The 144,179-nt window shown below is 42.4% G+C and overlaps 1 protein-coding gene and 1 long non-coding RNA gene across 2 annotated transcripts; one reads left to right on the top strand and one right to left on the bottom strand.

The window, feature by feature from the left end:
- The first annotated feature begins 36,352 nt into the window (after positions 1-36,352).
- Positions 36,353-89,466, top strand: LOC147895797 (3-epi-6-deoxocathasterone 23-monooxygenase CYP90C1-like). The gene is made up of 9 exons (XM_087382848.1): positions 36,353-36,601; positions 36,770-36,916; positions 37,000-37,257; positions 37,344-37,457; positions 37,552-37,630; positions 37,734-37,846; positions 37,950-38,065; positions 38,153-38,225; positions 89,209-89,466. The coding sequence occupies exons 1-9, from the start codon at positions 36,353-36,355 to the stop codon at positions 89,464-89,466; spliced, it is 1,407 nt and encodes a 468-aa protein (XP_087238974.1).
- A 2,256-nt stretch (positions 89,467-91,722) lies between these two features.
- On the bottom strand, positions 91,723-94,217 carry LOC147895796 (uncharacterized). Its single transcript, XR_015541909.1, has 2 exons — positions 93,614-94,217; positions 91,723-93,404 (listed from the first exon to the last, which is right to left on the bottom strand). It is a non-coding gene; the product is annotated as an uncharacterized LOC147895796 (long non-coding RNA).
- Between the last annotated feature and the right edge of the window lie 49,962 nt (positions 94,218-144,179).

Genomic DNA, 144,179 nt, shown 5'->3' with positions numbered 1-144,179 from the left:
GGCACACCACCAACTAGGCTACATGCAAGTGCAGGAAGGCATCCCTTGACTAACTGCACTGAGGGTAGACAGAGCATTTCCCGAGGTAGCCCACTCTCGAGTTGTAGGGCCCGTTTGGAGCCTCAGATGATCCCGAATGGCACCGGTTCTATCGTATGGTCGGTGGCCTATTTTAGGACCGACCCCCAATCGATCGTTTTGGGCAGACTGGGTCGGTCACCCAATTGAGCCTAACCGACTACGACTGGTGGCTATATAAGAGCAAGCCCGTGAAGCCCATTTCATCACTGGTTACAGCAACCCTGATTCCTTAGCATCCAACCTCCGTCTTCTACTGTTTCCAGCATGCCATCGAAGCTTCTTTCATAGGAGAGCACGGTTGGGAGGCAGCGCCATCTATTGTATCAGTTCTATAGTAATCAAATTTTTGATTCTCCATCCTATCTTGTTTTCTCTCTTGCGTACGAGATCCTGTTATCTGTTGAGCATAGACATCGTATTATTTTCTTACATGGTATCAGAGCCTGGACTCTAGCAAGAAGATTTGGTAGTGTGTTTTTGTTTGCGAGCAAATTGTGAGAGATGGCCCAGCCCACAAGACTGCGAATCCCACCGTTCGGTGAAAGCGGAAAGTTGGACGGCTCTAACTATCCACTCTGGAAGTTCAAGATGAAGACCATCCTAAGCGCATATGAGCTTTGGGACACTACTACTGGGGTGGATGTGAGGCCGGTTGTGAGAGACCAGATCCAGCCAATGCAGGACAACAGATAGTACCAACTGTGGATGAGATTCTCGTGTGGACAAGAAGAAATGTAGATGCACTGTGTTCTATTGTCTGCAGTGTTAGTGATTCCGTCATGGCATTAATTCAACATGTTACCACAGCGGAGGAGGCATGGACGGTCTTGAAAAATCAGTACGAGACCACAAATCAGATGCGGATTCAGAATCTAGAGACTCAACTCGCGAACGAGAAGTTGTCTGGGTCTGAAGCGGCAGAGAAGTTCATCACCAGGGTGAAGAATCTATGTGATCAAATGACTGCGATTGGCATCACCATCACCAATGAGAATCTAGCAAGAAGGTGCATACGGATTCTCCCACCAAAGTACGACGTTCTTGTTATGGCGCTGAATACGTAGAATAGAAATCCACCCCTCAACTTTGAGGATATCAACATGAGGCTTCTGGAGGAGGAGATGCGTCAAAAGACAAGGACTGGAGAAGATTCGGCTTTCTGGACCGGATCAAAGAAAGGTAAGGGTAAGGACTCTGGTAACCCATCTTCTTCTGATGATAAAAAGAGAAAGAAGAAGATCGAGTGCTTCTATTGCAACAAGACAGGGCACAAGTAGAATGAGTGCCGAAAGAAGATTGTAGATGAGAAGAACGGAGTAAAGAAAGAGTCCAGCAACAGTGCGCAGGCAGCACCAATAGAGTTGTTTGTAGCAATTGAGGAGATTTGCATGGACGCAGTTCATGTACCTGCGGATGAACCTTGGATCATTGATAGTGGTGTATCATGCCACATGACTAGTCGGAAGGATTGGTATACCTCTCTACAGCTGGTAGGGAATGACATCCTGGTAGCAGTCAGCAATGATGCAAAATGTCCAGGAAAAGAAAAAGGTACGATTGTTCTCAAATCAGATAGAGTTGTAAAATAGTTGTCCGATGTTCTTTATGTGCCAGATATCAAGAGGAACTTGTTGTCCGTTTCTGCGATCACGGATCGGGACCTCAAAGTTCAATTCGATAAGAATGGCGCACAGCTTTTGGATCTTTAAGGGAAGGTTGTTGGTAAAGGTACATGGTGCAACAACATTTACAAACTCTCAACTTTTAGTGCTCGAGCGGATGTGAAGAACACTAAGCTGTGGCATGAGAGGTTTGGTCATCTAAACCTTAGTTCTTTGAAGGAGATGCATAAAAGTGGAATGATTGTAGACCTACCAAAAATTTCAGATTTGCCCGATGTATGTGAAGCTTGCATAATGGGCAAGCAGCTTTGGTAGCCCTTTCCTAAAGAGGCCAGCAGGGCAAAGGCTCCTCTAGAGCTCGTTCACACGGACCTCTGCGGAAAGATGGAGATGGAAGCTTTGGGTGGTTCCTACTACTTCATGACGCTGATCGACGACTACAGTAGAAGGATATGGATATACTTCCTGAAGACTAAAGATGAGGCTTTTAGTAGGTTCAAGGAATGGCATGTAATGGTCGAGAAAGAATCAAGGAGGAAGGTGAAGAAGTTGAGATCAGATAGAGTGGAGAGTTCACATCGACCGAATTCAAAAGTTACTGCAAAAGTCACGGAATCAAGAGGCAGAAACCCCCGCCACATACATCACAACAAAATGGAGTAGCAGAACGCAAGATGCACGCCATTTGCGAAATGGGCCGGAGTATGATGAAAGGGAAAGATTTGCCAAAGTCTTTCTGGGCTGAAGCATGTAACACTGCAGTTTACATCTTGAATCGTAGCTACACGAAGGCTGTGAATGGGATGACTCCACTGCAAGCCTTTTCTGGTAAGAAACCTTCAGCTGCACATTTCAGAGTTTTTGGATGTGACTGTTTTGTGCATGTCCCTAATGCTATCAGGACCAAATGGGAACCAAAGAGCCGGAAGTGTATTTTCTTGGGCTACAGTGAAGAGGCAAAGGGTTACCGTCTCTATAACCCTGTTACCAAGAAGGTAATTGTAAGTCGCGATGTGGTCTTCCCAGAACAGCCGCATCAATTAGAGGAGGATGCTTCCTTCCTAGACAACCAGGACCAGGATATCCATCTAGTATCACCACCAACAGCAGACCGAACTCCCCCAATGGTGCTTGGGAGGATTCAAGATAAAGAAGACAAAGAAGAGCCTGCAGAACCACAATGGCAACAGCCATTCCCGAAGTGGGTAAAGTAGCTTTTGGACGGCAGAGAACCTCCAGCCATTGAGGAGAAACCATCCGAACACTGCCGGTCCAAGAGATTAGAGGAGCAAAGAAGGGCACAGGAACACTTGGTCAACTATGCTTTGATGACAAAAGTGATCCGTGCTGATGAACCCAAGTGTCTTGAAGAGGCACAGGGCGATGATAGGTGGATGGAGGCTATGCAGTCAGAGTATGGCTCCATAATGAAGAACAACACTTGGGACCTTGTGGATTGACCACCAAAACACAAGGTAATTGGAACCAAGTGGGTGTACAAGACCAAGTACAAGTCCGACAGCACGTTGGATAAGTACAAGGCTCAGCTCGTGGCAAAAGGATTTGCACAAGTACATGGTTTTGATTATCAAGATACTTTTGCTCCCATAGCTCGACTAACCACAATTCACAGTGTTTCGGCTTTAGCTACCCAGGGAAGTTGGCCCGTGTTTCAGATGGATGTGAAATCCACCTTTCTGAATGGAGATCTCAAGGAGGAGGTATACGTGGAACAACCACCAGGTTTTGAGATCCCCGGTTCAGAAGGTAAAGTCTGCAAACTAAAGAAGGTACTTTACGAGCTGAAACAGGCCCCACGAGCGTGGTACCAGCGAATTGATGCCTACTTTTTGCAAAACGGGTTCAGGAGGAGCCCATCTGATGCAAATTTGTATATCTTCAGAGAAGGAGGCAGGAGTATGATCGTGGTCCTTTATGTGGACGACCTTGTCATAACAGGGAACCATGAAGAGAAGATCTCACAGATGAAGCATTTACTAGGAAGAGAGTTTGAAATGACAGAACTCGGACTGATGCATTTTTGTTTGGGGATTGAAGTTGCCGAAACAGATCTTCATTTCACAGCTGAAGTATGCTGGAGAGATACTGAAGGCATTTGGCATGGCTGAGTGCAAGACAGTTGGTACCCCTATGGAGGTTGACGCGAAGCTCTCAAACGAGGATTCATCACCACTGGTGGACGAAGCGAAGTACAGAAGGCTTGTGGGTAGCTTGACTTACCTATGCAACACACGGCAGGACATCAGTTTTGCGACTGGTGTACTAAGCAGGTTTTCCAATAAGCCCTGGGAGAACCATTGGAGGGCAGGGATGCGGGTGCTAAAATACATCAAAGGCACACTTGATTATGGCATCACCTATACCAAGGGCAACATCTTGACTGGATTCTGTGACTCAGAGGGCAGGAGACATGGGCAGCAGGAGATCAGTGACAGGGTACTGTTTCTCACTTGGATCTGGAGCTGTGTCATAGGTCAGCAAGAAGCAACCCACAGTTGCTCTTTCTTCTACCGAGGCCAAGTAAGGCCAAGTACAAATCTGCATGCTTTGCTTCTTGCGAGGCAGTGTGGTTGAGGAGGATTTTGGGGGACATGGGTGCAGTGTAGAATAAGCCTACACAATTATCATGTGACAATCAGAGTTGCATGGCGATTACAAAGAACCCGATGTTCCACGCTCGCACAAAACACATTGAGATTCAATATCACTTTGTACGCGAGCTCATCATGGATGGAGAGGTCGACTTGGTGTACTGTCCGACTACAGAGAATGCTGCGGACATCTTCACGAAGGCTCTTGGAAGATACTTGCTGGAGAGGCATCTTCATCGACTTGGCATTGGTCCGAAAAAGTAAGTTCACTTGCGGGTGGACATTGAGGGGGGGTGTTAGATATCAATGCTCCACTCTCGTGTAACTACGCAGGAACCAGCTAACTCTACTTGTAAGCCCCCCATATGAGAAGAAGGCATTTGAGTAGCTCGGTTATCTGGTAGGTCTTGGTTTGGAAACCAGATGGGGGCCATGTGTGGCCCGATGGCTAGACGGCTTCAGATAGAGTTGGCACACCACCAACTAGGCTACATGCAAGTGCGCGAAGGCATCCCTTGACTGATCGCACTGAGAGTAGACGGAGCATTTCCCGGGGCAGCCCTCGGGTTGCAGGGCCTGTTTGGAGCCTCAGATGATCCTGAATGGCACCGGTTCTATCGTATGGTCGGTGGCCTACTGACCCCCAGTCGACCGTTTTGGGCGGACTGGGTCGGTCACCCAATTGAGCCTAACCGACTATGACTGGTGGCTATATAAGAGCAAGCCCGTGAAGCCCATTTCATCACTGGCTACAACAATCCTGATTCCTTAACATCCAGCCTCCGTCTTCTACTGTTTCCAGCACGCCATCGAAGCTTCTTTCACAGGAGCACACGGTTGGGAGGCAGCGCCATCTATTGTATCAGTTCTACAGTAATCAAATTTTTGATTCTCCATACTATCTTGTTTTCTCTCTTGCGTACGAGATCCTGTTATTTGTTGAGCACAGACGTTGTATTATTTTCCTACACAATCAACACAGTTGTACAAGGGTGCTAGGATGTCTAAACTACGTGCTTGTCTCTCAATCTTGAATCTGCAAGTAAAGTATGGGTGGTCGGATACAAGTGTCTCGGCCTTAATGAGGTTAGCTCTTGCATTAATTTGACTCATTATTTGGATATTGTTTGTTTTGAGAATCATCATGTATGGATTAGTGTACCAAATCATCATTATTCGAAGCCTATGTATGTTTGAATTGTGATAGGTTGCTCCAGAAGATGTTGCCTTCACCAAATACCATGCCTGCATCAAGAGATGAAGCGAAGAAGATGCTAACAATGGTGGGTATGGATTATGATACCATCCATGCTTGCTGTAATGACTGTATTCTCTTTTGTCATGAGCATGGAGATTTGGCTTGTTGTCCGAAATGTGGAGAACAACGATATAGAGATGACTTGCAGGGTGAGCAAATACCAGTAAAGGTTTTGAGACACTTTCCCATCATTGCAAGAATACAGCACATATTCCGATGCAAATCCATAGCGGAGTTGATGACATGGTATGCATCTCATCCATCCACGGATGACACATTGAGGATTCCCATAGATTGTGTAGCTTGGAAGCACATAGACAATCAGTGGTCGGACTTTGCGAGGGAGTCACGTAACTTACATCTTAGGCTCGCCATGGATGACGTGAATCCTTTCGGGTTACGCTCGACATCTTGGTCGACATGGCCCATAGTCATGGTGAATTACAATATCCCACCATGGCTAACAATAAAAAAGGGACACCTCATGCTTGCACTACTTGTGCCAGGGAAGTACAAGGCAAAAAATATGGACGTGTACATGGCACCTTTGATAGAGAAGTTATAGATATTATGGAGAGGAGTGCGGGTCTTTGATATTTCCAGAGCTCCTAGACATACCAATGATATTTTGGTCAGGGGTATCTTGATGTGGACCATGCATGACTACCCAGGATATGGAGACTGCGCAGGTACGTGGTTGTGTCTCTACATGTATAATATAAGATTATGCTTTTATGACTCTCTTTCGCATGCATGTCTTATACTAACACATTCATGCATGCGTGCAAGACTTGTTACAAGTGGGTACCATGCTTGTCCTATTTGTGGACTGGGTTTGAAATCGCTTGCACGATACTCCAAACATATGAGGAAAAATGTTTATGAAGGTCATGCTCGATACCTTCCGCTGGACCATCTCGCACGTGGAGGTCAGCTTGATCCACCACAATCATATTTGAAGGCAAGTGACTGGATTTAGGCTTGGAGGGCGAATGGAGAGGAACCTCCTCCTGGTATGAAGAGGCTATCGATCTTTCACGAGCTTCCTTATTGGGGTCAGTTACAAATCAATCATCTCTTGGATCCCATGCATATCTTCAAGAATGTGGGGGCTACTATTTGGGCACACTTGGTTGGTTCCAAAGACTCGAGAGGAGTGCGAGAAGACTTGCGTGTTATGAATAGGATGTCTCGTTTGTGGCCCCAAGTGCATGCTTCGGGAAAAGTTATCCTCCCGAAAGCAACGTGGATCCTCTCTATGAGAGAGGAGGCAGCGGTCAAGGCAGACATTGTCTCTTTTCAAACACCGATAGGGTACATGCGTAGCTTGAAAGGAGCATTTTCAAAGGACAATAAGCTTAGTGGGCTCAAGTCCCATGATTGGCACAAGGTCTTACAGGTATTCTAAGCTGTAGAATTAGTGTACCGATAATCGTGATGCGTTAGCATAATTATGATTATATTATATTGTTGACACGACTTCTTTGTTGCTTTGATAGTTCATCCTCCCAATTACAATAAAAGGGTGCTTACAAGAAGATGTTAGAAATGCTATATTCAAGATCAGTGGTATTGTGAGGTATGCTTACTATCAAATCACATTGATTGCATTTTCTTCAATTTAAGCTAAATAATCTGTAGACTGATTATGAAAATATCTTACATGGGCATGTGAAATAGGTGGATATCTCAAAAAGAGATCTCCATATTGAGCATCGAGAAGGTTAGGGTGGAATCCATCGAAGCCATATGCTTGCTTGAGAAGCACTTTCCCTTGAGCATTATGACAACTCAAGTCCACTTGCTTGTGCACATAGTTGATGAGGTGGCTATTGCAGGTACCGTTCATAGTCAGTGGATGTTTTTTCTCGAGCGGTTTATGAAAACTTTGAAGGGATTTGTAAGACAAAGAGCAAGACCAGAAGCAAGCATGGCAGAGGGATGGCTTGTGCAAGAGTCATTAGTATATATCACGGAGTTTCTTGCATCCACGGATCCCAATATGCCGCAAGCTTGGCATAACAAGGATGATGATCGCATCATTGGCGAGGTTCCCCAAGGAAAAGGGATTGAAAGAAAGATGAGCGAAGAGCAAATGGAGAAATTCAATAAGTTTTGTATCCTCAATAGCAAGGAGATGCAAAAGTGGATTGAGAGATATGAAGCGGCCAAAGCAGAAAGAATAAATGCAAGATGAGATTCAGAGTAATGTACAGGCGATTGCAACCATATCCACGGGATCTGGCTCTTCTCCCCACTCACATGTCACTTGATTGGCTACAACTGACTCTACATAAAGACGAACGCGATGGAGAGACAATAAACGAGCGCGAGCGAGAGTTATCATCTGGATGTATGATGCATGTAAGTTTCTTACCTCTTGACGTAATTAAGTAATTATTTGTTTCAATATACATTATAAAATATATGCATCCTCATTGTTTTAATGATGCTCTTTTACAGTACAAAAAGTACAGTGCATTATGGTCATATGGATGACATTTTCACGTGGAACGTATCGATTCAAAGAGAGTCACGTATGATTGTGGAGTCATGGCTAACTTCACACAAGATAGCCGAGCAAGTGCTTCGGATACCAATCTTCTCTCCTCACAGTTGGATTATTGTGGAACCATATGCGAAATCTATGAAGTTGATTTCAGACGATTTAATATTTTCATTCTTGATGTAAAATGGTTTAGAACTATTTACAACGGTCCCCATGCGACAGTGAGAAAAGATAGTAGCGGTTTCTTTGCAATAGACTCCACCAAACATTGGATTGATGACAGTGATACTTTTGTTCTTCCCGAGCACTGTGAGCAGGTGCATACTAATGATTTAATTAATCGAAGCTTTCGTTTTTAAAGATCCATTGATACATGTACTTAAGCATAATTTCATATATATAATTGACGACATTTGCACCCATCTTCAGTATAGGTGGTTTTTCATCTGGATTGTTTTGATCCAAGATGGTGGTACGTGATCCAAGTTGCACAACAAAGTAAGCAAATTTTTGAAGATAGAGATGTGGATATGGAGATGCCACTACCAATGCAGGATCCAATTGATCCAGATGAATCTAGCGAAGAAGATGAAGATCACAATATGAGCCAAGACGAAGATGCGCATGATGACATCGCACGGGAGGAAGATGGAGATCACGATATTGAGGAAGAAGACAACGATCATCAAGAATCACCACACTTTATTGAAGAAGATGATCAAGTACTTTTAGGTAAACATATGATGCTAGAGTATGATGATGATATAGGAGATCAACTCGGTATAGAGTTAGAGATAGACTTGTTTGGCGCGTTAGACTTGGCTCAAGATGAAACCGTTGATATAAATGCTCTTCATTAATTTTTTTCATCTCAAACTTGGACATGAATATATGAGCTTCAAAGGCTTGACGTACATGCTCTCGTACTTTTATTCTCTCAAAAGATCAAACATGTATGAAAATTTTAAAAAAATTGCCATTGGAGAAAACTAACTTTTAACGTCGATATGAGAAAAAAAGCTCTTTGTAAAACGTCGCTATTAAAAAGTATCTCAGTGTCGCTACATAGCAACACTTACAATTCTGATAAACGTCGCTATATAGCAACTTTAAAAATCGTCGCTATATAGTGACGTTTTCCTAAAGTCGCTATATAGCGACGCTTCATGAGACGCGCTTCCAATACCAATGATTAGCGCCTTACGCACGCTAAACATCGGTACTTAAATGTCGTAATAGGATCCATGTGTAGTAGTGAGGTATACATATACATATACGTGTATATGTATATGTATACCTCACTACTACACACGGATCCTATTACGATGTTTAAGTACCAACGTTTAGCGTGCGTGGGGTGCTAATCATTGGTATTAAATATATGTATATGTATATAGATAGATAGAGAGAGAGAGAGAGAGAGAGAGAGAGAGAGAGAGAGAGAGAGAGAGAGAGAGAGAGAGATGGTTGTTTCGTAATTCACTAACAATCTTGCATATCTCATGAAGAAATCCTTTGACAACTGCATCTATGTGAAAATTGACTCCCATGGCAAAGGATGCCCATTTTGACTTTAGGCATCGCCAATGGTAGCTTTACAATAAAATTTAGAACAAAAGAGATGTCAATGTAACAAAAGAAGCACTTTTTCCTCTAAAAGAAAATATTATTGCACATTTACAATGGTGGAGAAGCCACCCCATGATTATAAAACATTCTCCAAAGAATAGAAATTGTAACATATTTGTAAAAAAAAGAGCCAAATCCCACACACATTTTGTGCTACCTAAGTCCATGTTAGCACAGAGATAACATACTCTTGGATCCATTTTATTACCTGTCCTTGAGTTATGGCTTATTTTAATTTCAGAGTTGGGATACCATGCTGTAGCCGAGTGTAGCTGTTGAGCTTGTGGCATGCCAGTCACTCCTGCTGTAATGCTTTTGCACCATACATCAAGAAGCTTATCTCCACTTCAGGGAGGTAGACAACTATGAAATTGGGAGGGGATCTCATTGTTGCTGAGGCTACAAACTCTATTGTCAAATCTTCTTGGGAAGAGGTTTGGCGGGGGTCTCGTTGTTGAGGCTCCCAATTCTTGCTATCTTGCATTCATGTCGGATGTGATTACACCCAGACCATTGAACTTGTAGATCAGTTTGTATGCAAGTGTGATATTTGTGCATTTAGGAGATGGCTATGATGTTTGGCGGGGGTCTCGTTGCTGAGGGTTGCATACTCTTTTTCCAATTCATCTTGAGTTTTGGCATAGCTTCTTGTCCTGCTTGTGAATTCATTGCATGCTTTGAGAGTATGGAATGAAAGTGTGTGATACTATTATTGATGCAATCTATTGTGTGCCTATGCAAAATCATGTGAGTGCACGTGATCTGTCGATTAGGTAGGGACTAACTATAAGCTTATTTATGGGATTTCATAGGGTAACTAAGACTCAATCATCCCAAAGTGGAAATTGATTAGTCTTCCGAAATGTGCAAAAATGTGCATATGCTAGTGAGTGTGCATGTAGCAATCTAGTGGAAACTATATGTGCAAAAACGTGCATATGTGAGTGAGTGCACGTGTAACAATCTAGTGCTAACTATTGAAGACTTGGGGTTTCCAAAACTTTATTATTGTCGGGGATGGCTTGCGTGTTGATGTAGTATCGCTTCAATCGGCTCCCGTTTATGGTTGTGTTGAATTGGACTCCATCCAATGTTTCTAGCAGCACAGCTCCAATGGGATTCATTTTTCTTACTTGATAGGGTCCTTGACCTAGATACTTGAGTTTTCCCTTGTGCACTTTGGCATTGTATAGCAAGACTAGGTCACCTTCCTTGATGTCTTTGGCTTTAAGATTTCAGTCAAGCCATGCCTTTCTTCTGCGTTTTTTTATTGTCATGGCATGGTAGGTGACTAATCTAGTCTTTGTATGCTTCTCCAATTGATAGAGTCTTTATTTTAGGGATGCAAGATCTCCCATGCATTCCTATACTGGTATGCATAGGCTTGGTATTACAAATTCTAGTGGGACCACAACTTCAAGGCCGTACACCAATTGAAAAGGTCTATTCCCTATATTGACCTTGAGTGTGGTTCGATATCTACATTTAGTTTGTTTGCCTAATCAAAACATTGTGGTTCTACTAACTTGGTGATGATAATGCATAATATTTTGTTGGTGGATTCGACCTTTTCATTCCCTTGGGGGTAGTAGGGTGTACTTTTTCTATGGAGTACCATAAAGCTAGACAAGAGTTCTTAGATAACCTCATTGACAAAATGCATGTCTCTATCTGACACAATTTCAATGGAGCATCTGACTCAGGTGATCACATTCTCGTATAAGAATCTTGCTGTGCTTCTGGCATCTGCCTTTCTGACTGCTTTAGCTTAAGCCCATTTGGTAAAGTAACCAATGGCCACAATGATGTAGCATGCTTGTGTTCCCTTTCTACATAATCAATCTCCCATTTTTCAAATGATTTTTGTGCAGCAACTGTTGTTAGGGGATTGAAGTCCTTATGTTATGGTTTAGTAGTCCGTTGGCATACATCATAACCTTTGACATATTTATAGGCATCTACCCAAAGTGTTGGCCACTAGTAGCGTGCGAGGAGGACTTTTCTTGTTGTGGCTTAGAAGTGTCCTCCTGCAATGCCTTCATGGACTTTACTCAGGATTGGCATGATCTCATGAGGCATTATACATAAAACATGGTCCTTGCCCATCTTGTATAGTTGTTCGGCAATGAGTTGATAGGGTGCACCTTTTAAAAGTAGTTTTCTGGCATCCACTGATTTCATTTCAGGAGGTGGTCTTCCTGCCATTAAGTACCCAATGATATCTTCACACCAATCTGAAAAACAATCTATCTAATGTAGTGTGGCATCTAGCAAGTCATCTTCTACTCTAGTGGCTTCTTCTCTTGACTTGACATGAGACATGTGATTGGCAATGTAGTGTTGGGCACCTTTGCAGACCACTATTTTGAAGTTGAATTCTTAAAGCAATAGGAGCCATCTGGCTATTCTTCCTATTGTACACAGACGGTTCACAAGAGAAAGCAATGCTTGATGGTCGGTGCAGAAGACAAATCATTTGCCAATAGATAGTGCCGAAATTTCTTAACACTATACACCATTGCTAGGGCTTCTCTTTCTGTGGTGGTATAGTTGATCACTGCATCATTGAGTTGTCCACTGGCAAAGTATAATGGGTAGTCTTTCTTATGTTCACCATGTTAACAAAGCATTGCATACTTGGATCCATTAGTATGAACATGAAAATCAATATCCCAATTAGGAGATATAAGGATGGGTGCTATGATTAGGCACCACTTTAAAAGCTCAAAGGCTTGGTTGCACTCTTCTGTCCATAAGAATTCCACTAATAATTTGTAAAGTGGTCTGGCTATCATGGCATACCACAACATAAATCTTCTATAATAGCATGCATGTCCCATAAAGACCTGTATACCTTTCAAATTTGTAGGACGCAACTCCATGATGATTTTGATTTTGTCCATGTCAGTTTCGCAATCCCATGTTGAGAAATGATGTGTCCTAAAACAACTCCATGGGTGACCATGAACTGGCATTTTGTTGGATTTAAGGAGATGCCATACTTCCTGCATTTGATTAGAACTGCTTCAAGATATTTGAAGTGGTCTTTTTTGTTTGAGTGGATGCACAAATCATCCAAGAACACCTGTAGAAAACTTATTCAGAAATGACTTGAAAGATGTGAACATGAATCTTTGGAATGTGGCTGGGGAATTACAAAGGCAAAATGGCATCACTCTATAGGCAGATCGTTGTTGAAGAGGTTTCATCCAACGCTCTAGGTACAATTGGTTTTATTGCTCCTATTCCCACATTGACACTAATTGTGATGTCGCAATTTTGGATTGTCAGTTTATCAGTTCCCCAATCATGAAGGACTGATGCTTCATGTAACCAAGGATGCCCCAACAAGATTTGATAGGTTTTCTTGGGGAGATCCAAGATTGTGAACTAAAGGAAAAAGTGGAATCGTGTGACTTTTGTTGACACACCATTCACTATTTTGAAGGGTTTTGCCCATGGATCATCGACAAGGTGTATGTTGAAATTAGCCTTTTGCATTGGTGGGAGACCCCATTCATCATGCAGCTCCTTGGATATGACATTTACACCCGCTCCACCATCCACTATGGCTTGGACTTCATCATATGCCTTGTGGATCAAAGACACAATGATGTTGCATATGTCATCTCCACAGGGATATCTTGTATGTCTTCAATAGGCGGAGGGGGATTTGCTAGTTCAATCAAGCCTTTGAAGCTCTCCCAAAGATTGAGACAATTTCGTAATAGGATTCCAATGAAAATTGGCACAGGGTAACTTAGAATGCTAGAGAGCATGGCTCCTTTAAGTTGACATGATGGTACATTATGTTGCAGATTCTGTTATTGGAACAGAGGCTCGAGTACAGTATCAATACTCTATGGGGCCAAGTCATGGATTGGATCTTGAGCTTGCTTCTCAGTCTCAAATTGAGCTTGTTTCTTTTGTACCCATTGTTGAATGGCCTGAAATCGAGCCTTCTCCACTTTTGCATGCGGGTATGGAGCTTCTTTGATTTGAGGCTCGAGAGCTAATATGGATGAGCTTGGTTGCTCATTGCTTAGCGGAGGTAGAGATATTTGTGCTTTCTTTTGAAGAAGTTGTCTTGATGAAATTTAAATATTAGGGTCCTTGGTGGCCTCTTTTTGCTGGCATGTAATTACATTCACAAGTTGTGATATTATGCTTGCTGGCCCTAGACTTTGATGGTCCAACCCAATAATGTCGATTAGGACGTTAGGCTTGGCCTCAGTTTGTTATGGGACCTTATTTTTCATGGGACAATCCACACAGGCATGGCCTATGCCACAATCTCTGCAGAGTGGTTGAAAAGTAGCGGGGCTACCACGATGAGGGAACTCTGCAATCCGGTGAATTTGTCCAAAACCGTAGCACTTGATTGGCGCTCGATATGTGTTGGGCCAAACTTGATTCGCATAGACTAGTATTAAACCTTCTGTGCCTTCCACATAGTATATTGGGTACTCAGCTTCATACTCGAATGGCAAATCCACTTCCTCGGCTTGAAGTTGCATTGGAACTGCCGGAGGAGCTGGATTTGGCGCTCTTGAATATGGTCGTACATTTGGATTCCTGAGTTATTGTGGGACTTGTGTCCGGATGGGAAAAGGATTCAGTCTTGGAGCTAGGGATGCTTGTGCAAGTGCTGGTTGCTTGTACACTAGTATGGGTGTTGGTTGGTATTGTTGAGGTCGATGCGTGTTGTTGCGCATGTTGAAGATGAAACTATTTTCATCATGGCCACCGACTACGCAGATATGCCACCACAACCTTGGCGGTGAATTTGCTTGTGCAATGATCTTGGATCTTACGACCGGGCATTCATTTGCTATATGATTGACCATGCAATGTGGACACCATACATTTTCTCGCTGTGGATAAGTTTGAGGTGGCGCAATTGAGACACTTTCGTTCCATGGCCTGAATCATTTCTTCTTTTAGCTTCATGGTCACGATCTCCAGGCGATCTTCATTAGATGTTTCGACAATGGACTTGGATTTTCCTTTTTAGAGTGCTTATCTCATGCATTGGCTCTTCCATCATCAGTGCTAGTGTCAGAGTCGATCATGCCATCCTCGATGTCAATGACTGCCGCATGAGCAGCACTGAATGTTTCGTAACTACTAATCTTTTTCATGTCTGTGAATTTTCTTTTTTAGTCCTGCAATGAACCAAGCGGTGAGGTTCTTAGCATTGGGACGTGGGTCATATTTGGCAATTAATCGTTTCATCTGCCCAAGCACGTGCGTACATCTTCTCGGTGACCTTGTTCGAGCTTGCTTAGTTGAAGAGTGGGATCATCTTGTAGTCTCTTCGTTTGAAAACGCCTCTTGAATTCAATTTGCAGCAGGTCCTATGTGGCTCTTTCTTCCACTAGAAGATCTAGGTACCATTCTGAGGCTTCATTGGTTGAGGTCATGGGAAACCAGGCGACCTTAGTTTCATTGGATTGATCTCCTTGGCATGCGGCATCAAAATGCTAGATAAATTAGGCTGGATCGCTCCTAACATTATATTTGGGAAGTTTGAGTTTGCTCAGGGGACGCCTGTCTTGATTGTTATTATTTTTGCCAAAATTGTTGCGATTGTTAAAGAAATTATTCTCCTCCACTTCGAGTTCAAGATCCCCATCATTGTGACGGCACCCGACCATGTGTCGTGGAGGAGTCTAAGGGATTTCCTAAATTTCAGGAGAAAAATCGAGATAGAGGGCTGTCGGAGGCATTGGTCCCGCAGGGAAGTTGTATGCAGATTAGACGAGCATAGTTGACGGATGCGTTGGCTTGACGTAGCTGCATGCAGATTTGACGAGGTAAAATAAGTGGATTTGTCGCAAGTGTGGGTGTTGATGTAGTTGTGTTAGGAGGGTTGGAGATGTGTTAGTGTTGTAGGGGCCATTGTGTCAATAATATGCCTAGGATTGTCCCACGTGTGTAGGAAAATGTGCTGGTGGAGACGGATCGTCAATCGGTCGTCAGCAAAAATTTATAAGCGAATTAGTGCGAAAAGAGACCCACATGGGGGCCACAAATTAATGTGTTAGGGATGCTGAAATGGTGTACAATGGGCTTAAAAAATGCCCTGTAGCATGGTGCTTTCGTGTGTGAAACCGTGGTTCAATTTGGCTACCAAATGGATTAGTTTTAATGCATTAAAGTAGAGGTAAAATGGGACCTTTTTGTGCATGTGTGTGTGGGAGGGGAGTGTGCCTTGGTCAATAGGTTTAAGTGTGAATGGACTTAAAGTCTAATTGAGAAAGAGTAACTGACTCAACTTAATTAACCTAACTGACCCAATTCAATTGATCCTAAGTAACTACGTTAATTTGTCCAACTATTAGACACTAATCTAACTAGTTGATGTAACCGGGGACTAACTTACTCGAGGGGAGTTAGTTTAACTTATCCATAAATTTAACCTAACTATAGTTATGCTAACCTATCCAAACTAACTTTAGTTAGTCTAACCTAACTGGTGTGCCCTAATCTAATGAAGTAAGTCCCTCTACTACCTACCCAACTAACCTAACCTAGGTAAGTTTTAGGGTTAGTTCTTTTTTTAAAAAAATTTTGAAAGCAGCTAAGTGGAAGGAAGGGAAGGGGGCTATCGCAACCGAGGAGCAAGGGCAGAGGGGAGTGGGGAGGGGAGAGGAGTATGAGGGGAGAGAGGCTTAGTGGAGGAGAGAGAGAAGATGCGAGAGTGCACGTAGACAGAGACTGAGCATAGGAGAAGTGTCGCCACGAGGCACGACGTCGCGAGCGAACAAGACGAGACGAACGTCACCCACGTGGCGAGCATTGCCACCCTTTGCGAGCGATTTTGCCTTGGACAGGCCGCCGATGGTGCACTGCTCGTTGACGATTGCATGAAGGTGAAGACGCGGTGGTGGGCGACTGAGTCATCGCCACGAGCGACCGGTCTGCAAGGCTGGGCCTTTAAGGCCCTGAAGCCTTTAGTTAGAGGTGAGTTGGATGGAAGGGAGGAGCGGGGGGGACGGAGGGGGGGGTGGACGGGAAGGGAGGGGAAAGAGGAGGGAGGAAGGGAAGAGAGGAGGGGTGGAAAGGGAGGAGGGGGGTGGGGATGGGGGAGGGGGGTGAAAAGGGAGAAGGGAGGGAGTGGGGGAGGGGAAGGGGGAGGGGGGGAGGGGGGGGGGGGTGGAGTGGGAGGGAGTAAGGGTGGAGAGGGAGGGGGAGGGTGGAGAGGGAGGGGGAGGGTGCGTGGGTGGTGGAGCAGGAGAGGGGTGGGGTGGAGAGGGAGGGAGGGGTTGGGAATGGAGGGGTGCTGGGTGGTGGAGAGAGAGGGGGGGATGGAGGGGGGGGTGGTGGAGAGGGAGGGGGAGGGGGGTGGGGATGTAGGGGGGTGGGAGGGTGGTGGTGGAGGGTGGGGATGGAGGGGGAGGAGGAGGAGGGAGGGTGGTGGGTATTGGAGAGGGAGGGAGGGGAGGGGGAGGAAGGGTGGGTGGGTGTTAGTGAGGGGGGGTTGGGAGGTGGTGGAGAGAGAGGGGGAGGTGGTGGAAACTTAACGGACGAAAATCCAAAGGGAGGAGGAAATGGTCACCTTAATGCTCTCAAACTCTTTCGCGATATAACATGATTATCGAGGGCGAATGGATGGTGGGTGGATGGCTAGGTTATCGGTGCAAGAAGGGCTTGAAATAACTCACCGTGTGAGCATGGGAGTAGGATGGTGATCGATGGAGAGGGAGCAGGGTCTTGCGTAGGGCTCCGAATGCGAAAGAGAATGGAGGCTAGATGTGAAAGAAGAAGTATGAGGAGGTGGAGTGGGCTTTTATTGAAATGGGTGTAGGATTAGGATCAAACCCTAAACTTTTCCTGGGCCATAACTTTTCATGGTTAGCTTAGATCCCTCTTTTGTAAAAAGGTGAAATGTTCAAAATTGCAAGCTCTACACATTCGTGTCCGTAATATTACCTAGCCTGATTTGTTCTTCAAGTGGGTTCTTTTTAAGAAATAAAGAATGTAGTAACCAAGACATTAAGCAACAGAATGTCCCTTTGCTCCACCCCTCCGACCTCTCTTCCATGCCCCTCGTAGACTTTGGTCTGTCTCACCTACTTCATCACCCCTCCCAGAGGTTGTCAAACCGCATCGACACGACCGGCTACATCGCTTTCGAGGTGGTGGCCTGGGATTATTCTTCACGGGTTGACATTTGAAGCCTCAAAGTGCTCTTATACGAGATGCTAAGTGACACCCTGCCTTTCCCCTGTGTCTTGCCCTTCTCCTCCTCCGAGGATCCTTGGGATGCAGTGGATGTGGGTGATCAAGATTTTCCCTTGGATCGTGCACCTTGACACCAGATCTCCACTTTTGTGAAGCAGCTCCTCTGTGCCATGCTCTCTAAGGACCCTTATGCAGGCCATCACTTCACTACCTTTTCCAGCATCCCTAAATGCTCACGCACCACCCCTCTAATATCATGGCCTTTAAACATTGCAGTAGCATGGTAGCAATGCAGTTTGAAGGTAGGAGGGTGTGGAAAATAGGGTGTTTTTGAAAATAGGGTGGTGTATTTTATGCCAAGAAAACAAAAAAGTACAAAATAATAACAAAAAAAAGCCTACAAAATGTAAAATGCCAGAGTATGATGATAAAAGCCCACTAGATGCAGTTTTGGGAGGGGAAAGCTTAGTTGTTGGGCTTCTCGAAGAACTAGCATTGTAGTTTTTCTGCAACCTTTGGGTACAGAGGCCTCTCTTCATCCGGTTGTCATAATAATGACGGCAAGGCAAAAGATACAACACACATTTTCTTCTTCCCAAGGCAGTGACCAATGTGCAGACCTTCATATCAGAGACGACCTGGACACAGTGCATGCTTAGATGGCTTCAATAATTCTACATACGTATCCAGACGTAGCCTACATATGCAGACCAAACCCAAAGCTCCCCTCTGCAGCAGTAAATTTGGACCGAGTTGGCTCAACTAGTGGAAAATGAGGCTTGGAGATACCTAGCAGCTTGCAGTGAGCACTGATTCTTTGAAACGTAGTATGAAAAGGTAATCAAAGTCAGAGCACAAAATTCTTTCACAGATTTCAATGTTGGCCGTCCACACAACGAAGAGGAAACTTAAGGAGTGGGAGAGCAAGATTATAAAACAGTGAACAAAAGGAGAACAAACTTTCACAATACAAAAGACAACCTGCATCAAAATCAAGGATAAGATGCGATTTCAAACATAGTACATGCCTTAGGTTCACAGCTGATTTCAAATGCAAAAGAGAATCTTTGCGGACACAACACACAAATATACAGATACTACACAGAAGGGAAAGATTGCTAGCATAAACAATACAAAAGCCTACGATGATTGCATTGGCCATGGGCTGGATGGCTGTGTTGATGGGCATCATATAGACTTGTTGCTCAGAACTCCACCTACCAGGTTGGGCGGGGTGCTCCAAAAATGTTAGATGCAAGCACAGAAAGGGATGGCCATTATCCCTCCCCTAACCCTGCACAATCCCTGAAAAATGAGGTCAACCAACCAGGGGAACTGGATTATGGATCAGTTCACTCGGTCTTTATCATAGAGGAGAGTGAATGGCAGAAGAAAAGAAAGGAACCGATCAAGTAGTATGGGATTTGACACTTACAAGGTAGAAATCAGGAATTGTGAACAATCGTTAACCCAGTTAAAATGGAAGAACACTTCTGGATCACAATTGCCTTGTCAGGAAAACGCCAGGCAGATCTACCTCAATGGTCACACCATGTATCTTCCTCAGCCTGCATGACTAAGTAACGAATCCACTCTTTCCTCACGTTCAGCTAGACGTCTTATTGCCTACCTGCCTGCCTCCACTTCCTTAATGCTTCGGTCATCTTTCCTGCTTGGAGGAGGCTGCCATGACCGATGGGGGGTATGGATCCCAGTTAAAGGGGCATGCCAAAGCAGCTTTCCTTACCCAGCATACGCAACCAACACCAAAAAGCTGCCAATCTCAATAAATAATAAAATGAAGCATCATCTGCTTGCTTAGCTTCTTTTTTGGGGGTGCATATGCTGGGAGAGGGATGCATGCTTTGGTGCATGCTTATAATGTGCTCCACTTCTTGTGATCCATGCCTACCCTCATTGTGGCTGGCTGTACCTTTGGCAGGAATGCTTACTGAAGAATGAGAGAAACAGCAGCGCGCCAGCCAGACGAAAAGCACAAAAACTCCTCTCACTGCTGTTTATGATGAGTACTCCAGTGAAAGACCATCTGACTTCAAAACATCTCTATCTGGAAAACCTAAGCTTGTGACATCTCAGAGACTGACAAGATCTAAAGAAAAAATGGTGGGATTTGCTCCAAGTTTGTTTGGGGATGGGATCAAAATATGCGATTTGAAAACGCCAAAGAAGAAGAAAGCTACAGTTTGGATCCAGATGTGGCCTACATATGCACACCAAACCCACAGCTCCCCTCTGCAGTAAATTTGGACAAACTTGGCTCAACTAGAGGAAGAATGACAGTACCAAGCAGCTTGTAATGTACATTGATTCTTTGAAACTTCCTTCAGAAACTTCAAACAACTCATGTTGTGCATGATACATTCATAAATCTGAGACCTTAGGATTTGGTTGAGCCAAGCAAGCCTGGTCGAGCCTTGAGGTGCATACAGTGGCATGGGAAATTGTTCTACGGCAGAGAACACAAACTTCACCAGTTGAAGATAGGAAGCTGGTGCATGTAACATGAATAGTCGTTGTGTTGTAGGCATCACAAGAAACAGCCACTATGTTTGTTCCACCATGTCATAAACCCCCTTCTCCTGAAAGAGCCGGGACTTTTCATGTACACGTTAATGGGGAATTCAATGAAGGCAAACAGGTGCAGGATCAGATTTACTACATCCCTCAGATTCAGCTGAGGTAGACCACACATGAACAATGAAAGGAATTTTAGCTTTTTCAAATGCAAAAGAGGAGCCTCAGTAGCCACAACGCAAAAGAATCATAAAAGTTACTTCTCCAACTAATACTAGTACACAGAAAAAGGACCTAATCAACTAGTTAGTGAGCTGTATGTCCACCAACTGACTCATTACCTCGCTAGCTAGCAATTATATTTGAAATTCAATATAGCAATGTAGTCACCTCCATCTGGTTTCCCAATGATTCAACTATAGCTCCAACTATAGCTGCTGCCAATCATTAAATGCCAATTGTATCAATAGCAGATTGTTTAAATCAAGGATTTCAACAAGATCCTTAGAATCAACGAGTTTGAATTGCTCAGGGAAAGGCATTTGATGTAGACACGGTAACGAGTGCTTTGCATGCAATAAAATGGTCGGTAAGGTCTAAGTACTGTAGATCTTGTAGATGTCAATTAACCTGCCAATTATGGCCACAAAAGCTTACTCCAGAAGGATTGTTGTAATCCCACAAACTTACGGCTGTGTGTTTTTCCTACTACTAGTTTAAACTATTCATCTTGCTTGGCTTAGGTAAATAAGATAATCTCCAAAAAAAATCAAGAATATATCAAGCTATCCAAGACATTAAGTATCCAACTCCATTTCATTAGTCAATAATTGCAAAAAGTTGCAACTGATACTACCTATCACAAATGACTAACCAAGATAAAGGCCTTCCTTTTATATTATCAATTCAATTAGAACTTGCATTTTCTAGCTTATAAGCTAAGAAGACCCATAAAAGCAAAAAAGTAGATTGTTCATTAAAAATACTCCCATAGTAAGGGAGTAGTAAGCATTGCATTTAATACCTCCTAGTTAAGCATATGTTCGAAAATAACTTGGTGAAGTAGAGGGCATCATACGATAACATTTGGTAGTGGTGCTAGAATCTTGTCAACTTATCATCATCATGCACTCATTAAAATGTTCTAGGTAGGCTGAGTCCCCTAACACCATCCCAGGTGTTAAAGTTAGGAGTTTTAAAGCAAACATGGGGTACATAGGCTCCAAATCTAGTCTATGGTTGTCATCCTTTTCACAACATCTAAATGATCTGTGAAAACATATCCCACTAGTTGCAATATTTAGTCTAGAAAAGTATTCAGTTAACAGATACATAAACACATGTTTGTAATTCCGGGAAGTACCCTTTAAGATGAGACTTGTAATTCACTCTCGCTTCATGCAAGGGTGCAAAGTATCATCATTCGCTTTGGTAGTTCCCACATCCATATAAGTAATAACACATCGACTAGCTCCATGTAAAAAGGGAAGTGATAAGAGGCTGTTATTTTCGAGTTATGAGGTGGTAATAAAAAAGTAAAAAGGAGGAGAGGTATGAAGGCACGAGGAGAATGCAAATCGATGGGAGTGATGAGGCAATTTTGATTTCGTCAAGGTAGACTTTAACGGTTTCCCATAAAGGGACAACGAGATGCTCACATTCCTTCTTCCTAGGAAGATGTAGCATTATCCAAGTGAATGCTAGTAGAAGAGGACTTTTAACATTACAGTGGCAATTTATATCACTTATCTTGCCAAAATAGCTTCAACTAGATGAGGCTACTCCACTATATATGAGCTCACATATTCACATATAGAGAGAATTAGGAGGCTCTAGTCATGCTGATCCAATATCTGCCATATCTGCCATATATGCCAAGTGTCCAATGGACAGGCACCACCTACATGTCAACAAAATTCTTGAAAATCCAAAGCAATGTAAAGTCAAAAGGATATGGGAGATTCACTTAAAAGTTGAGCCTAAACAAGCTCTCAATAGGGCTGCAAATTGAATCATGGCCTCATCATAGCACTGTGCCATTGTACATCACAATTCAATGTGAAGATCAAACTACTCAAACACTTCCATGCTCATGTGAACTTATATGGTTTATAGCCATAAATGTAAACATGTTAACAAGGTGGCTACAAGACTCAGAATGGCCCTACTATTTAGACTTTCTTGCAATGCATGCTTTGCAAAAATATCTGTTCATATAGTAGGTGTATGGAACAAACTAGAAGTCTAAAAATATCACTCTAAAGTAGTACCATGTAGTGGAACATGAATTCCACTTAAATATTAGCATTTCATGTATGAACTTTCACTAAATCTTGCCACTAAACCATGGCACTAATAAATTTGTAGGCGGTCCCTACATAGCATCACAAGTGCTATAAAGTGCTACGCTACTGGCGCTCACTGACATTACCTTCCACGGACGAGACCGTACCATTCTACACTTCCAAGGAACTTCGCAGGGAGGCTTGAAGCTTGATCTTGAATATGTGGCCATAGACTACGGAATGCCAGTGCTTCACCTCTGCCATTGCGAAGCATACGCGGCAGCTGGAATATTTCCCTGCCAGTCCATCGCTACACTTGCTGTGGGCCATGCTGTAAAGTATGTGGGTTGGCAAAGAGATCCCTCAAATGGGGAATATCGCGATGCTCCTCCCTCCTGTTCCTCACGTTGACATAAGGTGCAGGGAGCGGAGCTTCCGGTGACATTTCACAAGGAATAAGAGATGGAATGTGGGCTGGGCGATGCAAGAGTGAGCAGAATAGGAAGGGGGAGCTATGGCGATGATGATGGAGCAGGAAGGGGGGCAAATGCGAGGTTGGGACTCGGGAGGATGGAGAAGCATCTATTGAAACTAGGAGTAGCTAGACTAACCACTTCAATGCTCGCCTCACGAAGAAGAACACCATATATATTATCATTAGCACTGCCTAGGGTCCTTGTTTCCACTCAGCTCAAATGCTCGCACCCCCCCCCCCTCCCATGGTGATTCATCACCGAATGGCATGGCAATGTGGCGAATAGGACGCTCCAAACTCTTCATGAAATGGAAGATCCATCTGTGAACCCATTAGCTTGAGCCTTGTGCAGCCTGCTTTGTTCACCTTCCCGCGCTCTGCCTTCCTGCCTGCAATGCCGCTCTCACTTTCTATAGCAATCAAAGGTAGTTGCTTGTTGAGCCACCATTGATCCTACTTGCCAGACGTTGAAATAGGCTCTAGATCGGGGAGAATTGGAACTCCTTTGTGCTATAGCGCAATTTCATTTGATTTGTTAAAAGTTTGTTTAAAGTTCTCATCTAGGGAGATCATCTTGCAAACTCCATTGAGGTACAAATGCCCATTGCCATAGTATTGGGAGGATGTTCAAATCTATGGAGAGATTTATCCATTTGGAATCATCACATTACGTGAAACCTGACGTTCATCAGTTTAGTGAGCATACTTTAGAGTGTTCAGAGTCATTGATCGACTCATCAGTGAGCAGATAGCACATGATTTGATTTCACACACACGACATCATTATAAAGCCTATTTGGCTATTTTTCGGCATTGTGCACATCATTTCAAGCCTTGTAAAGCCTTTTGGCTATTCTCGGCATCATTTGCCACAAGCCTTGTAATAGTATATATTGCAGTTCTATCTTCACTAGCAGTTCAGATTTCAGTTGATACAGTTAATGTTTTGCAGTTAATTCAGACAGTGATTTCACGGACACATAGAGTACATTTCTTGCACCATGTCTACTACTAGCAATCTCAATCTGGAGGCATGTGCTAACCTAAACAACTCCAATTACGACACATGAAAATATTGGATGGAGACCATTCTTATACTTCAGGATAAATGGGAGTATGTTAATTGTTCTACACCTAGACCATTGGACGATCTAGCCAGCAATAGCTCTACTCCACCTGTTGTCATAGCACCAACAGTGGGATCTACAGCGAGATCTCCAGCTACACCAACAATTTTTGCACCTGTAGAAGATCCTACCATTTCCCGAGCACAGGCACAATGGGACAAGAAAGACAAGTATACATATCATTTGATTAAAAAGAATGTGCAAGATGCCATGCTAGGACAACTCAACATAATCAAGACATCAAAAGAAGCATGGGATATGTTCGTAGCTCTCTATGAGTCCAAGAACACTTCTAGGATTCTCACACTGAGAAACTAAAGCAACCAAAGTTTCCGCCGCAAGAGTAGCAATACCGTTCATGCTTACGTACTCACGATCAAAGATTACAGCAATCAACTCGCGGCAGCAAGAGAGACCATGAATCCAACAGAAATGGTTCAAGTCATCATAATGAATGGACTAGGAGAGAGATACGAGAATCTAATCTAGAGTCTTGCCATCCAACGGCAAATTTTGACACTGGAAGAGCTCCAGTCAGTTTTACTTGGTGAGAAGAATTCGGGACGCAAGCCATTCATGCACGCAAAGGTCATTCCAATGATCAAGCATTCACAGCTTCAGATAGAAGCAGAGGTAGAGGTAGATCATTCCAGTGAAGTGGTCATCATCAACAACAAAATCAGCATCAAAGTCAAATCAGCATCAGCATCATCCTCAGCAACATCAACATCAACATCAGCAAAGAGGAAATCATTCCAATCGAGGAAGATTCCAAGGATGAGGGAATGCATCCACCAACATGTCAAACATTCAGTGCAACTACTGGGAGAGATGAAGGAGAAGAAGAGGAAGAGCACAAGAAGGCTCAACAATCTGGCGAGCCATAAAATCTAGATATGGGACATGATTAGTGCCACAAACATGATGGAAAGATAGATGAAGCTAGTGCTCACTGCTTGCCACCAATTAATAATGAGAGTGTGCAAGAGGTTTGAAACTATGTTGAAATGAATTATCGTCTTGGTTAATGTGCATTGATGCTCGGATGTGCTGAACTGCCTCGTAGATTATGGTTTCTTAGAGAGAATATTGCAGCATTTGACTTTTTGGCCTACTCCCGATGGGTATTCCCTGCCTTGTCACCAAGCCCCTTGGAGGAATGCTCTACCCCCCCACCAAGATATGGAGCTTATTCTAGCACCTACAGAGGTTGAGGAGGAAGAGGAGGGGGCAATGTGCACCCATCTTATGTGCATGCACCTCAGAAGCCATGGGGGGCTTCTTTAGCTTCCCCCCAGGATCACGTTTTGCTCCTAGCTCTTTCGGTTTAGATGGGTCTCTGGCCGCAAGAGAAGTAATCAATGGTGCATAGAGGAGAGTGGAAGAAACAGTGAAGACTGAGCTCCCTCAAGAGCCCTTGGAAGGACAACTGCTCTACATGCAACCGGTTCAACCAGTGATCGCATTTTGCTCCTAGCTCTTTCAGTTTAGATGGGCCCGTGGCCGTAAGAGAAGTATTAAAAGATGGTGTAGCTGCTTCTCCCAAGAGGAGAGTGGAAGAAATAGTGAAGATCGAGCTCCCTCAGGAGCCCTTGGAAGGACAACTGCTCTGCATGCAGCTGCTTCAACCAGTGAAGGAGAAAATAAACGTGGTGATAAAGTATCCAAAGCTGCCATAGTCCAAGTGAGGAGCCCCAACCCTAGGGCTAAAAAGGGGCAGAAAAAGAATGCCAAATAAAGTATTCACCTTCTTGACTCTTAATGTTAGAGGGATAATGGACCCTAGTAGGAGTGAGGAGTTAGCTTCTGGTTGAGAGCTAACTCTTTATCACCTCTTTTTCTAGCATTACAAGAGGTCAAGGCTCGTAGGGATACTCTAGATGATAGATTGAAAAGTATAGATAAAGGAAGAATTTGGTATTATACTTCACATGAGGAGGGTAAAGGAGGTACAACCATTGGAATTTTATCTCACTACAAGGATGGTATTTCACAAGTCATTTTAGATGACCACAAAAGATGGGTAATGTTGAAGTGTTTTATGAAGGAAATTAATTTTTCACTGATTTCTCTCTATGCCCCTAATTCAGCAGTGGAAAGAAAAGGATTATGGAAATCTTTACAATGTGCAGATGGTAACTCTTTTACCATGGGGGATTTTAATATGGTGGAATGCAAGGAAGATAGGTGGCTTGAAAAGGGGACATGCATCAAAGGTATTGAATTACTATCTTGGGAAGAGTGCAAGGAGAACTGGCAATGGGTGGATGTGCAAACAACTGGTGGTGATTTCACTTGGTGCAACACTCAAGTAGGTTACAATAGAAGGGAGGCCAGACTGAACAAGTTCTATGTCTTTCAGGGTCTACTGAACAGTCACTTATCTTTATAACTAGAAACCTTCTCCTCTCTAAGTTTATCAGACCATAAACCTGTCTCACTTAGATGTGACTTTGGGTCTGGAGAGAGAGGTTCTTCTTGGTTTAAAGTTGACCGAAAGTATTTCTTGTTGAAGAGTGTTCAAACTCTAATTGGTAAGTCTTGGAAAATGCTTTTTCCAAACACACTTCTGCTTCAGAAGCTTGGGATTTGGCTGTTCAGGCCTTTTACATTAGAGGAGTTGAAGGAAGTAGTGTCAGTTATGGCAGATGGTAAGACACCTGGTGAGGATGGGCTGCCTCTACTAAGTTTTATAAGTCTTTCTGGGAACTAGTTGGCCCCTTTTCCTGCTATGGCAAGAAAGTTTGGTGAAAGCTGCTCTCACCCTACATATTAATGGGGGCATTATCAAACTGATCCCAAAAGAGGGCCCCAAGGATGGACTTAAAACCTGGAGACCTTTAAAAATACTCAACTACAACTACAAGATTTTTGCAAAATCTCTTGCTCTTAAGGTATAAGGCAAGATGAAAGAGTGGATTCTCTCTAAGAAAAGGGGGTTCATTAAAGGAAGTCACCTTCTTGAATCCATAATTAACATCTTGGAAGGGTGTGAGTATGTTAAAAAAACTAGATAGGATATATGCTTTCTTAAAGTAGACTTTAACAACGCTTATGATAGATTGGAATGGGATTTCATAATCCAATCTTTACAAGACATGGGTCTGGGTCCTTCCTTTGTGTCAAAAGGTCAAGCTTCTTCTCACCAATGCCTCAGCTAAGGTTGATGTCAATGGGAAGATGAACTATCTTTTTTTCTAAAAAGATCAATCAGACAAGGGTGCCCCTTGGCTCCTCTTTTGTCTGCTATAGCAGCAAATGCCCTTGGTTGGATCCTTAGAAGCCAAATCCAAGAGGGAAGTCTCCAAGGGATTGAGCTTATGAATGGTAAATAGCTGTTCTGTCAACAGTTTGCATATGACACTACATTGTTCCCTAGAAATACTGAGCAGGATGTCAGCTGTGTGATGGATTGCCTTGATGTTTTTTGTAAAGCTTCAGGATCTTCAATTAACCACTCCAAAACAGGGTATGATACTCTCAATGGCAAGGAACAAGGGATTCTTCAATAGTTGGGATGTCTCAAAATACAAAAGGGCACAAGTTTTAGACTTTTGGGCATTCCAATGGATTTGATGTACAATGAAGCAAAGGTGGGATTGGGTCTTTGATGGATTTCAAAAAAAGTTGGTTAAGTCGAGAAGATTCCAAGCAAACCTAGCTGGAACGAGATTGGTTCTTAACCATTTTTGTTACCTCATAGCTATTTTTTATCTTTCTTGCTGGTCTCCATCTAAAATAGGTCTTGACAGGTTAATCAGATTGTATAGATCATTTTTATGGGGAGGAAATAACAAGATTTCTAACGTAAAATGGAGTTATTGTATCAAGCCCAAGGAAGAAGAGGGGCTAGGTGTAATAGATATTTCAGATGCTGCCAAAAAATATCAATTACTTGGATTATCAAAGCTCTATTACATCCACATGATGACTGGGCTCAGCTTTTAATGAGAAATATGAGACACATTAGAGCCAACAGGGCTCCCACATGGAGAAATTATCATGCAAGGCCAAGGGCAGCCTATTGGTAAACTGAAAGGAAAGAGTAGAGTGGACACAAATTCAGAATATTTGCATTATGGAATGAAGAAGAGTGAGGTCCTTATGTAGGCACCTCTTACATGCTCACTGACATCACTGATGACTTCAGAGCTCCACAATCATCTCCTCAATCTACTCCTAGATCCTCTCAATCATCCTATGTGGCTTTCCATCACCTAACTGTGCTTATGGGCACCTAACTGTGCCTCTAGCTCTCACACATAGAAACCAAGGTGTGCCTGAGGCATACACCTGGAGATATCCCAACAGACCCCCCCTCAAGGGAATGCCTCAGGCTATGTCAAGGATACAGCTAGCACAAGGTGTCTCATGCCATCTCATGGTGGTCATGGATCTATCAATGGCTAGGATCTCAAGCTAGCAAGGGTTCCCATGGGTGTAAGGTAAACAAAAGGGATACAAAAAGACCTTCCAATGGTTATCTCCCCTGCATGTACATGCACACAATGTCTGCAGGAGGTGCCATGGAGTAAAACACATACACATGGCCTACATCATAAGGTGACCAGAGGTGTTTACAAAACACACAAAACACAATAGTTTATTTAATTCATTTTGGAGGACTATCCAGGCTGAGTACCTTGACTCAACATAAAAAGAGAGATCTAGAGCATATATAGAGATGATTTTAAAATGCATAATCTTCAAAGGATGCCTCATCTTGTGGAGGCACATCAACTGAAAGTAGATTGGCCTTTTCTGTCTTTGCTTTGGCTCTGCAAATCTTCTCATGATGATTGTTTTTGCCACAATGTTTGCATGGATTGATTTTGAAGCAGTCCTTTGAAAGGTGATTTATCTTTCCACAATGATTGCAAGGTGTAAACTTGCCCTTCTAGATTTTTACAGCATAAGCTGTGTCATTGCCTTTCCTGAGCTCCATGTGCCTTTCTTCTTCTTGGAGAGCAGAGATAATACCTTCAAGATTAGGATTAGGAAGATTTTTCAAAGTGGTAACAATATGATGATAATCTTCAGGCATACTCTTAAGTAACACTGCCATAGCATCATCTGTAGTGATAGGAGAGTTGATAGAAGCAAGTTGAGTCATAAGACTCCGCATGTAATTGACATGGGCTGCCAAAGCAGTGCCACTAACCATCTTCAATTCAAAGAAAGAGATTTTAAGTGATAATTTAGAGATGTGAGAGCTAGCACCAAAAATCATGTCAAGCTTCTGCCAAAGTTCTGAAGGAGACTCTAAGTCAGAGTTGTGATGAATATAATCATCTCCTAAAGCAAGAGCAATGATACCATATGCTTTCTCCTCTCTAGCGAGATCCCTTGCAGGGAGTGTCAGAGCTGAGGATTCTCCAGCATTGGAGGCTGTAGAAGAAGAGGTTGAAGTCGGTTTGACAAGTCCCCAGAGGTTTTCCCTCATCAATGCAAATTTCACCTTCATCTGCCATGTGTGGAAGCCCTTTCCATTGAACTTATCTATATTCAATATGGTAGCCATGAGAGGGTCTAACCCAGGTATTGGGCAGTGTCTTCTCTCTTACAAGGCTAGAATAACAACTGAAAGGCTTCCAAATATAAGCATTTAATGTAGCAAAGACTAGTGACCAAAATTCAATCAATGATGCTTTTTCTTACATGCTTCATAGAGGTGGCTAAAAATGAAAGCTTTCCAATCAAAACCAGGTATAGCAACTCAAAGTAAAGCTGAAGCCACAGTTGTACTGATGTTATTGAAAACTTCAAAAACTTAGAAATGCTAGAGTAGCATTTTATGTAGCATCATTTTCAAAAACTTGTCAAAACTGTCAAAATCAAAAGACTGAACTTGGAGGGCTTGTATCTCACTCTTCAGAGCAAAGGAAAAGGGGGTTTTTGAGGCAAAAGAGAGCTTATATACACAGAAGGTCCATTGAGGAGAAAGGGTGCAAAATCATGTCAGGGCGCCATAGCTTGTCTCTCTATTTTCGACTTGTTTTTCTCTATTTTCAGCTTGAATATGCAACCATTGCTGCTCAGATTTCAGCACAAGATAGCTCTAGGTATGGACAAGCTCCCTCTGAAAGGAATTAGAGAAGCATGGAGCATGCTGAGAGAAAACGCAAGAAGAAAGGTCGATGATCTGCGTGAAATGTCGACGAGGAGAGGCAACAATTCTTCAATTCCTTGCAGCTAGGGGTTCGCCCCTTTGAGGTGTGTCTCCAGCAGGAAGGGCGTGGAGAATGGCAGAGAAACGGAGGAGAATAGGTTTAAGCAAATTTTGGGAAGAAGAGGAAGAGATGGTGAAGAAGAAGATGGAGAAGAAGATGATGATGTGGCAGAAATGGGATCAAGGGGGATCAAATGGCTCTGATACCATGTTGGTAAACTGAAAGGAAAGAGTAGAGTGGACACAAATTCAGAATACTTGCATTATGGAATGAAGAAGAGTGAGGTCCTTATGTAGGCACCTCTTACATGCCACTGACATCACTGATGACTTCAGAGCTCCACAATCATCTCCTCAATCTGCTCCTAGATTCTCTCAATCATCCTATGTGGCTTTCCACCACCTAATTGTGCTTATGGGCACCTAACTGTGCCTCTACCACTCACACATAGAAACCAAGGTGTGCCTGAGGCATACACCTTGAGATATCCCAACACAGCCCTCTATGGAAGTCTATTTGGGGTGCCTTTGAATATATAAAAGCCTTTCTACAATTCTTTGGTAAAGGGGCCTTCATGGCCACTGACTCAGTTTGGGTCTCAACAATATTCAGAAGCTGCACATTGATAGATGAACAGTTTACTGTGGCAGTTGTTTAAAAAGGGGATTCAATCTTCAGGGTAGTTGTGAAATAGAGAACTCTTTAGATGGGAAGACATGGCAGGAAATCAGAAGGGAATTTTCCCCCACCAATCAAAATTAGGAACTGGTCATGGGGAGGTTGGACTTATGGAAGGGAGAAATTAGTTGGAAAGGAGGCTATGTCCTGTGCTTGCAAAAAGAATTCAGTTGGGTAGAATGCTCCTCCTTACTTCCAACACCAACTCCTACTACTAACATGGGATGATCTCTTTAGAACCCTCAATGTAAGATGGAAATTTAAAGATGATAGAGCTATGTGGTATGCCAGGTTCCACAAAATATGGGTTAAAAGTGTTCATGAGAAGATGTCATGCCTTACTTGGCTTATTCTCCATAAAGCAGTTTGGACTAGTGCTAGAGGACTCAGAATAGGAAAGGGAGAAGGCAAGTGTCTGAGATGTTTGGATTCTATGGAGGATATTTTTCATTTAGATGGATCACCTAAAATCAGTTGAATTCCCAAGTAAAACAAGGTCGGTAGGGCTCTTCGCTGCTGATGGAAAAGAAAGGATTCGCTTTTTTTAAAGCATTACCCCCCCTTGGCTATTTATAGGAAGTAGAAGGAGCAGGTGGTGCTCTGCTTTAGTGCCCTCGCGGAAAAACTACTCTAATTAGCGTTCCCAATTGCCTACAGGGTCACCTTTGTTGCTTCCCCTCATGCCAGAAGAGTTTGGAAATTTATTTAAATTGAGTGTGGAGAACCTGTGAATTAGAAAGCTATTCTACTAGGTAATGCATGCAAAATAAGGCATGAGCCTTGGTTCCAAATAAGAGCTCATGCTCTTTGGCTCGTTTGGATCTCTAAAAATAATTTTCACTTTAATAATAAAGACCTTTGTACTAATGCTTTGTTTGCTTCATGGTGGGACAAAAGAAAAGACATCTTGATTTCTTCATTAGTGCCTACAATCTTGAACACTCAAGATTGAATGCAAATATATCACGACATAAACGCCACTGCTTTATCTCTGATGATCATGCCAAGCTGCCTAACTTCATGCAAAGGAGAACTACCACAACTGGTCCTTCAACTCAGACTCCCTCTTCTACTACTACCCTTCCACTCAGCCTTCTAATGGCCTCTTCACTCAGGTTCCCTCTGCTTTTGCTAGCCCCTTAGCCTAGATTCCTTCTTCTACTACTGGTCATTGTACTCATAGCCCCTTTGCTACCCCTTCAACTCAGCTCCCCTCTGCTACTGTACTTACCTCCTGCACTTAGGTTCCTTGTGCTGGCCTCTCCACTCAGTTACCTTCTGCTATTTCTGTCCCTTCCTCCCAGACTCAGAGACTTGTTGTGGGGCTACTTGCTCAGCTATAGGATTTGGATGAGATGTCTATTGACCCTATTCAAGGTGTTTCAGCTGCTCCTGCTAGACACTTTTCTGATGTTATCTACTACTGTTGCTGTTGATGATTTAGTACACACCAGTGACACTGACTCTAAGGAGGAATCCTCTAGCTTCTCCTTCGATATCTGAGAAGCTCTCTTAATATTGACTGAGGAAACTACTAGTTTTGTTTTTTGTCACTTTTATAGTAAGAGAGGAAGTGCATATGTGAATAGCACTCCTATTTTGGATGATCTTTGAAGATGTACAAAACTGTTTTAAATTAGTATAATCACTCTTTTTTCACCCAAAAAAAAAATTATATCATTTATTTTGATATCTCATCTTATGCAAATGTTTAAACTGGATAGTCTTATATTTAAAAAAACGATGGTTTTGTACACATTCATCTCCAAGTTGTATGTGTTTCAAATATTGTTAAATTTATCAAGCATTGTTTTCAAATTGATGTTGGCCGAATGAAAGTGAATGTTTCATTTTGTGCATGCAATCGTTGAAATTTCGATCATTATTTGTATCTTTGCAATTAGGTTTGAGGTTTCCATTCTCATAGCAATGACGTCATCATCAAGAACACCCTCTCGATCATCTACACAATCAGAGTACTAAGCACAAGACGCACACACAGGTGCTACTCAAGCCATGAAATTCTTGATGGATTTGGTTGATGCTACCACGCAACCGACTAGGATAGGAAAGGCACAAGCAATTTCCCTTGCCAATCCATTTCATAACCTTAATGGCTTGAAGTACTCACAAATCAAGAACATGGTCATGAACAACGACATCATGGCTATATGGGAGGGAGATTGCATCAAGCCACCCACGGACAATGCCCCATTGTACATTATTGCAATCTAGCCATTAAGGAGAATGCATCCATCATATGGGAGTTCATCAATGCACATAAACCTCATAGCGGTGTATTCCCCTTTACTTTTCCCAAATGTTGCATGCAAAGTTCATGCTGGGCTACGAAGTGGACTTTGCATCATATTCTTGAGTACGCAACTAGCAAGTTATGCCAGGCACTGTGCCAGTAGTAGCAGACCTGCCTATAGTCCCATTTCAGGTAATCATACAAAATTCAAGAATCTTCTCATCAACTATTGTGTTTCTTCTTTTTAAAAACAATTCGAGCTCAGCATTTGATCTAAGATTAAGGGTGAGTTCTTATGTGACTTCAATTGGAGTCTCGGTGACTTCAACTGAGCTTTATATGGTCATTGAAGAGAATGCGAGAGTAGAAGAGCACTAGGGAGCATGTGCTGCATGAGATTTTACCTTCCCTCCCATGACGTTGCGAGACGTTGTTAGCAAGCATGGACAGATGCTACAAGAGAATGAACGGCTAGAAAGTGACAATCAACAATTGCATGCATTGTTGACACAAACCGGCCAGCATTCAGATATCTAGAATGCTTGCATGGAGATGTGTTAGATGGTGGCCATGTATCACTAGTAGGCGCGAGGTGCATAAGATACTCTACAACACATTGAGGAAGGGGGCAGAATCGCGAGAGTTGATGCATATTTTGTTGGGTCTCACCGTGCGCAAACCATCGACAATCCCTGTGCAATTAGAGTACATCATCGATAGGCCATGTTGTCCAATCTGCCAAGATTGCTTCAATATGGCAACATGATATTATGTGCTCCCTTATCACCATCGCTATCACCTAGCTTGCCTCATAAATACTCTAAGGATAAGAAGTGCATGTGTGGCATGCAATGCTCCTATTGCACACCAATTGTATGTGCCTTGGCATCGGAGCAATGTACTCACCTGATCCGAGTCTGCGCAAAATTTAGACCTGAACATTGCAAGTGCTCTATTTTATAAAACATTTTTCTATTTGTTCGTAATATTATATAAAAGACTTTTTACATGTTTAAAAGTTTGAATCAATTGTGATGAAATTTTGTTTTCATTAGTGTATTCACTCAATTCTCATTAAGTTTGTTTTAATGGCTTATTGAATCAATTCTCATTAAGTTTAATAATGTCAAGCACTGATGTATTGACATATTGCATAGATATATCTGCATTTTGCTAGTGCATTCTTCTTTTGCATTTTAAATGTTACATGTTTTAAGAATGTGGTACGTGCTATTTTAATAATTGAGTACATGGCTTTCAGATTTTCTTTATACAACCTTGATCCTTGAAGATGCTGATCATTATGATCTCAGTTCTAGTTACACTCATAGTGATTATATTGCGGTGTAGAATTTTCACTATGTTTTCATGCACAATTGCACACAGTGCATTTGTTCTTGCGGACCGGTGGTCCATGAAGTTATAAATCTTTCCCTTACACTTTCATGAGGTAGTAATCTTATGTGTAATCTTCTTTTTGCCATCGAGTATCGACAAAAGTGTGTTGGGAAAGATTTATAGCTTCATTAATGGCTACCACACAAATACAATGAATAATACAATGCTCCACCATTAGCATTATCATAAAAGCATTATTACATGAACCTTTGCAAAGTGCTCACAATTATGTAGATGTTGAAGAAATGCAATTGTATTTGTTGAAATGATGCATGCACTAAGACTACTATATTTAAATATAGGAAAATTGCATCGCTCTACCACTTGCATTATCATGAAATTGTCATTAAGTGAACCTTTGCAACATGGTCACAATTATGCATATGTTGAAGCTGATGCAGGTTTTGCATCATGCTTAGGGATACCCGATGCAACAAATGGCCTCGAACATGTCTTGCTTATGTCATTGTTTGAACGACTCTTCCAATAATTTTTGTTGTGGGCATGCATGCGATTGTGAATGAGCCATGTTGTTGCCTTGTCCACTTTCAATATGCATCATGGATCAACTTGTCATATGTGTCAATGGACCCACATCACCACCGTGAACTGCTTCAAGGGAATGCTCTCGGAATGCTACTCAAGTTGGTGGTGCTTTGGCTTCCTTTGACATTCCATCTTCTGGCATGAGGAGGAGTCTTGATGTTTGAACTTCCATCTCCCGCTCTTATCTTATGCAACTCCTACAAGTGTCCTTCTTTCTACACGTGGCCACTCTTTGCCTCCTATGGTTAATAGAGGTAGAAGATTTTTTGTGTCTCTAATCACGATTGCTCACTACTACTAGGCGATGTTGTCTATGAGTAGCCGATGGGACAAGGAAAAGAAGCCAAAAATTTGACAAAAAGTTGGCCACGAGCATAAAAAAAGCCAAACTTTGCAATATTCTTCCCAAGAAACCAAGATCTAGTTTCAGACCTTGATTACGTCCAAGTTTGATTCGATATAGTTGCACCCTCTTATTATGCAAGCAACAGCTTCATCTATCCTTCCATCATGTTTGCAGCACTAATCCACGTCTGGACTTCATGGCTCGCAGGATTGTTGAGTCTTCTCGTGCTCTTCCTCTTCTCCTACTTCATCTGGCCCCGCAACACTTCACAGCATGCTTCCAAGAGATCCTGCTTGCCTCCTGGCTCCATGGGATGGCCTCTCTTAGGCCAAACTCTTGAGTTCTTGGCGTCTGTTCCTGCCCATGAGCTCGAACCCTTCATCCAGAAGGGCCGAAGCAGGTCTTTTCTTTCTCTTTCTTTCTCGCTCACGTCTTGCGCTTTTACCATAGCGAACATATATTGGGGAATCACAAAATCGTGTGCTTTTACCATAGCGAACATATATTGGGGAATCACAAGCTTGTGTGCCATTGAGAACCCATCTTTCTGTCGACCCCTAGGTATGGGGACTTGTTCACTGCTAGCCTTTTCGGAAGACGGACCTTCGTTTCTACTCATTTCGACATCAATAAGTTCATTATGCTCAATGAGGGACGACTCTTCCGGGCCTCTTGGCCCAAATCCATACGGGACTTGGTAGGGAAACACTCCATTCTCGTGGTCACGGGGGAAGAGCACAAGTTTTACAGAGCACTTATTGTGGGTTTTTTGGGGTCGGGTAAGTCGAAGCTATCGAATATGGTTCACCATATCGAAAACTGCGCTCTCAAGACGATGGCATCCTGGAAAGATAAATCTGTGGTCCATCTTCTCGACGAAGCGAAAACTGTGAGTGCATTTTAACCTTAACAAGAATCTATGAGTGCAAGAAATCAACTCCACTGGAAGTCGGAAAGCTTTGATCACTTCGATTGTGCAGCCTAAATAATAGTGCGCTTGTAAATCAATCAAGACAGACGACACTCCCAATTCATGACATCATTGTATGGAGTGCAGTTTGCCTTTGAAGTAATCGGCCAGGCGTTCATGAGCTTAAGCTCAGACGAACTCGATGAAATCCACGAAATTTATAAAGCCTACGAAAGTGGACTTGTGTCACTGCCCATCAATATCCCTGGCACAAGGTACAGCAAGGCCATCCAAGTAAGTTCCCCTTCTTTCGTGTCTGGGATACTGGTGCCCGTGACCCAGCTGTGATCGCTGCTAAAGCTTTATAAGAATTGCAGGCACGTGAGAGATTGATAAAGCACTTCCAGAGCGTGATCAATGCCAGGAGAATAGCAGATCTTCACAACCATCAAGACGACTTCTTGGATGTCCTGCTTTCAGAAGAAGGATGCAAAGAAGGAAGACGTCTCTCTGACGAAGAAATGCAAGATTTGTTTCTGACGTTGTTCTTTGCCGGAAATGATACCACTGCTAAAACGCTCACTGCAATTGTCAAATTCATCACGGATTCGCCCGCGGCCTTGAAAGAGCTAACGGTGAATTTTACCCGTGACTCTTGTCTATACAGTGCGCGACGTTAGCAAATGCCCCCTAACTTATCTACGGTTCTGGATCGTCACAGAAAGAACATGATGCGATTCGAAAGGCAAAGCGACAAGGCGAAGGGTTGAGCATGGACGATTATGGAAATATGTCTTTCACTCAGAATGTGAGGGCTACGTCCCACAATGGGACGGCAAGATCTTCACAAGTCAGGCAACTTACATAAGCGTATTAAAACGAGGCCGCCGCAGATTTACTAGTTCTTCTGATATCTGCTCGTTCTGCAGGTCATCAACGAGACACTTCGAATAATAAACATAAGCATCGGTTTGTTTCGAGTTGCTGTGGACAATGTCGAGCTAAAAGGTCCTTGATCTATTGTAACGAATATTCGCTTTGGATTTATCCTGATTTATTATAAGGGCTCGACAATTTTATCCTGACTGGTCGCCAAACCTATCTGTATAAGGTTATGCGATTCCCAAGGGCTCGACAATCTTTACGAGTTTATCGTCCAGCCATTTCGATCCAATTGCCTTTCCCAATCCGTCAGTCTTCGATCCCTTCCGCTGGCAATCGAGTGTAAGTGACGCATTCCTGGCAGATTTTCCTTTTGTTGCCTCACTCTTTATGGTGTGCAACGTAATCAAATGTGGGCTTACCATTTAATCTGAGATCTTCATAGAAGTCAGCTGGATCACAATTTGCACCGTTTGGAGGAGGTGTAAGACTGTGCCCTGGAGCTGAAGTAGCTCGATTGGAGATATCTGTTTTTCTCCACTACTTTTTGACGAGATATAGGTAGCTACTAGTTTCCTTTCCTCCGAACACGGCGGGTAATTATTTGTTGAAAAAATTCTATGGAGCTGAAGAATTATGTTGTGCTAGGTGGGAGGTAACGGAGTCCGATGAACTCGTCCACAAGCCGATGCTCGAGATCGTGAAAGGCCTGCCCATTCAAGTATCGACAAGATGATGGCGACGCTCTAGAGTAGCAACCCTCAGCATTTGGCATCTCGAGCCAAGAAACGTCAATGTAACAAAAGCAGCACTTTTTCTTTTACAAAGAAAATAATATTGCAGCATTTATAATATTGGAGAAACTATTCTATGTTTATAAAACGTTCTACAAAGAATAGAAATTGCAACATATTTGTAAAAAGTAGAGCCAAAGTAGGGATCAAAAGTCCTCTCATGAAAACACTCACCATACTTTTCTCTCTCTTGAGACATACTAATGGTAAGAGTACTTACACTAGCCCTAACCACAACTTTGTTAACATTGAGAAAACAACTTTGTTAACAATTTTAATCCAACACTCTTAGGGATCATGCCCTCAACTTATCCACAATAAGAGGCCATTCATTTAACCCAATGGTCATGACACATTACATCTTATATAGGACCACACTAGATACGGTGAAGATGAAAGGACCATGTCATCTCCCACCAATCCCACACTACTTGTGATTGCACGATCATTTCTAAACATGAGCATTGAGCCAATATTGCTCGTTCTTCTCTAATTCCATCAGGCGAATTGGTAGTCCACTACTACAAGAAGAGGCCTTTTTGTTGCTCTTCTTTTATGCTATAGCGCATAGCAATTGTTGATAGTGCTTGGATCCAATTGTTGATATTATTATGTGTGTCACCTGTTAAGAAATTTTGTTGTGGGAGGGTTGATTTACTGAATGTCGTGGCGTGGTAGAGGAGTTATCACCCAATGGGCTTGACACAACGGGTTTGGTTGTTCTTGTCCCCACATTGATTCTCACTGCCATGTCACAATTTTGTATTGTGAGTTGATTAATACCCCAATCATGGAGCATTGATGCTTCTCGTAGCCAAGGGCACCTAAGTAAAACTTGATAGGAAGTTTTGGAGATATTGAAGACGATGAATTAGAGGGAAAAACATAGCCCTACTACCTTTGTGGATACCCCATCCACTATGCCCAAGGGTTTTGTGCATGAATCATCCACAAGGAAGATGTTAAAATGAGCTTTCTTCATTGGTGGGAGATCCCATTCATCATAAAGATCCTTTGATAAAACATTCACACATGCGCCTCCATCCACAATGGCTTGGACTCCATCATGTGCTTTATGGATAAAAGGCATGATGATATTTCTCATGTCATCTCTCTTACCCAATCAGATTGGGATGTCTTCTGTTTCTTCCACAGGTGGAGGGAGATTGCTGATTCAACCCATCCCTTGAAACTTGTCCAAATATTGGGACAATTTTGTAAGTGGATTCCAATGGGGATGGAGATAGGGCAACTCAAGGTGCTTTGAGAGGGCTGCATCTTCTAGTTGGCATTGTGGAGCATTGTGCTTGGGCCCTAGTTCATGGAACGGAGGCTTGATTATGGTGTCAAGACTTGAGGAGCCAATTAAGGGATTGGATCTTGTGCTTGCTTATCAAGTTCAAATTGGGCTTGTTCCTTCTCCACCCATTTTCAGAGTGCTTGAAATCAAGCCGTCTCTAAATCAATATGGGGGTACAAAGAATTTTTGACAAGTGTATCTAAATTGGAGGTTGAAGTACTCGGCGCTTCTTTGCTTGGAAAAGGAATTGGCACTTGTGATTTAGTTTGGAGAAACTTTTTTCCTTAGATAGGATTTGATTGCTTGGCAACCACATTTTGTTGCCGTGTGATGACATTTACTAGTGGTGATAGAGTGCTTTTGGGCCCAACACTTTGTTGATCAACCCCAATGATGCCTATTGGAACATCAGGCTTAGCCCTCGAAAGTAGTAGATTTGCCTATTCTAGAGCTTTTGTCCTTGCCATCATTGCTATCAGCGTCAAAATCTGTCATGCCTTCTTTAATGTCCACTGTTGTCGTATGAGCAGCATTGAACGTCTCATAGCTACTAATTTTTTTCCTTTATTTGTGAATCTTCTTTTTTAGACTAGTAATGAACTAGGTCGTCATGTATTTGTCATTTGGGCATAGCTCACATTTGGCAATCAGGTGCTTCATTCGGCCCAAATATGTGTAGACTTCTTCTCTATGGCCTTGTTCGACCTTGCCCATTTGGAGAGTTGAGTCATTTGAAGGAGTTCAACTTGGGAATGCCTCTTGAATTGGCTTGAAAGGAGGGCCCATGTGGCGTGTTCCTCTACTAGATCTAAGTACCATTCGGAGTCTTTGTCCACCAATGCCATCGGGAACCAAGTGGCTTTGGTCTCATTGTATTGACCACTTCTCGCTCTACATGTGACATTAAAGAGTCAAAGGAACCTCTCTAGATCACGCCATCCATTCTACTTTGGAATTTCAAGCTTTCCTAAGGGTCTTCTTCCATGGTTGTTGAGGTTTGGATGGTCGAAGAAGTTGCTGCCATTGTTTTCCAAGTCAAGGTCGTCATCATCACTCACGATAGCGATCTACCATGTTGCATATTGGAAGTGGATGAGGCTTTTGATTAATTGGATCGGATGGGTTTGATGAGGAGGCTTATCATAGATGCCGGTGGATCATAGTTGCATGCACACTTGCCAACCGAGTGGTTGATTGAGTGTGTCCTCCTTTGGGATAGAAGTTGAATTGTGAGCATTATGGGGGTTATAGATGTGTTATTAATTTGGGGAACATCATGCTAGGAATATCATGCTAGAAAATGTGCCTAGATTGTTGCCCTTGAGAGTGGTTATGTGCCAGTGCAAACGGATCCTCGATCAGAGGTCATGAGTGAAAGTTATGAGTGAATTAGTGCAAAAATCAACCCACATGGGAGTGTGAATTAACGAGTTCTAGGAATGCCAAAATGGTTTGTAATGGCCTGTAAAAATACCTCGTAGTGTGATGTTTTTGTGTGTGAAATCTAGGTTCAAGCCGGGTTCCAATTGAGTCGTAAAGGGGCGAGTATGGATTAGGGTCTAAATTAGGCCTTTTGGGGGGCCTTGGGCCTTAAGGTTAGGTGTGAAGGGACCGTAGGCTTAAGATAAGTAAACTCGTTAGCCTAATTATTAGATTAACCTAACTACCTTAACAGTCTAGTTAGTTCATCTAACCTAGCTGTTCGTAACCAACCTAACTACCTCGTTAGTCTAACTATTAGTTAGTCCAACCAACCTAGCCTACCTCTAACCTAACTAACCTAAGGTTAGTTTCTCTGGTTAGGTTAGGCTCTTTTTTTTAATGGGGGGTAGAGGGGGGGTCCGTCGCCCGCCACTGTCCTGGTGACCAGGTGGTGGAGGGGAGGGGTTAGGGGTGGTGTGAGGAGGGGTGCGAGCAGAGGGGCAAAGGGGGGGGACAGCATAGGGAGGGAGGTGGTAGGGGCAATGCTAGGGTGGTGCAAGATGTGGGTCACGCCAAGGAGGCAACAGGTGCAGGGGCATCGAGAGGTGGAAGAGGGTGGGGGAGCCAATCGAAGTGCCACAAGGTGGAGGAGGCGGAGCCCTGGGGCACCAACTCCCTTTAGTAAAAAAACCTATTAAAATCTTGAGTATGAGATGAATTTAACAATATGCAACATGGTTGTGTTCTATGCCAAAAGAGCTTCAAATATGTCTTTACACCTTGAAATCTAGGTAACACATGAAAAAGTTACATTAATTTAAAAGGAGATGGGTTTTTATATTTTAATGTATTTTTTGTTTTACCCCCCCTCATCCAAAAGAACCCCCCTTGGGCCTCACATATTATGAAAAATATGTACAAATATTAAACCTTGCATATTTTTCAAGGGGTATGTACCTTATATTTTGTTGGGGGGGACATGAAATTTTCATATTTTTCCCATGCATATTTGAAAATTTTTAAGGACATCCATGCATATTATATATGGACCTTGTCTTCCCGTACCATAAATTTTGGACAAGGGCAGTAACGTATTACATATTGAGTTGGCGCCCTAGCTGGGGTGGAGAGCAGACGTCAGAGGGCATGGGTGGTGTGCCATCCTAGGCGGGCCTCCATAGGTGGTCTTCTTTTTGGCGCATGACCTCTATTGTCGATGGTTCGCCGCCACAGCTTGCGATGCACCGCCGCCACCTTAGGTGGGTGAGGGAGGGGGAGTGGTTTGGGGGGGGGGGAGAGAGAGAGAGAGAGAGAGAGGGGGGGGGGGATGTGGGGTGGCGGAGGAGGAGAGTGGTGGTGGATGGAAAACTTGACAAAATCCAAAAGGAAGGGGAAGATGACCACCTACAATGCTCTCCAACTTTTTGTTGATGTAGTGGGATTGTTGAGGGTGAAAAAGGATGGTGGGTGGACGGCTACGTCTCGCAACGAGAAGGGCTTGAAGCAAACTTGATGATGAGGATGGGAGTAGGATGGCGTTCCTTGGAGAGGGAGGAGGGTATTGCATGGGGCTCATAATTTTGAAGAAATACAAGCTAGATATGGATGAAGAAGAATGAGGGGGTGGAGAGGCTTTTTATAAGAATGGAGGTGGGAGGGGTTTAGGGTTAGGGTTAAACCCTATAACTTTCCCATGCCCATAACTTTTCATGGGTATCTCCGATTGCTTTTCTATAAAAAGGAGAAATGTTCAAACTTTTGATCTCTACACATTGGTCTCCATGATATGGCATGATCTATTCTTTAAATGGAAGTTTTTAAAGAAATATAAGATCCCTTAAGCTAGTAAAACTGAAGGTTTCTACTTGGGATTCTTAGAGTTGGGAAAAAAATTTACTCTCGTAGCCCTTGAGTGATAGTTTGTGGTGGTTTTTTTCCACACATACTTGTGTGTGTCTACTTTTTACTTAAGATGCATAGGGAGGGAGGTGGCCTTATGGGAGGGGGTGATGCTAGGGTGGTGCGCAAGAGGTGGATCATGCTAAGGAGGCAACGAGTGCACGGGCAGCAAGAGGTGGAGGAGGGTGGGAGAGCCAGCTGAAGTGTCGGAGGGGGGAGGAGGTAGAGTAGAGACCACCTAGGGTGGAGAGAAGACATGTCGGGGGCAAAGGGTGTGGGCAATGTGCCATCCCAGGTTGGCATCCAAGGGTGGTCTTCTTTTTGGCACATAATTGCTATTATCAGTGGTTCACTACTACCACTGCTCGCGATGCACCACCGCCACCTTAGGTGGGCGAGGGAGGGGGTGGAGAGGGTGGGTGGTGAGAGAGAGAGAGAGAGAGAGAGAGAGAGAGAGAGAAGGGGGGGGGGCAATGTGGGGTGGCAGAGGAGGGGAGTGGTGGTGGATAGAAAACTTGACAAAATCCATAAGGGAGGGGAAGATCATCACCTACAATGGTCTCCCAACTTTTTATTGATGTAGTGGGATTGTTGAGGATGAAAAAGGACGGTGGGTGGATGGCTACGTCTCGCTCAGCGAGAAGGGCTTGAAGCAAACTTGACTATGAGGATGGGAGTAGGATGGCGTTCGATGGAGAGGGAGGAGGGTATTGCATGGGGTTCGAAATTTGGAAGAGGATACAGGCTAGATGTGGATGAAGAAGAATGAGGGGGTGGAGAGGCTTTTTATAAGAATGGAGATGGGAGGGGTTTAGGGTTAGGGTTAAACCCTAGAACTTTCTTGTGCCCATAACTTTTCATGGGTATCTCAGATTGAACACTTATTTCATTAATTTTAGACTCATATGTCTACTTTTGGACTATTCCTTAAAATCCTTCCCAACTGAAAAGTTTACTTTATGAAACTGTCATTCGAGAATCAAAAGTTTACTTTCTGGCACTATCATTTTCACATAAGACATTTCAAAATATCTCTCTACAATGCTGTACAAATAATGCAAAAACTACTATTAAATCCTAAATTTGTATTTCTTGTTTATAAGAATCATATTCTTAAAATAAAAAATCCGAGTTATTAGTTTAAATCCATGAAAAACCATGCTATTGAGGATTCACAACATTTTAAAAATGTATACATAAGAGACCTGTAAGACTCTTTTTACTTTCAATGCAGAAAACTATAACACTCTTGAATATTCAAGAAATTAAAAGGTTTATATACACATGAGACATGATGGAAGCCTCTTTTGTACTCCAAAAAATAGCAATAGCTATGCTTGCAATTTTACATTATCATGTCATAAGTTTTACAACAAATATTGCTCTGGATGAGTCTTTGTACAAAGGATCTCCTGTGGCCTTTTCAATAATTTAATTTTTCCTTTACAATGAGTTTAGTACAAATGGGCGATCCAAACATTTGCTTGTTTGAATGTCCTTTTCTATCATGATCACAAAAATGAGCGATCCAAACATTTGCTTGTTCAAAATGTCCTTTCTGTCGTCACTTGTCGCTTGGGTGCCATCTTCATTCACTCTCATCTGACAACCACGACCACCTTCACTCTTTCTCGATATTTGAATGGTGTTATCATGGGCATTCTTCATTTGCGCTATCTCCTTCTACTTCCTCCCGGGCGAGCATCTTTGTGAACTCTGTAATGTGCGTAATAATTGGTTGCGGTAATTTTATTTTGTCTTCTACATCATACCCCATGTGCTTCTTTGTTTTCTTTGACCTTGATTTCCAGGATACTATGACTGTCTCTGTGGAAAGTCTTGAAATTGCTTCATGGTTTGGGACCCATTCCTTTTTCAAACAACTACTATACAATGTACTGTTATCTTGGTTCTCCTTCCTGCCCCTTGGCTCATACCATACCGTTGTAAATGTTGTAGCTCTCCCCCAGTCATCCATGCTCACGTCAACTACTTTCGCAACCCAAAACTTCACGTTCTCATGTTCATCATCCGATGGTCGAACTGCAACAAAACAATGGACATCTATGTCTATTTGTGGCATAAACTCTCTCTTCTTGGGTCCACAATATGGACGTGGGAGCAACGATTCAAACTCATTTTCAAAGAGACCACATGCTGGACGCAAGTCATTACCAACATTTGGCCAAAATAAAGGCCGTTCTGCCTTAATATCATCTTCTCGCATTTTTGCAAGGTCCTTTATCAATTGGTAGGTCTTGCTAATTACAACAGTAGTGTGTTCCTTCCAAGAGGGCTTCCAATCAGGAAATCTCCGGAGCATTTCCTCTTTGTATGCAATAAAAGCTTTTAAGCCTTCTATTTCACCTTTGGATTTCTCGCTGAATTCTTTTATAGGAGCCCATGTTGGATGCATTTCTTTGCTCGGGATTGAAGTTAAGAGAGAGTAAGGTTCTTCAGGTTCCCATTTTGTATCAAGAGAATAGTGTTGCCATTGCATCACTGGTTTTTCATCCTTTAAGAAAAATCGAAAATAGTGTGGAGCGCTATGACCAATCAGGGCATCACCACCTTTTTGTATGAAAGGTAGAATAAAGCTCTTCCAATCATACATCCTCTCAACCATTGAGCATATTGTTCCTTCCTTACGGCCACCAACTTGCCTCCCACATTTTCTTATCAAGTCATCCATTGTCTCCATGTCCTTGTGTTTTAGTTCTCTTGAAACTGTGCTAAATACCTGATTGATATCCTCATGTGTGTGCCCAACCAACAAAAACCCAACTTCAATCTCATTGAAGATTCTATGAGCGATTAGCATTGAGCAAAATGCAAAGAAGAGTACATTCTTATTCTCTCGTCCGCAATTGTCTGCTTGTATTCTCAAAGTTGCTGGTAGGCGACCTTTTTCTACATGTACATTGTGAATTGCCTTCATAACGGATGTTACAACTTGATTGCTATCGTGTAGATGCAAGGAATCAATCCATATGTCTGCAAAAAACTTAAATCCGTGCACTAACACTCCACATAGATGTGTCTTTAAAAAGTATTTGCCTTGTAGCTTAGGTGGAGTGTTAACGAATCGAGGTAATGTTGTTGTATTTTGATCCATACCATCTACAATAATGCACATGTACTCATTTGGGTGAGAAATAGCTTGCTCCTTCCAAAATGCATATTTTATTCTAGAATGTCGAACAAGTCCATGATGAAATTCTCTCTTTCTTTTGTAAGCTTCTTTTTGTTCTGGAGATGTTGCACTCTCAAGTGCTCGCTTTAGATCATCACAGCCGTTGCACTTTGACATTTTTTGCCTCTTTGGGATTTTAACATGTCCAAAGCTTTTTTTCCAAAGAGTATACAAAGTATGAAAAGATGCCAGTGCATGCCCTCTTTGCCTCTGTGTTTCTCCAATAGAGTTAAATACTTCTTTTTTGGTCAAACCTATCGGAAGATGCATTTCTGATAGGTGGGGTTGCAGTAAAGCATTTTCATAAATGTAATCTTTCAAAATTGCTGTTGCCGCAACCGTTGAGGCTCTTGTTTTAGGCCTTCCTATGTTTCCATGAATGTTAAATTTAACTCCATACTTTGCTTTATTAGCCAAATTCCAATATGTGCCATGTGATAATCCTGTAATAATGCGATATGCATTATTGCATATACTTTTTCCATTTATAAGAGGCCTTATCTGATGTCCTGAACTTCGCCTTCTCTTATCATTTACAAGAAAGCAAGACAATCTCGTGAGTAGGTATTCATTTCTTCTGCTTCATTTCCTTTGCCAGACATGTTCTCTATAACCCTTGATGTCATGTAAGTTAATGGATCGCATACATGTATGCTTACAGCATGTAGATCGCATTGCTTTTAGCATAACATCTTCATTCATTACTCTTATTCTCTTTGGTTGCTTTTCTGGATCTGCCTGCACTCGTTGTCTTTTCATGCATCTGTATGTCCGTTTTGGGACCTTCTGTACATTCTTATTTGGATTTGTGTAGTTCTCCTTGTAAGATTTATTTGTCACGTTGTTTTCATGAGATGTTGCATCCTTGATCTTATCACTCTGACAGTCAAATACTGAATATTCCTTTGTTGATGTCATCCTTGCTTTTGATACATTCGTCAAACCATTTGTAACATTTACAAGTTCACAATCAAAGTCAAACACCGAATAGTCCTTTGTTGATCTCATCCCTACTTTTGATACAATCGTAGAACCACTTGTCACAATGGCATTAGAGTGTCCTGAATGATCTTCAAACTCATCTATTCCTGAGAGAACATCACTCATTGATGCACTTTCTATGGATTTCATAACTCCATAGTCAGTGGTGATAGAGTGTCCAGAATGATCTTCAAACTCATCTATTCCTGAGAGAACATCCCTCATTGATGCACTTTCTATGGATTTCATAACTCCATAGTCTTGAAACTCCTCTACTCCAGAGAGAACATCACTCATTATACTATCGTGCATGATTTCCATAATTCCATAGTTACCTGCTTTGACTCCAAGAACTTTATCAGTATCCATGAAGCCATCCATGCTTGAAGATATAACACTTTTGACATCTTTGCCCAAGTTCTCAATGTGCATGAACTCATCCACCCCGGATAAGGCATCACTTGTGAAATATTTTTCTTTCTCGGTACCAATGAACTCATCGACTTCTGATAAGACATCAGTGCTATAGTTGAGTGCATTGGAATCATCCATCTCTGAAGGAATAGAGCTTGGTACATTGGCATATTCTTTCAATTCTTTGATGTTGTAGTATACATTATGTTTATCATTAAAAACCACATGCCGAGTCTTTCCAATCTTTAAAATTTGCATGCTCCATCTCAAATCCTTACCTACCTCATAGTAGGGACCATCCAATGACATTGAGTTATCATCCATACCATCATCAGTAACTTTTTGAATTCTCATCTGCGCAAATGTCCAGTGTTCAACTTGTTCAAATCCCAAGACTTGACCTTCTACTACATACTTATTTGTAAATGATAACATTTGTAAAATATCTCCCACTCTAAAATCCAAAGATATGCACTTTGTATTCCTGATGACGTGTTAGATAAGTCTCATCTCTGTCCCATGCAATAAATGCTTTGTTGGAAGTATTATAGGGCATAACATCTCCAAGGATTTCCATATCCCCACACTTATGCTTTAGCTCAACATGTGCACTAAGAATCCTTGATACGATAACCGCCACCTTATCTTCGCCAAGTCTTCTAAAGTGATAAATAGAATTTGGATCACTTTCATGGATTGTAGCAAATGCAACTACTTCTCTTTTGCAACATAAAATCACCTCCATCCCCGGAATAAATTTTGTAGCCATCTCCTTTGTGAGTTTCCTTTGCAAACAAGCTGTAACAACCATTATAAAGAACATTAGTCTCTTCTCAATAATCTACTTTATTAATGATTTAAAAATCTAGAACGTGTTTGAAAATTTAATTAGACACTAACCAATAACAACCGTAAACCAATAACAACCCTAAACCCTAAACCCTAAACCCTAAACCCTAAACCAAAACAACCCTAAACCCTAACCAATAACAACCCTAAACCCTAAACCCTAAACCCTAACTCCCAAACCCTAAACCCTAAACCCTAACCCCCACACCCTAAACCCTAAACCCTAACCCCCAAACCCCAAACCCTAACTCCCAAACCCTAAACCCTAAACCCTAAACCCTAAACCCTAACTCCTAAACCCTAAACCCTAACTCCCAAACCCTAAACCCTAAACCCTTAACCCTAACCCCCAAACCCTAAACCCTAAATCCTAACTTCCAAACCCCAAACCCTAAACACTAACTCCCAAACCCTAAACCCTAAACCCTAACTCCTAAACCCTAAACCCTAAACCCTAAACCCTAACCCCCAAACCCTAAACTCTAAACCCTAACTCCTAAACCCTAAACCCTAAACCCTTAACCCTAACCCCCAAACCCTAAACTCTAAACCCTAACCCCCAAACCCTAAACCCTAACTCTTAAACCCTAAATCCTAAACCCTAAACCCTAACTCCCAAACCTAAACCCTAAACCCTAAATCCCAAACCCTAATCCCTAAACCTTAAACTCTAACTCCCAAACCCTAAACCCTAACCCCCAAACCCTAAACCCTAAACCCTAAACCCTAACTCCTAAACCCTAAACCCTAAACCCTAACTCCCAAACCCTAAACCCTAAACCCTAACTCCCAAACCCTAAACCCTAAACCCCAAACCCTAAACCCTAAACCCTAAACCTTAAACTCTAACTCCCAAACCCTAAACCCTACCCCCAAACCCTAAACCCTAAACCCTAACCCCCAAACCCTAAACCCTAAATCCTAAACCCTAAACCCTAAATCCTAAACCCTAACCCCCAAACCCTAAACCCTAAACCACCAAACTCTAAACCCTAACCCCCAAACTCTAACCCTCAAACCTTGAACCCTAAACCCTAAACCCTAAACCCTAACTCACCAAACCCCAAATCGTAAACCCAAACCACGAAATCCTAAACCTTAAATCCTATGAGTGTTTTCAAGTAATATCATTTATTTAAGTATTTAAGTAATAGTTTTAATTAGAATTCATAAGTAATAGTGGAATTGATAGTTGGGAGGGTGGTAGTGGGAGAAAGGGAGAGTGGGAAAGTGGAGAAAGGGAGTGTGGGAGGGTGGTAGTGGGAGAAAGGGAGAGTGGGAGAGGGAGTGGGAATGGGGGCGGTGGGGGTGGGGGTGGGAGGATGGGAGTGGGAGTGGGAGAGGGAGTGGGAATGGGGGAGGTGGGGGTGGGAGTGGGAGAATGGGAGTGGGAGTGGGAGAGGGAGTGGGAATGGGGGAGGTGGGGGTGGGGGTGTGAGAATGGGAGTGGGAGTGGGAGAGGGAGTGGGAATGGGAATGGGGGAGGTGGGGGTGGGGTGAGGGTGGGAGGATGGGAGGATGGGAGTGGGAGTGGGAGGGGTGGGGAGTGGGAGTGGGAGGATGGGAGTGGGAGAGGGAGTGGGAATGGGGGAGGTGGGGGTGGAAGTGGGAGCGGTGAGGTGGGAGGATGGGAGTGGGAATGGGGGAGGTGGGGGTGGAAGTGGGAGGGGTGGGGTGGGAGGATGGGGGAGGGAGTGGGAGTGGGGGAGGTGGGGGGGGTGGGAAAATGGGAGTGGGAGTGGGAATGGGGGAGGTGGGGGGGTGGGAAAATGGGAGTGGGAGTGGGAGTGGGAGTGGGAGAGGGAGTGGGAGGATGGGAGTGGGAGGGGTGAAGTGGGAGGATAAGGGTGGGAGAATGGGAGTGGGAGTGGGAATGGGGGGGAGGGGTGGGGGTGGGAGGATGGGAGTGGGAGTGAGAGGTGTAGGTGGGAGGATGGGAGTGGGTGGGAGAATGGGAGTGGGAGTGGGAGTGGGAATGGGGGAGGTGAGGGTGGGGTGAGGGTGGGAGTGGGAGGGGTGGGGTGGGAGGATGGGAGTGGGAGAGGGAGTGGAAATGGGGAAGGTGAAAGAATGGGCGTGGGCGTGGGAGTGAGAATGGGGGAGGTGGGGTGGGAGGATGGGGGTGGGAGTGGGAGTGGGAATGGGGTGGGAGTGGGAATGGGGTGGGAGGATGGGAGTGGGTGGGAGAGAGAGAGAAGATAATCTAATAGAGAGGCCAATGGGAGAGGAGATAATGTTATAGAAGGACCAATGAGAGAGAAGCACTTAAAACCCTAGTTTTTCTTATATATACTCTCCTTCTCTCATTGTTTCTCTCATTTCAACGAGGAAGAGCAAGAGGAGAAGCAAAAAGAGGAGGAAGAGCAAAAGCAAGCACAAGCAAGCACAAGCAAGCACAAGCATCGATTTCAACTTTTTTCCAGGTACTTTTTTTAAAATTTGTATTCTTTGAAATTTTATTATAGAGAGAGAAAAGTGAAGGAAAGATTTTTAGAGAGAGAAAAGAAGAGAGAGAGTCTTGCTGCAGCAAAAGAGAGAGAGAAAGAGAGAGGGAGAGAGAGGAGAGAAGGGGGGGGAAAGAGAGGGGAGAGAAACGGAGGGGGGAGAGAAGGGGGAGGGGGGGAAGAGAGGGGAGAGAGGGGGGAAGCCGTGAGGGGGGGGAGAGAGAGAGGGGAGGGGGAGGCCGCTGCCACGGCAGCGCAGAGGGGGGGAGGGAGGGGAGGGAGAGGGGAGGGGAGAGGGAGGGGGGTGGGGAGAGAGAAGGGGGGGCAGCGAGAGAGGGAGGGGGGGCGGGGAGAGAGAGGGGGGAGAGGGAGGGGAGGGGAGGGGGGAGAGGGAGGGGAGGGGGCCGCTGCCGCTGCCGCGGCAGCGAGAGAGGGGGAGGGGGGGAGAGGGAAGGGGGGGGGCGGGGGCAGCGAGAGAGAGGGGAGGGAGAGAGAGAGAGAGGGGGGGGCCACTGCCGCTACCGCGGCAGCGAGAGAGGGAGGGGGGAGAGAGAAGGGGGGGCGGCAAGAGAGAGGGGGGAAAGGGAGGGGAGGGGAGGGGGAGAGAGAGAAGGGGGGGGCCGCGGCCGTTGCCGCGGCAGCGAGAGAGGGGGAGGGGGGGAGAGGGAAGGGGGGGGCGGGGGCAGCGAGAGAGAGGGGAGGGGGAGAGAGAGAAGGGGGGGGCCGCTGCCGCTGCCGCAATAGCAAGAGAGGGGGAGGGGGGGGGAGAGCGAAGGGGGGGCGGGGGCAGCAAGAGAGAGGGGAGGGGGAGAGAGAGAAGGGGGGGCCGCTGTCGCTGTCGCGGCAGCGAGAGAGGGGGAGGGGGGAGAGGGAAGGGGGGGCGGGGGCAGCGAGAGAGAGGGGAGGGAGAGAGAGAGAGGGGGGGCCGCTACCGCTGCCGCGGCAGTGAGAGAGGGAGGGGGGGAGAGAGAGAAGGGGGGGTGGCGAGAGAGAGGGGGGAGAGGGAGGGGAGGAGAGGGGGAGAGAGAGAAGGGGGGGGCCGCGGCCGCTGCCGCGGCAGCGAGAGAGGGGGAGGGGGGAGAGGGAAGGGGGGGCGGGGGCAGCGAGAGAGAGGGGAGGGGGAGAGAGAGAAGGGGGGGGCCGCAGCCGCTGCCGCGGTAGCAAGAGAGGGGGAGGGGGGGAGGGGGGGGAGAGGGAAGGGGGGGGCGGGGGCAGCGAGAGAGAGGGGAGGGGGAGAGAGAGAGAAGGGCGGGGCCACTGCCGCTGCCGCGGCAGCGAGAGAGAGAGGGGGGGAAGAGGGAAGGGGGGGCGGGGGCAGCGAGAGAGAGGGGAGGGGGAGAGAGAGAAGGGGGGGCCGCTACCGCTACTGCGGCAGCGAGAGAGGGGGAGGGGGGAGAGGGAAGGGGGGGGCGGGGGCAGGGAGAGAGAGGGGAGGGAGAGAGAGAGAGGGGGGAGAGAGAGGGGAGGGGAGAGAGAGAGGGGGGAGCCGCTGCCGCTGCCGCGGCAGCGAGAGAGGGGGGGGGAGAGAGAGAAGGGGGGGTAGCGAGAGAGAGGGGAGGGAGAGAGAGAGAGGGGGAAGAGGGAGGGGAGGGGAGGGGAGAGAGAGAGGGGAGAGCCGCTGCCGCGGCAGCGAGAGAGGGGGAGGGGGGGGAGAGGGAAGGGGTGGGGAGAGGGAAGAGAGAGGGGGGGCCGCTACCGCAGCAGCGAGAGAGGAGGGGGGGGAGAGAGATAAGGGGGGGCAGCGAGAGAGAGGGGGGAGAGGGAGGGGAGGGGAGGGGAGAGAGAGAGGGGGGGCTGCTGCCGCGGCAGCGAGAGAGGAGGGGGGGGAGAGAGAGAAGGGGGGAGATGCGAGAGCGAGAGAGAGGGGGAGGGAGAGAGAGAGAGGAGGGGGGGGCCGCTGCCGCGGTAGCAAAAGAGAGGGAGGGGGGGAGAGAGAGAGAGAGAGAGGGGGGAGAGAGAGAGAGAGGGGAGGCCGCTGCCGCGGCAGCGAGAGGGAGAGAGGGGGGAGAGAGAGAGGGGAGGGGGGGGGAGGTCGCGGCAAGTGAGAGAGAGAGTGGGGAGCGCAGGTGAGAGAGAGGGAAAAGGTGAGGAGAAAGGGAGAGAGAGAGAGAGAGGGGAAATGAAGAGGAGGGGAGAGAGTAGACTAAGATGAGAGGAAACGTAGACTAGAGCGGAGAGGAAAGAGAGAGAGAGAAGAGTGAGAGAGATGAAAATTTAGAGAGGGAGGACACGAGAAAGTACGATCGAGATAGAAAATCTTACCAATGAAGAGGAGAAATGAGTGGGCGACGATCGAGACAAGATAAAGGAGCTATGATCAATGAGGCATATGAGAGGAGATTGGTATGTGATTTAGTCGAAACTTAAACAAACAAAACTATAAACCTTGGTGTTTGATGAAAATTTAGAGAGGAAGGGCACAAGAGAAAGTACGATCGAGATAAAAAATCTTACCAATGAGGAGAAAAAATGAGTGGGCGACGATCAAGAAGAGATAAAGGAGAGATGTTTTGATGGAAGAATTTGGGAGCTACAATCAATGAGGCATATTAGAGGAGATTGGTGTGTGATTTAGTCGAAACTTAAACAAACAAAACTATAAACCTTGGTGTTTGAAAAGAGAAACGTGTGGAAACTAGAATTTCAAATTTCCCGCCTTTTTTTAAACTATGAATCCTTGTGTTTGAAAAGATAAACGTGTGAAAACTTGAAAATTGTGATAAAAGACAACCTTGTGTTTCAAAAGACAAACGCGTGGATGTGAAAATTGTGATAAAAGACAACCTTGTGTTTCAAAAGACAAACACGTGGATGTGAAAAGACAAATGTATGCTAAAAGCAAAACTTGTAGAAACTTGAATTTTAAATTTTTCTTTGTTTTTGAATTTAAAATGAGTTTCACTTTCATTTTTAATTTACTAGTTTAATTTAGACTATAATGCATTTTGTTTTGAAATATAAAAATTATAATTTTAATTTTATTACATTTTAAATTAAAATTTTAAAAGTAGTTTAACTTACATTCGTTATTATTACTTTAATTTATTTCTTTTTAGGGAGAATTAATATATTCTTCTAGGTAAATATTAAATTTTTAATTTTAAGTCTTGTTTTCTTTATTTTACGTTATTTTTTCATAAACTTTAAGTTAAACTACTTTATAGTTTTTATTATTTAAATTCAAATTTATTAAGATTTTAACTTCTTATTAATGTGAATGTAGGTAAATATTAAATTTTTAATTTTAAGTCTTGTTTTCTTTATTTTATGTTATTTTTTCATAAACTTTAAGTTAAACTACTTTATAGTTTTTATTATTTAAATTCAAATTTATTAAGATTTTAACTTCTTATTAATGTGAATGTTCAATTCTTATGAGTTGTAAGTAAATTAGTTTTTGAAAATATAAATTTTATCTTTTTTAAAATGAGAAGGGGAAGGGAGAGAGAGAGAAGGGGGGGGCCGCTGCCACAGCAGTGAGAGAGAATGGGGGGGGAGAGAGAGAGAAAGGGGTGGGAGGATGGGAGTGGGAATGGGGAAGGTGAAAGAATGGACGTGGGCGTGGGAGTGAGAATGGGGAAGGTGGGGTGGGAGGATGGGGGCAGTAGCGAGAGAGAAGGGGGGGGAGAGAAGGGGGGGAGAGAGAGAGAAAGGGGTGTGAGTTTAAAAAAGATAAAATATAAATTTTATCTTTTTTAAACTCACAACCTTAGTGTATTAAAAAGAATAATGGAAAATAGATTATTTTTTGCTTTTAATTCGCAACCTAAGGATATTAAAAAGAACAATGGAAAAGAAATTATTTCTTGCTTTTCTTCGCTTCGACGGTTGGTGTAGTCTAGATTAGCATAGATTAGTTTGTCCTTAGAGGAGAGAACTCCAAAAAAACCAATCAAAGCCATGCTCAAAATTTCCCGACTAGTTCCTAATCGGAGTCAGTCCATTCGTTCACATTCGGTTTCACAGTCACAACAACCCTACCATTTAAGCAACGATTAAGGTTTTTAAACTTTCAAGATGATTGAAAGTTGTATCAGTGGACATGATAGATTACAGTTGTGGAAGTTGACAGAGCATTTTACACTTATATCAGTTGCGGGAGTTGACAGAGCATTTTGCACTTATATATGACAGACTTCAAATTTGTATTCAGAGATCATTGTAAATCCTTATTTTTTTTCATATTTATGCTCTAAGCCTTGTAAAGCCTTTTAGGCTATTCCCAAAGCATTTATGCTCTAGGCCTTGTAAAGCCTTTTAGGCTATTCCCAAAGCATGAAATTGATACTTATATGATTGGGAAGAATAAAAACTTGAGGTGTATTAATGGGACTCATTGTACTTTTGATTTTTCAAAGTAATTGTAGTTTGTCAAAGTACTTAAAATTTGTGTTGTGCTTGAATACAGGATGGATCTTGAGGCTACAGCATTTGTCAATGGTATGACATTGAAATACAATGGAAGAATTTATGCCCCAAAGGACTTCACAAACTGGACAGTTGTTGACACAACAAAGAAAGCATGGTTCTTGGTCTTAAGTAAAGGAAATCTCATTCTAGTGATGACAAAGAGAGAGTTGGAGGAAGATGAGTGCGCATCAAATGTATCTTTCTCAAAGAGCAATTTGATTCAAGGGGGCACCTTAGTAGGAATAAAAATTGAAAAAGACAGCAGTACAATGATGATTTACACAAAGTCAAGAATGAGCAATAGATCGTTTCTTCTTTCTAAGAAAGATGCAATGCACTTTGTGATGCCGCCGCCAAAAGCATCTAGATTTCCTGAATTGGTTCCTGCATTGGAGATCCTTCAACATGTGTGGGAGGAATTTCCCATTGAGGAAGCAAGAAAAATGCAGTCAAAGATTATCCTTGAATACTTTCAGGGTGTCATCCAACAAGGTTCAACTTCATTGGAGGGACCTAAGGTGCAAGAATCCACACATGAGAAAGGAAGTGATGAGACACACCATGTAGACCTGGTTCATGGTAATACAAATGAGAGAGGAAGTGGAGTGGATGAGACAGAACACATTGTAGTAATGGATGAGGGTCTTGTACACGTGGATGCTTACAAGGGATCTACATCTGAGACAGGAATTGAATTGGTGGAGACCGGACATGCACATGCATCTCAGACAGAAATTGAATTGAGTGAGACACGACATGCATCAGATAAGACGGGACATGCACACACATCTCTTGTTTATGGTATTACTCACTTAGATGGTGTAACTCATGAAGTTGATGGAATAACAGAACAAGTGAAGCCCTTAAGTATACCTGAAGTTGAGGCAATAGAAGAAGAAGTAGGGCGATCTAAAGCAGTTCACATTGAGCCCCTAAAAAATAAACCTCGACGTCAAATGCAAAAGGCAAGTACTTCACGAGCTACAATTCCAAGTCCTATAACTGGAAAAAGAGGTCGTTCATATACAAAGAAAGGGCAAAGAAGAGAAGAGGAAGAACATGAAGAGGATGCGGAGGGTCTTGAAATGGAGTCAGATCTAGAAGCAGAAATGTTATCAATGAAGAACCTAAATCTTCGCTTGAATGAGGCTGTGACAGATGAGGATCCAGGATATATATGGGGCCAGAAGACTCAAGTTATACATGCTTCAACAGTGGTCAAAGCAAGTGTCTTCACCAATAGTAGGACCTTAGATACAGCCTATGCTGAAAAGATTTTTCAAGCTTTGATTGATGGAAAAAAACCAGTTGTTTCTAATTTGGTACTCCGTCCAAGAACATTTTGGCCAGTGATGGGAGATTATAGTCAATCCATCAATTTCTCTCAGCCTATAGATTTTGAGATGCAATTCACTAAGTTCCTCGAAAAACAAGTTCCCTCACTTCAAGAAGGACAGAGTTCAGTGAATGATCCAGAACGACATATAAGGGATGCCAAGAGAAATTTCTTAGCTCATTGTACATTTGAGGCAATAGATGGTTAGCACTATGCCTATGCTTGTAATGAGCGCTCTAGAGATGCATACAAGAAAGGAGAAATTACTTATCAAACCTTCGCGAGTGTGCCTCAATTTCACTACTATTCTGCATGCATCTGTATCTTCAAGAACGAGAAAAAATATTTGATTGAGTCGGAAAGACTTAATCATGACATTTATGCACTACGAAAAATCACCTCCACTTCAGAGATGTTGCTCAAAGCTAGGACAATATGGAAAACTTTTAATTCTCCTTTGACCACTCTCAAAAGAACTGCAACTAAAGTGGAAGAGGATAATCTTGTTGACTTCTACACATGCTTGAGTGCCATTGTACCAAGGGGAAAGCAGGAAAGAGCAGAGGTGATTACAAGCTTCAAGACAGTAAGGGATAGGTATCAAGACTACACAAGCATACTTTTCCATAGTGATGAAGTTTTTCATCAGATCAAAGACGTGTGTCTTGCATGTGAGAAAGGAGATGTTACATATGAGGCTCCATCATTGATTAAAGAAAAGGCAAAGAAGATTGAGAAAAAAGAGATGACAGCTCGGATGTGGAGGCCTTTAAGAAACCTACCAGACAAATACGCAAGTCTTGCTGCAGAGAAATTAATGTCCAAAGAATGGTTTTTTGGCAAAAAGGATAAAGATCATTGCATGGAAGATTGCATCATCCAACAGGTCAAGCGTGATGCAGTAAAGAGTGCAATTGAATATTTATTGGGAGAAAAAAATATTCCAATTAGCCAATGTAAAATTGATCATAACATTGTGAGGCAGATGGCATCAGCTTTACCGTCAGCTAAACAGAAGGCTTGGGTGCATAAATGGGTGAAGGTAGAAGATGATGGATCTGAAATTACTCCCTCTATGAGAAGTGACATTCCGGAAAATGTGTATGCATATGCACAAAAAGTCATCAATAACCACACTCTCAGAAAAGAAAAAACTTTGAACAAGGGCTTTTATTTTATACATGAAATCATTTCAGAGTCTGGAAAGAGTGTTGAGTGCAAGGGAGTTTCATTGAGTGATTTTTTGTCTGACGACACTGCTTGGGAGAGACCTCAGCTTTTCTTTGTCTATGAAATATCACCGGATGACATCCGTCAACTCCTTGACAGAATATTACATACCACCATTGGTAGAGTGGGACAATGTAATATAGTCATATTTGCTGATAAAGATGACAAGGAACAAATGTCTGCTACCCTAGAAAAACAATATGGCAATGAGCTCAAGATTTACAATGGGATATACTCAAGAAAAAGGGACAAGAGAGAATGCGGTCTCAAGATACAGAGTCTAGAAACCTTTTTCTTGTGCATGAAGAGCCCTTACAATGATCACTCCTTACAAAACAATATAAGAGGGAATGCAAAGAGATTGCAACTACTGCTGGAAGAGCATGAAGCTCCAAGTCCCCTCCATCGCAACGCAAATCACTATGAAAGGCCAGCAAAAAGTGCTGATCTTTTAATTAGTATGATGGAATTTTTGCTACCGTCCGGATGGGAAGTCACATTGTGCCGAATGGGACATCTGTTTGAAGCTCTTATCAGAAAAGGACACAATGTAAATATTATTGAGAGCCCTGCTTGCTTGGAATACCTTGATACCGTGGCTTCTCTCATAATAAAGTTTGATAAGAAAGGTCCGATCTCACATGAAGAGGATGACATAGAGCAGATCATGTATGATGAGAGCAAGAAAGATGATGAAAATGATCAAAGCTCTGGATATAATAGTGAGGACACCAGCGATAGCAAGGAAGCAGAAGAAGATGGATATGACACTGACCTTGCCTCTGAAGGTTACATAAAAAGACCACGAAGATATGTAGAGGTATGAAGACTTATGTTTAATTTTCTTTATTCATTTAAAGGTCTTTTTAAATTTATAATTAATTTAAAATTTTGAATCTCATAATTATTTTATCCTTTTATAGGAGAAGGGAGAGGAGGAGGATGAGGAGGACATAGCTGGAGCAGAGAATATAGAAAGCTCATCTCAAGAAAGCAAAGCTGCTCTGGCTATCCATCGGATGACTCTAGAAAATAATCATACATTGCAACAAATGGAGAAGTCATTTCAAGTTAGGTTTCAAGTTCGAGAACAACCTCTTACTTTTATATTCGATGAAGAGGACATTTCAATCCTCATAAACTTCAAGAAAGAGGTCAATGACAAGGTTATAATAGCCATCCTCAGGTTTGACACAAACTTTTTACTAACTTTATGCTTTTGTATTTCCATTGGATCAAATGAACTAATATTCTTTTCTTTTTATTGCAGTATGGTTTTACAACAGCTTCCGCTATATATACAAAGATGTGCATATATGGTCGATCCTCTTGTTTCTAGTGTACTTAGCGATAAGCAGAAGACCATAGATGATGTTTTTAAGTGGTTGCAACCTATTGATTTGACTGCGGCACGAGTTATCTTTACCGCATATCACGAGGAGTGAGTATCAATCCCTACCTAGCTTATCTCTTACATTGTGGAGGATTATATCAAATAATAATTATTCTTAATTGATAATGCAGCTTGCATTGGAGCTTGGTAATTGTGGACATCTTAGCCAAGCAATGCTTCTTTGTCAATTCAATAGCATCTATCCATGGTAGTGTGTCAGAGTAAGTATAACCTACTTGTGTCATAATTATGTCAATGAGATGCATCCTATGCAATGCGCACATTCATTTATGTTTTCTATTTTGATGTGTAGATCTGCTCGAAAGTTGGTAAGTGCTATAGATGCACTTATGCAAATGGAGGGTGACTTGGAAGATCAAATAGAGTATGTAACATGCCCTGCAGTGAAGCAGAATGATGACCACAGTTGTGGGTGGAGAGTTGGATATAACTGCTTTTTGCTCCTTGCTCAAATTTTTAATTTGAGAGGCGGTGAAACCTCATTGTCCACATATACAGACTTGCATCTATATGCATTTATGTCATCTATCATTAAGGCATTTATTGATAACGTGATGGAGCATCCAGAGGAAACATTGGTTTCTACGCCCATAAGTTATCCTGATGTAACCGCTGTATTGGACGAAATGGGGAGCTCTTCTGAGGTTAAGGTCATCATTAGCAAGCAACCTCATGTTTTGACTTTTGGTAGCGAGGAAGTTACAATCCTCTCCAACCCTTTGAAAGAGGCTAATGACAAAGTCATGATGGCCATCCTCAGGTTTGATATGAACATCTCTTGACTTGATACTTCAATCATTTGATTCAATCTGCTTCTAACATTTGTTTATTTATTGCTGCAGTACGGTTATATCTCATTTTCCTAGATCAGTACAGAATCGCGTCTGTATGCTCGATTCTCTTCTTTCAGCTGTACTTAGTGATACCAAGAAAACAGTAGATGATGTTTGTTCAATTCTACAACCTTTAGACTTGGATGCCATACTACTTGTCTTTATGCCATACTATGAGAAGTAAGTATGGTCTCAATCTTTCTTTTACTCTCTTATTTATAATATTGTGTCAATTAATACTTAATATTGTGATAAATCTTATCGCTCTTTATTGGTGATGTAGTTCACATTGGAGCCTGATAGTATGGGACCTTGATGACAACCATTGTTGGTTTGTCAACTCAATTACAGGCTTTCACGGGGTGTTCAAGTAAGTGTTCTTTTATCATATCATTATGAACATGCATCTTACTATTTACTACACAAATTCACTTTGTCATATGTCATGATGGACAGAGACGCAAACAAGTTAGTTTCTGCGATTATGAAAATCAGGGAGCATCAAGACCAACCAAATTTCCAGACACGCCTCATAGTGGAGCAAAAAGACATGTTTAGTAGTGGGTGGAGAATTGCCTACAACTTCATGTTGTATCTCAATGAAATTTTTGAACACGTCTCCATAGAAGCATATACCAAGCTCGAGCTACAAGATTTTGTGGCTAAGACTGTTCACTATCTAACTGCTATCATTGGGAAACAACATGATGGACTCAATGAAGAACCTGAGGGAGCCAAAGAAAAAGAAGAGACAATTCAGTCTCCTTCTGTATCATAGCCTCAAGTAGAAGCATTACAGTCTACACTTGAATTAGAGACTCAATGCATTCTTCCTACACAAGACTCAATGTGCATCTACAACATCACATCTTGTAAAGGAGGAAGAGATTAAGTCTATCCCGATTGCACTAGAAGTAGAATCTCAATGTACACCATCCACACAAGTAGAGACTCAATGTACTCTTAGAGAATCACAGCCTCAAGAGGACTCATCAGACTCTATTCAGTTGTAAAACATGTAGAAAGAAACATGAGTCCTTGAAGATTTTTATCTTGTTTGTATTGATTAATGATAGTGTTTTTAAAACTTATGTTAAATGTTGCAATACATTAGGATATTTTATGATATTTATTCATTACAATACATTAGGTTTTACTTTTTTGAAAGTCTAATTTATTATGTACAATAAATATCTTATGATGAGAATCTAATAATTATATCATTCTTATGTTCCATCACTTTATTTTATAGATTTCAATGTACTCAAAATCTATCATTTATTATGTACAGCAAGTCTAACTTATATTATATTAAAAGAATATCTCATGATGAGATTCTAATAATTACTAACTTATATTATATTAAAAGAATATCTCATGATGAGATTCTATTAATTATATCATTCTTGTGTTCCTTCATTTTACTTTATAGATTTCAATGTACTATCACTATCTTATATGTCTCAAATGTCTCCCATTACGGTCTTGCATCCCATCATTTTATTTTATAATGTCTCCCATTACGATCTTGCATCTAGTCATCTCGCATTACGGTCTTGCATCTGTAGTTCTATAAATTCCCTAGTAGTCGTTCATCTTCTATATCTCACCCGCAGCATCTCACCCGCAGTAGACACTTCTTCCACTTTGCTCTTCTTACCTTACTCCTCTCCTCAAGCTTGCTCCTTCCTCTCCTCAAGCTTGCTCCTTCCATCTTGCCCGCAGCCTTGCCTCCTCTTCTCAAGCATACTCCTTTCATCTTGCCTTACCTCCTCTAGTTACCTTCCTCACTCTCGTTACCTTCCTCACCTCGTTCGTCTTCTATATCTTTCCTCACTCTCGTTACCTTCCTCACCTCGTTTGTCTTCTATATGTCACCCGCAGCAAAAACTTCTTCCACTTTACTCTTCTTACCTTACTCCTCTCCACACTTCTTCCACTTTACTCTTCTTACCTTACTCCTCTCCTCAAGCTTGCTCCTTCCATCTTGCCCGCAACCTTACCTCCTCTTCTCAAGCATACTCCTTTCATCTTGCAGCCATTATGGATCTTTTTAAGGTAATCGATTCTGTCGAGCAAGCCATTAGTAGCCTCAAAGAATGGATTGCTGAGAACCAAGGAAAGAGAGAGGAGAGAAAGCAAAATCCAGCTCCATTAACCCAGTACGAGAAGGATGACTTTGCTTGTCAGAAGGGCTTAGAGAAGGAAGAGGAAAGAAAAATAAGTATGGCTACTACTGAAATAGATAAATTACAGTCATATAGGAGAGAGTTGATAGACTTTCAAAGTGAGATATCTTCGCGTGTGGCTCGTTATGGAAGATTTTCCCCCGAGGAAGCGCAAGCCATTCGGAACAAACAAAGTGTTATGCAGGAGAAAATTCATCAATCCTTACTTCTCTTCTATAATTTTAACTACATCAATGAGGAAGAGATGAGCTCAGCTGTTGAATGGGTTGAATTTAGGCTAAGGACTTGAAAATAGAAAATTCATCAAATTGAATGGCTGTAGTCTTGAAAATCTCAGGTTTAACTTTTGAAGGTGTTTATTAACACCATTAAATATTAAGAGAGTTTACAACAACCGAATCTTATTTTTTCATGTAACTTATGTAGTCTTGAAAATCTCAGGCTTAACTTTTGAAGGTGTTTATTAACACCATTAAATATTAAGAGAGTTTACAACAACCGAATCTTATTTTTTCATGTAACTTATGTAGGCTGCATTAAATTTTATAATTTTAGTTTCATGTCCTTAAAAAATATATAAAAAAATGCTTGTTTTTATGTTTTTATATGTGCTTTGAAGATTGGGTTTTTCTTAAATTTTATCTGAAAACTAGTCCAAAAGTATATGTAAAAATGAATTTGTACATTGACAAGTCCAAAATTAATGAAATAAGTGTTATTGGTTTTCTGTGAAAAGGATAAATGTTCAAACTTTTGAGCTCTACACATTGGTCTCCATTATATGGTCTGATATATTCTTTAAATTTAAAGAAATATAAGATCCCTTAAGCTAGTAAAACTGAAGGTTTCTACTTGGGATTCTTAGCTAGATTACTCCCCTAGCCCTTGAGTGATAATTCGTGGTGGTGGTTTTCCACACATACTTGCGTATGTCTACTTTTTACTTAAGATGCTAGTCTCCCTTGCAATGGCACCAAATGTTGCCTCTATCCCACCACCTCTTCCGCAAGATTAGTAGGGTGTGCAGGGTTCCAAGACTTTTTGTCACCTATAGATATGTTGGTGTTGTCGTTGTTGTATTTTACGTGTAGATTAGGACCTAGGGCCATATTCCAATGAGAGACATAGGTCAAATGTCAGAAGCAAACATTATGCATAAGGATTTTGCCTCCATTCAGGGTTTAAGGTTGAGAAGGAGTTTCAAGGTTCAGAAGGAGGCTTGAGGTTCAGAATGAGTTTCATGGTTCAAAAGGAGGTTCTAGGGTTCATAAGGGAGCTCAAGGCTAGAAGGGGGATCCAAGGTTTAGAATAGAGTACATGGTGGAGAACATGTCTCCCCCATAGATCATGGAGGTCAAGGGTTGAGGAACTAACCTAAGAGGGTACACGATTAGGGGTGGCATAGGAGTGAGAGAGAAAGAAGTTGTAAGAGAATTGGTGTGGGGGAGAGTTAGGAGAAGGGTGGAGGAGAGGGGGAGGAGGAGTTGCAAGCATTGGAAGAGATCGTGGTAGGAGACAAGGTTAGGTCATGATTTTGGATATGGAGTGCAAGGGAGCATGGACACTTGGAGACAATTGCATAGAATACTAAAATAGAACTCAACACAATGTCCCAAAGAGTGTGGGATTCATTGCATCATGAGGCATTTGCACAAGTTGGAGAGCTTCTATCTCTGCATGTAGGAATTGTAAGCCCTTCTTTCTTGACATTTAGAACTTGCATCTAGGATGCGCATGTAGGAGTTGCATGTAGAAGTTGCATGTAGGACTTTTATGTAGGACTTGCATGTAGAACATGCATATAGAACTTGCATGTAGAGCTTGCATGTAGGAACTGCATGTAGAACTTGCATGTAGAGCTTGCATGTAGGAACTACATGTAGGAACTGCATGTAGAACTTACATGTAGAACTTGCAATGTGGAGCTTGCATGTAGGACTTGCATGTAGAACTTGCATGTACGACTTGCATGTAGAACTTGCATGTACGACTTGCATATAGAAATAGCATGTAGAACATGTATGTTGGATTTGTAAGCGATATCATTCCTAGCCTTATGCAAGTACAAGCGAAGCATTGCTGCTACTCCACACACATTCTATGCTACTTGAGACCATGTTGACACAGAGTTGACATAGGATGACATATTTTGGAGATACATGTATTCAAGGGGATCCAATGTCAGAGGGGATAGAAGTTGCATTGTTAGAGGGGATAGAAGTTGCAAGAAGTGTGCAATAGAGAAAGGTCAAGAGGTATCAGTGAAGGGAGTTAGAAATAGAAAAGCAAGATGAAACAATGAAAGGAGTAAAAAATGGTGAATGAAATGGAATAGTCGAGGCTTAAGTAGCGTGAAGGCCACTGCAATGGTTGGCTCAAGCAAGGGCCACCTGTTAAATTACATGGCACAGCGGAACAGAAACTGAACAAAGAATAGAGAGTACACATCAAACTAGAGATGAACAAAATTTTCCTTCAATACTGATGTAGTATAGATTATGGCTCTGTCCACCCGTGTGCTCCCACAGTGGAGCTTAGATGGCGATCTAAACAGATACTAGGTGAAGAGCTACTAGTTGGATTTGATCTGGTACAATGGACTAGGGAGGTCGCCTCTTTACAGCTATGAGGGTGGTAGTCGAATCACCATAGTTGGCAGAATCGACCAGTCAACCTAGTCGGTGAAGTTGACTAGTCAACCTAGTTAGTGGAACTGACTAGTCATCCATGGAATATTTAGGGAATATTATATATTGTCGCCTCGGGGGCTCTCGCCCCCGAACCCCCATTAGGGGGCTATCGGCCCCCATGGGACCCCCTAGCTAGGGGCCAGCTATGGCCCCCAGGCCCCACCAATAGTAAGGGGCTCCCACACAATGAAGACAATGTGCCTCGTGCTACTACCAGCTTACCTACCCTGGCTAGTCCATAGGCTAGGCTCACATAGATTACCTTTCTACCATCAACAGTCTCATTGTTGATAGACCTCATCTGACATGCAAGTCAAGATCCACCCAGTGTCCCAAGCTCACACATGGCTTCTCCTCATATGGGGGCCTTACAACTTGAGCACCTTGGACCACTGGTGGTTACCAGGAGGGTGGGGCATTGAGCATATCTAACACCCCCCCTCAATGTCCACCTATAGGTGAACTACCTTCTTGGCCCAATGCTGAGTCTTTGAAGTTGACCCTGAAGCTGATCCTTCCCGAGTGCCTTAGTGAAGATAACTGCTCCATTTTGCTCTGTTGGATAGTAGACCAATTCCACTCTCCCATCAAATCATGCACATAGTGATACTGAATCTCTATATGTTTTGTGCGCCCCTGCTCATCTGCTCCACTACTCACCCACTTCACCTCTTCATCATCGCCATGTCAGGAACCGAAGCCAACAATATTACCCCCCCTCAATTCAATGTGATTCCCATCTTGTCTGGTTTCTCGTACAAGGTCATTTTGTTGCACTTGATAAGAATTGAGATGCCCACTCTCCAGCAGAGTCTTGGTAGTCTCTAACACCTCCCCCAACATCTCCAGCTCATCACCTTGGATGGCATGCATGTATCTGGCCTCTTTTGTGGCTATGTTCTATGGATAACCTAGAGATGCTGCTGATAAAGGGCTCTAGATTTTTAGGGTAGAGTTTTCTCATATTTTTATCAACCCCGGCCCTAGATTTTGACTCCTGATGGCAGTCTTCGTCCTCTCCATCAGCTCCCCAAAAAATCAGACACAACAACTTGGTCACTGTGAATATGATAATGTATTATTGTCTATTAGCAAGCCTCAATGAGGCTCTCAGCAATATTGAGTTGTACAAATATCCTCGTTGTAACTTTTGCTCAATGAGGATCTTAGAAATGGCTAAGTGGTTATCCTTGTTGGGATGCAATCATTTGGGCTCTCGCCAATGGTTGAGTGGTTATCCTCGCTGGAAGTAATCTTTTGGTTCTACTTTAATATAATAGTATTATGGAAAATAATCTATTTGGATACATTCTCTTTTGTTTAATCTTTCCTCGATGAGACTCTCAGCAAGTGCTGAGTTGTTATTAGTTATTTTTGGATGTAGAGGTAATCTCTTTTGTTTAATTTTTACTCCATGAGACTCTCAACAATTGTTGAGTTGTTATAATATCTTTTGTTTAATTTTTCCTCAATGAGGCTCTCATTAATTGTTGAGTTATTATTAACCATATTTGGATGTAGATGTAATCGGCATGCTTGTGAGGGGGCTGGAAGTGGATCCTCATGCTTGTTGAGGTCTCTGAACCAAGTAGGTGCCTGGGGAAGACAGAAACAAACTACTAAGACAATACTATCTACTTCTTCCCTACTACATCCTCTTGATTCCTATGCAATACAGCCTTTTTTCTTTTTTCCTTTTTTCTTTTGTCTTTTGCCTCCCCATTCCCATGTTCCTATTGTTCCTCTTGCCTTAGGTGCATGAGGGTGATGCATTCTCCATTTATAGCTACTGTATTCATACCATTCTACTGCAGGGGCATCATTATTATCAATTTACCAGTTTGGAACTTTTATGCTACTTGTATATAAGAATGCAGAATCTAGACAATGTCATTCTTAGACTTCTGTCAATCATAAGCTTCAATTTGTCCAAGGTATAGATTGATCAAGAGCATGAACACCCATTGAAAAGGACTGGTTGTGTAATAACTAGATTATAGTGCACAGTTAACCAACCAAATCCATATTGTTTCCATGGAACCTCTAAGTAAATATTAACAAGGTGTCAAAAACTGTCAAAAACTCTGTGGGTGTCAAAAAGAGTTTTTCCTTTGGTCATTGCACTTGATCCAAGGACCATTGTAGACTATCTGAGTTGTATGTCTGCATCTCTTCAGTTTCCTTCCCTTTTATAAAAAATTTGGGGTAGGTAGCCGAACTCACGTGCATCCATCCACAAGCACAGCATGTTAGAACATGAATACTATGCAATATGGGACTGCAAGCTTCATGGCCTGGCTACAGTTGTTATCCTTGTCAACCCAAAAATTTTTGATCAAGAAGGAGACACTGGTTATTGTAAATTTCAAAGAGTATAATGACTTGTCTTAGAAGATCCCTCTAATGATGATAAATCTTAAGTAGACCAGAAAAGCCTTAGTGTCGTGCATAACTTCATAACATTCTTTTATGATTATTAGTCCCTTTTCATTAATACAGTTCTTCATCAACAGTCCTAGAGAGGGGCATAAGCTGGGATTTTATGAGCAGACGCCCTTTCTCTTAGTACTGACTGGATCTCATAAAAAATATCACATCATATAGTATTCCATGTAGGTGCAAAAGGGCATCAAGTAACCAGTATATGAACTTAGATCATATAAATCTGATGCGGACAAGGGGAGATGTAGCTAGGTAGTAATCTCCACACAATTTTATCACACCAAGCCAATATGCAAAGTCTTGTGTCGGAATCCAACCGAGAATCTCGAACATGAGAGTCATCTGCCCACGTAAGGGTCTAGTTATCCCCACTAAATAGGGTAAGAAGGGGGGTGTGATGGGAGGGAGCCTAATCTTCTATCTAGGCTCCTTGGAGTCCCTTTGGTCATCTTCACACCTTCTTACTATGGTGTTGGGGTCTCCCATACCATAAAGCAATATGCAGAGTCCAAGCATGAGAACTCTATACATAAAAACTTTTGCATGCTAACGTAAAAGCAGTTCGCTCTAAGCTGCCCTAGTAGACATTTCGTCATGGTTGGCCTCATAGCGTGACTGCATAAACTCCCTAGTTATCTATATCACACAGATGCTTAGACATCCGATAACTGAGAAAAGTATTTACTATAGAGAAGTGCTCTCGTGGACCACGTTTATCATCATCAAGACTTTTGAGGGGTGAACCAGGTCGTGGACTTTCAATTTCTACTCCCCATCCTTGTATTTGAGGATGGTGCATACTTCTTGGCCATCTAACGAATCGCCCTGTGAAATAAGACTACGCGATAAGACTGTTTTACTGATCATTCGAATCGCAAAGAAGGGAACCCTACTAGATATATTTTGTGCTAGGAATATGCATAATAAACCCAACTGTGGGGACTTTCTAGAACAAGCCAAGTACGTAGCCATGCTCTCAGCATATGGGTTCAGAAGGGCACCCGCGTCTGAGTTGATGGTTATGGCTCGGGACGTGATCACATATGAAGGGCCATGACGTTTTTGTATAAGTTTGACATGTACATTCATTCACCTGACTTAGCATGCTTTCGCATAGCCTCTACAAACTAACATCGCAAGGCCCTGCCACTATTTTTGCATCTTGCTCTATAAGTTCTAGAGCTCCAATGCTAGCCATGCATCTCAAAAATAATGCGTTGATTGCTTAAACTGCAAGCGTAAGAGAATATAATGAGCTTTGTAGCAAGAAGCAGGCAGGCATCTCAGTCGTGATGGAATAATGGAAGGGAGCATGGACTCATTCGAACAGAGACATCGATAACTAGTAAAGGTCTCTCTATTCCTATCGACCTGCATGCAAGAGTTCATGTACCTAGGGAGTGGATGCTCCCAAGCTAGGCTTAGTGTAATTGGAGCTTAGTTTAAATCGAATGTACACTACCATGCTTCAGTTTGCTCTCGTAAGCATTCTGGCTGTAGCCATCGTATCAGAACCATGCCTCCAGAAATCGTGGTTGTCATCCTCATGCTTCTTCTAGCACTCAACCGTGCTTCCAGAACTATCAAGTGAGGGTTCCTCGTGCTTCTTCTAGCACTCAACCATTCTTTGTTTTTAGCCATGCTTGCAAGTTATACTATGATGGCAGCTAGTGTAAGCAAAAGCTATAGTGCGTTCTACCTACGTCAGCCGTCTATCATTCATGCGCAAGGGGTATCGAGAATGTATGTCGATAAGGCTCATGTAGCTTTTATTGCTCCTACCTTATGTATGCGTCTGTGGTGTAAACGGGCATTGGGAGCACACCAGGCATCACGTTACTAGTCAAGTCCTCCTGAAGGTTTCCAAGGGAGAAGACTATTTTGAAGATGGGCGGGAGGGGGAGTGAATTAGTCACTCACATATGCACTTCCCATTGTCTTATGTGGGTTGTGGGTCGCATCCCTAGGTGTTCTTCCATTGTAGATCAGAGACCATAGAGCTATATCAGGGCTTGCAGGAACCTTTGCTCTCCCTTTAATGTGTGAGGTGCTTCGAAGACCGGGTTGTCAGGGGAATCCAGGAGGTAGATCTTAGTGCTTCGTTGTCTTCTCTGAGCATTGGGCTCGATGCCCCTTGGATGCCATTCTAGATAGGGCCTTCAAGTGGCCGTTGGGGGTTGAGCCAAGGGCGGGAAGGCAGGGGAGTAATTCTGCATGTGTTAAGTTTCTAAGTACCTAGTACATTCTTCATGCTTGGTAATGGTTGTTTTGTTCGCTATGAGCTTTGTGGAGAAGTGGGCTAGGTGATAGGGGGTGTGTTCGGCATGGAGGTCTCCTCTCCATTGTACTCCCTACCACCCCCATTGTATTTAAATGTTTTAATCCTTGTAATTCCTCCTATTCGAAGGGGTTACATATAGGGTGTTGAAATTTTCATGGGTTAAGGGGCCTCCTTCATTTCTTCTAGTTGTGATCATAATCCTTCCTTGTGCCGTGTCCCTTTAGGAGGCATGAGTGTGTGTGTGTGTGTGTGTGTGTGTGTGTGTGTGTGTGTGTGTGTGTGTGTGTGTGTGTGTGAGAGAGAGAGAGAGAGAGAGAGTTAAGAGAGTCAAGTACTCCAACACAAAGACTATGGTGTGAGATTCACGCATAGAAAGGGATGCTATAAATACTTCAAAGTGCTTGCAAGCAAGCACATTGCCCTATACAAACAACTTGACCACACTCAACTTTCATGAAACATGTAGACTAAAAAATACAGCTATGAACACAAGAAATGGAAGGCATTCATGAGAAACTAGGAGATAGTATAGAGAGAGAGAGAGGTGAACTGACATGGGGATTGATGTACCATTGAGGGAAATATTTCAACTCAGATGACTTGTGCAAAAAGATTGTGATAGCAACAATGAGTTAAGATGAAAAAGTGAGACAAATATATTCCAAAGTGCAAAGAAGCAATGAGATTCCCTTGTGTTCCTAAACATACAAAAAAAAACCACACATAACATTCACATTGTCATGCATCTCTAACATAAACGCATCCTTAATGTAGATGCATCTCTAACAAACCTCGGATGACAAAAGTTTGCAAAATGCATAAACTTATGGTAAAGATGTTCAAAAATATCCAGACAAGAAGAGTGACATAATGATAGAAAGAGGGACAGAGAGGGAGACCATGGCTTACACAGAGAGAGAGAGAGAGAGAGAGAGAGAGAGAGAGAGAGAGAGAAGGGGTTATGTGAAGAAATTCAAATCCTATCTCACTACAAACATACTCTAAATTACATTCAAAATTTGGCTTTTCAAATGAAGTGGCGTTACATGTACCTAGAAAGGCATGTGTATGCTACTTATGTTTTGGGGTGTCCCTACAAGTATGGCATAAGAATATTGTATATAGTGTATTGAAGATGCGTGGCATGGTAGGTATGTAGAGTCCAAAAATTTGAAAAAAGTTATTCTTATGCTATTGTATGATGCAAGAGAAGGTATGGTGAAGACTAATTTCAAATTTGATTGGAACAATCCATATAAGCTAATGAGAAGCTGATCGAGGTGCATGACAATGGTACTATTGAGCTAGGCTAACTTGGAAGGAAGGGTAATTCTAAAGTTGATCAATGGAAGCTGAGTCAAGACATATAGGAGTGCAACAACGAGTTTGGTTACAGTAGACAACCACAAAGGCATGATGGAATGCCACGTGGTAGTGAGTCTACTAATCTCACCATTACTAGCACTAATCATGAGAACTACAATGAGCGGGTTTCAACCAAGGTGCCACATGGGACATAGGAAGTGGTAGCTTCTTAGCTTCAATGAACCATTACTCCATGCAGCAAGTAACACTACTCCTACTCATTGCTAACCATTTTTTGCATACAATTTTGTAACAGCTCTCACAATCTCAGCCATCCTTTCGTCTTCATTCTTTTCCTTTCTTCCTACCCCAACCACACCCATGGCTTCTCTAGCTTCAAATAGAGGAGAAAGACTAGCAAAACAATAGGAAGTGTCTCTACAACTCCCAAGGGCCATATCCAATTAAACGTCTCACAAAAGCTAAAGCACAATATGCTATTGGACATGGCAAATGTGCCATGTTTTGATATGTGGAGCTTGAAGTGGAAACTGAGCTCCTTAATTTGTATGATGCCAACACACACAGTGTCAATATTCAAGGCTGATGGGTTCATTTGGACAAGTGTCTATATGTTAATGTCTTCAAGCTGGCAGCACTACCAGTCGAGCACTCCAAGAAGGATCAACAAGCGAATGCAGCCCATTGTGACCCATAGTTTGAAGGTGTCTCTCACCAGTTACAAGGGTACCTTAAGCAAAGCAAAAGATGCCAAGAAGTAGCCCTTCTTCCATTTCTTAATTGAGTACATCGACTTGAAGAAGAGCCTTGGGTACATATCTCAGAAGTTTGTGGCTAAAGCTCTTTTAAGTTATAAACACGATCCAAACTGATTGGCTAGACATTTTTACCAAGACCTTTGACAAGCAGCTTAGAGCATCTATGTGGCATGCCAAGCTCATCGCAACCTTGGGCCATACTTGTGCATGATATGGCATCAACTAGAATTAGGAATTGTGGGTTGGCCAAGGACTCCACATCTTGAAGGTCCTACTTTGAGAATGTTGCTAACAAACACCCCAAGTAGATCAGGAGAAATGTCAGCTGTGGGACAAAAGAAGAAGTTGCTTTAGAGTGAAAAGGTGCCTTGAACATAGTATTAGGAGTTGTTTTAACCTCAAATAACCCTGAGGTAACTATAGTTAAGTCCCTCTTGAGACCTCTAGCACCTTCCCTTCCAAGTTCTTTCCATTGGACTCAACCACTACCACTCATCTTCACAAACAGACACTGACCCCAATCTTTAAAAATACCACATCTCCTTCCTCCAACCATACCATGGCTTCTTCATAGAATGCTCATTCAAAGCAAGCTCCCCATACTCCACCAACTTCCCCCATCAATCCTAAGCCTCATCCTTCTCTACCTCATAGCACATCCTTGCTAACTTACTAGGAGGTCCCACCAAGCGATGAAGAGGTCATCTCTAATATTAACACGACCAATGAGGTAGCCATTAATACTGATGGGGAAAGGGGGAAATAAGAGTTAGAAAGATCAAGAATCCAAATGTTTTAACCATAGAAAACAAAGGGATACAATTCACCTGAGGATGTAACATGAGTGATGTAGGAGGCAATGACAAAGGGGAGGTGCAAGGAAGTGAGGAAGTCCCACCAATGGATAGGCACTTAGTTTAGATGGAGCCTCTAGTCATCTCTTGCATACAAAACCTTTCATTGTCCTTAAGGGTGTTTGCATCTTGTACACTAGTGGGGGTTGTCAAGTTGTTGTTGCTCATTTGAAGCATGCACATCCACACCATGTGACTCCTCTTCGTTGTTTGCCCATACTCTAAGCTCTTCAGAGTTAGAGACGGGCTTTGAGCATGTGCCATCTACCTCATTCTTGTCTTCATGCTTGCTCACAAATACAAGTGTCTTTCTTTGCAACTTCAAATATTCCCATGGCAAGAAATCCATATGTGAATGCATCCGCAACACCTGGCAAAGGGAAATGAAGGATTCAAGAAGAGGAGGATGATCTTCAAATATCTTCTTCCAAGTTTTCCCATACTCTAAGCTCTTCAGAGTTAGAGACGGGCTTTGAGCATGTGCCATCTACCTCATTCTTGTCTTCATGCTTGCTCACAAATACAAGTGTCTTTCTTTGCAACTTCAAATATTCCCATGGCAAGAAATCCATATGTGAATGCATCCGCAACACCTGGCAAAGGGAAATGAAGGATTCAGGAAGAGGAGGATGATCCATAGCATAGCATCAAAATTTTTGAGCTTCTGTCTCCACAAACTATCAGTCAAGTACCTTGGTTGCCTCCTCCTAGACATGTAGTATCAGGCAAGGTTATCAATACCCTCTTTTATTTTCAGGATCTATCTACTTAGATGTAGTTGCTAGGATCTAGCAGCATCTCAAAGAATTGGTCCTAGAGGTTGCTCGTACCACACTACATGTGGACCATACATGGATACCTCCATAGTCTTTATTCTACGAGTGCCAAGAACACACATGACATACAAGGCCCTAATACATAGGGGGGGAAATATAGATAGTAAGCTCACCTAGCACCAAACTAAGTATGAATAGCTCCATCTTGACCATGGCCTATTGTTGCACCAATATAATGAGGACATAGGTTCTCTTAAGATAGCTCAAGAGACCATATCCTCGTAGAGCAATCTAATGGTGCACCAAGAAGAGTGCATTAATACAATAAGTGAAGTACATAGCTAGCTATAGCAGAGATAATCAAAGAATGAATCGTTATGCCAAAGGGTCTCCAAATTTAAGTAGATTCAAGCACTCCTCTAGGATCTCAACCAGCCTATGGAGCACGCAGGTGTACCTTCTCACAGAAAAGATCCATATGATGAGGGTGATGCTACAAGCCCAAGATGACAAGATCAGATCCCTGAGTCAGGCGGGGTAGCTCAAAGGGAAGGTGTAGCTAATAATTCAAGTATTGTCATGATAATTCACGGTTTAGCTGTGGATAGCACAAGTGCTGCCACAACAGTCCTAGTAAATCCTCCAGCCAATTCGGTGAAGAGCTCTCCACACTCGAGCGAGGAAAATGCTAAATAAAATATTATTGTACTTCCCAAACATTACACACTAACAAGACATTTTAATTTAAGTCCACAAACATCCCCCCTTTGGCTCGTAGATGTAGGGACATAGGCTACTAGTAGGGAGTCCAATTTTGAAGACAAGATGGGTCTTGCCACTGAATATACTTGGCTACTTTTGGAGCGGATCTGATCTTTAGTAGAAGTGATCCCCTCGTTTGAGAGGCCTAGCCACTCAATTTGGTTCCAGCAAGTGTTCATGGATCAAAATTTTGATCCCATCTAAGAGGTATCAGCTTATGAATGGGAAACGAGTGCCCTTGACACAACCATATTTTTGGTTTGGCCATCCAATAGCAAAGGGCTTTTGTGACACAATGAGGGGCCATATACCACCATCTCATAAATAACCCACCCCTAACTATGTCATAGTTGCCCTCCTATTTTTCCCTAGCTACTAAGTTTGGTGGAGTGATTAATCAAGAACTATTGGCTAGCAAGAATAGTTATGAGCTAGATGCATTAAAGGCCAAGTTGCATGAGGCCTTTGACATGAAGGATTTGGGACCTGCAGAACATATTCTTGGTATGCACATCACACGTGACCAGAGTAGGAAACTCCTTTGTCTTTCATAGAAGGAGTATGTTACAAAAGTATTGCAATGTTTCAATATGGAGGTGGGGAAGGAAATAAGCACTCCATTGCCTCCATATGTGAAACTAGGTCAGGAAAATAGTCCCAAATAAGATGAGGAGAGGGACATGATGGCCAAGGTTCCTTATGCATCAACAGTTGGGAGCCATGTATGCTATGATAGCTACTAGACCAAACATTGCATTTGCAGTGGGAGTTGTTAGCCTGTACATGGCTAATCTAGGAAAGAGGCATTGGGAGGCATTTAAGTGCATCATGAGGTACATCAAGGGTACCAAGGAGATGTGCATTTTATTTGGCAGAGGAGAGATGCGTGTACTTGGATACAAAGATTCAGACTATGCAAGGCATGTGGATAGTAGGAGATCCACTTTCGGTTATGTGTTCACCTTTGCGAGGTGGCGTAGTGTCTAGCCACAGAGGGTTGCAAGGAGGCTATATGGCTTGATCATCTAGTGGGAGAATTGGGGATTCATACAGATGTACCGACATTGCATAGTGATTCCATGAGTGCTATTATTCAGCTAGCATGAAATCCGGTCTTTCATGTAGAGACCAAACACATTGACATCAGGTACCATTTCATCAAGGAGGTACTTGAGGTCAAGTGCATAGAGCTTGTCAAGGTTCATACAGATGATAACCCTACAGATATGCTAATGAAGAGTCTACTTAATTAGTGGTTTAAGTATTGTCGTGTGTTTATGGGCATTGGATAGTATGTCCACTAGTTGTTCTCCCTTAAAGGCACATTGTCCTTTAAGTGGAAGGTTGTGGGAATTAAAGGCCATTGTGCCTTCCCAATTATGTACACAATACTCAACATATATATGACATAGAAGATAAGGGTGGTTTTAGCACCCATAAACTATGTGTTCCTCTCTAGCTCTCACTCTCTCTTGTTTTTCACTTCCATTGTGAACTCACAATTTCTAGATGCAATGGATTCCATCTGTCATGGCATGCAAAAGTTCCATCAAGGTGTGGTGTTTGGATTTAATTAATGTAGGCTAGGCTTACAGAGTTACAACTGTGATCTTAATTCTACTCTATACTTTCTCAATCACATTGTCCATTCTCATCTAAGTTTTGCTGTGTAAAGAACAATATCAGTTTTGAAACTGATATTGCCTTCAAACTTCTCAGGTGCTTAATAATCGCATGATTTGCAATTTGCAACATGAAAATCAAACCATGATAAATCAAATGCAAATTCTACATTACATGCCTAAATACAACATCTAAATGCATGCCTACATACACCCCCATGACTCCAAAAGGCTTTCATTATTGTCCACCAATATTGATTTTAAAAGTTTGAATAGCAAAAGCTTGGTTTTAGAACCAATCTTGCTGGAGGATTAAAGGCTATCCTCACATCCTCCATTGGGTATAAGAGGCTAAGATCTATTTTAAAACCAATCTTGGTCGAATATGAAATCCAATCCTTGGTGAAGGATGAAAGGTTATCTCATTTTTAAAACCAAGCTTTGTTTTCATCCTCCACCAAGGCCGTTTTTTACATAGAGCTAACCCTTGGTGGAGGAGTCATGCTTGATTTTGAAATCAAGCTTGTCTTGTCATCCTCCACCAAGATAGGCTAACCAAGCTTAGTGTTGAAATTGATACTATGTGTAAATAGATATATTCTCATGTGCTTTTCTCTAAGTATCTTCTTTATGTTGGAGGTGCAAATCTCTCATGGACAAAGGGGATAAGAAGAAGGAGAAAGGGTTGAATTATCCCACATACAAAGGTGTGTGGAAGATGAAGGGACATAAATAGTCCAAGTTACCCCTCCTATCTTCAATTCCCCCAAGCTTGCCTTTTGTGGAGGTTGGAGGGCTGGCTAGGCAAGGGTGCCTTATGGCAGGGGTGGGGACCTGCCATACACACATGCCAGAGCCTCCGTAGTGGCCATGAAGGTTGTGCACTTCCGTGAGGTGCTAGCGGTCTTGGCGGGGGGCACGCTAGGCACATGCTCGGGAGTCTCATTTTTCTGTGCAACACTAGACCTGATATCAACTTTGCAGTTGGTGTACTTAGTAGGTTCTCAAATCAACCTCGAGAGAACCATTGGAAAGCAGGGATGCGTGTGCTAAAGTACGTGAAAGGTACACTGGAGTATGGCATTACCTACAGAGCAGGGAAGACCTTGGCGGGTTACTGTGACTCAGATTGGGCGGGAGATTGTGATTCTAGAAAGTCAGTTTCTGGATATTGTTTCTCACTTGGTTCAGGAGTGTTCTCTTGGATTAGCAAGAAGCAACCACCAACAGTGGCACTATCTTCGACGGAAGCTGAGTACAAGGCAGCATGCATTGCTGCTTGTGAAGCAGTTTGGCTAAGGAGGATCCTGCAAGACATAGGAGTTCCAATCGAAGATGCGACAGTTCTAAAATGCAACAATCAGAGTTGCATGGCCATCGCAAAGAATCCTGTGTTCCATGCTCGTACAAAGCACATAGAGATCCAGTATCACTACGTACGAGAGCTCATCGAGGATGGAGTCATAGAGCTGGAGTATTGTCCCACAGAGGACAATTGCGCAGACATCTTCACGAAGGCTCTTGGGAGTGATTTATTATTGCGGCATCTACATCGACTCGGCATTGGTCCGAACACGTAGTTCATCTTCGGGTGAACATTGAGGGGGGGTGTTAGAGTTAGCTCAAATGTCCACCTCTCATGTAACCCACCAATATTCTGTGTACCCAATGTTGTAAGGCCCCCATATGAGGAGAAGCCATGATGGGTATCGGATATTGGGAGGGATCCCCAGTTTAGACACTGGAAGGGGTCTTAGAGTAGACCAGATGGTTATGAGACGGCTTAGGAGCCAAGAGTAGATACCCGTCTGCATAAAGGGGGGGTTCGGGGGGGCGATAGCCCCCCCGATAGCAGGGGGTCCGGGGGGCGCAGGCCCCCGGTGGGGGTCTGGGGGCAAAGCCCCCAGCGGCATGTTTTCTGCCCGATCCTTCATCTGCCCGACGGCATGTTTTCTGAAGGGTCGGTTGGTCTTCCAGGCCGACTGTCTATTAGGCCGACTGCCTATTACAGGGCCGACCGTCAACCACTTACACTATATAAGTGGCCACCCCCTATCATCAGATCACCAGTTCTTCACGCTCATAGTCCTCCGTCCAGCATCTGTCTAGATCACCATCGAAGCTCTGTCTGTAGAGCGCACGGGTGGACAGCCAACCATCAGTTGTATCAGCAGTTTGGTATATCAGAATTTTTTGTATTCTCTCCAGCTTTCCATCGTGTACTTGCGTTTTGTTGTTATCTTCCGCTGCGTACTATTTTCTTACATGGTATCAGAGCCCGGGTCTGATCCCCGGCCACCTCTCTCCATGATCGATTGGAGGGGGGTGTTGGAGGTGCAAATCTCTCATGGACAAAGGGGATAAGAAGAAGGAGAAAGGGTTGAATTATCCCACATACAAAGGTGTGTGGAAGATGAAGGGACATAAATAGTCCAAGTTACCCCTCCTATCTTCAATTCCCCCAAGCTTGCCTTTTGTGGAGGTTGGAGGGCTGGCTAGGCAAGGGTGCCTTATGGCAGGGGTGGGGACCTGCCATACACACATGCCAGAGCCTCCGTAGTGGCCATGAAGGTTGTGCACTTCCGTGAGGTGCTAGCGGTCTTGGCGGGGGGCACGCTAGGCACATGCTCTTGGATTCTAACACTTTATTACCTAACAATAAAAAAACTTGTGAAAACATCAATCACTCAACTTTAAGGACTTAAGGAGTTTTGAAGATGCACTGTAGGTTCTAAAGAATTTTTTATCATAATTCAATAGATATATTTACAAAAATACTTTTGAAACCATTAAAAATTTATGGGAATGTTTGTTTCCTCTGCTTGCTATCGCTTTACCTAAGAATATAGACAACCATATGGATTCTTAGATAATTTTAAAAAAATTAAAGTCACAAGTGGAGTAAGGAGCGAATGAGTGCATATGTTAAGAAGGGATTAGAGGAGGTATGGGAGGATTAGTGTGCTTGGTGTGTGGGGTGGTTAAAAAGAGAGTGTAAAGGGGAGATTTCAAGGGGGTACATAAAATAATAATTCATAGTTGGGGAAGAATACGTGTGTGTGTGTGTGTGTGTGTGTGTGTGTAAAGAAATAAGTGTTTGTGTGTGTGAGATACATTTACTAATTGAAATTATTGTGTGTGTGTGTGTGTGTGTGTGTGTGCGTGTGTGTGTGTGTGTATGCGTGTGCATGTGCACGCGTGCATGCATACGTGCATGGGCCTATTCGTAGTGAAAGAAATAGTACCACTTAGCATTTTTTATCACTTTTAACTGCTACCAAAATTTCATTCCCTATGGGTTGAAGGGACATGTGGCAGTCTTTGTAGCATTAGTATGAATCAGTTCACGTAGTATTCATTGGATTTTTGCATGCATTACTTAGGTTTCTTTGGCCATTTGAGTTTATCCAACCAAGGAATTAATTATACCATCATAAGCGATATAGCATTGAATTATATGTATTACGCTCAAAGTAAACTTACTTGTGTGTTGCATTAAGCATCAACTCATTGCATAATAGTTGTCCCTAACATCTAGGGTTGGAAAACTCATGTTCATATGGTAGCATAGCATGCCCCACTTGGAGGCCTTTCCATACAAACATGTAACGAATCAGGTCAAGCCCACTTAGAGGAGGTGGTGGAAGTCATGGAGGGTATACCTACTAGAGGTTACATTTATTAAAAGATATTTGACTAACAATAAGGGCTTCTCCTGATTTCTAACAATTAAGGAATGACAAGAAGTTCCAAAATTGGAGGCAACCTAACTTAAATCTCCCCTTTGCATCTCTTTAAGTCCTTCCTAATAAATGAAAAAATCATATTGAAGTACATTTTAAATAGAGGGATTGTCTAGGTCCCTCATATTCATGTTACACCAAATTCTACACCTGATACTAAACTTAGGAAGATTCTACAACTAATAGACAACCACTTGTGGAGGGTTGAGGCCATCTTGAACCTACAAAGGACCATTTTGTCTCTTTTTAAAAATCAATTGAGTCTCTGTCATCATGTTGTGTCTAATTATTGACCAGTGTTGATAGAGCCATTAGTGTGTTTGCAAGGCTCTTTGCCTTGTAGTTGCTCATTCTTCCATAATAAAGCTCTTATTCAAATTCATTATTGTGTGTTTAGTTGATTGATTTGGACTGTAAGAGAGGGAGAGAGAGGAGAGACCGTATCATTTGGTATCAAAGCCTAGCTAGGGAGGGAGGTTTCCTAGGTCCTCTTCTCTCATCTTGCAAAGACAGAGTTCTACTCCTTTCAAGCCGACTCTATCTCCTTCATTCCACCCTTAAGGTGTTTTCTTGTATCCCAATGGACCCTAAGAATTTAAAAGTATTCAAAATCCATCTCAAGATCAAGGAGATCAGGATACTCAAGAATCCATGCAACTTTAAGTTGAAGATGGGCATTTAGCTCTCCAATAACAACTCTCTAGCATCAAGAAGGAGATGGATAAACAAATGGGTCATCTTTGTCACTCTTTTGCAACTCAATTGCATAAGGGACTAGCAAGAATTAAAGTGGAAACTCCACTGCTAGAAGCACCAAAGGGCAAGCAATTGCAAGAGGGACTAGCTAGCATTCAAGTGGCACTACAATGTCATGCTTCCCTTCCCTATCAAGTGTGTGAAATCATTCTAAAGTGCAAAAATTACCATGCCCATGGACACTACTATTAGGTGTGCTAATAATCAGTCCTAGAATATCAAAATATATACTTAGACATACCAATTTTTCTTGTAAGATAATCCGATGCATGTCGATGCATAAAAGTTTGAATGTTATTTCCAATTGTGCTATGTGGATATTTCATGTGCTAACAATATATGCTAGGTTAACATGCTTCTACCCAAGTAGCAAATGGAGCAAGCAATGGTGGAGTTCACATTTTCAACAAAGGTAATAGTTCTATCCTACTTGGAGGAGCCAACTCTTTCCTACAAGTTCCTCTCATCTTGCAGTTTCCCAATCAACTTCTCAAGGTACTAGCTTGAACAAGCTCTTCTAGGTTGGTACCTTGAACCATGTGGTTGAGAAGTTGGATCAATGGGACAAGAAGCGCTCTTTTGACTTCAAGTCTCAACCTTTTTCTAAGGCAAAAAAATTGTACATTGCTCCCATTGAGCTCCCCAAAGAAGCTACCAAATGCTCAAATCAAGATTTGAAGAGTTCTTCATCAGCCTATCAACAAATAGGAGGCAATGGTTGAAGCTATGAATAAGTTGTACCTTTACTGGCGGTACCAAAAGAATATAATGAGAGATTTTGCCAAATTCTTTTGAAGAAAATGCTGGAAGAATTTGAGGTAAGCCTCACCATCACATGTGTCGGAGGTCTGCTTCCTCACATTCAATAAGAAGTGGAGCTATTCTCTCCCAAGACTTTGGATGAAACATATTTGATGATGCTTTGACACAAAATTGGAGGTTTGGTTTTGGTCACGTCTTAAACACACATGTTGAAGAGAAAGCAGGTCTCGACATTAAGTGAAGCCAAAAACTCGCTCAATCTCTATCCTCTTAGATCAAAACAAAGATATACACATCAAAAGTTAGGTTGTAGTCTAGCATTGGAAATAAGAAGGGCAATGGAGAAGCATTGATTTGAACTAACCAGTCAATCCCAAAAGTACGAACAAGCCTTTGCTGAAACACATCTTATGACTCAACACTATGTGAACATATGTGAAGGGAGTGAACTGATAAGCCTAATTTGGCTGAATTGGACGGTTAGGCCAAAGCAATTTTAGATCTTGATAGATTCAAAGAGGAGGCTAATCATGATAATTATCACAAATGACCCACCCTACAAAGAACTACTTGGGTGACTCACACCAAAAGTGATTCAAAGTGGTGAAAGAAAACCAACAAGGCATAGAGATGAATTGATACATTAGAAAACGATATTACAAAACATGTATATCATAAACTTATAGATCTATATTTTTGCATCCATATAAGAAAACTTAGAACTGGACATGTGAGCAAAGAACTATCACCACTTTACTATAGACCACTAAAACTATCCCAAATAACAGAGCCAACTACTCAAAAAGCAATTTCTTTTGATACTTTACTCTGAACACATTAAGAGATAGAGCTTGAAAATACAAATATTCTTATATAAGTTTCAGTTTGGAACAAAACGTTATGACCGTTTTACTCGTCGGCGCTATCAAAACTGCCCACTGACTTCGCCTCTCCTTGGAAGGCAACGGTTTCCCTTAGTGTTGGAAGAGCATCAACGATTCATAGTGGATTGAGGGTGCCTAGAAGAGTAGGATATTCACTCATATCATATTTGGAAAATAAGTCCTCATGTGGATGCAAGAAGCTTTGAAGCAAAGAGGGGAGAGATAAGAGAAGAACTAGGGAAAAGGAGCATGGACTACATTCAAGACATCAAGAGAGAGCCTTATATTGAAGAGAAGTACTAGGCAGAGAAAGAGGGATGGGAAATGCTAAACACAAGAGAATAGCATAGCTACAAGGAGAGGAATAAGATGCTTGAGAAGGGGGGAGAGAAGCTTCTTTTATAGAGCAATTCTCACCCTCCTTTACCTTGTTACATTTTCAGCCAGTGAATATTTTTTCCCTTAGTAACATAAGAGCATGGATTACCATCCAATTTTCTTTTGGGCACATTTTGACAAGTGTCCCTTCTCAAAAAGCACGTCTCTTTGAAATGGGAAAGTCGAGAGTCTTTCTTTGTGGAGCCCATAGGGACCCTCTCCGTTCCAAATGTCCACATTCTCCCTATTCCACATAGGAATTCTAGAAGGATTCCTCCTTGACCCGCACTCTTCCACACTCGTCCACATGATTTCCACATGCCCTCCACACGCTTGGCATGTGATCTTTCTTATTTTATTGAGCACTTATGGACATAAGGCCCACCTCTTTACATGACTTATTCTTCCTATTTCTAAAACCCGATAATATCTTACTCACAAATAACTCTCAGCCCATACCAAGGTTTTTATCATTCATACACATGGTATTTACAATGATTCATTCCACTCATCCTCTCAATCCCTTACAATATCTTCAAAAATAAAATAAACAGATAGCTAGAAGGTTGCCGCTCTATCCTCACAATCCTATCAAGCGTACATATGAAATATACCTATACCAAATAAAAATCAAACTTTTATAGCACAACACAAATAGTAGAGAGGAAGTTGGGCTCTAAATCTGGCCATTCCTACCCACAAAACTCTTCCAAGAACCTAGAAAATACATCATCAAGCACAACCCCTACAATATGGACCTTTTAAGATCATCAAGCACCTCTCTTAGAATGCTTATCTTTTGGGTATCCCACTTGGCCTCTTCCGATTTCTAATGTGAAGTTCCTCCATCCTTACACTCCCCCTCTTCACTGACATGACTTGTATTGAGAATACGGAGTGGTTGATCATGTTCGATGCATAAATTTTGCTTTAGTTTAGTAGATCACAACACAATAGGATACATAAATTTTCAATTGTTCAAGCTATGCTTTTGTAACTAAGCTGAGAATTAGCCAGCCGCCTTCCTTATTTGTTTTTTTGATGATTTGCTCATCCGACGACTACAACTTCTTACTTTTCTAGCTTGCTTTTGTGGTATCTTCCTCACATTTAAAAAAGTGTTTCTCTTATCTGTCAAAGCTTGTTGTGGAATCTTCCTTGAAAGGCAATTTTCATCTCCAACTATGTAGTTTTATAGTGGTGCATGTAGAGGTAGGTTCTTCCACCATCCCTCCATGTCTACAATGACATTCATAGCTTTGAAGCAACTTAGAATCATGAAGCGCTCTTTGTGCTTTCATATCTTCAAGACTTATCTTGGCAATCCTAGATCGACGTTAGCAGCGTCAGGTCACTTGTAGACTTTTCTATCCTTCTCATCAATTCGAGATTTTGTCATCAAGCGTATTAGAGGGACACTTCGTCTCGAGGTTTTCCCTCTTTTGATTGCTTCATTTTTCATTCCCCTTTGATGGAAATAGCATCTCTCTAAGGGAGGAACCTAACAATGTCTCTTTCTTGTTTGACGCTTGTGCTCCCATCCTGCTTTGCTATGCCTCTACAACTTTTCCATCTTGTTGTTTTGCAATCCTCATATCCAAATCTTTGTTGCATTCTTCTATCCTTAAGAATGGTGTCTTGACACCTTGGGTTGCTTTGTCTTAATCTATTTCACAAGCAATCTCATTTTTTATGCATAGCAGGCATAGCCTTTCGCAATTCTTGAGGACTTGGTGTAGCACGCATAAATTTTGCAATGTTTCTCACTAAAATCCAAAGCCAACATTTCCTAATTGAAATATTTGTATTAGGGCATGACTACTACCTAACCTTTACACAAGCAATTGTGCTTTGCAAGGTTTTTGGTAGCATAATAGGAGAAGCACTCTCCTCATACCACGAGATGTGTTTTGCTTCATCGAATCATCAACCTGGGCCTCGAGATCAATGCCAATTGATTAGTATGACTACTAAACCACCGCGCTACTCATCCACTTAATGATAGTGATACGAGCTCTAACCAATCCGTCTGTTTTTTTTTTCGTCAATTACAGGCAAGCCAGATTCACATATCTCTCCTTCGTTTCATCGATCATAGGTAAAACGTAGTCACAGGCGTAGGCATCCGTATTTCCTCCCAGTCTATCTCATAGATGGCATGCACACAAAGATACGTAACTTTTCATTCCTCATGCCTATCCACAAGCCCACAACTCCCTAGATGGTTCCCTCTGCCACATGTCATCATTTTAGACCTTTTACTTGGTACACCATTTACCCCTCTCTTGGGGCACAATTAAACATTTGCCCCTTGGCATTTTTACTCATTTAGGTGCACCTAGGCCTTAGCACTCAGAACCACCTAGTCGATGCCAATACACCCTCACCTAGGACCTTGGCAGTTACTTCCCTTGACCATTTTATTTACGCACATAAAATATTACAAAAGTCGGTCATCTAAGAGAAAATGCCCACCGATCTTTCCGAGGTCATGCTATCTTGGCTAGAGCATAACATTCCTTCCCTCTTCAAGCATCAGCGTCCTCGATGATGAAATCTGGGAACACTCTCCGTAACTAGTATATGGATTCCCAGGTAGCTTCCGATAGAACCAACACCGTGGGTATCTTCCGATTGCGCACTTGCATTGTTCCTCGGTCCAAGATTCTTGTTGGTTTGCGTCTTGCATTATCCTCTATCTCCTGAAACAAAACAAAACCTTCGATTAGTGAGTCACCAGTATGCAAAAATTTCTTTAAATGAGAAACATGAAACACTGGGTGCACCTTACACCCCGGTGGTAATTCTAATTTATAGGCTACCTTGCCTATTCTTTTTAGAATTAACCATGGCCCACAATATCAAGGTGATAACTTAGCACACTCTCCTGCAGTCAAAGACTTAGAGTGCGAAGGAACTCTAAGAAAAACTTTTTCTCCTTAAATTCTCCAACAGATCGGTTTTCATCCGCATACGCATTAGCTCTATCCATAGCTTGGCGGATGTTAACTCTCGCAAGTGCTAGCATCTCCCACATCTGAACCACAAAGTTCGCGGTACTAGGCACTTTCTGAGGTATTCCAACTATAGTTGGATTTGCTGGTCTATAACCATAGTTCAGTTCAAACGGACTGAACCTTGTAGAGGAATGCTTTCTATCATTGTAGGCAAACTCTAACAATGGCAACCACTTGTCCCATGTATGTTGCCTCAATGACACATATGCTCTAAGCATATCCTCTAAAATTTGGTTGACTCTTTCCGTCTGACCATCCGTTTCTGGATGATCCCCACTACTCATTCCCAACTCAATCCTTAGTGTCTCAAATGCCGCAGTCCAAAAATGACCGGTAAATTTGACATCTATGTCTGACACTATGGATCTGGGTAATCCATGCAGATGAAATATATGTCTAATAAACAAATCCGCCACTTGCGGGGCACTAACAGATTCTCTAGTTGGAATGAAGTGAGCCATCTTGGTAAGACGATCAACCACCACAAGGATAGAATCATATCCACCTTGTGTCGTAGGCAGACCTATAATAAAGTCCATGGAAATGCTCTCCCACTTACTTAGTGGTATCTCCAAGGGCTGTAAAAGTCCGGGTGGCTTCACCCGCTCGGCCTTACTTACCTGACACGGAAAACAACGTGTCACATATTCATGAATATGCTTTTTCATCTTTGGCCAAAAGAAATCTCGCTTCACGAGATCATATGTCTTCTCGACTCCTGGATGTCCCGCACATGGGCTATCATGGCACTGTCGAATGACTCTCTGCCTGAGATCATTCTGATTAGGTACTACTACCTTGCCATTTCTTTTTAGCATACCATCTCTTATGGTATATCTTGCATAAGTTTGGCCTTTTCTGGATACCAGGTTATCCTTTTCCCCGGGTTTTAACACATGAGCCTTAGGCCATAGGCTCTGAACGAACTCGTCCACCTTTTGAGTTTCTCTAATCTCGGCCATTAGAGCACTCTCTAATACCGTGAAACTCATGTTATGCATAATGCGTGACAACGCATCAGCAACTTTATTATCTTTTCCTCTTCGGTACCGAATCGTCAAATTAAACTCCTGCATCTGCCCACCTAGCTTAGCGGCCTCTCGCAGGTTGTTTACAAAAATATTTCAGAGTATCATGATCAACATCCACATAAAACTCTGATCCATACAAATAATGTCTCCATGTTTTCAAAGCATGGACAACAGCATACAACTCCAATTCATGAGTTGGCCAATTCCGTTGAGAGGGAGAAAGCTTCTTGCTTTCAAAGGCTACTGGCCTTCCCTCTTGGAGAAGAACTGCTCCTACCACAATGCCACTTGCATCAGTTTCCAGGAACAACGGTTTATGGGGATCAACTATTTTAAACACCGGTCCTGTGACCACAGCTTATTTTATGGTGTTAAAACTTTCTTGTTAATTTTGTCCCCATATAAAAGGTACTTCATCTGAGGTCAGATCAGTCAATGGCGATACTATTTCAAAATATCCTTTGATATGCCTTCGATAAAATTGGACAAATCCCAAGAATGATCGCAAAAAGCGGTCAAACTCTGAGGGATTGGCCAAGTCAATATCGCAGCCACTTTCTTTAGATCCATTTCTACCCCCTCTGGAGTAATTATGAATCCTAAATATTGAAGTCTAACCATACACAGTATAGTTTTCTTCTTATTCACATAAAGACTGGCTTTCCTCAAAGTACTGAACACTATGCTTAAGTGTTCATGATGCTCAGTAATACTTTTACTGAATACCAGAATATCGTCAATTAAATGTACTACAAACTTTCCGATATATGGACGTAGTATATCGTTCATAAGCATGACGAATGTAGCTAGAGCATTGGTAAGTCCAAAGGGCATTACCAAAAACTCATAATGTCCAAACCTGCTTCTAAAAGTGATTTTATGCACATCCTCGGCTCTAATACGGATCTGATGGTAGCCACACTTAAGATCTATCTTACTGAAAATTACGGCCCCATGTAATGCATCTAGCAAATCATCGATCTGAGCCATCGGATACATGTGCTTAATAGTGATATTATTCAATGCTCTGTAATCTATACAGAGGCGAAAAGTATCTTCTTCCTCTTTAATATCACTGGTGAAGCAAAAGGTAAAAAACTGGCTGAATCTGCCCCAGCTTGACACAGGGTAACCCTCTGGTCCCATACTTCACTTGAACTTCTGTTCGCCATCCTGACCGTATAAGCATAGTCAGACGGACTAGTTTTCAACTTGAGCCTCTTAATAAGCTTCGAGTTAATTACATTGTGTGTTGACGCTGAGTCAAACAACACAATCACATCATGATTGGCTACTTGCCCTTTCATTTTAATCAACTCGAGCTCATCGAAAACCGTATACTCCGTTGCTACGAGCTTTGAAAGGATGTTATCAGGTGCACCGCTTACTAACTTAGTAACAGACACACTTAACAACACAAGTACTAACCTCTGAGAAGGTCCCGCCAATTGCATCTGCATATGTTCCGCATTGGGACTCTTGTATTTCCGCGTCGCATGCAATATCATCATATTGGCCGTGCGACGGTCTTTGTTTAGTGGACAATCTTTCCACTGATATCGCTGAAGGCAGCCGAAGCACAATCCTTCTTTTCTAGCTTTTTCTTTTTGCTCAGGGGTCAACGAGGACTTTGACCAAGCCCGGACTGCCATTGGAGTTACTTTTCTTTTCACCCCAACGGTGGTACTTGTCTTTGCTTGTCCCTCAACCGGCTTCACCTGCTTGGTTTGGCCACTTGGCTGCGAGACACTTGTCTTTGAAGTCCATTTCCTCTGAAATCCCTCTTTTCTCGGGTACTCATGCTGAGTCCCTGCCTGCACAAACCCACTAGGTCTGCCTTTGGCATCCTCATAGTTCAGGGCTACTGCAATAGATTCCTCTAATGTAGTCACATATTTAGCCCAAACTTCCATTTTAATCTTGTCGTTCAGTCCATAGATATAGTCTTTTAACTGAACCGACATAGGGAGAGCGTCTGTTATTTTCATAACACATTCCCTGAACTTGTCAGTGTACTCTGCCATCGACAAATTCCTCTGGCGAAGGTTTCTATAAGCATCCCAAGCTCGGGACTCTTCGTCAAGTGGAAGAAAGTGTTTCTTAAATTCAGCTTTAAACCCTTCCCAGGTGGTAGGGGCAACTTGATCTTTCTATTGCTTTATCCACCACCTATCCGCTGCCTCAATAAACAGGTCAGTGGTCTCGCGGATTTTCTTTAGATCAGATCTGATTTCACAAATGGCGAAGGCTTCTTCCCACTTATGTAACCAAACCTCGATCACATCAAAACTGCGCTCGGTCATCCGACCAGCGTACTTCTCTGGTCTATAGTTGGCAATATTAGGTACCTTGACCTTTGCACGTTCTGGTGAGTGTATACTGGGCTCTAGCTCTACTGGAGCTTGCCCTTTTCATTTCTAGATGGTCTAGCCGACAAGGCTTGCAGCATTTCTCTAATTTCATTTTGACCAGCATTCACTTGAAGCTGCTGGTTCATGATCTGCTGTAAAGCATCTTCTAATACAGAAATCCTACCCACCAGAGTAGGTGTTGTGTGATGGGATACTTCTTGCATAGATCGCACTCTAGATTCACCAGGATTTACCCTGGAATCTTGTCCCTCTGTCTCCATTCTTTCAAAAGGGAAAGTAGTTTTTTTTTTCTCTCACTTCAGATTCCCTTTTGCTGTACAGGAATAAATCAACTGCAAACTCTACTGTACAGGAATAAATCGATTGCAAATTAAAAATTTATATAAAAGAGAAAAGAATTGCTCCCTGGAAGCTCCACGCAATTCGAGTTCATACACTCTTCTTTCTCAGACATACAGCCTTCCTCTTCAAGAAATCACGCGCCTGGTGTAGACCCTCCTGAAGTAAGCTATTGACAGACGTGACGCCGTTGCATTGCGTAGGCTTTGAAAGGAATCCGGGACAAGGTTCCGCTCGCCACTAAGTTCGGGGTCTGTATTGGAAATGATAGGCAACGCTTATATGGAGGAGAGCCTGAATATGTGCGTTCGGCTTGTGAGGCAAGCTTGAAAAAACTCGATGTAGATTATATCGATCTGTACCACCAGCACCGCGTTGACACGAGAGTTCCTATCGAAGTCGCGGTGCATTTCTTCGTTCTTGGCCAGTTTCTACGCTTTCTCATTCAACACAGACGTTGAAGCTACTGGGTCGTCAAACCTTGGAATAGTAAGCGGAGATCTTTGCTTGTCTGTAGCCCTCTGCGCTCACATCCTTGCAACGAGACCTCAAAACGACAACTTCACCAACGCCCAATACGCCTTGTGCATTCGCTCCCGTGTGTGATCCAGCCCATTACTGCTCATCAACCCACCCAACCTTCAGGCCCGTCAGCCCGCGTAATGACCAGCCAGCCCGCCATGTACTCTCGTGTACACCGTCTCTCCTTTTAATCTGTCTGGTTTTTCCGTCGATTCACAACCTGTACTCCCTTCATACGTAATCCCCTCGTTCAACCTAACAGCTCTGATACCAAGTGATACGAACTCTAACTAATCCGTCTGTTTTTTTTTTTCATCAGTCACAGGCAAGCCAGATTCACATCTCTCTCCTTCGTTTCGTCGATCATAGGTAAAACGTAGTCACAGGCGTAGGCATCCGTATTTCCTCCCAACCTATCTCATAGATGGCATGCACACAAAGATACGTAACTTTTCATTCCTCATGCCTATCCACAAGCCCACAACTCCCTAGATCGTTCCCTCTGCCATATGTCATCATTTTAGACCTTTTACTTGGTACACCATTTACCCCTCTCTTGGGGCACAATTAAACATTTGCCCCTTGGCATTTTTACACATTTAGGTGCACCTAGGCCTTAGCACTCAGAACCACCTAGTCGATGCCAATACACCCTCACCTAGGACCTTGGCAGTTACTTCCCTTGACCATTTTATTTACGCACATAAAATATTACAAAAGTCGGTCATCTAAGAGAAAATGCCCGTCGATCTTTCCGAGGTCATGCTATCTCGGCTAGAGCATAACAGATTAGTATCCATCTTAAACACACTCCTACATAGCTCACAAACCATTCAGAATTGCCACCATTAGGTATTGCATGCTCTCCTCATCTTGAAACCCAAGACCGTGTTTGCTCTCGGTTTTTGCTTAAGCACAGCGAGCAAGGCTTGCCATCGCAACGTCAAGACTCAACTTTTTGCCTAAATATTCTCTGAATGGACCACATGTAGAGTGCAACCACTGGTAATCATGAAATGCTCTTTTTCTAGGATCGGATACAACTTTGCTTTCCTCCTTCAATGAAGAAGCGCATACATGAAGCTACCGCACCATGTGCATGTTCGTGTGTCAAGTTGGTGGACATTATGGGACTGCAAGCACTCCGACACTCCGCTCAGCACTGGGCTTAATGTTTAGTCCTATTTGAAATCGAAGTCCAATACACATAGCCAAGCTCATAACACACAACTACAAAGACAACATACATATCCAATTTTCCACAAAGCTTGACCGGGAGTAGTGACCATATCAATGCTCGATCCTATCCCCTTGCTTCTCGAACCTCTCAGTTGTGTTCCTCCATTGCTTCTTGCCCTGTGCAGATGCACACTTATTTGAGCTCCTGAACAGCTTATAAGGTGTCCTAAGATGCTTGAAGATGCCTCATGGGCTAGTCGGAGGCATTCTTTCACCTCCTCAACTGCTTCCTTTGCTTCTTGGACAGCTCGAAGCCATTCTTCCTTGGCCTCTTGGACTGCCTGGTTACGATTATCACTCAACTCTTGCATTGCTAGCATGCAAGCGAGGAGATCCTTTGTGCATATACATCATGGCTAGCAACCATGTCTAAAGGGAACACCTGTGTCTCTAGTGGTGGAGATACTGCTGGTGGAGGTACTCGTGGCATGACTCCTCCTGAGTTAAAGCCGTCTCTTCCTCAAAGCCAAGGTCAGAGATTTCTCCGAGACCCATGGTCATCTTGCCCAGAGCAGATGGTCCCCATGCACTGGCTGAGCTACCTAGATCCTATGGATCTCCCACTGAGACTGAAGGACGGAGGGAAGTGATGGAGAGGCTACCTGAGGTAGGATACACTTGGGACGTCTTGCTTCCACTCCCTCTCCCCCCCCCCAATTTCAGGGAAAAAAATTTGAAGCTCTGACAACAATGTAACAGGGAATGTGAACACAGAGAGAGAGAGAGAGAGAGAGAGAGAGAGAGAACTGTGGACATCATGGTTCTGAGAGCTATTATCTTCATTCCTTATATTGGGGCCTGCCAATCATCAATAATACCCCTCTATACAACGGATGGTCCCCAAATTGAAGAGGGCATGCATCTGAGGCCCCACTAAAGTGCTATGCCGAAGCTGTGAAACTGTCCATGGCTGATGGCTATTATGAGGCCATGGCTGATGGCTATTATGAGGCCATGCTATGGCGAGGTGAGAGCTGGCCCCATGGGAGGAGAGTTCTTGGAGAAGCTCTGGGGACTGTCTCTGCTGCTTGAAGGTTTGAAAGCTGCTACTGGTCCATGGGCTCACTATGTCTGCTGCTGAGACTCCTAGTACTACTACAACTGGTGCAAGTGGAAGGGCTGGAGCTCCTGGAACTTCTGGTGTGCTGGCTGTTTTAAATGAGGCTACATGGCCGCCCTTCATAGGCAAAGAGGGCTGAAGCCTGATACTACAAACTGCCCCAGTCTGTGACAGCCGACTGTCACAGATCGGCTGTCACAGACTGGCCAACCTGCTGCTGGACCATGCCACATCAGCACGCCAACCCATCAAACCTGATGTGTCTGCTGCTATCTACTCCTGCACCTGTCTGCAGGTGGTCTGTATTTGTCTGCAGACAGCCGTATGCCTGGACAGAGAGCAGCAGAGCTACAGATTGCTGCTCTGCTGCGGCTGACTGCGCAGCAGATGTGCTCCTGTAATGCTGTCCAGCTGCTGCTATGGGCTGCAGTGGACTGCAGAGCTACCAGCAAGGCAGCCATGCCATGGGCATGTCACTGCCAGATCTTTTATCAATTCTCAAGTCCACTTGAGGCCCTATGGTTGCTTCTCAACGCCTCGAGGTCCTTAGGACGTCAATCTACCGCAATTAGAGTGCATTCCCGCGCCATCGCCAGCGCTCAGTTCCCAGCGGTTCAACGCCAGGCCAGCAGATGTTCCCGTGTGTCTGATTCTAACCTCCGCCCCAGCTGCAACCCTCTCAATGAAACCTGTGTCAGAAGACTCAGAACAAACGAACCGGTCCAGTCGGTGGCTGCAAGCTCCTTTTTGCAATTGATTCCAGCGCCTGCAGTTCTGTTGTGAGCAGTGAAGCACCAGCTGAGCAGGTAGTCCTCATCCTAGCACCGAAATGCCCGGCTGGAGAGCCTGAAATTCCATCTCCAGCGGGGCGGTGCGATGCCTGGTTCTGGCGTGGCGGCTGGCCTTTTCAAGAGTGGGAACGAGCATGGCATCTCCAATTCTAGGCATTTTCTGGCGTTCCCGCTGGCACGGGAACGCGCTCTTAGCAGACCATACTTCAACCAGCAGGAAAGTACATAAGCACAGATGTGACAAGTCTTGTCATAAAGCTTGTACCTCTTCAGAGATGACCTCGATCGTTAATCCTCTTCCCATTTGCTGATCCATAGGCAGACCATAGATGTCTTTGTGCAGAATAAAGAACCAAGGTGGCAAGACCGCTATCTGTAATTCCTATTGGGGGATTCAGGTAGCTCCAACCATTAAGCAAAGAACACAAGTTAATACAATAAAATCAGTGAATAAGAGAAAAGGGATGCAGCTAATGTCATTAGATTTCCGAAGAGGGTTGGAACTCGTGCGAAAAAGGAGGGGTAAGCATGAATCTTGAATAAAACAATCACTCTCAACAATCAGTCACATGAGCACCCTGCATGCAATTCAGTAATCCCAACGTCTCTCTCTAGTTATACACACTAGCTGAAGAGATTGGGATAAAAGAAGTACAGAAAAAATTGAGCTCAAGTATAATCAATCATTGTGAGACGTGTTAGAATCCCGAACGTGCTTTGGCTTCCTCCACATGCCCCAGAACTCGTAACCATCCTGTTCGAAATTTCCTCCTCTGACTTTCGACCGCTGAAACGACAGAATGGCACGGTTCATTACAAAAGCTCACGTAAAACAATTAAGAATGTCAGGTGAACGCTGAGCAATAGCTATTATTCAAACGAACAAGATGCTGCCCTAAAATGCCTGCTACGATAAAGCCGTACCTGTTAGTGAATTGACGATGCGCTATGATAGAAATTCATTTGACATCCCAGAGAACCAAAATTTGTACAAACCTGAATGATGCCGAGGTAAGCCAGGTAGACCGCCACGTTGAAGGAGGCAAGAAGAGCTAAGCGCTTAGGCATGCTGAGCCTCGCCATAGTATCTCGCAAGCAGCAGGAGCGAAAATCCACATGTCACGCTACAGCAAGGAATGTGTACCAAAGCAAGCTAAAGCAGGAGCTTACAGCACTGCTCTGAATGAACATGTACACACGATTGGGATTAGAATTGGGTTATGTATGGTCGTAGAAGATCGGAAATTGTAGACATTAATCACATGGTTAGTCATGATGTGTATAGATTGAGCAGTGTTAAAAGCTGCTAAGGCATGGGACAAGCTCTCGAGGAATAGGAGAGAGAGACTGCAGAACCTAAAGTTGATTTTGGTTTCAGTAAGAGAGGCTTTAAAAAGTTCATCTGAGGATCAGATTTTGGCCCCACTTGATACGGAGTTGTGCTCTGCGATTCAATCGAGAGAATTAGAGGAGGTGGAAGTTGCTAGGATCCGGAGTAGGCAGCTTTGGATGGAGTCGGGAGACTGCCCATCACACTTCTTTTTTCAGGCTGTTAAGAGGAAGATGAGGGAGAAACAATTGATAGGGTAATGGAACCCCAGAGAAGGTTGATTACTCAATTTTGGCATATAGCTGAAGTGTTGAAAAGTCATCTCAGTGGGATTGTCGGGTTGCAAGATGAAGGGTGGCTTAGAGCCATGGAGAATGCCGTAGACGGTCTAGATGCCAGGGTGTCAGAGACACAAAGAAATATGTTAGCTAAGCCATTTACTGCTCAAGAACTTTGGGATGCCCTAAAGTTATGAAGAAGGACCACTCCCCAAGGCCGGATGGTCTATCTTCTGAATTATTTTTATCCTTTTGGGATCTAATTAAGGATGATCTGGTAGAAATGTTAAATGCTAAAGCAGATAATGGTATTCTGTCATCTGATGTGCTAGTCAGTTTCACCGGCTAGGTTGACTGGTCGGATTCACCAACTAGGTTGACTGGTCGATTCCACCGACTACGTTGATTCGACTACCGCCCTCATAGGTATGAAGAGCCGACCTCCCTAATCCATTGCATCAAATCAGTTTAGATCAGATCAGATCTTCCAGCTAGTAGCTCTTCACCTAGTATCTATCTAGATCGCCATCTAAGCTCCACTGTGGGAGTGCATGGGTGGACGGAGCCATCATCTATACTACATCAGTATTGAAGGAAAATTTCGTTCATCTCGAGTTTGTTGTGTACTCTCTATTCTTTGTTCAGTTTCTCTTCTGCTGCGCCATGTAATTTAACATCATATCAGAGCCCATGCGGCTCTAAGGATCGAAGAATAGAAGAGAGGTGAGGGCTTTAACAGCATATGGAGTGATGGCAACATGAAGCGGCTCAAGTTCAGCAGCTGCTACTGCACCAACAATCTAGGCGTTGAGGATTCGCCCACCAGCCTTCACTGAAGGCAAGCTAGATGGTACGAACTACACTCTGTGGAAGTTGAAAATTACTGCTATTATGGATTCATATAAGCTTCTGGAGACAGTACTGGGGACCCAGAACCACAAGAAAACCCTAACCCAGCAAATCCGAGGAGTACAATACCTCCTAATGCTGATCTTCTACGAGCTTGGAAACGCAAGAACGCAGATGCTCTGTGTGCCCTTGTTACAAGTACTACTGATAGTGTTTCGACCTCGATTCAGCATACATCTAAGGCAACTGTGGCGTGGAACATATTGAAGAGTCAATATGAGACGCAGAATCAGACAAGGATCCACAACCTGGAGAATCAGCTCGTAGCTGAGAAGTTTAATGAAGGAGAGACAGCGGAGGCGTTCATAACCCGAATCAAAAATCTATGTGACCAGATGGCTGGTGCTGGGATACAAAAGACTAGCGAAGAGCTAGCTCGACGGTGTCCCCGGATATGTCCACCAAGGTTTGATGGACTGGTAACAGCGCTTAACACTCAGGTGATACCCCAACCATTGTCATTTGAGGAGTTCTATGCTTTATTTATGGAGGAGGAATTGAGGCTTAAAGCTCAAGATGGAGGCAGCAATGGATGTTGCGTTCTCTGCCACTGCGAAAGGCAAAGATGATTCCTCCACCAAAGGTGAGTCCTCTACTAGTGGTGACAAAAAGAAGAAGGGCGACAAGAAGAAGTTTCAGGGAGAATGCTTCAGCCTTCTACTGCAAGAAGAAGGGCCATGTGATTGCAGATTGCCGGGTCAAGAAGGCAGATGAAAAGAATGGTACCCTGAAGAAGACAGATAAGGGGAAAGAGACAGCTAACACAGCGGAAGCAAGGTTTGGATCTATTTCTGGCCATTGAGGAAGAGTGTTCCTCAGTTCAAGAAGCGACAACCACTGATTCATGGGTGTTGGATAGTGGTGCCTCCCGTCACATGACCTGCAAGAAGGGTCTATATTGTTCCATGCAGCCTCTACAGGAACCCATCACCGTGACGGTTGGAAATAACGCAAAATGCCCTATTGAGGGTACAGGTACAGCTTCATTTGTTTCTATAAATGGAGATGTTAAGAAACTATCTAATGTGTTGTATGTTCCACAAATCAAGAGAAATTTGCTATCAGTTGCTTCCATAACTGACCTTGACCATGAGGTGAGGTTCAACAAGATAGGAGCAAAAATTCTGGATAGTGCTGGCAATCTTGTTGGCACAGGAGAAAGGAGGAACAACCTATATGAGCTAAGTGCTCTTACAGCCACCGCTGGAGTAGGCACAAGTAGACTTTGGCATGAAAGATTTGGCCACATCGGATTTGCAGTGCTGAAGGAGATGTAGAAGCAAGGTATGGTTGCTCACTTACCTGCAGTAGCAGAAATCAAAGAACCGTGTGAAGCTTGCATGTTGGGCAAGCAACAGAGAAAGGCATTCCCACAAGAAAGCAAGAATAGAGCAAACGCTCTTCTAGAGTTGGTGCATGTTGACTTGTGCGGTAAGATGCTTACATAGACCTTGAGGGGATCTTCCTATTTTTTTATTGATTTTTGACAACTATAGTAGGAAGATGTGGGTGTACTTTCTTCGCAAAAAGGCTCAAGCTTTTGGTAAATTGAAAGAATGGCTACAGCTTGTTGAAAATGAAACAGGGAGAAAAGTGAAGAAAATCAGATCGGATGGTGATGGTGAGTTTGTTTCTACAAAGTTTGGAGATTTTTGTAAGAGCAAAGGGATCAAGTGACAAACGACGACACCACATATGCCTCAGCATAATTCGGTTGTTGAACGCCCAATGCAGACCACCGTGGAGATGGGGAGGTGTATGTTGAAAGGTGTTGGACTACCAAACCACTTTTGGGCTGAGGCTATCAATACTGCAATTTACATCCTTAATCACAGCTATACAAAGGCACTCAAAGGTAAAATACCACATGAGGCTTACAGTAGTAAGAAGCCATCTGTCTCCCACTTCAGAACGTTTGGGTGTGAATGCTATGCGCATGTACTAGACAAAGAGAGAAACAAGCTACAACCAAAAAGCACCAAATGTATCTTCTTAGGCTATTGTGATGAGAAGAAAGCCTATAAGTTGTATGACCGAGAGGCAAAGAAGATCATAGCAAGCCGCGATATGGTGTTCAGGGAGCAGCCACATGTAGTGGAGGCAGAGAAGAGCTCTTTTACTTTATCATCAAGCGAAGAGGTAATTCACTATGGACCTATCCCCAGAGCTATAAAGGAGGAGGAAATATCAGATGATGAAGCTATAAGTCACCAACCTGTTGTTACACCACCGGAAAAACCATTGTCGCGATGGGTAAGGCAGCTCTACGACCATGATGACCAGATGCCTATGTCTGTTGAACAGCATGTAGATGGACCAAGGCGGGCTCAGAGAATCAAGGAGCAAAGGAGGGCTTCTGCTCACATAGTCAATATGGTCTTGATGGCTAAGATTATTGAAGAAGTAAAGGAGCTTGCGAGTTTGGAGGAAGCACTTGCAAACCGAGATTGGAAAAACGCTATGCAAGTAGAATATGATAGCATCATGAAGAATGAAACTTGGGAGCTAGTTAATCGACCACCTAACAGAAGGGTTATTGGCACCAAGTGGGTTTGGAAGGTAAAGTACAAGGCCGATGGGACTTTGAAAAAGTATAAAGCCAGATTGGTTGCACAAGGATTTTCGCAGGTTGAAGGGTTTGATTTTTAGGAATCTTTCACTTCGACTACCAGAATGACCACTATTCGCACAATACTATCAATGGCTACTCATAAAAAGTGGCCAACTTATCAAATGGATGTTAAATCAGCATTCTTGAATGGTGACCTCAAGGAGGAGGTGTATGTGGCTCAGCCACCTAGGTTTGAGGCCCCCCATTCTGAGAACAAGGTATGTAAGCTAAAGAAGGCTCTATATGGGCTGAAACAGGCCCCAAGAGCATGGTACCAACAGATCAGATCAGATCTTCTAGTAGAGATCTTACAACTAGTAGCTCTTCACCTAGTATCTGTCTAGATCGCCATCTACGCTCCACTGTGGGAGTGCACGGGTGGACGGAGCCATCATCTGTACTACATCAGTATTGAAGGAAAATTTTGTTCATCTCCAGTTTGCTGTCTACTCTCTATTCTTTGTTCAGTTTCTATTCCGTTGTGCCGTGTAATTTAACAGGATTTGGAGATAAATCTGTTGGGATGATCTCTACCTTGTTTACAAACGCCTCTGCCATTCTCTGTCTCAATGGTGGTGTGGTAGGTACCTTTGACCTGAAACATTCTATCAAGGAGGATTATAGGGGGATGTAAGTCTTAGCACAGGTATTTGGTGGGGCAAGGCAGTAGATGCAACGAGTACTCCTTTTGCTCGACTGAATTTTTCTGTGCTCGGAATCTCTTCAAGAAAGGTGTAAGATCTTGGGCTCATTGTGGGATAATTCTAAAGGGGACTGGATGCCCTTGGAGATGATTCATGGGCAATTTAGGTTGAGTCAGCGTGAAGCAAATCTCCATCGTTCGATGCTGGATAGGGTGCCTTAGTCGTGGTCTACAAACTGTGTGGAATTTGTTGGATTGAGACAGAAACAATGGGTGTTGGCTAGGGCCTGTTTAAATAAATTGTCAACAAGAGTTTTTTACAAAGGCCTCGTGGGTTATAGTAGAGATGCTCTAGATCTAAACAAAGTTTGGGGCTTGCATAGATCCCCTGGATGGTGGATGAAAGCCTTCAAAAGTATATGGAAGGACTATAAAGTGAGACAAAGCAGTTTTCTCTTGTGGAAGATGATACATAACTGGCTACTACTGTGAGCTAAGCTCATAAAAAGAGTTGTGGTTAATCCACTATGCCCCTTATGTGGGAAAGCAATGGAACACATCCTTCATCTGTTTTGGCGTTGTCCCCGGCCATGAGGTCCTTATGGTGTAAGGTAGAGGTGGCAATAAGAAATGTGCAGCTGATGTCGAATCTCAAGTTGGATGGTAATTGGAAGCGCGGGGTCTTGGGTGATACCTCAGGGCTTCCGTCTACCCTTGTGGAATACTGGCAGTATACCAGAGTTGCAGTGGCGAAGGCAATTTGGTCTGTTCAGAATAGGATTTGTTTTGGTAAGTTACTGTCTCAAGGTTTTACAAATTTTGCGTTGTGGTTTGTTGTAAGAATTCGCTGCCAGACTTTTCGAGTATCGGGTGTAAAAGTGATTCATTGGTTGCTCAGTCTTTGAAGGATATAGCGGGCTTCCTGCCGGTGTAAACAACATCCCTTATAGACCTAGGGTGTTGTGTCTGGGTGCTAAACTTAGCTTGGGCCACAGGTGTTGACCCTATGGAGTGGCCTTTTTTTGTAAGGGGTTTCTATTTGGGAGTGCCCCCTCCTACCTATGCAATATAAATCAGCTGTTTCAAAAAATATATATATATATATATCACCACTAAGTGATAAGATTGCATGCCTTGTAAGACTATGCATGATAATCAAAATGATAAATACAATCTTATAATGGGTATGGGTATGGCAACTCTAGTCCGAGCACCCGCCGGTTTATGGAGTTTTAGTGTAGTGAGCTGGAGGCCTTGGGGTCGAAGGCAAGTCCCGCATGCTTGGGTCAGTCAGGGCCCTGGTATCTTCTCCGCTCTCTCAAGTTATGTTCTGCAAAGGGTCCACACTTGAGGTGGCACCGAATAAATAAGCATAGGGATGGGGAGAGAGGGGCAAAGGGAAAAAAATAAATCCATATATAATGTATGGCGGAGAGTCGGCACAACTCTCTCCATAAATTTATAATCATAGGGGAACGTACCTTTCTACCATTTTGAAAAATAGTACCACCAGTGTTGGAGGTGTAGTAGATGGGAGAGCACATCCAATGTTGAATGTGTTTCATGAAAAATAAAGCAATCTTGCAATGTCATAGTTACGTGGATTATCATATGCATCTTTTTGGTTGCCAAGTTTGGACTTCTTATTTGGTATTTGATTGATAGGAGATTGATTGATAATATCTGCAAATTAATAAAGATGATTGAATAACACCTATTTCATTAATTTTGTACTGGTGCACTGTCCAAATTCGTTTTGTGAGATAATTTTGGATAAAGCGTTTAAAAAAAAGAGGCTCTTATAAAACAAAACTTTGAGTCAAAAAGTAAGATTTTAAAAATCAAATTAGAAAAAATGACGTGACATGTTATTAAAACTAGAGTACATTAAAAAAAGAGGACATCACATTGTTAAAAGAGACAAAAAGTATTTTAAAAAATCAAATTAGAAAAAATGGAGTGACATGTTATTAAAACTAGAGTACATTTTAAAAAAAGCATGACACATTTGTACAAGAAGTAGATCATATAACTCAAAGCCATATGGTGTTAAAAAACACCTTCCATTAGCTCAGCCTAGAAGATCTCATCTTTGTCTCTCTTGTCTATTACAACTTTAAATTAGAGAACTAAAAAGTCTTTGTGGAACTGTAGTTTCATTTCTTGTCTATTACAGTTACTTTAGAAAACACATAAGTCTCTATGGAATTAAATTTCCATCACTTGACTATTAAGTCATTAGAGAGAGCATATCTCTTCCTACTATGGCATTGGCTTCATGAAAACAAGCATACTTTAAACTTATAGGCCATGCGTAACCAGGGCTGGCATCGCAAATCTCCTCACAGACTCTCCTCACAACCTATTTCGAATCTTCCACCGACTTGTAAGCATTCAACAACTCTTCTTTTCTCTCTTGGCTTTCCTCATCTTCACCATTTTTTTCAATACAGCTTCTAGCCACCGCCATATCCTGTACAAAAATTTACTCGTTAGCATAAGAAGTACGTGATTAAAAGAAGCGAAAAAGAAAGCTAGGGATATTCACCTCTTCTGCTGAGTTCAAATCAAGCAGCCATGTGCATAACATATCCTCCTCGAATGATTTTCCCTTCATTGGTCCATACAAAAGGGATCTAAGACAGAATTTGAGTTCAATAAATGAAGTCGGGTAGTAAGTAGTCATTGTCTTAAAGGGAAAGTGGGAGAAGAAGAGTGAGGGAGCGATAGCAAGGGATGCACAGTGAGCCGCCCCTCCTTCAAGAGTGATAGAAAGTGAGGGAAGATGTAAAGTGAAAGACGAATGCAAGTTAATCAGAAGGACTAGGATGTAAGAAATAAGAGAGTGTTTGTGGAAGGACTAGGATGGAAGAATACAAGCGCACTAAGGCACGATGTGTTCGCTATGATAAGGATAAGGATTGGAATAAAGTGAGAGAGGCATTGGGAATGCTCTACTTTAAGTGAGTGGAGACTGTCCAACTGAATAAAATTTTGCAAAGCATTGGGAATGCTGTACTTTAAGTGAGTGGAGCATTGGGAATTGATACTTTGGAGTGAAATATATTACAAATATCAAAATTCTCATCACACAAGGTTATATTTCCAAATAATCACATCATCACACATTCATATCATAAAATTGTGTGCATGAAATAAATATATAAATATCATGACTAAATGCCACTTAAGTAATAAGTCACAAATTGGTGTATAATCAACAAAAACTACATCATGATTCATACATTGCAACAAATAAATGTCAACCATAATATTCATGGAATAAACAACATCATGAGAATATGCTCCTCATGCATATATACAAACACAACATCATATATGCATCACAACTCTTCTGATGCTTCTAGTGGAGATTGTGGCAACTCTTCTCATGCTTCCAATGGAGGCTGTGGCGCTCTAGATGTACACTCAATCTTCTTTTGTAGTATGTAGTGCTTTCGGAGTAGACTCAGTATCCTCTGCCTTAAATGCAAGCGGAGGCTGTGGCAACTCTTCTGATGCTTCCAGTGGAGTGTGAGAGAGGAAAGCACACAAAAAGGGATGGGGAGACACCAAAAGTGGTGGAGCAAAAGCTACTCCAGCTTATTCCTCTATCATATATATATGAGTATACATGGGCACTGTACAAGTGGGTGGGCACACTGCCCTTTACCCCAACAACCTCCCACTTAAAGGCAATGTGCCTTTAAGGGAGTATAGTACACATATAATACAATCAGCCATAGGCTGAAAAACAAGATGACCAGACCGTCATCCTATGCCCATCGGCACTTTACAATGTGCAAAGTGCATAGAGGATAAGCTGCTAGCAGACATCAGGTTTGCAGGATAGAAAATGACAAGCTATAGATGCCTGTCAACCAAGATCTCATGCTAGATCTCACTGGGAGAGTGAACTCTCACCACCACGTGCTCCTGTGCTAAGTCCATAGCACTCGAACTATCACTGTGCAGAGAAAATGTCTCTGTACCACCTGTGACCATAAGCACATAACCTACAATAGACCTCTGCTGGTCTACCCAACCTGCATCACCTGCATGCTGCTCCTGGAAGCATAAGGACCTGATGTCCACAACCGCTTCCCTACTGCCAAAATCTACCATAATCATGCTACCAACTCCCACTGCAACGGAAGCAAGAACTGGAAGTGTAGCCCCAATGGCAAACATGTGAGAACCAAGTCTCAACACAGTCATGGATGCATGAAGTACTATGGCTGCCATATCAACCATAACTTGCTGCTCAACTGATCTGTGATCGTCAAACCTACTGTGTTTCAAGTATGGAGCCAATACAGGTAATGGAGTACTCAGTAACTTCCCCCTCTCCATACTGAAACAACCAAGTATCTGAGAAACATCATCAAGACCATGCAGCTCCCACTGCAAAGCATCCCTGTCCATAAGGAACCATATGGCAAGTAACCTCAGAAGGATAGCGACCTCCTGAATACTGAGACCATAACCTGTCTCACTGCGCATCACATCCTGAGCTCTCATAACGGTATCAAACCTATGAAGCCAAGCTCGAGGGGATTGCTTCTGGCCATGGAGGCACTTACGAAGCAAACACATCAATGATTTCTGCCCATGCGCAATATGACCCGAGTCAATAACTGTAGAAACCACATCTGTCCTGGCATAACCAGCCAATGGATCATACCGGGCATCATTAGCCAAGGTATCCTCCTCACCATGCATAGCCTCATGCTCATCTACAAGAGGCACTCCGCATATTGGGAGTAAATTGTAACTGTCCATAGGAGATGCATCAACAATCTCCATAGGAGTATAAACCTGTGGAATACTCGAGACATCTGATCATCTCTGACCAAAATCAGGAAGTAATCGTGGCTGTCCCAACTTTATAACCTGCTCACCGTGGGAAAAACCTCCCGCTCCAAGGGATATGGGCTGCCCCTGCAAAGAATTCGGAGGTATCAGTGCACTTACACCCTCCTGGAACACCACTCTCCTGCTATCCACAGTCCTGGGCTGTCTAAACATAGCATCCTCTCTGAAATAGACATTATGGCTATGTATCAACTCTCTAGTTGAAGAATCCCATAACCTGTAGTCCTTACTGGACTCACTGTATCCAAGGAAGATACACCTCCTCGATCGGGAACCATGAGCATAAGCCTCGCAGCCAAACACACGTAAATGCTCATAACATGGTGCCCTGCCTGTCAAGAAGTCAAATGGCACTCTACCATTCAGAGATCTCCTGAGTGACCTGTTAAGCAAGTATGCAGCTGTCTTACATGCCTCAGCCCAATAGCGTTCGGTAAGACTTGCATACCGTAGCATGCTACCAATCCTATCCAATAGAATCCGATTTATGCCTTCTGCTAAGGCATCATGAGCAGAAAGATGAGTGGTCAACACCCTCCTGATACCAAGTGTATCACATAGATGCTGAAATCTAGAAGAGGTAAACTCTGCATCACCATCAGTCATCAATAGCTTCTTTCTTGACTGATTTTCAGCATTACCCAAGAAGCGTTGAAATGTATCATATACATCATGCTTCTGCCAAATCGGATAGACCCATATGTACTTTGTAGCGGCATCAATAAATGTCACAAAGTAAGAGGCGCCACCCAGTGAAACGGTAGGCATAGGCCCACAAACTGCACTATGAACCAACTGCAATGGCTCAAGATACCTCTCACTGATTGTCTTCCTCACAAAGGAGGATCCTGACTGCTGACCATCATCACAATCATGACATAAAATTTTAGAGACATCCATAACAGGAATGTATCTCAATGTTGTAAGGGCTTCCATACCTGCACTAGACATATGTCCAAGTCTGGCATACCATAAACTAGCTGATGGCTGCTTACTAATCATAAGCATCTTATCCTGGACACCTAATACATGCAATGCATAAGAGAATCCAACCCGTGATCCCCTAGCCATAACCAGATTGCCTCTAGCAATCTTCCATGCATGATCACCCAAAGAGACATGATAACCTGCCTCAACCAACTGTCCAGTACTGATCTTGCTTGTAGCAAGTCCTGGTATATGTCTAACCCTCTGTAGAACAAGAATAGAGCCACTAGGCATAACAAGGTGGATATCCCCATAACCATAGACATCCATAGAATGATCAATGCCCATCAAACCACTCTCCACAATGCATTCCTGATATGCACTGAACCATGACCTATGAGGGGTCATATGACATGAAGCACATGGATCTAACATCCAATCACCAAGAATGGGTACATCAGTGGCCAAGAAGGAGGTGTCAGACATAGACAAAAGAATGCCTTCATCACTGCTACTGTCAGTGGAAACCCTGGCATCCATGCCTTGAAGCTCAACATGCTTCTTCTCCTTCTTCATGTCATTCTTAACTCTGCTCTTCTTCTTGTATTTTATCAGCCATTTCCAGCAATACTTTTTCATGTGGCCATACTTTCCACAATAGAAACATCTAACACAAGTCCGAGAGATAGACTTGCTCCTGGAATTCCCCCTTGAACATGACCTGTTTCTACCAATTGATCTACATTTGGAGTGCATATCAAGGCGGTAATTCAGCCCATTAGTACATTTCAGCCCATCATGCTGTAACATAACACTATCATGGTCATACATTCGGCATATACGAGTATAGAACTCATATGCATGGCAATCTACACCCTGTACACCATCCTGTACCTGCAAGTAGACTGACTTCGAGAGTGATGACTGAATGATAGAGCGTGCTTGCTCATCCATGTCATCCCAATCACCCTGTTTAATGCTATTAGGCTTGACACCTTTCCATTGAATGGGCTTATGTTGCCTCTTCTACACTAACACATCATAAATCTGCTCTTTCCAATATTGAAAGTTTGATCCATCCAACCTCTCAATATCAAAGAGGGCACTACCAGCTGTAGATGCCATATCTGTGGCACAATAGCTCACAACCAAAGAGCAGTATAGTGCAATAGGCAACCCAAATGACCAAAAATATAGTGTTGTCCAGACCAATCAGGTCTCCAAATAAACTGGCTGATCCAATGCTCAAAAGCACTCAGCCATAAAGAGGCATAAACAAGAATATATGCAGCCCAGTAACCTGCCAATGCCTGGCAATTGAAGTAAGAAATGCACTAAACCAAATGAGCAATGCCTGCTCAACCAATGGCAATAGGAGCCCAGCTCAACTATCCATAAACATCAGTGTGGCATCCACCAATGCAAATCCATAATGCATCGAAATGGCATTTACTGCATCACCAATGCATCACCTCAAGCGCGCAATCCTTTGGCAACAAAATCAAGCATTCACCACTTGCCAAATATGCCAAAGTGACTTGCCAAAATGCCAATAATGCTCTTGGACTGAAGTGAGATCCCAATCACTTTATATAATTTACTGTGAGTTCCCAATTCACTGTTGTGCAAGAGAAATCCCAACAACAATACCTCACAGCCACTTTGGGCAAAATAACACACTGTCCCTGTTTTTGAACAGCGATATCTTTTCACTGAAAGACCGGATGCCAAAGCTGTAAACAGCAAAGTTGTAGCTGGTAGAAAGATCTACAGCTTGTCAGTTGACGTCAAGAGCCAAATCCTTGTGGATTCTTAGATATTCTCACCTGAAAAACAGCTTCCTGCACATTGGTCACAGATAGACAGTAGACTGCAACTATTTGTGGTTTTGCAGAGGCTGTAACTCCTACAGCTTATACCAGATCAACTTGCTTCCAAAAGCAAAGTTGTAGTATTTTCTATGAACTACAACTTTCCAGTTTGGCACAAAGTGCAATTCCGCACCAGGAAAGAGATATTCAGTCCTGAAAATGACTATTTTGTCATAAAAACAGCAACAGCAGCTTCCTTGAATATTTGCTACCCTTTACAGCACTCATCTGCTCCGACAAAAAACAGCCCCAAAAAATGGTCAAAATACATCCAGCAGATCACCCCGTATGTCAACTGCAACACCAGCAAAATGGCAAGTACAATGCCCAACAAATCAGCCCCATGAATGCTCACAGATCAACAATAAAATAGCCCAAAAGCACTGGCAAAACAGCCCCGAAATGTGCTCCAAATGATGCTAATCTGACGGATCTCAATACATCACCGTACCACCATATGTATCCAACATAGGCAAACAACCATGCATCCAACGAACTGTCAATGCATCTCAACCAGGCATGTACCATTGTCAAAGCATGTGTCAATGCCACTGTCAAAGTGATGTACAGATTGAAAGCTCCTTGTGCAAGACTGCAAAATGGCATATGACCAGTCCCGTAAAGTGTCCAAGCAACAGCCTCAAATCAGCCTATCCACAGCTAATGTCCATACTTCATAGCATCAATGGCAATCTGCTCGGCATCTAAGCACATCCATAGTTCACTCTGAGTGCTCACAAGCTCGCCCACTAGAAATGACATGTTCTTGTAGCTTCCTTGTCAAAGATATATTTGCTTCCATGACAGGAAACTAAGTTCCTCCAATTGAAACAAACATTGACCACAAACTGTGCCACCACAGCCACAATATAGGCTAAATTGCAATGGAAGGAGCTCTCATAGAAGCAGCCCAGCCACTCTAACCTTGGAAGGACTTGCACTGTCTTGTAGCACGGAAGGACCTTGGAACTTGGAAGGACTTGCAGCAGGACGACCGACAGAGCAGCACCGCTGCACGATGACAGAAGCGCAGCAGAGTGAGCACTCCAGTAGCGTCCACGATGATCCACGATCCACCGCTCCAAAGCCCAAGAAGATGGTCGTTGAGTCGTCGCTCAATTCCACAACCGCTCAGACGCTCAATTCGAGTCGATGATCCACGCTCCCCACCGCACGGTCCTGCTCTCACGGCTCCCACTTCCATCAGTTCTGTGTTGCTGGAACTTGTTGCCTGCTACTGTCTAAATGCGAGCATGGAAACGGTTGAATAGAGCCAAGCTCAGAGAGCTCCAACGTCACTGACGAAGTAGACGAGGTCTTGTTGATTCTGTCAGAAGCTGCAAAAGATTCATGGTTTAGGAGTTCTCCTCTCACCGAGCTCCTCGTAGATCGAATGCCGTGGGCTCTGATACCAGTTGTGAGAGAGGAGAGCACACACAAAGGGATGGGGAGACACCAAAAGTGGTGGAGCAAAAGCTACTCCAGCTTATTCCTCTATCATATATATATGAGTATACATGGGCACTGTACAAGTGGGTGGGCACACTGCCCTTTACCCCAACATGGAGGCTGTGGTGCTGTAGGTGTGCACTGAGTCTCTACTTCTTCTGTAGTGGGCAGTGCTTTCACAGTAGACTCAGTCTCCTCTTCCTTAAATGCAAGCTCTGATATTACTTCAGTTGCACGTTGTATTCTAATGGCAACAATTAGGTCTCGAATGATTTCAGCCCTAAACAATTGTATATCCTCCTCTGAATATTTGAGCTCCAAAGAGTCTTCCGATGAGACCTGTGGCTTAAGTGAGAAAATGTCTTGGAAAATTAACATGCAGTTATAGGCAACTCTCCACCCACAACTATGCCCATCTTCCTGCTCTTCTACTAAACGCTTTTGGAAGTCTAGCAAGTCTTTGTACTGTCCTGTTTCTCTGATAGCAAATACCAACTTCTCAACCGACCTGCTCATCATGACATATTAAAAAAACTTAGTGTGTCTATTACATAAGGTACATAATATAAAAGCAACAACAGATTAATAGAATACTTACGTTTGCACTGAGCCATGAAAGCCTACAATATCGAGTTGACAAACCAACAATAGTTGTCTTCAAGGTCCCAAACCACCAGACTCCAATGTTCCCTACACGAATAATTAAGAACCATTATTATTTAACACAATGTTGCCAGTATAAGATGAAAATAAAGGTTGCCATGATACTTACATCTCGTGATATGCCATAAATAGGACTCGCATGCCATGTAAATGTAAAGGCTGTAACCATTTGCAAACATCGGTTATCATCTTTCTACTATCGCTAAGTACAGGAGAAAGGAGGGAATCCAACATATACACACGGTTTTGTACGGCTCTACAAAATCGTGAGATAACTATACTGCACCAACAAATAAATTAATATTAGCTTATTAGATTTAATCAAAATATTGAATTATCAAGCAGAGAAAAAGTTTGTATCAAACCTGAGAATGGCCATCATAACATTGTTATTGACCTCATTTGAAGCTCTAGAGAGGATTGAAATCTCCTCTCCACCAAATTCAATATACTGAGGTCTATGTTGAATCATAACCCTAACATTAAAAGAGCTTCCCAATTCTTCCAATGAAGCCATGTTTGTAGAGTTGAGGTCTTCTATCCCCTTTGTGACTCTTTGACGACATTCATTTCGCACTCCTCTGAGCCATTATCTATTTGACTTGTGGGAGGGTCCATAATGTTATCCTTAATGATTGCTCGAATGGTACATGTTATAAATGCATAGAGATGCAAGTCCGTGTATGTTGACAGTGTGGTGTCATTTTGTATCTCAAAAATTTGACCAAGTACCAAAAAGCGATTGTAGCCCACCCTCCATCCACAATTATAGATGTGGCTATCCTCTTGATGTGATACTTGACATGTTATATACTCTATTTGTTGTGCCAAGTCACGTTGCTGCATTAATGTGTCGATAGCACCTACCAACTTTCGATCCGATCTGCACATCAAAACATATAACAACAGTGAATATGTGCATTGCATATCAATCTACATGTCAAGAAGTGACAACAAGTGTAGTCTATACTTACTCTAACATAGTGCCATGGATGGATGTCATTGAGTTGGCAAAGAAGCACTTCTTAGCAAAGATGTCCACGACCACCAAACTCCAATGTGAGCTGCATTATCAATAAAGAATAATTACTATGTTTGAGACAATTCTAGCAACGCAATAGAAAAAACAAGTAGGGTTTGATGCTTACTTCTCATAATATGTTGTAAAGATAACTCGTGCCTCATTCATAGGAACATGCTTCAACCACTTGCAAACATCCTCTATGGTTTCTTTTTTGTTACCTGAGAATGGCCAAGATAACATTGTCATTAACCTCTTTTAAAGGATTCGAGAGGATTGAAACCTCCTCTCTACCAAAGCTCAAATACTGAGGTTCTCATTTCAAAACAATCCTAACTTCAAATGAGCTTTCCATTTTATCCAATGCAACTAAATTTGCAGAATGGGTCTCTGTCATAGCTTGTATTCTATGTTTGCGGTCATTCTACTTTTCCATGGTGTCTTTAAAGCTCTTGTGCTCATGGGATTTTTCAACCAAATTTAGAGGTGGTTGCATTGCTGAAGTAGAAGGGAGTGCCTCCATATAGACTTCATCCATTTCTTCTCCCTCTATTGCCTGTAAACAAATATGAGAGATTAGATTCATTATCTTTAAATTTAAATCTTATTTAAAAAATTGTATTTAGTTGAGAAATAGAGAGTTCATACCGCTAAGTATTGTTGTAGTGGCCTTTTTACATAACCCTATGAGCCATAATTATCAAAGAAGGCATCATCATCTTTCTCTTCATCCACCAACCTCTCTGTGAACGGGTCATGTAAGTCCATCTTTTCATCATCATCAACTGGGACATTATGATCTTCAAGGTCATCATCCATGTCATCAGTCTCCTTGTGCTCTACCTCTTTTTCATAGCCTATGGTTAGATCTGCTTGAAGCTGAAAATAGGCCATGAAATGCTTGTTTTCAATAATATTTTGGAGTTCCCTTTTCTGAGGAGATCCTCAAATAAATATCCCATCCTGCACAAGGTGACCTCCCAACCTGCCGGTAGCAAATTCTCCACCATGGTAAGCAAGAGACTCCCACTTTTTGTAGGACTTCCATAGTTGTTTTTTTTATAATGTATGGACCTAGGAATATCTTGCTCTTCTAGCATCAATCTCAAATTATTTGAATTCCCTCTTATGTTCTTTTGTAAGGAGTGATCAGGGTTGGGACTCCGCATACACAAGAAGAATGATTCAAGAGATTGAATCGCTATGCCACATTCTCTCTTGCCTCTCTTTGTTGCATAAACACCAATATAGATCTTCAAATCTGATGAAATGCTAGCTCTAGAGGAGTATCATCCAGAAGAGCCCTCGATGATTTTCAAGTTTCAGCAATTTGATTTCCACCTGTGGACTACATTCATAGGGATGGCAGGTCCGTGAAGATATTGGATTTTCTTATCCTATCGAGAGGTACGGGCGGGAAAGCCAAATGAATCGAAAGATCCATGTTTGGTTTGGGAAGGGACCACAGATCTCTGGGAACCGGAGATATATAATCTACTTTCATTGACCAATCTACTGGAGAATTGGAACCTGCATGGCTTCTTTGTCTTTTTTATCAACAAAAATGACAATGTTGCAAATTGCCACTTTGGTAATGGTGGTATATACTATTCTATCAATGAAGTTATGGATATCATCGCTAGAAACTTCATTGATGAAGAATAGTTGTGGCTTGTCCCATGCTGACTCATTCTTAATGAAGTCATCTTCTAAAACTCCCCTGAAGTTCACAAGCTTTCCAAACTCTAACATAACCTCTACATTGAATTGAAAGCTTTGGTGCATATCTGTCGGCATCCTTATCTCGCTGATTAATCTTTCCACATATGCAACCACCTGTTGTGGGATTTCTTTTCTCATGTAAGAGGTTACTATTTCTGACCCATCTTCATCCTTTTTAATCCACTTGTTTGCCCATAGCTTTACCTTGGGTGTTGACAAAGAAGCTATATGCTTGACCACATTATAGTCAATGTTACAATGACTAAGTGGGATTTGTTTCTCTGACAGCAAATACTTAATGGCACTATGCACTGCATCACGCCTCACTTGTACATTGATGCATTCTTCCAAGCAGTGGTCTTTGTCTTTCTTTCCAAAAACCATTCTTTCTTTAAATTTTTTTGTGCTGCCATGGATGCATACTTGTCAGGTAAGTACTTCATAGGCCTCCACATCCTTGCCGTCAACTCCTTCTTATCCATTACCTTTGACTTTCCGGAGACAAACAAAGGAGCTTCATAGGTCAACTCTCCACGCTCACATATAATGCAGGCTTCAAGCATCTCATTGAACACTTCAACAGGACGAAATATGATGGAAGTGTAGTCGACATATCTGTCTCTCACCACCTTGAGGCTTGTCATATTTCCTTCTCGCTCTTGAGTTCCCTTAGGCACAACTGCACTCAAAGAAGTATAGAAGTTTGTGAGTGTGTCGGCATCTGCTTTTGTGACCTTTCTCTTTAAATCAGGATTTGGAGAACCAAATTTTGTCCATACAACCCTTGCCTTCTGTAAGACCTCTGATGTTGAGGATATCTTATGCTTTCCATGGACATAATGATTAAGTCTTTCGGACTCAATCAAATACTTGATCTCATGCTTGAATATACATATGGTTGCAGGATAATAATGGAATGAAGTTATCTTTGCAAATTGTTCTGAAGTGAGTTTTTTGACCTCCTTTGCTTCTTTGGCGATCTGATTACAAGCATAAGCCCAATGTTGACCATCAATGGGCTGGAATCTGCAATGAAGGAGGAATTCCTTCTTTGCTTCCTTTAACATATTCTCACCTTGTGCCTCTTGGCCTTGTTCATGTGGAATATTTTTAAGAGTGTCTTTAAAGAATCGAGTGAAGGTTTCCTCAAAATGTGTAGGCCCTATAAATGTAATTTGATCCAAAAAGCTATCTTTGATTGGACAAAACATTATTGGACGCAGGACCACGTTGCTTGCCACTGGTTTCTTTCCATATCTCAAAGCCTCGTATATTTGCAGTGCATAGGATATATTAAGGTTTTGGCTATTAGTAAAGACAGCTATAGTTTCCACATCTTTGGCATTCACAAACCACATCCTTTGACCCCAGATATATCCCACATCATCATCTGTTACTGCTTCATTAGGACGCAGATTGAGATTTTTGATTGATGTGAGTTCATCCTGATCATCTTCAGCTTCGGGTTCTGAGTCTTCTTCATCTTTCTCTTCTTTTAACCATTTTTCATCTCTACAGTGGGACGATGCCTTTTTCTATTGCTTGGAACCGCGGCTCTTGCAGTACTAGCCTTTTGCATTTCACGTCGTGGTTTGCTAGCAAGAGCTTCTAGCATAACTACAGTGGATCGACCTTCATCTTCTTTAATTTTTTTTAATTCCCGTGCACTCAGGGCTTGTGTTTCATCATCCTTAGTGACACCCACCATTTCTTGCTCTAGAAGTTTGCGCTCATGTTCTACATGTTTGTGATAGTGTGCATGTTCTTCTTGCCCCTACATCGAAGTCTATGCTTGATCTCCTTCATGTGAAGATCCTTGAATCTGAGGAGCATATTGTGCATCCTGAAAGTACTCAAACATAATCTTTGCATGCATCCTTTTTTCCACCACACTAGGAAATTGCTCCCAAGTATATGCAAGAGCCTCCAATGCACTTTGCAGCTCTGGAAACTTTGATGGTTGAGGAGGAGGCATCACAAAGGTCTTTGAGTCTCTCCTTGACACAACAAAATGAAGACCGCCAACTTCAGGATCTGAACTCTTTGTGAAAATATCCATAAAAGTCTCTTTTGGCTCTATCATTATGCCTACTACAAGGCTTGAAGTCATATCTTTTTTGAAGAATGTAGCATCCCATGGATCGTCAACATCATTGAACTCCCTTTTTGACATAAGTAGAAAGAGTCTCTTTTCCTTTTGATGAAGAAACCAAGCACTTCTGCCCATGTGATATCGAGTCCACCTACCAAAGCCGTTGGGGCTATATTCCTTTCCTTTCAAATTCAAAGTGACATCAGAGACCCATGCTCTAATCTCAGAGTCATTTAGGCTAGCCCCCACATTAGTTGATTGCTCCATAATCCTATAAGAAAAGATAATGAAGAATTTAGATAAATACAAGTAAAGTACAATATACAACGCTTGATACAATAAATGTGGTAAATAGCCCAAAAGGCTTTACAAGGCTTCATATGGCAATAAATGTGACCAATAGCGGAGAGGGCTTTACAAAGTATTTTATAGCAATAAATGTGAAAAATAGCCTAGAAGGCTTTACAAGGCTTAAACATTTGTACAAATGTAAGAAAATTAGCAATAAAGCTTTACAATGACATAAAATGCCCTCTAGTGATAAAGCTTCAATCTTTGTGATGACATGTAATCTGTCCATCCATTGATTTGCCCTCTAGTGATAAAGCTTCAATCTTCATGATGACATGTAATCTGTCCATCCATTGATATCTGTGCACTAATACGCAACTGATGCAATCTACCCACTAAAAACTGTTCCACTGATATCCACTTATCCTTTTCTCTCTCTCTCTCTCTCTCTCTCTCTCCCTCTCCCTCCCTACTCTCTCCCTCCCTCTAGCAACCACGGCCGCCAGGAGACCCTCTTCTCTCTCTTAATCTCTCTCCCCCTCTCTCCTCTCTCTTTCTTTCCCTCCCTACTCTTCTCTCTCATTTAAGGAGCCCCTCTTCTCTCTCTGAATCTCTCTCTCTCTCTCCCTCTCTCCTATCTCTCTTTCTCTCCCTCCCTACTCTTCTCTCTCATTTATCATTCTCTCTCTCCCTTTGGCGGCCACGGCCGCCAAGAGCCCCTCTTCTCTCTCTTATTTTCTCTCTTTCCCTCTCTCCTCTCTCTTTCTCTCCCTCCCTATTCTCTCTCATTTCTCAACTTTACAAACTCAAATTTGAATAAGAAACTAATTGAAATAGAACTCAAAAACTCAAATAAGAAACTAATTTATAAAGAATTATAATGCCTACTAAAAAACCCCCTCCTCTAGCTACCACGGCCGCCAAGAGTTTTCATTCTCTCTCCTTTACTCTTTGAGTTTTCATTCTCTCTCTCTCTCCCTCCACCCCTCTTCTCTCTCTTAATCTCTCTCCCTCTCTTCCTTCTCTCTCTCTCTCTCTCTCTCTCTCTCTCTCTCTCTCTCTCTCTCTCTCTCCTACTTTCTCTCCCTCCTTTCTTTTCTCTCTTAATCTCATGCTCTCTCTCTCACACTCTCTCTCTATCTCCTCTCTCTCTATAGCTCTCTCTTTCTCTCTATCTCTCTTTTCAAATTTAGAACACAAATTTCAATAAGAAATTAATTGAAATAGAACTCAAAAACTTTAACAAGAAACTAATTGAAAAAGAATTGTAAGTAAAGAAAAAGAATTACAAGACGAATTGTAGAATTGCGAGTAAAGAAAAAGAATCGCAAGTACCTGGAAAAAGTGAAAAAAGTAAGGCTCAGCTTATCCTTTCTCTTTCACTCTTGGTTGCTTCAATGAAATAAGGAGAGAATGAGAATGAATGAATGGAAAGAAGAGTATATATAAGAAAAACTAGCCCACTCCTCCCACTCACGAATAAATTTGAATTTTTAAAAAAGAGGGAAATTTGAATTCATTCTTCTAGATAAATTTGAATTCAAATTTGTGTTCAAGATTCTTCTTGATACTTTCTTCTCATACGTCCCTTTTGAATTCAAATTTGTGTTCAACATTCTTCTTGATACTTTCTTCTCGTACGTCCCTCTTCATTCTTCTCGTAAGTCAAATCTTATTTGTTGCTCTTGCTCGTGATCGTTCTACTCTTAGTTTTAAGAATTCGACCTCTCTCCCTCTACTCCTCTCCTCTTCTCTATGTAGTGGGGCCTCTCTCTCTCTAACGGAGCTCCCTGTCTATGCGATGGAGCTCCCTCTCTAGTCGCATATCTCTCTCTCTCTAGTCGCATACCTTCCCAACCTTCCTCTAGTCGCATACCTTCCTCTCTCCCTCAAGTCTTCTCATCTCTCCTCTCTCTGTAGTCGCTTACCTTCCCCTCTCCCTAAAGTCTTCTCATCTCTCTTCTCTCTCTACTAGTGTTTCCCTCTCCATCACGTCTTCTCACCCCTCTCCCTCCCTCACTCCTCTCCCTCCCTTACTCCTCTAACTCTCCTCTCATCCCTAGGGGCCGCAATCCCAGGAGTCCTCTCTCTCTCTCTTCCTTTTGTCTCTCTCCTCCCCTCCCCCTCTCTCTCTCTCTCTCTCTCTCTCTCCCCTCTCTCTCTCTCCCCTCCCTTTTCCTCACTCCTCTCACCCTGGGGCCGCGGCCGCCAGGACACCCCCCCCCCCCCTCTCTCTCTCTCTCTCTCTCTCTCTCTCTCTCTCTCTCTCTCTCTCTCTCTCTCTCCCTCCCCTCCCTCTCTTCACTCCTCTCACCCTCCTCTCTCTCTCTCTCTCTCTCTCTCTCTCTCTCTCTCTCTCTCTCTCCTCCCTTTTCCTCACTCCTCTCACCCTGGGGCCGCGGTCTCCAGGAACCCCCCCTCTCTCTCTCTCTCTCTCTCCCTCCCCTCCCTCTCCTCACTCCTCTCACCCTAGGGCCGCGGCCGCCAGGACCCCCCCCCCTCTCTCTCTCTCTCTCTCTCTCTCTCTCTCTCTCTCTCTCCCTCCCCTCCCTCTCCTCACTCCTCTCTCTCTCTCTCTCTCTCTCTCTCTCTCTCTCTCTCTCTCTCTCCCTCCCCTCCCTCTCACCCTGGGGGCCGCAGTCGCCAGGACCCCCCCCTCTCTCTCTCTCTCTCCCCCTACCCTGCTGCCCCCTACCCCTGCTCCCCCCTCCCATTGCCTCCCTACCCCCGCTCCTCCCTCCCGTCGCCTCCCCCTACCCCGCCTCCCCCCCTCCTGCCTCCCCCTATCCCTGCTCCCTACCCCGTCACCCCCTACCCCGCCTCCCCCCCTCCCTACCCCCGCTCCCCCCTCCCGCCTCCCCCTACCCCGCCGCCCCCTACCCTACCTCCCCCGCCTCCCTACCCCCGCTCCCCCCTCCCACCTCCCCCTACCCCGTTGCCCCCTACCCCCGTTCTCCCCTCCCGCTGCCTCCCCCTACCCCCGCTCCCTCCCCTCTTCTGTCTCCCTACCTCCGCCTCTTCCGCCGCTCCTCCCTCCCTCTTTCGCCACTCCCTCCCCTCTTCCGCCGCTCCCTCCCTCCCTCCCTCTTCCTCCCTCCCTCCCCTCTTCCGTCGCTCCTCCCTCCCTCCTTCCCTCCCTCTCTTTCCCCCCTCCACTTCCCTCTTCCTCCTGGAGGCCGCGGCCTCCAAGGCTTCTCTCCTTCTCTCTAAACTTTCTCTCTCTAGTTCCTCTCTCTTTCTTTCTTTCTCTCTCTTCAAATTTAAAAAAAAATCTAGATAAAGAATTAATCAAAAAAACTTACAAGTACCTGGAAAAAGTTTGTAAGTTTGCTCTTTCTTGCTTTCTTGCTCTTCCTTCCTTGCTTTCTTGCTCGTCCTTGCCTTCTTGCTTCAATGAATGAAATGAGGGGAGAATGAATGAAGAAGGAAGACTATATATAAGAAAAACTAGGTTTTCCTCCTCTTCTCCTATTGGCTTTCCATTCCTCCCCTCTCTCTTATTGGCTTTTCATTCCTCCCCTCTCCCATTGGCTCCCATTACTCCTCCTCTCCCATTGGACCCCCATCCCTCATCCCAATCTTCCATTGGCCCTCCCCCCATCCATTTCTTCTTCCTCCCCCATTGCCACCACTCCCATCCCACATTTCCACCACGTCCCATACTCCTCCCATTTTCCAAAATCCCATATTTCCCCATCTCACCCTCCTCTTTTTCATCCCCTATTAACTCCCCTCACTCATTTCACTCCCTTATTATCCTACTCCCCTATTACCTCCCCCTCTCCCATTCCATTCCTCCCTCCCCACTCTCACTTCCACTTCCCATTACTCACTTGCCATTTGCAAACTATTAATATATTATTATACTATTTTTTATACTTATTATCATACACCCCTATTACCTCCCCTCTCCCATTCCACTCCTCCCTCCTCACTCCCACTTCCACTTCCCATTATTCACTTGCTATACACATTTGCAAACTATTAATATATTATTATACAATTTTTTATACTATTTGCAAACTTACATGTGGGCAAAATCACAAGTGTCAAAGCGATCCTGTCATGGTCATACAACAACTGTGCTTTTATTCAAGGGTGTATTTATCCTCATCAACAAGCTTATTTCAGCTTTTATTTTGACACAATACTCAAGGTATGAAGTGCATAATTTGTGCACTAGGTGTTTACTTTGTTGTATCAAAATTGTTTGCCACACACACACACATATACACATACCGAGAATTTGCTAATATTATCGCATCTACATTTCTCTAATGGGCACAAAACTTTGTATACGCCTCATCGTATTGACTTGCATACAAAGTGGTACACCCATCCCATAAGTACTTGTTCGGATAACACACCTGCAAACATATTTTATGACGATTGTGCATAACACTAGGAACAAAATGGTGTATAATGTGCGATCGACTATGCAAAGCATATCCAATGGACACAAGACTTTGCATGTTCCTCAACCTAGGCAGTATTGACTTGTGTGCAAAGTGGCATCCCCATCCGATAAGTACTTGTTTGAAAAATACACCTAGGATCATGTTTTTTAACGGTTCTACATGACACCAAGGCAAAAACGGTATTTAATACTCAATCTACCATGCAAAGCATATCCGATGGGCACAATACTTTGCACGTTCCTCAAAAGCGATGGTATGGTATTCCATGCAAAGTGGAACACCCATTCAATAAGTACTTGGTATGATAATACACCTAAGAGCGTGTTCTTTGACGGATGTGCATAATACTAGGGGGAAAATGGTGTATAATGTGTGATCCCCCATGCAAAGCATAACTGATAGACACAATAATGTGCACGCACATCAACCTAGTTGAAATTGACTTTCTTGCAAAGTGGATCCACCATCCGACAAGTACTTTTTTGAATATCACACCTACGACCATGTTTTTTATTGGTTGTCCATCACACTAAGGCAAAAACATTGTTTTATGCTTGATCGACAATGCAACGCATATCCGATCATCACAACACTTTGCACACATCTCAACCTAGGTATTATTGACTTACATGCAAAGTGGCGTGCCCATCCCATAAGTACTTAGTCGAATAACACATCTAGGACCGCGTTTTTGGACGGTTGTGCATGACACTAAGGCCAAAACGGTGTTTAATGCTTGATCGACAATGCAAAGCATATCTGATGGGCACAATACTTTGCATGAGCCTCAAAAATTGTGGTATTGCATTGCATGCAAAGTGGTACACCCATCTGATAAGCAGTTGGTCGGATAACACACCTAAAAGTGTGTTTTTTTATGGTTGTGCATGACATTGAGACACAAATGGAGTTTAAAACGTGATATACCATGCAAAGTACATCTGATGGGCACAATACTTTGCACCCACCTCAACCTAGGTGTTATTGAGTTACATGAAAAGTGGCATGTTAGTTAGATAAGTACTTGATCCGATAACACACCTAGGACCGTGTTTTTTTACAAATGTGCTTGACACTAAGGCAAAAACGGTATTTAATGCTCAATCAACCATGCAATGCATATCCGATCGGCACAATACTTTACTTGCACATCAACCTAGGTGGTATTAACTTGTTTGAAAAAAGGCACACCCATCATATAAGTACTTGGTTGGATAACACACCTAAGGGCGTGTTTTTTTACGAATGTGCATATCACTAGGGGGAAAATGGTGTATAATGCATGATCGACCATGCAAAGAATATCCAATGGTCACAATAATTTTCATGCACCTCAACCTAGTTTAACTTGACTTGGGTGCAAAGTGGAGCCCCCATCCGATAAGTTCTTGTTTGAATAACACACCTAGGACCGTGTTTTTTTATGGTTGTGCATTACACTAAGGCAAAAACGGTGTTTTATGCTTGATCAATAATGCAAAGCATATCCATGGGCATAATACTTTGCATACACCTTAAACTAGGTGAAATTGACTTACATGCAAAGTGGAGCGCCCATCCCATAAGTACTTAATCGAATAACATACCTAGCAGCGTGTTCTTTTACGGATGTGTATGACACTAGAGCAAAAATGGCATTTAATGCTCGATCGACCATGCAAAGGATATCCGATGGGCACAATACTTTTCCTATGCCTCAACCTAGGTGATATTGAAATGTTCTCAAAGAGGCATATTCATCCGATAAGTACTTGGTCAGATAACATACCTAAGGGCATGTTTTTTTGCGAATGTGCATATCACTACGGCAAAAACAGTGGATAATGCGTGATCGACCATGCAAAGCATATCTGATGGTCACAATACTTTGCACACACCTCGACCTAGTTGAAACGGACTTGCGTGCAAAGTGGAGCACCCATCCCAGAAGTACTTGATCGAATAACATACCTAGTAGTGTGTTTTTTTACAGATGTGCATCACACTAAGGCAAAAATGGTGTTTTATGCTTGATCGACAATGCAAAGCATATCCGATGGCCATAATACTTTTCACACACCTTAAACTAGTGAAATTGACTTACATGCAAAGTGGAGCGCCCATCCCATGAGTACTTCATCGGATAACATACCTAGCAGCGTGTTTTTTTTCGAATGTGCATGACACTAGAGCAAAAATAGTATTTAATGCTCGATCGACCATGCAAAGGATATCCGATGGGCACAATACTTTTCCTACACCTCAACCTAGGTGATATTGAAATGTTCTCAAAGAGGCACACCCATCCGATGAGTACTTGGTTAGATAACATACCTAAGGGCATGTTTTTTTGCGAATGTGCATATCACTACCGAAAAAACGTTGTATAATGCATGATCGACCATGCAAAGCATATCTGATGGTGACAATACTTTGCACGCACCTCAACCTAGTTGAAACATACCTGCGTGCAAAGTGGAGCCCCCATCCAATAAGTACTTGTTGGAATAACACACCTACGACTGTGTTTTTTTATGGTTGTGCATGACACTAAGGCAAAAACGAAGTTTTATGCTTGATCGATAATGCAAAGCATATCTGATGGGCACAATACTTTGCACACACCTTCAAATAAATGGAATTGACTTACATGCAAAGTGGCCTTCCCATCGCATAAGTACTTGATCGGATAACACACCTAGCAGCGTGTTTTTTTACGGATGTGCATGACGCTAAGGCAAAAACGGTATTTAATGCTCGATCGACGATGCAAAGCATATCCGATGGGCACAATACTTTTCCTATGCCTCAAACTAGGTTGTATTAAAATGTTCTCAAATAGGCACACCCATCCGATAAGTACTTGGTCAGATAACATACCTAAGGGCGTGTTTTTTTACGGATGTACATATCACTACCGGAAAAACATTGTATAATGTGTGATCGACCATGCAAACCATATCTGATGGTGACAATACTTTGCACGCACCTCAACCTAGTTGAAACAGACTTGTGTGCAAAGGGGAGCCCCCATCCGATAAGTACTTGTTTGAATAACACACCTAGGACCGTGTTTTTTTATGGTTGTGCATGACACTAAGGCAAAAACGGTGTTTTATGCTTGATCGACAATGCAAAGCATATCCGATGGGCACAATACTTTGCACACACCTTCAACTAGGTGGAATTGACTTACATGCAAAGTGGCATTCCCATCGCATAAGTACGTGATCGGATAACACACCTAGCAATGTGTTTTTTTACGGATGTGCATGACACTAAGGCAAAAATGAAATTTAATGCTCGATCAACATGCAAAGCATATCCGATGGCTTAACCTAGGTGGTATTGAAATGTTCTCAAAGGGGCACACCCATCCGATAAGTACTTGGTCAAATTACATACCTAAGGGTGTGTTTTTTTGCGGATGTGCATATCACTACCGAAAAAACGTTGTATAATGCGTGATCCACCATGCAAAGCATATCCGATGGTGACAATACTTTGCACGCACCTCAACCTAGTTGAAACGGACTTGCGCCCCCATCCAATAAGTACTTGTTTGAATAACACACCTAGGACCGTGTTTTTTTATGGTTGTGCATGACACCAAGGCAAAAATGATGTTTTATGCTTAATCGACAATGGAAAGCATATCCGATAGGCACAATACTTTTCATACACCTTCAACTAGGTGGAATTGACTTACATGCAAAGTGGCATTCCCATTGCATAAGTACTTGATCGGATAACACACGTAGCAGCGTGTTTTTTTACGGATGTGCATAACACTAAGGCAAAAATGGTATTTAATGCTCGATCGACCATGCAATGCATATCCGATGGGCTCAATACTTTTCCTACACCTTAACCTAGGTGGTACTAAAATGTTCTCAAAGAGGCACACCCATCGGATAAGTACTTGGTTAGACAACATACCTAAGGGCATGTTTTTTTGCGGATGTGCATATCATTAAAGGAAAAATAATGTATAATGCGTGATCGGCCATGCAAAGCGTATCCGATGGTGACAATACTTTGCATGCACCTCAACCTAGTTAAAACAGACTTGCGTGCAAAGTGGAGCTCCCATCGGATAAGTACTTGTTTGAATAACACACCTAGGACCGTGTTTTTTTATGGTTGTGCATGACACTAAGGCAAAAACGGTGTTTTATGCTTGATCGACAATGCAAATCATATCCGATGGGCACAATACTTTGCACACACCTTCAACTAGGTGGAATTAACTTACATACAAAGTGGCATTCCCATCGCATAAGTACTTGATCGGATAACACACCTAGCAGCGTGTTTTTTTATGGATGTGCATGACACTAAGGCAAAAATGGTATTTAATGCTGGATCGACCATGCAAAGCATATCCGATGGGCACAATACTTTTCCTATGCCTTAACTTAGGTGGTATTGAAATGTTCTCAAAGAGGCACACCTAACCGATAAGTACTTGGTCAGATAACATACCTAAGGGCGTGTTTTTTTGCAGATGTGCATATCACTACCGGAAAAACATTGTATAATGCATGATCGACCATGCAAAGCATATCTGATGGTAACAATACTTTGCATGCACCTCAACCTAGTTGAAACGGACTTGCGTGCAAAGTGGAGCCCCCATCCGATAAGTACTTGTTTGAATAACACACCTAGGACCGTGTTTTTTTATGGTTGTGCATGACACTAAGGCAAAAACGGTGTTTTATGCTTGATCGACATTGCAAAGCATATCTGATGGGCACAATACTTTGCACACACCTTCAACTAGGTGGAATTAGCTTACATGCAAAGTGGAATTCCCATCGCATAAGTACTTGATCGGATAACACACCTAGCAGTGTGTTTTTTTACGGATGTGCGTTACACTAAGGCAAAAATGGTATTTAATGCTCAATCGACCATGCAAAGCATATCCGATGGGCACAATACTTTTCCTACACCTTAACCTAGGTGCTATTGAAATGTTCTTAACGAGGCACACCCATCCGATAAGTACATGGTCAGATAACATACCTAAGGGCATGTTTTTTGCGGATGTGCATATCACTACCGGAAAAACGTTGTATAATGCGTGATCGACCATGCACAGCATATCTGATGGTGACAATACTTTGCACGCACCTCAACCTAGTTGAAACGGACTTGCGTGCAAAGGGGAGGCCCCATCCGATAAGTACTTGTTTGAAGAACACACCTAGGACCGTGTTTTTTATGGTTGTGCATGACACTCAAGCAAAAACGGTGTTTTATGCTTGATCGACAATGCAAAGCATATCCGATGGGCACAATACTTTGCACACACCTTCAACTAGGTGGATTTAACTTACTTGCAAAGTGGCATGCCCATCCCATAAGTACTTGATCGGATAACATACCTGACAGTGTATTTTTTTACGGATGTGCATGACACTAGAGCAAAAATAGGATCGACAATGCAAAGGATATCCGATGGGCACAACACTTTTCCTATGCCTCAAGCTAGGTGGTTTTGAAATGTTCTCAAAGAGGCACACCCATCCGATAAGTACTTGGTCAAATAACATACCTAAGGGCGTGTTTTTTTGTGGATGTGCATATCACCATGGGAAAAACAGTGGATATTGCATGATCGACCATGCAAAGCATATCTGACAGTCACAATACTTTGTATGCACCTCAACCTAGTTGAAACAGACTTGTGTGTAGAGTGGAGGCCCCATCTGAGAAGTACTTGTTTGAATAACACACCGAGGACTGTGTTTTTTTATGGTTGTGCATGACACTAAGGCAAAAACGGTGTTCTATGCTTGATCGACAATGCAAACCATATCCAATGGGCACAATACTTTGCACACACCTTCAACTAGGTGGAATTAACTTACATGCAAATTGGTGTGCCCATACCATAAGTACTTGATTGGATAACATACCTAGCAGTGTGTTTTTTTACGGATGTGCATGACACGAGCAAAAATGGTATTTAAAGCTCGATCAACAATGCAAAGGATATCTGATGGGCACAATACTTTTCCTATGCCTCAACCTAGGTGTTATTGACATGTTCTCAAAGAGGCACACCGATCAGATAAGTACTTGGTTGGATAACACACCTAAGGGCGTGTTTTTTTACGGATGTGCATATCACTAGGGGAAAAAGGGTGTATAATGCGTGATTGACCATGCAGAGCATATCCGATGGTCACAATACTTTGCACGCACCTCAAACTAGTTGAAACAAACTTGCATGCAAAGTGGAGCCCCCATCTGAGAAGTACTTGTTTGAATAACACACCTAGGACCATGTTTTTTTATGGTTGTGCATGACACTAAGGCAAAAACGGGGCTTTATGCTTGATCGACAATGCAAAGCATATTCGATGAGTACAATACTTTGCACACACCTTAAACTAGGTGGAATTCACTTACATGCAAAGTGGCATGCCCATCCCATAAGTACTTGATCGGATAACATACCTAGCAGCGTGTTTTTTTCGGATGTGCATGACACTAAGGCAAAAATGGTATTTAATGCTCGATCGACCACGCAAATCATATCTGATGGGCACAATACTTTTCCTACACCTCAACCTCGGTGGTATTGACTTGTTCTCAAAGAGGCTCACCGATCCGATAAGTACCTCGTCAGATAACACACCTAAGGGTGTGTTTTTTTGCGGATGTGCATATCACTAGGGGAAAAACGGTGTATAATGCGTGATCGACCATGCAAAGCATATCCAATGGTTACAACACTTTTCATGCACCTCAACCTAGTTGAAAGATAGTTGCGTGCAAAGTGGAGCCCCCATCCGATAAGTACTTGTTTGAATAACACACCTAGGATCGTGTTTTTTTATGGTTGTGCATTACACTAGAGTAAAAATGGAGTTTTATGCTCCATCAACAATGCAAAGCATATTCGATGGGCATAATACTTTGCACACACCTTAAACTAGGTGGAATTGACTTACATGCAAAGTGGCATGCCCATCCCATAAGTACTTGATCGGATAACATACCTAGCAGCGTGTTTTTTTACGGATGTGCATGACACCAAGGCAAAAATGGTATTTAATGCTCGATCGACCATGCAAAGCATATTCGATGGGCACAATACTTTTCATACCCCTCAACCTAGGTGGTATTGACATGTTTTCAAACAGGCACACCGATTTGATAAGTACTTGGTCATATAACACACCTAAGGGTGTGTTTTTTTGCGGATGTGCATATCACTAAGGCAAAAATGGTGTATAATGCGTGATCGACCATGCAAAGCATATCCAATGGTCACAATACTTTGCACGCACATCAACCTAGTTGAAAGATACTTGCGTGCAAAGTGGAGTCCCCATCCGATAAGTACTTGTTTGAATAACACACCTAGGACCGTGTTTTTTTATGGTTGTGCATTACACTAAGGCAAAAACAGTGTTTTATGCATAATTGACAACGCAAATCATATTCGATGGGAACAATACTTTGCACACACCTTCAACTAGGTGGAATTGACTTACATGCAAAGTGGTGCACCCATCCCATAAGTACTTGATCGGATAACATACCTAGTAGCATGTTATTTTACGGATGTCCATGATACTAGAGCAAAAATAGTATTTAATGCTCGATCGACCATGCAAAGGATATCTGATGGGCACAAGACTTTTTTTTTTACGGATGTGCATATCATTACGGGAAAAACGGTGGATAATGCGTGATCGACCATGCAAAGCATATCCGATTGTCACAATACTTTGTACGCACCTCAACCTAGTTGAAACGGACTTGCGTGCAAAGTGGAGCACCCATCCCATAAGTACTTGATCGAATAACATACCTAGCAGCGTGTTTTTTTACGGATGTGCATGACACTAAGGCAAAAATGGCGTTTTATGCTTGATCGACAATGCAAAGCATATCCAATGGTCACAATACTTTGCACACACCTTCAACTAGGTGGAATTCACTTACATGCAAAGTGGTGTGCCCATCCCATAAGTACTTGATCGGATAACATACCTAGCAGCATGTTTTTTTACGGATGTGCATGACACTAGAGCAAAAATGGTATTTAATGCTCGATCGACAATGCAAAGGATATCCGATGGGCACAATACTTTTTCTATGCCTCAACCTAGGTGGTATTGACATGTTATCAAAGAGGCACACCCGTCAGATAAGTACTTGGTTGGATAACACACCTAAGGGCGTGTTTTTTAACGGACGTGCTTATCACTAGGGAAAAACTTTGTATAATGCGTGATCGACCATGCAAAGCATATCTGATGGTCACAATACTTTGCACGCACCTCAACCTAGTCGAAATGGACTTGCATGCAAAGTGAGCCCCCACTGAGAAGTACTTGTTTGAATAACACACCTAGGACCGTGTTTTTTTATGGTTGTGCATGACACTAAGGCAAAAACGGTGTTTTATGCTTGATCGACAATGCAAAGCATATCCGATGGGTACAATACTTTGCAAACACCTTAAACTAGGTGGAATTGACTTACATGCAAAGTGGCATGCCCATCCCATAAGTACTTTGTTCCGGATAACATAACTAGTAGCGTGTTTTTTTATAGATGTGCATGACACTAAGGCAAAAATGGTATTTAATGCTCGATCAACCATGCAAAGCATATCGGATGGGCACAATACTTTTCCTACACCTCAACCTCAGGGGTATTGACTTGTTTTCAAAGAGGCGCACCCATCCGATAAGTACTTGGTCAGATAACACACCTAAGGTCGTGTTTTTTTTACGGATGTGCATATCATTAGGGGGAAAACGGTGTATAATGCGTGATCAACCATGCAAAGCATATCTGACTTGCATGCAAAGTGGAGCCCCCATCCGATAAGTACTTGTTTGAATAACACACCTAGGACCGTGTTTTTTATGGTTGTGCATGACATTGAGGCACAAATGGTGTTTAATGCATGATATACCATGCAAAGCATAGACGATGGGCACAATACTTTGCACGCACCTCAACGTAGGTGTTATTGAGTTGCATGCAAAGTGGCATGTCCATCTGATGAGTACTTGATCGGATAACTTCACCCACCAATAAATTAAGTACTAATTAAAAATTATAATAAATGAGTAGATTAATAAAAAGAGACTAATATTTATGTAATTGTTGCTACTGCAGCTTGCTTGCAAAGGACTTTCATAAAGGAGATGGCTATAGATTTTGTTCCAGGGATGGATGTGATTTTATGTAGCAAAAGAGAAGTAGTTGCATTTGCTACAATCCATGATAGTGACCCAATTCAGTTTGCCACTTTCGAAGACTTGGCGAAGATAAGGTGGTAGTTACTGTATCAAAGATTCTTAGCGCACATGTTGAGCTAAAGTATAAATGTGGAGATATGGAAACACTTGGAGATGTTATGCCCTACAATACATCCAACAAATCATTTATAGCATGGGACAAAGATGAGACTTATGCAACATACATTATTAAGAATACAAAGTGCACCACCTTGGATTTTACTATAGGGGACATTTTACAAATGAGATCATTTGCAAATAAGACTGTAGCAGAAGGTGAAGTATTGGGATTTGAACAAGTGGAGCAATGGTCATTTGCATAGATGAGGATTCTAAAAGTCACTGATGATGGTATGGTTGATAACATAACATCCTTATGTGATCCCTACTATGAGGTAGGCAAGAATATGAGATGGAGCAATTTTTTAACATGAGAAAGAGGCACGTGGTTTTCAATGATAAAGACAAGGTATACTACAATATCAAAGGACCTAAAAAGCATGCCCATGTGCCAGGCTCTATCACTTCAAATGTGGATGATTTCAATGTACTCAATTATAGAAGTGACATCTTATCTGGGGTGGATGAGTTCATTGGTTATGAGAAACAAAATGATTTTAGAAGCGAAGCCTTATCTGGGGTGGATGAATTCTTGCACAGGGAGAAGGGCAAAGGTTTCAATAGCGATGTCTTGTCAAGTGTGGATGAGTTCATGCATATTAACAAACCTGGTGTCAATCAAGCTTGTGGATTTGTGAAAGCCATGCAAGATGTCCCAATGAGCAATGTTCTCTCAGGAGTGAAGAGTTTCAAGGTTCTCAATACTCTCGTAGAATATTGAATTCATTGAATGGTCCTAAGAGTATGTTAAAAACGAGGATGAGATCAACAGAGGATTATTCAATATTTAACTTTGATTGTGATATGGCCAAGGATGCAATGACCAATCATGGATTCTTGGTTACAAACAAATGTGAGGAGAAGAAGTGCATAAATACAGATAACAATGTGCACGAGGAACAAAAACGGTCATACATATGCATGAAGAGAAAGCAAATCCAGGCAGATCCACAAAAGCAATCAAAGAGGAAGAGAGTAATGAAGGAGGAGAACATGTTAAATGCATTGGGATATCTATGTTGCAAGCGAAGTTGTATGCGCTTCATTGATCTTGCAGACATTAGGGAATGTAGAGGACACGTGTGGCAAAGAAGAGGAAGCAAAAGAAATGAATACCTTCTCACAAGTCTCTCTTGCTTTCTAGGGAATGTAGAGGACAGGTGTGGCAAAGAAGAGGAAGCAAAAGAAATGAATACCTTCTCACAAGTCTCTCTTGCTTTCTTCAAAATGGCAATAAAAGGCTAAGTTCAAGACAAAAGGTAAAACCTCTGGTAAATGGAAAAAAGATTTGCAATGAGGCATATCGCAATATTACTGGATTATCCCATGGTACATATTGGGATTTAGTCACCAAGGCAAAGGGCGGCAACAAATTTAGCATTTACGGTAATAGAGGAAGGTCCAAATCAAGAATCTCAACTATCAAGGCAGCAGTAATTTTGCAAGACTTCATACATGAAAATGCTTTACCTCAACCCCATATATCTATCAAACTCCCTAACGGTGACACGATCATTGAAATGCACCTTCCAATGGGCTTGACAAAGCTCGAAGTATTTGACTCTATTGCAGAAAAGCAAAGGCAAAGAGGGGATGCCGTAGCTTCTTCTCATACTTTGTATACTCTTTGGATGAAGAACTTTGGATACGTTAAAATCCCAAGGAGGCAAAAAATGTCAAAGTGCAATGTCTGTGATGATTTAAAGCGAGCGATTGAGAGTGCAACATGTCCAAATCAAAGGGAATTATACAAAAAAAAACCAAAAATCTCATCATGACCTTATTCGACATTCCAGACAAAAATATGCATTTTGGAAGGAGCAAGCTATTTTGCATCCCAATGACTTCATGTGCCTTATTGTAGATGGCATGGATAAGGATACAACAACATTGCCTCATTTTGTTGCCACTCCACCTAAATTACAAGGAAAGCACTTTCTAAAGACACATCTATGTGGAGTGTTAGTGCAAGGAATTAAGTTCTTTGCAAATATATGGATTGATTCCTTGCATCTACATGATAGCAATCAAGTTGTAATATCTATTATGAAGGCAATTCATAATGTACATGCAGAAAAATGTCGCCTACCACCAACTTTGAGAATACAAGCTAATAATTGCTGGCGAGAAAATAAGAATGTACTCATGTTTGCATTCTGCTCCATGCTAGTTGCTCATCGAATCTTCAATGAGGTCGAATGTGGATTTTTGTGTATTGGGCATACACATGAGGATATCGATCAGGTTTTTAGCACAGTCTCAAGAGAGCTTGAATGCAAGGATGTGGAGACAATAGATGACTTGGTACAAAGATGTGGCAGGCAAGTTGGTGGTCGTAAGGAAAGTACAGTATGTGAGAGGCTCGAAAGAATGTATGATTGGAAGAGCTTCATTCTACCTTTCATACAAATGGGTGGTGATGCATTGACAGGTCATACCAATCCACACTACTTTTGTTTTTTTTTTAAAGATGAAAAACCCGTAATGCAATGGCAACAGTATTCTCATGATACAAAATGGGAACCTGAAGAACCTTATAGTCTCTTAACTTCAATTCCCAGCAAGGAAAGGTATCCAACATGGGCTCCTATACAAGAATTCAATGAGAGGTCTAACTATGAAATAGAAGGATTAAAAGCATTTATTACATACAAAGAGGAAATGCTCCGGAGATATCCTGATTCAAAGCCTACTTGGAGAGAACACACTACCACTATAATTAACAAGACACGAAAATTAATAAAGGACCTTGAGAGAATGCGAGGCTCAAAGGATGTCAAGGAAGAATGCAATATGTTTTGGCCAAATGTTCATAACGATTTGCGCCCAGCTCCAGTCTTTGAAAATGAATTTGTATCATTACTCCCACATCCATATTGTGGACCGAAGAAGAGAGAGTTTATGCCACAAGTAGATATAGAGGTCGATTGTTTTGTTGTGGTTCAGCCATCGGATGATGAATATGAGAATGTGAAGTTTTGAGTTGCAAAAGTAGTTGATGTGCAAAGAGATGATCAAGGGAGAGCTACAACATTTACAGTGGTATGGTATGAGCCAAAGGGCAGGAAGGAGAATATGGATAACAACACATTGTATAATGAAGGAGTGGGTCCCAAATGATGAAGCAGTTTCACAAGTTTCGACGGAGACAATCATAGTGTCTTGGCATTCAAGGGCAAAGAAGTCAAAGAAGCGCATGGGATATGAGGTAGAAGGAAAAATAAAAATACCATAGCAAAGTATTTTGCATATACACGAATTTTTAAGGATGCTCACCATGGAGGAAGTAGGAGACAGCGCAAATGAAGAATGTCCATGATTAAAGCTTTGTATTGAAGTCCATTGAAGGATTTTATTTGGGTACTAGGCAAGAAGCCAATTGATAATTATAATCACAGTCGTCACCTCCTATTCAAATGAGAGTCAAAATATGCATTGGATGTCACCCAAGGGTCAAGGCTTGGCAAGACAATAGGGAGTTAATGCAGATGGCACCTGGCAAGGGACTGTCACATTGAGCAATAAGACAATGGGGAGTCAATGCACCCAAGGGGCAAGGCTTGGCAAGACAAGTGGGAGTTAATGCAAATGGCACCTGGCAAGGGACTGTCACATTGAGCAATAAGATAATGGGGAGTCAAATTATGGAGATGGCATGAATTGAGGCTCTTTAAGAGCAACAATTTAAATTGTAAACATATGTTCAATCTATATCATTTTATACAAAGACTCTAGCTGAGAGCAACGTCTCTCGATGTAAACATATAATGATAGCTATAATTGCTATTATAATTCTTTGGTTCAATACAAAACTTAGGTCTTATGGCATCATGTCTTTTTTCTATTTATTAAAATTTTTAAAAATTTTGTGCATATTGCGAGTGACAATGTTATTTACATGAAATATTTAAGTCTCCTTTCATGGATTTATAAATTTATCATGTCAAGGAAAAATATTAAAAATAATTAAATTAACAAATAACTTAGGTATAGCTAGAATTTCTAAAATAGGATTATTTCAAATTCTTGCATGTTGGTGCAAAAGTATAGATTGAAAAAACGATTTTTATGTGAATATGATAGTGTCACAAAGTGTCATGGATTTATAAATTTATCACGTCAAGGAAAAATATTAAAAATAATTAAATTAACAAATAACTTAGGTATAGCTAGAATTTCTAAAATAGGATTATTTCAAATTCTTGCATGTTGGTGCAAAAGTATAGATTGAAAAAAAAAGATTTTTGTGTGAATATGATAGTGCCACAAAGTGAACTTTTGATTTGGGAAGAATATTTTCAGAAAGTAAAATTTTGATTTGGGAAGGATATTTTCACAAAGTAAACTTTTCATTTGGGAAGGATTTTTGGGCTTTGTCCCAAAACAACAGAAAAAGTCCAAAATTAATGAAATAGGTGTTGAATGTTAATTTCTAAAAAGATAATTAAACTCGCTAATATGCTATATTATTAAAATATGAAAAAATTAGAACATGATAATGCCTCTAATTTTTTCGCGTTTTATGGAGACAAGATCCCGATGAGAAGATGGCCAAGGTCTAATGTAGATAGAGGGGATCGGCTAGGAGACAAGCTGATGGCCTTGAGGTCTAATATAGCTAGAGGGGGTTGGTTATCGAATCTCCATTATTATCTACTCCACCCAATATAAAGTCATAATTCACAAATTGTTTTAAATCTATCAATCTGTATCTTACAGGATTGTGTCTTACACATAAGAAAAATGTATAGGACTATGTTTTATGTAGAGCAAGAGTATCTCTCATCAATAGACTCAATGGTTCTAGAATATTTTGGATTGTGGGGATTGTGAACTTGTATTACACTTTTCACGAGGTTCATTGGGTAGATGGATAATCAAATACTTGCTTGAGTGGCTCCACAAAAAATCTACTAGGCAATGGTGAGGGAGCGCCAGGATGACTATGAATTATATGCTCACAAGGAGTGAAAAGCATAATGCTCATTGAAGGGTGCAACAGCAGCGAGGGGGCACCCATGTCCTTGTTAAGAGTGCAAGCTATTCTTTTATATTACTTCAGCCTTCAAGGGCTTTCTTGGCTTGGAGAAGAGAAAGTCGAACCAAATTAAGCAAGCATTTCACTCCAGTTAAAGGAAGGGGAGCAAACTAGGTTTTTCATGAACATAACCAACATGGATAATACGTCATGTTTCAGAGGTTCGAGTGGATGCTTCATCGACACAAACTCCTCCACTTACTATCTATGTTATTGACTTCCTCTACCCGGTAATCACTCAAGAGGGTTGGAAGAAACGTTTCAATAGGCAACATGAGCAGATGATCATACTCATAGGAACTGAACCAGTACTGATTGGGGCATCCATCCATCCGATCAGTGATGTGAGTGTAGGTCCTAGATGAGCGAGCAGCAAGGTGCACTTCCTAATAGTGGAAACAGGACCAAAGCATTGGCGCTTCTCTTTAAAAGCACCAACCTCAAGAAGCTTCCGGGATTTCAGGTTAATATTGAGGAATGACTTTGTGACTTCGCAAGATAAATCGTGCCATTGTGACCTTTAATATCTTGATTCTTGGCGATTTGATGGAAGCTCTCAAAATCGATAAGAGGTTATTAAGAGCGTTGTTAGATCTACCGCCTACATGAAAAAGCCAAGAGAATCTTTCAGATTTACTGGTTATAAAGTCAATGCAGCCCAGAAAATCTATCTTGCGTATTTTGTTAATGAATCCAACTAGGGGGCTTGCGAAGGTTCTTATTTCAAAACATGGTTTCGGAAACAACTTTCAATTGCTCCAAATCCTGCAAACACTCAAAAAAGCATCCTACCATCTCATACAAAGATGCTCTGGTACCTAAGAGCCTCAACACACATCATATTTAATGCCAAGGTCTTAGGCAGTTCGACAGGGATGCCCTCTCAGTGCTTTGCTCTATGCTATTGCTTCTCATCCTTTGCTTCTTTATATGGATCATCTAGTTGATACTGGATAGCTTGTGGGGCTTCAGATTCCTGGCTCATGGCCTTTCATTGCACAGGCTTATGCAGATGATTCTTTCTTCATGCGAAAGAATTGTCCTTTGGAGCTTCGCTTATTGATGGAATACCCTTTCTGATTTTGGGTTGGCAGCTGGTCTAAATATTAATTTTCAGAAATCAAAATTGTTGCCTCTCAAGCATTGTGACTGGCATGCTCTTCTTTGGCCAGGTCAGATTATTCATCCTGAGCACATAGTAAGGCATTTGGGTTATCCAATTGGCTAGAAAATCAGCAATAAGTAACAAATGTCTTGGGTATTCAACAAAATTCAGGACAAATTAGAATATTGGAAGATCTCCACTTGGCCTTTGCATGTTTGGCTTCGAATTGTCTAGTCCATTGTTTTGGCTTATGTCCAATTTTACCTACCTTTACTACATTGGCCATCTCAAGATCTCTCTTCTTTTATGTCTCAAGCCATGGAGATTTTTTGGAAAACTAAGCTTCATAAAAAAGCTTTGAGGTTGCTCAAAATGGACCTGCTTTGCTCTCCAAAGATGCATGGAAATTTGAATATTCTAAACACCAAATTTCATGTGTTGGCAAGAAAGGTCACTATGCTCAGGACTTTTTTTCAGCAAGAGCAGCCATGGTCTATTATGTTGGTGTTTGTGTGCCCAAATGCGCACAAATGCTTATTGGCATTGGCTCGTTGATTCATGGGAAGTAGTACTTGGTGAGTTTCAAGGTAAAATACCTGGTTATCCATTTTCTATTGCCTTGATTTAGGATTGAAAGCAGGTGCTCTTGCACATCAAATGGTGTCCCCATCCTGCTTCTATAGCTTCATCTCTTCGACTGGAAAGCCTTCATTGGAGTGCTGTTTTTTACTCTCCTCTTGTTGTACAACAACCAATCAGGGCTTACAATCTCATGAAGTTGGGCATTCGGTTCATTGACGATGTGGTAGATATTCAGGGACATATTCTCTCTTTTTCGGCAGCTTTCAACAATATAATCTTAGGATGCATCATAGACCCATATGGAAAGTTATTAGAGATCTCTTACTCCCTTTTATTGCGATTCCACCATTGGAAGTAAGAGACAGGCTTCAAGATTGGCATCTTCAGTCTTTAAGTCCAGGTTTATCCTCTCAACCTTTGCATTTATTAACTTCCATAGAGGCTTATAGATTGATTTTACCTCCTCCATGGATTGCTCATCATGCCAATTCTCTTTGGCATCTGAATAAGTCTTTATCTTGGTGGAAAGCAAAATTGAAATTAATATGGAAGTTGAAAATGCCATTAAAGCATAGATTCAGTTTCTGGAGATGCCTTGTTGGTATTTTTCCAGTGGGAGTGAAATTGGCTCAAAAAAGGATTGCCTCTCCTCTTTGTCCAAGATGTCATCATGCTCCTAAGAGTATTCATCACTTATTGTGGTTTTGTTTATATTCCAGAGACCTTCTGGACAAGATCTCCTATTTCTTATCTCTCAGATTTTTGGCACACAGGTTCTCGAGGTTTTTTTGGATGTTTGGCAGATTGCCAGCTTCTTTATTCCAGTACTCTCATTTCTTCCATATTGGATCAGATACTGGGCATTGTGGACCCTCTGGCTTCAGCGAAATCATGCATTTTTTAATTCATCTCTTCAGCACCCTTATGAGTTGTTCCGGGCCTCATTGCGGCAGTCCTTATATGATGCCTTGCATGAGGAGGATTTGTATGTCTCTTGCATTGAGCTTTTCTTTTACTGCTTTTGATGGATAAGGCCAATATTGGCTCTTTTCTGGAGCACTGCCCTGTTGTAAAATGGGTTTTTCATAATATAATGTTCTTAGTTTCACCCCAAAAAAAAAGTGTATGTATGTCTGTGTATATGTATATGTATATACGTATATGTGTATGTGTGTGTGCGCACATGCGTGTGTTGCCACATCTTCTTAGTGTTGATGTCTATACTTTTGCAAATTCCTCAATCTAACATTTATTGTTTGATGGCTAGATCACTCATTCAATGTTCATCTTCACTTACATTTTCTATGTTCTCAATAAGAGCCAAAGTTGTCTCCATTGTCATAAAGATGTTGGAAGTGGTCTATCACTAGTTTTCGTAGGAAAACTTTGAGACTCAAACCTTGCCTTCTTGTGTTTTTTATTTTCTCCACAATAGTTGTAGAGATACTTTTTTATATGTTTATACAGATTCATCTTATATTTTGGCCTTCTATCATCCACTTCTTCAGCTAATCTTTAGTGATTTCTTAAGGTATATCATTGCATTATTGTTTCCTTTTCACCATGGGGTATTTGATCTTTATTTTATTGTATTTTTTGCAACATTCAGCCTTTTAACGTTCTATTGTTTTAGTGTATTTAATAACCATCATTGATTTGAACCTTGTAGAACACCTTTTGTCATATTGATTCTTGTTAGGATCCAATATCATTATGCTTGAAGAGCATCACAATTGGAATGTTGATGTCCCATCGATGATAAAAAGCATAGCTAGCCAAGATTCCCATGCAAAAGCACAAATAGCCAAGACTATTGATGTGTAGAAGCACAACAAACCAAGATTCCCATGCAAAAGCACAAATAGCCAACACTATTGATGTGTAGAAGCACAACAAGCCAAGGCTCTCATGCATTTTTAGCTAAAAATGACTCTTGCATCTACCCCATAAGGGGGAGGGGGGAAAGCGAGAGAGAAGGGGGGGGTGGAAGGGGGCAAGGGAGGGAGGGAGGGAGGGAGAAAGGGAGGGAGGGAGGGAGAGAGAGAGAGAGGGAGAGAGAGAGAGAGAGAGAGAGAGAGAGAGAGAGAGAGAGAGAGATGATGATTATGATCATGATATATTAGTGACCTCGGGGGAGAGAGAGAGAGAGAGAGAGAGAGAGAGAGAGAGAGAGAATTGATTAGAAGTCTTTGAAAGACTGAAGGGTCTATGAGACTAAAAGAAACCTGATACACTGAACTAAAAGGGTGGGGCACCATCACCCATAATGTATACAATATAGTCAAAATCAAAGCGTATCGAATCTAATACATGAGAGGGGAGAGAGAGAGATGATCATGATGATGATATGTTAGCGACCTCGAGAGGAGAGAGAAAGAAAGTTTATTAGAAGTTTTTGAAAGACCAAAGGGTCTATGAGACTAAAAGAAACCTAATACAATGTGCTGAAAGAGTGGAGCATCTAATCGAGCATCATCACCCATAATGAATACAACATAATCAAATCAGGGTGTGTTGGACCTAATACAAGATAATTAAATTAGAGCGTGTTGGATCTAATACAACTTATTAAATCAGAGTGCATTGTATCTAATACAACATAGTTAAATCAGCACATATCAGATCAAATACATGAGAGAAATTTGGAGTTGAACTTCAAGTTGTGTGACTCAAAAAAGGTGTGCAACGCATCCAAATGTAGGCTAAAGGCCCTTCACTAAGGATGAGGGCAAGACCATGCCATCTGTATAAGAGGATTTGAATCAAAGTGCCAGCGAGAGAGGAACTGGCCCCCCATGAAAATCTCAAGCTCATCTATGTAGATGCAAAACAAATCAGGTGACAAGAGACACCCTGTTTGACTCCAATAGTGTCATGATCTCATATGTCCAATCTACGATGGTCTAGACCCTACCTAAAACCCTCTTGTAGAGTGCCATAATAGCCTAGATCTCTTGATCTTGGAAGCATTTGATAAGGCAGGCTCTCACCACTATATCAAAGCTTTGCATAAGTCCACAAAGCAACAATATTCCCTCTGTTTTTGTGCCCTAGCCCCTCAATGCCACCCCTGAGTGTGAGTATGTGATCAAGATTCCCATGATCACGACAAAATCCAACTTGCTCCTCAGCACTGAGCCCCGCATCTCTACAAATCGGCTAACCTCTATATCGAGCACTAATGCATAAATCTTGGACATGAAATACCCAATCATAATGGTTCTGTACTTTTTCAAGCTCATGGAGTCCCTTGCCTTATGAATAGGAGTGGTCATGTCAATAATCCATGTGTGAGGAAAGCCTAAGCAAACCACTTCATTAAAAGGATTGGCTAAGATTGGTGCCAACGTATCTATTCCATATGTAATAAATTCAGTGCATAAGCCCTCATGATCTTTAGCTCGGCCATTATGAAGCTTTAGGGTTGCATGCTTCAGGTCAGGATATGGCTAGTGGGTAATGTCATACAATGTGGCTGCATATGAGTACCATGTTTGGGTGTCTATGAGAGGGGAAGGAGCTCATCGCTCAAGAAAGTTCCACCAAAAGTCTTTGCCAGAGTTTTTACTAAACAAAATGTTTATTAACTCCTCCTTGTTCTAGTGGATGAAAACATGCTTCTTCCTACAGGCAAGATGACAGCATTCACGCATCATCTCGGACTCTCTTGGAAGGTGATGCTCGGTCTTGAATATGAGTTCACAGGAAAGAGCCTTGCATTCATCATCATACCAACTATTGCAGGGTACAAAGCCAAGACGCGATGGGCCGCGGTGGAACGAGTGGTGTATATAAATGCGTGAGGGTCAACCTCAAGAAGTAAGAGAGGGGAGGGGGAGGAGGGATTGTTAATGTGTGTGTGTGCATGCGTGTGCATGTTCATGCATGTGTGCGCATGTACATACATGCGTGTGCATGTGTGTGTGGCACGGTGCATGTGCATGTACATGTGTGTGTGTGTGTGTGTGTGTGTGTTCGCATGTACATGTGCATGTGTGCGTGCATGTGTGTGTGTGCGTGCACGTGTGTATCTATGTGTTATACATGCAAATGTCAAGTCAAATCATAATAGACAATGAGTAGAAATCAAATTTAGGTATTCCTCCCCACATAGCCCATTTTAGCGCTCTTGTGCTAAAGTACCCCTTAATGTAAGAAATGTCATTGACCCTATTGTGATTGCTCATATGAGGAGGAGAAAGGGTTAGTAGACAATGGTAGGAAGGGTTACCTAGAGCAGGTTGGTGCACAGCAATTTGGACCTATCTAGATACGTTTTGCATCAAGATTTGGAGCAACAAGGCTACAACTATGTGGTAGCATGTCTGCATGGCAATAAGGCTACGGGACAAGAAGTAGACTCCACTAGGAGGGCCTATTTATAGGCCTAGTAGTAGGTTAAATTTAGTAGTAGCAATTAGCATGAACTCAGGACAAATCTAACCAGGTCAGAGTCAATAGAGCTAATTTTGTGTTTGCAAACACCCAGTTGGCTCATTTACAGACTTGGTTGGCCATTTTGTCAACAACTCTAGCCCTTCCACCTCCCCTTTAGAAAGGGTGGGTCTTGGCACACTCTAGTAGCAAACACAAGTGTTTTTAGCACGCAGGGTGGATTGAGGAGTGTGTAGAGCTTTGCCTTCTCTAAGATCTCAAGAGTGCAATCTTTTCTTACTGCTATTTTTCCTAGCACCTTTGTTGGAATTGTATAGCTCTCTCTTGAGTAGCATTTCCCACATTTGGGGTATGAATAAAGCCTAAGTTCTCTGTCTCTTCTCTCTATACTTCTTCTACATGAACTTTCGATTTGTGAGTGCAACTATAAGTGTTTCGAAAGATTTTCATAGATCTATCTGTTGTGTTAGAGGTCTAAGCAATTAGGCCTCTATTTTTGACATGGTATCAGAGCCATTGATGACACTCTTGTATTCATTTGGCATGAAGGAGTCCCTTCAAGCTCAATGGTGACCCCGGTTCAAGAGACGTGGTATTTGTTTTGTTGCTAGAGTAAAACCTCTCCTCTATTTTCTATAGTTTCATAAGCTATGACCACTCCCATGGCCATTCCAAACTTGGAGATACACACAAGCTCAATGGGTCAAACTATCCTATCCATAATCTTCGAAGCCACCTTGTGGCCAGAAGCTCTGGAAAACAAAATTGAAGCTTGAGGACACCAAGGATACTTCAGGGAAGGTGATAGTGGTTGTAGATCTAGACACAATTGAATAGTGGGAGGACAAAGATGCACAAGCCCTATCTATGACCATAGGGACTGCAATGGATTTCATCATTCTAGACATCCAAAAAGTAGATACATCTAGCGAGACGCGGACCATTCTAAGATATTTGTACGAGACTGACAGTATCTCTAGGATCTTATCCCTCCAAAACTGCTTTTTCACAATGAAGATGGTACACAACCATCTCAGAAAGGTGAGGGTTGTGAGTGAAGGATCAGCTATGGACAGTTGCCAACAGAGTGGACTCAAGTGAGCTAGCACTAGTGGTTCTTTGGATGCTTTCAAGAAGTTTTGAATTCTTTATTGATGATGGCAAGAGAGAACTAGGGCTCTTACATTCGAAGAGCATTGCCCCCTATGTTGCAGGAAGAAGCCACACAGAGACCGTATGAGAACAACAACAACAAGGCATTTCTGGCAAAAGGAAAAGACAAGGGCAACACCACCAAGGGTAAAACCAAAAAGGTATCCAAGGGAAAAAGATCGCATGATGCAGACAAGAAGAAGAAGTGTTTCTAGTAGAGAAGCTCAACCACTTTGCGAAAGACTACAAAAAAAAGAAAACAGATCAAAAGAGGAAAAGGAAGGCCAAGCCGAAAGAAGAGACCAAGTCTGAATCTACCAATGTGACAACAAAAGAGCTTTTCTTAGTCATTGAGCATTTCTTTGCACGTGCCGTGAGACTGAAAACAAACAAGGTTGGTATTTTGACATTGGGGCATGATGACACATGTCAAACAAGAAAAGTTGGTTCAAAGACATGGAGCCAGCACATCCAAACTCAAAGTTGATTATGGGAGACAATTGAACATGCCCTTTGAAGGGTGTAGGGAGTATTCCATTCATCATAGACTCAAGAACCAAGAAGGTAATCTCCAATGTACTCTATGTTCTAGATCTTTACAAAAGCATACTTTCTATGAGTCAGATGACTAGAAATAGGATGAAGGTGGAGTTTAAAAGTATGGAGGTCTTGGTTGAATCAAAAGGAGACCAGATAGATCATGGCTTAAGGAGTCAAAGAAGATGATTTGTACCAAATGAATGCATTGGTAGCTCATAGTAACAAAGATAGCTCCAAACTATGGCATGAGAGGTTTGATCATGTCAATTATAAAACCTTTTCAGGGATGCAAAAGGGAGGTATTGTGGATGGACCAGGCACAAAAGGAGTTTGTAAAACATTGAAAACCATTCTCGAAGGAGGCCGCACCTAGCGCCAAAACTCTGCTATCACTAAGCCTACACCTCCCAAAGAGACGCAATGAAGAATTGCAGCTATTTGGAGGAGTTTCTACATCAGCGTTTGGAGAAGCAAGGCTATGATTGTGTGGCAGCATGTCTGCATGGCAATAAGAAAGTAGACTGCACTACTCGGGCCTATTTATAGGCTTGGCAATAGGTTAACTCCAGCATCAAGATAGGTCAAATCTGTCAGGCTGAGGTTGATAGACCTAAGTTTGGACTGGGTCAACCATGTTGTCAAAGCCTCTAGCCCTTTCTCCTCCCCTATATAAAAGGAGGTCTTGGCACACTCCATTAGCAAACACTCGAAAAGTTTCAAAATTGTATCAAAAAAGAGATTTATACAAAGAAAAAATATATATGATTGCCTTGCAGTGCAAGCAAGAACACTTAGTTCCATAAGCAGCTTAAGCCTTAAGCGCTTCATGCCTCTGACCAAAAAACTCCACAGGTCTTCTGACCTTCTTTATGCACATTTCAATCAGCATCCTCCCATTCTGAACACCCCTAAAAGCAACATCATTTCTGAATTTCTAGTGATAAGGGTCACAAGAATGTTTTGGTCTACAACACTGAAGCCTTTTAAGCAAGCAAGGTGGAATGTAGAGTGTGTAGAGCTTTTCCTTATGTGAGGTCTCAGCAATGCAATCTTTTTCGATTGTTGTCTGTTAAGAGCTCTGCCTTCCATGAGATCTCAGCATAGCAATCTTTTTTTATTGCTACTTTTACCTAGCGCCTTTGCTGGAAGTGTATGTATAGCTCTCTTGTGAGCAACATTTCCCACATTTGTGGATGGATAAAGCATGAGTTCTCTCTCTCCTGTCTCTGGCATATATTTTTTTAGTGAGCTTTCAATTTGTGAGTGCATCTTTAAGTGTTTGGAAAGAGTTTCTAGATCTGTCAGTTGCGTTAGAGGTTCAAGCAGTCGGGGCTATATATTTAACACTTAATGATAACCTAGTAACTTAACTTCTTTTCTTCCATCGTTACAACCATCCTTTCCCTTGCAATTAGATACAATAGTTGCACCACATTGTGATGCCTTACGTGATGAACGACGCCCATTGTCTACTAAAAGGTGAGGATGCTCCTACATGATGCTCTTTGGTTGCCACAACTTCTCCTCTTTGAATAGGCCTTTTCATTTGAAACAAAGGGCTAGATCAATTGTCCAAGATATAGATGATGCACCCCTCCTCATCCAGAGGAGGCAACCCTAATAAGGCATACAAGCTCTAACCCACATGCAATTTCAATAATGAGACATGTCATGGATTTTGGAGGTAGATGGTGAATTCAACTACTATGCTACCTACCCGACTTTACAAATGATCTTGTAGGAGCCATAATACATATGAGACCATGTTATGTAATCTTGCAAAGTCATAAGCGCGCTAAATCTAGTTCTTTAATGAGCTTCTTTAATAACTGTGACCGTATAAATGTCATCACACCCTTGTCTACTAAACCCATGGCAATGTCAACTTACCTTTCAAAAAGGACAACAGCTCCAAATAGTTGGCCCAAAGCTTACCATCTACTTTGTTTGGTGGCATGGAAAACATTTTGAGACATGCTTTAGCACATCTTTCAAAAGATCTTGATCTTGCCATCATTGTGCCTTGCATCTTTCTAAACACCAAGATTTATATTGAGACACTTAGAACCAAGTAAATTCCGTCATGTTGATGATTATACAACTTAAATACTAGATGTTTTGTGCTTGATGGTTCCTGCATACCTGAGAATATGATTGCTACCCTTAAAATTCAGCATATACTCCTCTTGAATGCCATATGCCCACTCTTAAACAAATAGTGGAGACACAAGACCACATTTTAAACAAGGCACTTGCAACCACATTTTCTTTGGCCTTCTTGTATTTATTGTCACAATCATAGGACTACACTAAAGAGACCACTACCTTTTCTTCTCAATCAGTAAGTTGGGCTTTGTAAGAAATAATGCCTGAGTCATGTGATTTGTATCCAAAAAAAAATTCTCCCACGCAAGTAGCAATACCACTTGAAGCATGTGGGATTGCCAACATTTCCTAATCATACATGGTAAGGAATCTCTTAACATGTTACACTCCATGCACTTGCCTTACAACAACTCCCAACCCTTCGCTACTAGCATCTACCTCCTCTATACTATCTTGAAAAATTGCAATACCAACTCTAAGGCAAAAAAGTTCAAATCTTCCAAACTACCATGTGCTTGTTTGAAAGTGGAGCTACCATTTTGGCAAAAAGCCACATAAAATTCTATAAAATGATGCAAAACTCCAAAAGCCACTCAACCAATTGGGGTTATGAGGCTACAGATGCTCTCTCATCCAATTCTCCTTTGAAGGGTTCACAACAATCTCACTACTTCAACCTCTCCTATCATAAAAGTGCATTTTTTGATTGTAACATAAGGCTTGCAAATCACTTGCTATCTTGTCATGAGTCACGACTAGGATCTCAAGGGCATGCGCAAGCTCCTCCTCATTATCTAACTATACAACCATGGTTTGGTTGTCCTAATGGTCCATATCCTACATGCTAAGGGCTCATTTTTAACCACATTTTAAGCGTAAATTTATCCTCTTCTTGTTGTCCATGATGCCCTTCAATGCTTTGCCATTTTTGTCTTCCCAGTACAACGTTGCTTTTTGTGCTAAATTTTGCATTTGAAGGCCAATATTGCTTCTCATTAATTTTGCACTTGAAGGTCTGTATGGTTTGGCATAGGGCATGTTTAGGCCTATAAGTGTAGCATACTTCGGAAATGGAATCATTGCACCTACCGTCATGCCATTCAAAGCATTTCAAACTTTCTTTTACCTCCAAATGATTTCTATTAAGTGCTGCCCCCAATTTCCTTGTATTTGTTTACATACTTGGATTCAAAAGCCTCAATATCCATAGGGATCCTCCACGCACCTGCACCAGAAGCATCATTCAGGAATTCTTTTGCAGTTCTAGTAGACATGGCAGAGTTTGAGTTAGAGGAGTTTGTACCCTCTACCCTTGGGGAGCACCTTGTTCAGATCACTGTGGATAGAGCTTCCCTTTCTGGAGTTGTGGGAGTGCTTTCCCCAGTTGACTTCCCTCCTCTTGATATGAGGAATTTCTCCCAAGAGAGGGATATCTCCGTTACCAGGTCGGGTAGGGTTTTTCATCCGACCTCTTCCTCTCGCCGATGAGGATTGTCACTTAGAACGTTCAGGGCCTCGGAGGGGTAGCTTACCATCGCCACAGGCTACTGATTCAAAACCAGCTTCATCCAGGTGTTACTGGGGGCCCCATTGATATACTCATGATTCAGGAACACAAATTGGATGTCAGGGATTGTTCCAAGCCGACAGGTAAGCTTCTCTCAGGGCATACCTTTTTGCCACCCGCCTTGGGCACCAAGGGAGGTACATGTATTTATGTTTCTTCTTCGATGCTACCCTTGGTGATTAGACATGGGATCATAGTTCCCTCTAGAGCTCACTGGATCATTCTTTTGATTGGTGGGCGTAAGGTTGGTTTCTTAAACTTCTATACCCCCAATTCAAGAGAGGACCGTGTCCTTCAAAGGAAGGAGCTGCTTTCTTGGTCATGCATTGCAGAGCCTTGATCATTGGGTGTGATTTCAACATGGTTGAAATGCCCACAGACAAAAGAGGAGGTAGGGAAGGTGGTATCCATTCCCTAGAGAGAGCAGCCTAGGATGCCTTCCTTTTTCAGTATAGTGGCAGAGATGCTTGGCATGATGATGCTTTCCACACTCAGCCGGAGTCACTCCTATTTTCTTAGTCAAATAGAAGGTTGTAGATGCCTATCCATGCACAAATTGACAGATTTTATGTGGATGATTGCAGAGGTGGGACAGTATGC

This window comes from Dipteris shenzhenensis, chromosome 12, assembly GCF_047967505.1.
Source record: "Dipteris shenzhenensis isolate YYH24624 ecotype China chromosome 12, Dip_SZ_1.0, whole genome shotgun sequence".
Classification (NCBI taxonomy): Eukaryota; Viridiplantae; Streptophyta; class Polypodiopsida; order Gleicheniales; family Dipteridaceae; genus Dipteris; species Dipteris shenzhenensis.
The sequence above is the reverse complement of the archived record's forward strand: the minus strand, read 5'-3'. Positions and strand labels throughout refer to the sequence as shown.

Excerpts from the sequence above, each read along its gene's own strand:
- LOC147895797 (XM_087382848.1), top strand. The coding sequence starts at position 36,353 with ATGCTCAATGAGGGACGACTCTTCCGGGCCTCTTGGCCCAAATCCATA. Across the intron at positions 37,258-37,343 it reads CGGCCTTGAAAGAGCTAACG|AAAGAACATGATGCGATTCG; the intron begins GTGAATTTTACC and ends GGATCGTCACAG. Across the intron at positions 38,226-89,208 it reads TGAAAGGCCTGCCCATTCAA|GCTTTGAAAGGAATCCGGGA; the intron begins GTATCGACAAGA and ends TGCATTGCGTAG.